General features: G+C 38.3%; 4 protein-coding genes, 1 long non-coding RNA gene and 3 other non-coding genes across 10 annotated transcripts; 3 read left to right on the top strand and 5 right to left on the bottom strand.

The window, feature by feature from the left end:
- Positions 1-10,723: 10,723 nt before the first annotated feature.
- On the bottom strand, positions 10,724-13,099 carry LOC106391820 (GDSL esterase/lipase At1g54790-like). 2 transcript variants are annotated; one of them, XM_013832535.3, is made up of 5 exons: positions 12,839-13,099; positions 12,529-12,732; positions 12,269-12,435; positions 11,184-11,454; positions 10,724-11,088 (listed from the first exon to the last, which is right to left on the bottom strand). In XM_013832535.3, the coding sequence occupies exons 1-5, from the start codon at positions 13,074-13,076 to the stop codon at positions 10,820-10,822; spliced, it is 1,149 nt and encodes a 382-aa protein (XP_013687989.2). In that variant the 5' UTR covers positions 13,077-13,099; the 3' UTR covers positions 10,724-10,819. The 2 variants fall into 2 exon arrangements, with proteins under 2 accessions (XP_013687989.2, XP_022556770.2); XM_022701049.2 differs by having other exon boundaries at positions 12,950-13,096.
- Positions 13,100-15,110: 2,011 nt separating this feature from the next.
- LOC125585881 (zinc finger BED domain-containing protein RICESLEEPER 2-like) lies at positions 15,111-17,991 on the bottom strand. The gene is made up of 3 exons (XM_048755594.1): positions 17,333-17,991; positions 17,084-17,224; positions 15,111-15,267 (listed from the first exon to the last, which is right to left on the bottom strand). Exons 1-3 carry the CDS (start codon positions 17,989-17,991, stop codon positions 15,111-15,113), a joined length of 957 nt encoding a protein of 318 aa, XP_048611551.1.
- An 18,069-nt stretch (positions 17,992-36,060) lies between these two features.
- Positions 36,061-36,167, top strand: LOC125586610. The gene has a single exon (XR_007323146.1). It is a non-coding gene; the product is annotated as a small nucleolar RNA R71 (small nucleolar RNA).
- Positions 36,168-78,068: 41,901 nt separating this feature from the next.
- On the top strand, positions 78,069-78,176 carry LOC125586750. The gene has a single exon (XR_007323285.1). It is a non-coding gene; the product is annotated as a small nucleolar RNA R71 (small nucleolar RNA).
- Positions 78,177-88,417: 10,241 nt separating this feature from the next.
- LOC125586418 (uncharacterized GPI-anchored protein At5g19250-like) lies at positions 88,418-102,943 on the bottom strand. 2 transcript variants are annotated; one of them, XM_048756523.1, is made up of 2 exons: positions 102,795-102,943; positions 88,418-89,092 (listed from the first exon to the last, which is right to left on the bottom strand). In XM_048756523.1, exons 1-2 carry the CDS (start codon positions 102,883-102,885, stop codon positions 88,593-88,595), a joined length of 591 nt encoding a protein of 196 aa, XP_048612480.1. In that variant the 5' UTR covers positions 102,886-102,943; the 3' UTR covers positions 88,418-88,592. The 2 variants fall into 2 exon arrangements, with proteins under 2 accessions (XP_048612480.1, XP_048612479.1); XM_048756522.1 differs by having other exon boundaries at positions 88,418-89,099; positions 102,428-102,820.
- LOC125586631 lies at positions 91,269-91,375 on the bottom strand. Its single transcript, XR_007323168.1, has one exon. It is a non-coding gene; the product is annotated as a small nucleolar RNA R71 (small nucleolar RNA).
- A 5,155-nt stretch (positions 102,944-108,098) lies between the features above and the next one.
- On the bottom strand, positions 108,099-109,278 carry LOC106395909 (uncharacterized GPI-anchored protein At3g06035-like). The gene is made up of 2 exons (XM_013836231.3): positions 109,076-109,278; positions 108,099-108,701 (listed from the first exon to the last, which is right to left on the bottom strand). The coding sequence occupies exons 1-2, from the start codon at positions 109,164-109,166 to the stop codon at positions 108,199-108,201; spliced, it is 594 nt and encodes a 197-aa protein (XP_013691685.2). The 5' UTR covers positions 109,167-109,278; the 3' UTR covers positions 108,099-108,198.
- An 8,525-nt stretch (positions 109,279-117,803) lies between these two features.
- On the top strand, positions 117,804-122,533 carry LOC106395045. The gene is made up of 2 exons (XR_001279098.3): positions 117,804-122,015; positions 122,110-122,533. It is a non-coding gene; the product is annotated as an uncharacterized LOC106395045 (long non-coding RNA).
- The last annotated feature ends 21,646 nt before the right edge of the window (positions 122,534-144,179 follow it).

Genomic DNA, 144,179 nt, shown 5'->3' with positions numbered 1-144,179 from the left:
ATCCCACTTTCAAATCAGGTGATACCCGTTTTTCTGTTTGGAAATATGACAACTTCTTCGTCATTCTAATAAAACCAGGATGAATCGCGATGTAAGAAGCTTGATTTTGATACATAAAGTAGTGGATAATCATTAGGAAGTGGAATAAATCTAATGGAATTATGAGTTAGAAGCTATCCCACTTTCATATAAGGTGATCCCATTTTTCCTGTTTAGGAATATAACAACTTCTTCGTCATTCTAATCAAACCAGGATGAATCGCGATGAAAGAAGCTTGATTTTGATACATAAAGTAGTGGAGAATCACCAGGAAGTTGAATAAATGTCTTAGGAGTTAGGATGAAGAAGCTATCCTACTTTCAAATCAGGTGATCCTAGTTTTCCTGTTTGGGAATATGACAACTTCTTCGTCATTCTAATCAAAGCAGGATGAATCGCGATGTAAGAAGCTTGATTTTGATACATAAAGTAGTGGAGAATCACCAGGAATTTGAATAAATGTCATAGGAGTTAGGATGAAGAAGCTATCCCACTTTCAAATATGGTCATCCCGTTTTCCCTGTATGGGAATATGACAAATTCTTTGTCATTCTAATCAAACCAGGATGAATTGCGATGTAAGAAGCTTGATTTTGATACATAAAGTAGTGGAGAATCACCAGGAAGTTGAATAAATCTCATAGGAGTTAGGATGAAGAAGCTATCCCACTTTCAAATCAGTTTATCCCAGTTTTCCTGTTTGGGAATATGACAACTTCTTCGTCATTCTAATCAAAACATGATGATTCGCGATGTAAGAAGCTTGATTTTGATACGTAAAGTAGTGGAGAATCACCAGGAAGTTGAATAAATCTTATAGGAGTTAGGATGAAGAAGCTATCCCACTTTCAAATCAGGTGATCCCAGTTTTTCTGTGTGGGAATATGATAACTTCTTCGTCATTCTAATAAAACCAGGATGAAACGCGATGTAAGAAGCTTGATTTTGATACATAAAGTAGTGGAAAATCACGAGGAAGTTGAATAAATCTCATAGGAGTTAGGATGAAGAAGCTATCTCACTTTCAAATAAGGTGATCCTATTTTTCCTATTTGGGAATATGACAACTTCTTTGTCATTCTAATCAAACCAGTATGAATCGCGATGTAAGAAGCTTGATTTTGATACATAAAGTAGTGGAGAATGACAAGGAAGTAGAATAAATGTCATAGGAGTTAGGATGAAGAAGGTATCCCATTTTCAAAATAAGGTGATCCCAGTTTTCCTGTTTGGGAAAATGACAACTTCTTTGTCATTCTAATCAAGCAAGGATGAATCGCGATGTAAGATGCTTTTTTTTATATACATAAAGTAGTGCAGAATCACTAGGAAGTAGAATAAATCTCATAGGAGTTAGGATGAAGAAGCTATCCCACTTTCAAATCAGGTTATCCCAGTTTCCTGTTTCGGAATATGACAACTTCTTCGTCATTCTAATCAAACCAGGATGATTCGCGATGTAAGAAGCTTGATTTTGATACATAAAGTAGTGGAGAATCACTAGGAATTAGAATAAATCTAATGGAATTAGGAGTTAGAAGCTATCCCACTTTCATATAAGGTGATCCCATTTTTCCTGTTTAGGAATATGACAACTTCTTTGTCATTCTAATCAAACCAGGAAGTTGAATAAATGTCTTGATTTAAGAAGCTTGATTTTGATACATAAAGTAGTAGAGAATCACCAGGAAGTTGAATAAATGTCTTAGGAGTTAGGATGAAGAAGTTATCCCACTTTCAAATAAGCTGATCCCAGTTTTCCAGTTTGGGAAAATGACAACTTCTTCGTCATTCTAATGAAACCAAGATGAATTGCGCTTGATTTTGATACATAAAGTAGTGAAGAATCATTAGGAAGTGGAATAAATCTCATAGGAGTTAGGATGAAGAAGCTATCCCACTTTCAAATCAGGTGATCCCAGTTTTCCTGTTTGGAAATATGACAACTTCTTCGTCATTCTAATCAAACCAGGATGAATCGCGATGTAAGAAGCTTGATTTTGATACATAAAGTAGTGGAGAATCACCAGGAAGTTGAATAAATCTCTTAGGAGTTAGGATGAAGCTATCCCACTTTCAAATAAGGTGATCCCGTTTTTCCTGTTTGGGAATATGACAAATTCTTTGTCATTCTAATCAAACCAGGATGAATTGCGATGTAAGAAGCTTGATTTTGATACATAAAGTAGTGGAGAATCACCAGGAAGTTGAATAAATGTCATAGGAGTTAGGATGAAGAAGCTATCCCACTTTCAAAATAACGTGATCTCAGTTTTCCTGTTTGGGAAAATGACAACTTCTTTGTCATTCTAATCAAAGAAGGATGAATTACGATGTAAGAAGCTTGATTTTGATACATAAAGTAGTGGAGAATCACTACGAAGTAGAATAAATCTCATAGGAGTTAGGATGAAGAAGCTATCCTAGTTTCAAATCAGGTTATCCCAGTTTTCCTGTTTGGGAATATTACAACTTCTTCGTCATTCTAATCAAACCAGGATGATTCGCGATGTAAGAAGCATGATTTTGATACATAAAGTAGTGGAGAATCACCAGGAAGTTGAATAAATCTCATAGGAGGTAGGATGAAGAAGCTATCCCACTTTCAAATCAGGTTATCCCAATTTTCCTGTTTGGGAATATGACAACTTCTTCGTCATTCTAATCAAACCAGGATGATTCGCGATGAAAGAAGCTTGATTTATATACATAAAGTAGGGGAGAATCACCAGGAAGTTGAATAAATCTCATTTGAGTTAGGATGAAGAAGCTATCCCACTTTCAAATCAAGTGATCCCAGTTTTTTGGTTTGGGAATATGACAACTTCTTCGTCATTCTAATCAAACCAGGATGAATCGCGATGTAAGAAGCTTGCTTTTGATATATAAAGTAGTGGAGAATCACTAGGAAGTTGAATAAATCTCTTAGGAGTTTGGATGAAGAAGCTATCCCAGTTTCAAATAAGGTGATCCCAGTTTTCCTGTTCTGGAAAATGACAACTTCTTCGTCATTCTAATCAAACCAGGATGAATCGCGATGTAAGAAGCTTGATTTTGATACATAGAGTGGTGGAGAATCGCCAGGAAGTTGAATAAATCTCATAGGAGTTAGGATGAAGAAGCTATCCCACTTTCAAATAACGTGATCCCATTTTTTCTGTTTGGGAATATGACAACTTCTTCGTCATTCTAATCAAACCAGAATGAATCGCGATGTAAGAAGCTTGATTTTGATACATAAAGTAGTGGAAAATCACCAGGAAGTTGAATAAATGTCATAGGCGTTAGGATGAAGAAGCTATCCCACTTTCAAAATAAGGTGATCCCAGTTTTCCTGTTTGGGAAAATGACAACTTCGTTGTCATTCTAATCAAACAAGGATGAATCGCGATGTAAGAAGCTTGATTTTGATACATAAAGTAGTGCAGAATCACTACGAAGTAAAATAAATCTCATAGGAGTTAGGATGAATAAGCTATCCCACTTTCAAATAAGGTGATTCCATTTTTCCTGGTTGGGAATATGAAAACTTCTTCGTCATTCTAATCAAACCAGGATGAATCGCGATGTAAGAAGCTTGATTTTGATACATAAAGTAGTGGAGAGTCACCAGGAAGTTGAATAAATCTCTTAGGAGTTAGGATGAAGAAGCTATCCCAGTTTCAAATAAGGTGATCCCAATTTTCCTGTTCTGGAAAATGACAACTTCTTCGTCATTCTAATCAAACCAGGATGAATCGCGATGTAAGAAGCTTGATTTTGATACATAGATAAGTGTAGAATCACTAGGAAGTTGAATAAATCTCATAGGAGTTACGATGAAGAAGCTATCCCACTTTCAAAATAAGGTGATCCCAGTTTTCCTGTTTGGGAAAATGACAACTTCTTTGTCATTCTAATCAAACAAGGATGAATCGCGATGTAAGAAGCTTGATTTTGATACATAAACTAGTGCATAATCACTACGAAGTAGAATAAATATCATAGGAGTTAGGATGAAGAAGCTATCCCACTTTCAAATCAGGTTATCTCAGTTTTCCTATTTGGGAATATGACAACTTCTTCGTCATTCTAATAAAACCAGGATGATTTGCGATGTAAGAAGCTTGATTTTTATACATAAAGTAGTGGAGAATCATCAGGAAGTTGAATAAATATCATAGGAGTTAGGATGAAGAAGCTATCCCACTTTCAAATCAGGTGATCCCAGTTTTTCTGTTTGGGAATATGACAACTTCTTCGTCATTCTAATAAAACCAGGATGAAACACGATGTAAGAAGCTTGATTTTGATACATAAATTAGTGGAGAATCACCAAGAAGTTGAATAAATCTCATAGGAGTTAGGATGAAGAAGCTATCCCACTTTCAAATAAGGTGATCCTATTTTTCCTGTTTGGGAATATGACAACTTCTTTGTCATTCTAATCAAGCCAGTATCGCGATGTAAGAAGTTTGATTTTGATACATAAAGTAGTGGAGAATGACTAGGAAGTAGAATAAATGTCATAGGAGTTAGGATGAAGAAGGTATCCCATTTTCAAAATAAGGTGATCCAAGTTTTCCTGTTTGGGAAAATGACAACTTCTTTGTCATTCTAATCAAACAAGGATGAATCGCGATGTAAGATGCTTGTTTTTGATACATAAAGTAGTGCAGATTCACTAGGAAGTAGAATAAACCTCATAGGAGTTAGGATGAAGAAGCTATCCAACTTTCAAATCAGGTTATCCCAGTTTCCTGTTTCGGAATATGACAACTTCTTCATCATTCAAATCAAACCAGAATGATTCGCGAAGCTATCCCACTTTCAAATAAGGTGATCCCGTTTTTCCTGTTTGGGAATATGACAAATTCTTTGTCATTCTAATCAAACCAGGATGAATTGCGATGTAAGAAGCTTGATTTTGATACATAAAGTAGTGGAGAATCACCAGGAAGTTGAATAAATGTCATAGGAGTTAGGATGAAGAAGCTATCCCACTTTCAAAATAACGTGATCTCAGTTTTCCTGTTTGGGAAAATGACAACTTCTTTGTCATTCTAATCAAAGAAGGATGAATTACGATGTAAGAAGCTTGATTTTGATACATAAAGTAGTGGAGAATCACTACGAAGTAGAATAAATCTCATAGGAGTTAGGATGAAGAAGCTATCCTAGTTTCAAATCAGGTTATCCCAGTTTTCCTGTTTGGGAATATTACAACTTCTTCGTCATTCTAATCAAACCAGGATGATTCGCGATGTAAGAAGCATGATTTTGATACATAAAGTAGTGGAGAATCCCCAGGAAGTTGAATAAATCTCATAGGAGGTAGGATGAAGAAGCTATCCCACTTTCAAATAAGGTGATCCTATTTTTCCTGTTTGGGAATATGACAACTTCTTTGTCATTCTAATCAAGCCAGTATCGCGATGTAAGAAGTTTGATTTTGATACATAAAGTAGTGGAGAATGACTAGGAAGTACAATAAATGTCATAGGAGTTAGGATGAAGAAGGTATCCCATTTTCAAATCAGGTGATCCCAGTTTTTCTGTTTGGGAATATGACAACTTCTTCGTCATTCTAATAAAACCAGGATGAAACACGATGTAAGAAGCTTGATTTTGATACATAAATTAGTGGAGAATCACCAGGAAGTTGAATAAATCTCATAGGAGTTAGGATGAAGAAGCTATCCCACTTTCAAATAAGGTGATCCTATTTTTCCTGTTTGGGAATATGACAACTTCTTTGTCATTCTAATCAAGCCAATATCGCGATGTAAGAAGTTTGATTTTGATACATAAAGTAGTGGAGAATGACTAGGAAGTAGAATAAATGTCATAGGAGTTAGGATGAAGAAGGTATCCCATTTTCAAAATAAGGTGATCCAAGTTTTCCTGTTTGGGAAAATGACAACTTCTTTGTCATTCTAATCAAACAAGGATGAATCGCGATGTAAGATGCTTGTTTATGATACATAAAGTAGTGCAGATTCACTAGGAAGTATAATAAATCTCATAGGAGTTAGGATGAAGAAGCTATCCCACTTTCAAATCAGGTTATCCCAGTTTCCTGTTTCGGAATATGACAACTTCTTCGTCATTCTAATCAAACCAGAATGATTCGCGATGTAAGAAGCTTGATTTTGATACATAAAGTAGTGGAGAATCACCAGGAAGTTGAATAAATCTCATAGGAGTTAGGATGAAGAAGCTATCCCACTTTCAAATCAGGTGATCCCAGTTTTTCTGTTTGGAAATATGACAACTTCTTCGTCATTCTAATAAAACCAGGATGAATCACGATGTAAGAAGCTTGATTTTGATACATAAAGTAGTGGAGAATCACTAGGAAGTGGAATAAATCTAATGGAATTAGGAGTTAGAAGCTATCCCACTTTCATATAAGGTGATCTCATTTTTCCTGTTTAGGAATATGACAACTTCTTCGTCATTCTAATCAAACCAGGATGAATCGCGATGTAAGAAGCTTGATTTTGATACATAAAATAGTGGAGAATCACCAGGTAGTTGAGTAAATCTCTTAGGAGTTAGGATGAAGAAGCTATCCCACTTTCAAATAAGGTGATCCCAGTTTTCCTGTTTGAGAATATGACAACTTCTTCGTCATTCTAATCAAAGAAGTATGAATTGCGATGTAAGAAGCTTGATTTTGATACATAAAGTAGTGCAGAATCACTAGAAAGTAGAATAAATCTCATAGGAGTCGTAATGACCATCAGGTGTGCGAAAAGCGGTTTTCTCAACATTAGATTCCTTCATGCGAATTTGGTGATAACCGGAGCGTAGTTCAAGCTTAGTAAACACTGCTGCACCGTGTAGCTCGTCCAAAAGTTGGTCGATCATAGGAATGGGGAACTTATCAGGCACGGTTACTCGGTTTAGAGCACGGTAATCAACACAGAAACGACTCGTGCCATCCTTCTTTTTGACCAAAAGGACCGGGCTGGAGAACGGGCTTTTACTCGGTCTGGTGATACCAGTTTTTAACATCTCAGCTACCATCTGTTCCATTGTCGTTTTGCTAGCTTGAGGGTAACGGTATGGTCTAACTGAGACAGAAGTTACCCCAGGTTGGAGTATGATAGTGTGATCACGGCTTCGTACTGGAGGTAGACCTGATGGTGTTCGAAACACACCCACGAATTGATCAAGCACGTCTTGAATTTGTTGAGGTGGTATTGCTGATGAGACTTGAGCTTCAGCCAAACCACCTTCCCACCCGAATGTTGGTGTTAAAGACGCACAAGATAGTGTTTGCAGGTTAGTCTGAGACTGATGTAGCGAGGGATCTCCACGTAGTGTCACCGACTTTCCCTCGTACATGAAAGAGAGCTCATGTGACTCCCAATCAACCGTGCATTTGCCTAGTTTTCGCAGCCATTGAACTCCCAGTATAATATCAGCTCCTCTCAATTCCAAGGTGTCAAAGTCTGTGGTAAAAAGTCTGTCTTGGATCATGAAAGGTACCTGTTGACAAACCCCCATTGATTCAACGACAACACCTGTTCCCAATAGCACTTGAAAACGCTTATCAGATTGTAAAGGCAACTTAGCTTTGATCACAACATGAGGCGCCACGAAGTTATGAGTAGCCCCGCTATCAATCATAATCACCACTTCCTGAAGCCCAATGTGCCCTATGAGTTTGGTTGTTATTGGCGTATCAATGCCCAGAAAGGCGTTCATAGACAGCTCCATCAGTTGTCTCTCATACTCCTTGTCTCCTTGTCCCCAATCATCCATCGCATGATCCAATATTTCGACTTCATAACCATTGATAACAGTCAAGACGCGCAACTCCTTATTAGGACATATGTGAGTCTTTGAATACGGCCCCTTGCATTTGAAGCAGATGTGGTCTCTCCTCATTGCATCTAGCTCTGCATCAGTATACTTCTGGCGTGGCCGCTGATTGCCACTGGTCTGAGCTCCCTTATCAGTACCAGCCCCCGTTCGGTTTTGAATGGTAGAAAAAGAACTATCATTACGGAATGGGTAAGTGGAAGCAGAGCGGCGGAAGCGGTTATCAGCAGTCGCTGCGTCCCCCACCGATTTACAAAAGGCGCTTCCTTCCATGCCAATCACCGCTGCTATGTGTTGCGTGATCCCCACGGGTTCTTTCATTTTGATTACCTCCTTCATCTCCGGCTTCAATCCGTTGAAGAAAATGTGTTCCAAGTTACGTTTATCAACTCCGGTCACAATGGAACATAGTTCCTCAAACTCTTGGACATAATCAGCTATAGAACCCGTCTGTTGGATCGAAAACAGTCGTTTCGCTGGCTCATCTTCTATTCTCTGTCTGAACCAGTTAAGGACATGACCTTCCAAACTGAGTGATACAAGCTGCAACCGTTCCAAACCATGAAAGTTCCCAATACGGAAGTAACGCTCAACTCGCGCGATCCATCCAAAAGGACTGGCCCCATCAAATATCGGCATGTCTATCTTCTTAAGCAAACCCTCACGCGTCTCACAAACGGTCGGCGGTAACTGAAATCCCGGAGGTAGTAGCGGAGGTTGAGACTGCGAAGATGATTGCAACGGCGGTGTTTGCTCGTTCGATGGCGAAGCTACCGTCTTTCCTTGAGCTTTTTCGGACATCTGGTTTGTCTCCATACGATGTAAGATCTGGGTCAGTTGGTCGAAACGATGATCCAACGAGTCGAAACATTTCTCGTACATCACCAGAGTCTTATCCATCACCATCAGACGCTTATCTACTCCCTCAGACTTCTGTTTCATACGATCCCACTCCGAACGTAAAAACAATAGATCTTGCGAGAACTCAGCCACTGTCTCGTCATACTCCTGCGTCGCACTCGAATCTTCCAACGAAGGCATCGCTATGTTTCGTTACGTCCCAAGCGCACCAATTTGTTAAGAACTTTGTTATGAACTCTCTAACCCACAAACTGAATGTCACCAAAAGTAGTAAAACCGGTACTTGAAAGGAAGAGAAAGTCCCGATTATGATATAAATCCCAATTACAAAACGAAATAGCAAAGCTGTCTTATGATCTCATGACGATCATAAGTGCAGGTCTCATGGCGACACTACAAACAAAACAACTTTTAACATGGAAAAGAAATGACTCTCACAACGTCATTATAAAGCAACTCAAAAGTAAATCCTATCTGTTTGCAAAGCCTCTCCTCCAACTCGAGTCTTTGCTTCTTTTATTCTTTCATAAACCTTCTCTTCTACTCAGAGTCTCTCTCAACTCTTCTCAATCCCTTGTTACTCTCTTCTAGGTCATTCTTCTCTTCGCCACTCTGTTTCTTCTTACGGAAGTAGATCCTCTGCAACGTATCACCATCTTGGTAGCTGCAGAGGGTATACATAAACTGCAGCCAATAAATGGAACTGCGGATCTAAAGGAAGCCTTACAGAAAATTGGGTCGATGTCTAGGAACAAAATAATGGTAAGAGTCTACCTGTGACTTTGTATAATTATAAGAGTCTACCTGTGACTTTGTATAACCAGAACAAGTTTAATCTTGCAAATGAATGGTATAAGAAACAAATGTTGCAGGCTGTAGAAGTACTGTGAACACCGCAGAATGAGAAGGACACTTTGTCAGAAAGAGAGCTATTTGAAGATTACCCACTTTTGAGGCCTTTGTAAATTTGACTCTCATAAACGAAAACTTCGTACTTGGTAACGATTTGGAAAATTTATCTTAGATATGTACCTGCCACCTTGTAAGATTTGTATGCTCAAATTGATTACAATTGGAGTATTTTGTGGGATATCCTACCAAACATACGAAATATTTAACAAGAAAGGTGGATTATAGTAATTTACTATTATTATATAACCATTATAACAAACTTTGACTAGTGTGAAATCTGTTATAAAGATCTATTACACCATTTAGGTTTTAACACATCAAAAATTAATATAAATGTAAGATGATTTAAATAAATCAGTTTTCTTATTTTGATCTTACGCTATGAAATCCGATAATGTTGAATTGTTGATATTCAGGTTCAGCTGCAGGAAAACAAGATTCTAACCCAAACATTGATGGATAAGGTGAGGCAACATAAGGTGAGGCAGCATTTCGGGGACCAGTTTTTTTTTTTTTTTAATTTGAAATTTTTTATGTAAAGAACTTTTAATTAATTTTAATTATGTTTTAATTAATATTTAAATAATTCATTTAGTTATTATTTTTAAAAATAATCAATTTAAAAAAAATATTTTAATTACAGACGTCGGTGGTCGGTAATTCCCGACGAACACGTTGGTTGGTATTTCTCGAGGGACCATGGTGTTCAGAATTCTCGACCGAACACTTTGGTTGGAATTCCTGACCACTGTCAGAATTACCGACCAACCACGATGGTCGAGAATTCCCAACGGTCGACAGTTGTTAGGATTTCCCAATGATCGACGGTGGTCGGAAATTCCAGACAGTCAATTGCTGACGATGGACAGTTGTTGGGAATTGCTGATGATCGTCAAGAATTCCGAACGGATGGCGGTGGTTGAGAATTTTCGACAAACATCAGTGGTTGGCAATTTCTTAAGAATTTCCCACAAATGTTTCCCAAAGATAAACCTATCAGAAATTTGAGAGGAATCGCTTGTTTTCTTTTACTCTATGCTTATGTTTCCAGGAAGTAGCTTACGTTTTCACTCTCTTATATACCAACCCAGTTATACCTTGATGTTTTAAATCAGTTTATTTGAGCAATGTATATGTGTAACTATGACCGAGAACAAAAAAAATATTAATGAAACAACAAATTATTACATCATTTTAAAGTTTTATGCTCAGAACAAATGGCATCTCATCTGAAAACGCTGGATCAGAATACTTCCCGGTTAAGATCTGATCTGAAACGAAATGGTTTGCGGCTTCGGTATAGTGAATTCCATCCCAGATTATGTACTCGGAACTATCGTTGCATGCTTTGGCCGTTACTGTTGTCCCATCTAAGACTTCAGTTTGGCCACACGAAATGCGGCTATCATAATTTAGAGGTGCTCCACCAATTCCACAACAGACCATTATGGGGTTTTCGAAACCTGAAACAACCAAAACTTGTTACTTAACAAAATTTCTCAAAGCTTTTAGATCAAAACTTTTTGATATTGAGATTTTATAGCAATGAAATTCTTACCGTATTGAGAATAGTTAGCGATAAGATTGGATTTGATCGAGAAGATATCAATGTAAGTAACATTTGAATCAGGGAATTGCGCTTGAAATTTGTTCGAGAGAGCATGTAGTTGCAGATTGAACAGTTTGGCTGCTTGGTTATGGGAACTAACACATCCAAACTCATCAAGCTTTGTTGAATCTGTCCCAAATTTTGCAATATTTTGAGCCAAACATCCTAAAGGTCCTGTGTTGTGTATCCAAAAGTTTCTAGCTCCTTCTTCATACAGCCTCTGCCAAATTAATTAGTATTTAATTTTATTAAGGCCTATTAAATGGATAGGTGAAACAACAACATGATTTTTTCATAATTTTTAATCAAACAAGGCATTATCATATAAAAATTGTGTAATATAAAAACAACATATCTGCTTTCATCAAATGTGTATATACTCTATCAAAATTATGTTAAAATTATGTGATTTTTCTGTGCTCATCCATAGATATAAATATTTATAAAATAAATATATTTTAATGATTGATTGATATTTTACTTTTATTTTAAAATTATTTCATAATTTATATTATAATATTATAGTATTTTAATTAGACATGTGAATTTATATATAGTTGTATTTGTTATCACTCAAGTATATTGAATTGCATCTACTTCTCTGAATTCATATATAATTTTTTTTGTTCTCAATAGATTAACATTTTGATTAATTTTGTGATTTGCAGTTATATTACAAATCTAATTAAAAATCACTAAATAAGAAAATTGTAATAGTATTTTGATGTAAAATTTTAAAATTATTAAAAGCAACTCTGTAATTAACCAGTATAAGAACTAACGTGAGTGCAACACGTATGAAACTTACTTATCAAATAATATTTTAGATATTCTGATTTTTTGTTAAAATTTTAGTCACCTATAAAACATACTTTACCTTCATATGATTTTTTTTTATCAGAAAAAATCTACATTTAGTTTTCCAGTTAGTAATAATAAATTCATCTTTGAAATTTCTTATATTTAGTTTTAAAAAATTAAATTCATCTTAATTATGTCAGAATTTTCTTTTGTACCCAAAATAATGATTTTACCTTGAGCCCAGCTTCAAAAGTTTCAAGAGTGGAAGGAATAGAGGCAAGAACTTGGTCAAGAGTCTTGGAGTAAAAGGCACCAGCAATATCATTTTGGCCTATGTCAATCAGGTATAGTCCTTTTGCATAATAATCAGATGGTGGCAAGTACTTTTCATATCTCCTTCCTGTCAAATTTATCAAAAAATCTCTGCTTTATTTACACATCATATAGTATGACACATAACATCCCACCAACAGCATTTTCAAATTAGCCCCACCTGTTTTAGCAAGTAGTTCAAGTGCCCTAGATTTGAACCGAATAAATTGAGAGATTTGAAGATCAAAGGAGAAGGGAGAAACAGAGGTTGGGTTTGCGGGAAGAATGGTGGATCCGGCTGCTGCAAAGTTACACCCTTTTTTGAAATTCGGTAAGCCTAATGAATCCAAATACGGATTTAGAAACGGCATGTCCATTGCATCCACTGCAAAACATCAAAACAGTTGATATGATGTGAATTCCAGATCCAAATAGCTGTTTCAGTGAAGAACAACAACGGTTTCTTTGCATTTGTAAAAATTTGTATATACATAGAAAATCTACAATAAGGCGCCCGTCACAATATCTTCCTGAGGGAAGCTTGAAGTACGTCTGGCCATACGGTGGATTAACACTTTCAATCCCCGCGGAGATAAGATTACCCGTATCGGAATTTGAATCCCCAAAGTTGACGATTGCCGGGTATTTTAGGATTATAGAGAGAGTTGAGGACAAAAAGGAGATGAAGATGAAGAGAACAACTGAGAGATTGTTTACTGTGGGAGCCATATGGTTGGAAACAAACAATAGTCATATATGTAAGCGAACGATATAAATAGTTCACTTATTGCTCTTTTTAATATATTGAATAAGAAATATAAGTATATAACTGAAGAAACAAAAATAATAATATGAAAGTGTCTATAACAACCATGACAACGTTTACAAGACGATCAAAATACTGGTTTGTAGTATTCAAACCTATAAAACCTTATTTCTTTTTATAAAACCTTATTTCGTAGAAACAAAAACCTTAGTTCCGTATATTGTAGAAGTTTTAAATTTCTTTTGTACACATATGTTTACGAAACTAATTTTTTTTTTTCTGATAAACCCTATCGGCTGATCCGGTCGGTCCCGGGAACAACACACTTAGTACTACAGAGTAGACTAGTCCGAAAGCGTATTACACTGTCTGATCCGAGTTTAGAATACCTTCCGACTAATGCCAGGGGGTGGACCAATCATATGTTATGACCCACCATGTAAACCACTTGAACCGAAGTCCAAGCCCAGACTGGCCAAATATTAATAATTTAGTTCCCATAGGGAATCGAACTCAGAATTGACGTGGTTACACACCAAACTTCAAGAGATTGCCACTAGGTTCCTTCGAGATTGATTCGGGTTGCTTCGTAACGAAGGCTTATCGAGATCATAAGTTTTATTTTCTTTTGACGAAACTGTTTTTTTATTTTATAGGGATGATTAGTTTGGTGGGTACCCGACGGAAGAAAATTGGACATTACTTTATTGATAAATATTTGGTAGAAAAGTAAAGATTTTTTAAATATTCCGATGTAACATGCAAACTATATGAAATCAATTGAAGGTTTCTTTTTATGTAGCCAAGCTTTCTTCCAAATTAGGCGCAAGAAGATACCAATGGAAAAACGTAGTTAAGTTGTGTGCTTTTCGCGTGTGTTTGAAGTAATAAAATGTGTTTACAATAAGATCATTTTGTTAAAACCAAACGTAATAATCTGTTTTGTTTTTGCTTTTTGAAACACTATATATACTATACTCTTTACGATTTTGCTATTAACAAATAAAAAATATAACTTGTGCAACGTAATGAATATTGTCAGAAAGTAATTAGTGAAATTAGTGTAAAGATAGATACTATCGTTTATATGAAACGTAACATGTTGCAGATTGTTCAAAAGGAGACAGTAAACTGAAAAAACCTTACTTAGATAATCTATGACAAGACGTCCATCGCAGAATCTTTGGGAAGAAATTTTGAAGTAATTTTGGCCGTTAGGAAGGTCAAGATGAACGCCAAGGCCCGCCACGAGATCACCAGTATCGGAATTAGAATCTCCGAAATTAAAAACAGACAAATATTTAAAATCAACGGAGTTTGATTTTTGTATATAAATGGTAACAAATATGAAGACGATAAAAGAGATTCTCATCTTAGTAAATATTAACGAGACCTCTGTTCTTGTTTCAAATTGGCTTTTGTGATTTAGTGTTCGTATTTGTCTGTCTTTTTTAATATGCTGATGCTTTAAATTGTGGAAATAGGAAAATACTATACAAGCAAGATTGTTGCTTTGAAGCTCGCTTGCACGGCTGGCTTACCCATCTCTTTCTCTCTAATAATATATGAATTCACCCATACTTAGATCCTAATTTTTTTATTAAACCGTTATTTATATAGGCTAATGATTTGTATTACTATATTACTAATTCCAATTATCTTTCATTTTAAAAAAATCTCAGCCAAATGTTCGATTACCGAAATCATGAACATATTAAAATATACTTATTAATTTATTCCATACTCCTGCAGATTACCGAAAACTTCTGATAATAATATCTAATCTATTAATTATAGTTCTATTTTTTATCTACTGTTGCAAGTTGTCATTTAAGTTTTGGACTCTTTCAAAAAGTTACAATCTAATTACCCTACTTTAGAGATGGCAATTGGGTTGTACCGACCAGCCTTGTACCCCCCCCCCCCCCCCCCCCCCCCCGCCGCGGTACACGGTCAATGAGGGTCTTAGCGGTACAGGCCCGCGCGGGATGCGGTTCCTAGAAGTGCTGCCCAATCCCGACCCGCGATTTGCACAAGCCTTGGCGGTACAGGCCCGCGGGACTCCGATCTTCATCAACACATGCGCTACTGATGGCAATTGGGATGTACCGACCCACCTTTACCGTCCTGCCATCTCTATCCTGAGCATAGCACCTGCAAGCAGAAGAGACAAATAGAGATGAGAACACAACATGTCCTATGAATCAGTTAAACACAATGATGCTCAGCCAAAGGATTGAGAATCATATCGAAAGCACACATAGAAACTCAATGTAACATAGAAACATAGAAAGAAAGAGATCTATGTAAGAACACAAGTATATACTAGTAACCTAGTTATTGTGATTATCATAGAAACTCAATGTAACATGTTAATATAGATCAGAATGAAAGTGTCCTTCATATGCTCATATCTGTGACAACCCGCCCCGTGGGAACTACCTGCCCCGTGGGCCCCAGGCTCACAGCGCTGCAGCGCACCGACCCCAACCCCTCCATTATGAGTTCTCTCTAACTCCATAATTAGGTTGTTGGTGAGCCTCGAACCCAGGACCTCACCCTTTAACAGCATTCCCACTGGACAAGCTGATACCACTTATAACGCCCTGACCGCCCACAGCTAATGGGCCACCCACGCCCGCTCTCTCGGCCCATGGGCTCCATCCCATCCGACGGTCGGTCCGTTAATTTTCCAAGGCTCGAAATCATTGTTTACTGACCCTGCAATCACCACCCGACCTTTTCCCATGCTTTGGCCTCACTCGCACGCTATCGCGAATCACTTCCCGATAGGTCACCCATCCTTCCACTACTCCAGCTCAAGCACGCTTAACTCTGGAGTTCTTTCAGGATGTGCTCTGGAAAATGTAAGTCAACTTTTGTGACATAGGTAGCCAAATCAATTCTCTTAAGCCTTTTCACATATCACAACTCGGGATGTTACAATTCACCCCCTCTCAAAGAACGCAACATCCTCGTTGCGCCCCACGACAGGTCTCAAGACGCCTCTCAGGTCAGAACTGAGATGGCTAACCAGCTCTGATACCAAATTGTAACACGCCGTTCTCCATATAGGAGGTGACGGGTGTTACAATACCATTCTCCTCCTTTATCATAGAAACGACTTGCAACATGCATGTCAGTTCACGTGAGCATTTCATACCAAACACCAACATAAAAATAATGCATATTAGTATATGGAATCAATGTTTTACAGAAGAGACAGAACATTAAAACAAAACTGATTGAAACCGTTGTAGCTTTGTTTTCAAGAAACAACACGAGTACATAACATGAGTAACTTCAGCTCAGTGTTTTAATCTAAATGGGTTAGAATAAGTTGATCAGCTGAAGCTTATGTAATGGTGTAGTAATCTATGTATTTTGCATACAAACCATATTTGATTACATTAAGGAGTTTTAATGAAAAAACTTCTTTAAAACATGAGTGAACGATGGTAAATCCAAATAATCAAATTCAAGTAATGTAAATGAACACCAAAACAAATCCAAGTAATGTAATGTGGCCTCGGTAAAAACCTTATCGGGAAAACCCATTGGGACAAAACCCACAAGGGAAAAAGAGCGCCACGAAATCCATAATGTAAATAAAATAAAAACACCAGATCAAAATAAAAATCAAGTTTCTTCTTCTTCAACTTCATCATCAGACCATGGTACTGTCTCTTCTTCACCAACTATGGAAATATTAAAAAAAATTCGAAGTTAATTAGATTTAAAGAACATGGCACCCTAAAATATATAATAATGTGAATAATTTACCATGTTCATAAGCTTCGAATCCTTTTAGCCAATTCCTACTACATATCAGAGCTTGCACATTTTTGGAAGTAGACGGCTTCTGTATTTGTTCAGAACTCTCGAACCAATGCTAAAGGAGGATTCTGAAGCCACTGTTGTGATCGGAATGCTAAGTAGATCACAAGCCATTGCCGGCAAATCACCAAACCTGTGAGTATTATCTTTCCACCCGTTGAGAATATCCAAACTTTCAAAGCTATCCATATCTAGCGCAGGTTCATCTAAATAAGCTTGGAGAGCTGTCTTTCCACTCGCAGCAACACTACTTTTGCGAAACGCTAAAAAAATCCTGTAGTGTTTAAAAAAAAATTTAAAAACAATTTGATGGAATATCTAAACTTTCAAAGATATCCATATCTAGCGCAGGTTCAGAATTAATTAAAAATAAAAACGAAACTGGAGACTTACACCATAGTTCTCAAATGTTCCTTTTGGTCCTCCACAAACATTTTGTTGATCCATCTTACGAGGCTCTGCAGAAGGTGATGTTAACTTTGATATTTTGTCGTATGATTCAAACAAAATTTCCAGCTTCAGACGCAAGTTCTTCATTTTTGCATCACGTGTACTCATGTCAAGTCTCCCTAAACAATATTCTACAACTGGAAGCTTCAGGCGTGGATCAAAGACAGCTGTCATTGCAAAAAGATCACTGACTTCTTCCCAATACTTATCAAACTTCTCTTTCATCGGTATCACCATGTCTCGGATAATCTCATCATCGTTTTCCTCATTTATCTGCAGCCAATTATGGATCTTCCTTACCTGATAGAAATACAAGTTCGATGTTGGGTATTTCGAATCTGACATCAAACTTGTAATCTTAGCAAAAGGCTCCAAGAAAACACATATTTTCTCAGCTTTGCTCCATTTTGTAGCTGTAGGCAAAAACTTATAGTTTCTCCTATCATGTATCTCCAACTTAACAAACGTTTCACGGTACAGAAGGGCTCTTTCAAGCATATAGAATGTCGAATTCCGTCTTTTCTGCACATCCATTATCAAACCAGCATTCTCCTTTATACCAGCAGCATCCACGCATTTTGCAAACGTCATCTCACACGTCTCTGACGCTGTTACATACTTAACACTCTCTCTAATTTTGTGCAAAGAGTCTTTAATAACCTTCAAACCTTCTTGCACAATGAGATTAAGTATGTGAGCTGCACATCTGACGTAAAAAACCTCACCTCCACACAACAAAATCATTGCTCAAAAGCACCTGAGTTTTCACTATATCTTGCATCGAATCATTACTTGTAGCATTGTCTAATGTGAGAGAGAACATTTTTTTCTCTAGTCCCCACTCTTCCACTGATTCAAGAAGCTTCAGTGCAACATTCATACCTGTGTGAGGCAGTAGGAGAGCATAAAAAGTCAGTATTTTACTGTTCAGCCTCCAATTCCGGTCAATGTAATGTGCTGTCAGACACATATAACCCTCCCGTTTCAATGATGATCACAAATCAGAAGTGAAGCTTACTCTTCCAGGAAGACTAGCCAGCTCCCTCTTCAATGTCTCCCTCTCGTTTTTATAAAAACGATAGACCTCTGCTTTAGCTGTGTTCCGACAAATGAATTTAACATCAGGATTCAAGTACTTCCAAGTTTCTCTGACTTGCTCATACTCAACATAAGAGTAAGGTAGGTCATGCTGAATTATAGTCTTGGTTACCAGGTGCTTGAACACAACATGATCATACTTGCCACTTGCTACTTTGCCTTCAGCATCGAATTTTTTGTTTCGGAGATTCCTTGGAAAAAGTTTGCATCTATCACGATGTCTTCTCAAACCACTTGTTCCATGTCTGTGGGAACTCCATGCATAGTCAATCTTACAATAATTGCATTTAGCTTTCTCCTCACCATTGGAATTTCGAATTTAGTAAAATGGGGCCATACATCAGACCATTGCCTACCCTCATTCTCGTTCTCCATCTCGTTCTCCATCTCGTCCTCTTCAAATTCACCTTCCGAATCAAGCTGCTCCTCTTGAATCTTCTTCTTCTTACCATTGCCTTGTGTCAGCCTGGAACTCTTTCTCCCCCCACGGATGGTAAAATGAATAGATTTTGTTTTGGTTTTCCTTTTACTCGCCTTAGAAGACGAAGACGATCTAATGCCACCGTCTATAGTAGACTGTAACATTGGTTTCTTTGATTTTAAGGCTCGCCCGGTTCCGCAGGTGGATTGTTTGCGCAGAGTAGTAGCTTGGGTTGGTGGAGGAGTGATTTCAACATTACTATCATCTGCATCATCAGCAACTTCAACAAGCCTTCTTTTTCTTCTTTGCTTCTTTTTTTGCTCCATCAGATGAACCATCATCAGCCTCATCAGCTGCCAAAATAGCTCCAAGGACTCGCTGGCTCTCTAAATCCACTGTATTCAACGGCGTAAAATTTGGATCGAAACTTGAACCATCATATGTCATCTCTTTCTCTCTTCGTCGTTTTTTTTTTTGGCTTAGGTCGTGAAAGATGACTCCGTGAGTTTAGGTAAAATTGTTTTAGGGTTCTGTTTGTATTTTTATGTAATTTTAAACAATTATACCAATTATTTACTTATTTCCATTGGTCAGAGACTCAACCATTATAAGAAAATTTTATTATCTAAACTATCAGACTAAAAGATACGATCAAAATATCAAGTCCTATCAAGAGCAAACTATCAAGAGCAAACTATCAAGTCTCATACTCAAGTCCTATCAAACTATCAAACTAAACGATCAAGAGCAAGCAACCATATGTAAGAGACGATCAAGAGCAAGCAACCATATGTACTAGTAACCTAGTACCTAAATTCTACCAGCTCTTATCATAAGCAATGGAGACGACAAAAAAAAATAGAACAGAGACTAACCTGAGGTCCTTTGCCTTATAGATCGGAATGCAAGTGTCCTTTGCATTCTCATATCATTCTCCTCCTTGATCATAATACAATCCCCCACTCATCACATGTCATTATAAAGAAAAAGTTTTAGAAAATATGACTAAAATCACTTGAGTTTATACGATCAGAACATTAAGAAACAACAGACCGAACATACTTCTGACTTCAATATCAAGACCGAACAGAGCGAAAACAGAGCGAAAACATATGTATAAAAACAGAACCTGACACCAAAATATACATCTAAACTCTTATTCGGTTACCAAAACTAGTTGTGTCATTAGCTCTAAACATTTGGACACAGAAACTCTTGTCATAAAGAATCAAGAACATTTTAAACGCTTTTCTTGATGAGAACAAACAAGAACAACTACACGCAAACATTGAATTGATGACAACAAACAAGAACAACTAAAATAACCCATATATTGTCGATAAGAAGCTGTTTGATAAGAGACAACAATGAGACAGAACAACTTACACGATTGGTCAATGTGTAGCCGCTTGATAAGAGACAAAAGAGACAGAATATCTTGTTCTTCTTTCAATAAAGATCATGTAATCGACAATAAAGAGTAAGGCCCAAAATTTTTATCTTTCCTTACAAATTAAATCACAGTAATGAGCAAAAGAACATGTAATCGAAAACTTTATCCTTACCTGAATGCATTGATGTTAATCAGCAACTTCAAAAGGCCCATAGTTCTTGAATCGTGGCTCAAAAGGAAAGAAAGAAGATGAAACAGAAAAGAGATTCTACATTGATCAAACGAGAAGATGAAGAACATGCATAGAGAAGTTGTTTTCGTGGATCGAAGTTTTTGTGACGGACATATTCGGTTATCTACTAAACCAACGCCATATTAAATTGTAATTGGACCTGATACACGACTCTGATTATTGTAATTCTTCAGTGAAGACTCTAAATAGACATAAGGGTCGTATAAAAAATCGTGTATGTATTATTTTTATACAAAATATAAAATTCTTAGCATGTGTTAAGCTGTATATCTACAGCTATATATCACTTTTTATTTATTTTCAAACTCACAAGAATATATTATCTAAAATGATTAGATACAAAATATAATTGCATATAACAGCTTTTAATTCATGTGTTATTTTCAATATGCTATTATAAATTTTTAATTTTTAATAATTCATTAAATATAGTAATGAAAAATAAATTTTAACTATAACTTTTATTCTTTTATTTATAAAAATCAGTTGAAAACGTTTTTAAAAATCTTACCAAATTTTTTTTTTTAAAGACAACACATTAATTTAATATGATCTTCCAAATTCAAAATAGTTTTGTTATTTTTTAAAATTTCTCTTAACCAAATATACAAATTTGAAAAAATATATTTCAAACTCGAAAATGATAATAGTCCAAATTTTAAAAAGATAAAATTATAGACCCTAAAGTATAATTTTTTGTATAATGAAACACCGGAAAACTAATTATGTGATAACAATTAATAACTTTTTACTATATGAACTTATTGTATTGTACTCAAAATATATTAATATGCAATAACATATAATAACATAGTAAAATGCATAAACAACTTAGTATATATTAATAATGTCGAATAAGAAACCTAAACAATAATATTATAAAGTTATATAATATATTACACTAAAACGTCAATCACTATATTTAAGTCTTTGATGATAATATCAAAAATAAATATTTATAAAATAAAAAACATTATATATATATGTGATAGAGTTTCACTGATTAAAACTTTTTACAGATTGATTGATGTATATTATGATATATATATTTATAACAAATATGATTTTAAAGATTGAGTCGAGCAAAATAGTTAGATTTATAGCATAATTTTTTTCTTATTATTTAATTAAGTTCAACTAATAAGATAAATTTAAATTGATGATTCCTCAGTCAATATCCTAATAACATGACAAATAAGTAAAATTATCTAAAATCATGGAGAACATGAAAAATTAACAAATTCGCTTCTCAAATAATAAGTATAAATATAAATCTTTTGAAATAATCACAATAATTTAATATATGCCTTAACCCTATTGTTCATTTCCAAACCTTAATTTATATAGGGACTCCACTAATATTATAATTGGCATTTTGCAATTAAAACTTTTAATTATTGAAATTAACTATCACTTTAATCTTTAACCATTAGTCTTTGCAAAATTTGAACTTTTAGTTATTGACATAAATTATAAACTTTAAAATTTAAACATTAATTATTGTAAAATATAAACAATAACTCATCCAAAACTTTTATGGGGAATTTGCCAAATATGACTTGGTTGTAAATAAAACCTATACGCAAACTTGAATCAAATGCAAAACTAACCTAAAAGCCTTGTGAAATTACAGCCAGTCTCTTGTGACCAAACAAAAAACAGAAGTTATTTTTACGAATATAGCCCCAGTAAGTTGTCTGAGTCGTCTGAGATGCTAGAAGTCTTCTAGACGACTTCCAAGTAAGTCTTATGGTGTAGCTGATCTTAAAAATAATTTATAATTTTTTTAAAAAATATTTTGATAAGCGAAAAATTAAAATCATGTAATTATAAACAGTTTTAAGTGATATAAATTAAAATATAACAAAACCGAATTGTTTTCAACATAGATGAGTGTAGGTAGTGAATCATGGTATTCTTTGGTCTAGGGTTTGGCAACATATGTTGTAGTATTGTATGTATTCTTAGAGTTAGATTTTGGAAAGCGTGAATGTTTTTATGAAAAATTAAAATTTTACCTGTAATTGTTTATTTTTGTGTATAGTAAACACTTTTGAAGTTTAATTTGATTTTATGAAGTGTTTAGTTAGTTAATTAAGTTTAGGAGTTATGTTTAGGGTCTAGACGACTTCCATGGACGACTTCCATGAAAGTCGTCTGGTGAATAATTTTAGCTGGACGACTTACATGTAGGTCATCCAAATATTCCCGCCTAAATTATTTTTAAAAATTATTTTCCCGCTTATATAATTTAAATTAGACGACTTACTTGTAAGTCGTCTGAGAAATATTCTATTTTAGTTACCAGCTAAAAATATTTTAATTTTCCGCTAAAAATGTTAAAATCTTCTGGGCGACTTACAAGTAAGTCGTCTGAATCAAAAATATTTTAACCTAATTTGATTTTTTGTCTCCCTATATAAAGAAAAATTTACACATTCTCTCTCCTCCTCTCAAATGGCTGCAACAAAAATGTAATGTTCATCATTCTAAAACTCTTCGACCTCTATCTAATTTCTTTGAACTTATAAACACTAAGCTTTATATCAATTTATTGTTTTGTCTCATGTCTTTCTCACTAATTTCTCTTGTTTTTGCAGGTTTTTCATCACATGATTCTCATCTTCCACTCATTTAAAGGTAGATCTATCAATTTTAGATATGTATTTTTGTGTGTTCTATAAAGGTAGATTTATCTAATCTTCCACTCATTTTCTCTATTTTTAAGACATTTGAACGTTTTTGGATATGCATGTTTTTCAGATCTGGATTTGGATATGCAGGTTTTTCAGATCTGGAAGACTTCTGGGAATACTTACCTGTTAGTCGTCTAAAATATAATGCGCTATATGACTTCCAGGAAGTCTTCCAGACGACTTCCAGAAAGTCATCTGGACTTCCTGGAAGTCTTCTGACGAAGTCTCCCTTTCATAACAGATCTGAGAGTTTTGGTAAGTTTATATATCTGATTTTTCTTCATTTGGTAGCTTCATGTTGTATAAAGGTCTTATTTTTTTCCCAAACTAAAACTCTCCAAACCCACTCTAATCTCTTTGACTTGAAAAAACCAAACTTTATATGAATTTTTCAGATTTGTCTCATATCTTTCTCACTAATCTATCTTTTTTTTGCAGGTTTTTAATCAGATGGTTCTCATCTTCCACTCATTTAAAGGTAGATCTATTAATTTTATATATGTATTTTTGTGTGTTCTATAAAGGTAGATTTATCTAAACTTCCACTCATTTTCTCTGTTTTTAAGCCATTTGAATGATTTTTGATATGCAGGTTTTTCAGATCTGGATTTGGTATGCAGGTTTTTCAGATCTGGAAGACTTTTGGGACGACTTACCTGTTAGTCGTCTAAAATATAATGCGCTAGAAGAGTTCCAGGAAGTCTTCCAGACAACTTCCTGGAAGTCGTCTGGACTTCCTGGAAGTCGTCTGGACTTCCTGGAAGTCTTCTGGCGAAGTCTTCTTCCATATCAAGTGGAGTCCAAACCTATCTTTGTAGAGGAATGATCTATAATAGTTTTGTTTGTGGTATGTTTTGTGATTTGCATGTCTACTCTTTTAGTTGTGATTTTTTTGTAAAATCAGTAATAATGTTTCCCAAGATGTAATACATGTGCTAACAATGTGTTTACTCATTTACAAATCAATGAAATAATAGACTTCAATAGCATTTCTCTTATCTTTGGATCTCTCATATGCAATAATAAACTCCAATGGCCTTCTTCTCGTCTTAATAAACAAGAATGTTAGTAGCTTCATATTGATACAACATTTTAAGAATCATTTTAACCCTTCTTCCAACTCATAACAATAATTATCATTAGTGTCTATAACAATAATACTTAAGAGATGGAAACAAACAATAGTAATTAGTCAAAACATATCACATTTTTTATAAGTTTGTGTTGAAGAACTTAGTCAAATTTAGTAAAACTAAGAGAGAAAACATATTTTGAAAATATGAGTTTTACATATCTTGAATTTACTCGATACTCTTAAAAATACAAGTTATTCAAAAACTAGCAGAGAAGACTTCCACAGAAGTCTCTCGGATTAGCTAGAAACTTTAATAAACATGAATGTTGGTAACCTCATAAATATCACGAATTAAGTTATAAATTTCATTCAGTAACTAAAATATTGATTAATAGACATGAGTTAACAAGAAAATGTTAAAAATTCTTTATAGTTTTAGAAAAAATGAAAATTTATTAAACATTGACGCAGACGAATTCCACGGAGGTCGTCTGGCAGACTACTAGGAAGTCGTCCATTTAGGTTAGTTTTGCAATTGACTTTTAACCTAGACGACTTACATGGAAGTCGTCCATCTTTGTTTGTTAAAAAAAAAACTCGAGACGACTTCCATGTAAGTCGTCTAGAGAAAACGAGTTAGTTTTGCATTTGACCGGATTGTGTCAGAAATTTGACTTTTCCTGGACGACTTACACGTAAGTCGTCCAGTAGAAAATTAAAAAATCAATATTTTGTTATACCTAGAAGACTTACATGGAAGTCGTCTCAGGTTAGTTTTGCAATTGAAAAATAAACAAAAAAAATTATTTTTTTCTAGACGACTTACGCAGAAGTCGTCCGTCCGACGACTTGCATAGAAATCGTCCAAGATAAGCAAGTACCGATAATTTCTTTGATCAGAAAATTTGGGATACATTTATTAGGTATTTCCGAGAACATTCAGCTTTCAATGTAAGTCGTCGGACGGACGACTTCCGTGTAAGTTGTCTAGAAAAAAATAATTTTTTTGTTTTATTTTTCAATTGCAAAACTAACCTGAGACGACTTCCATGTAAGTCGTCTAGGTATAACAAAATATTGATTTTTTAATTTTCTAATGGATGACTTACGTGTAAGTCATCCAGAAAAAGTCAAATTTCTGACAAAATCCGGTCAAATGCAAAATTAACCCGTTTTCTCTAGACGACTTACATGGAAGTCGTCTCGAATTTGTTTTTCTAACAAACAAAGATGGACGACTTCCATGTAAGTCGTCTATAAAAGCACATTTAAAAGTCAATTGCAAAACTAACCTCTGCATTGACCAGAAGACTTCCATGTAAGTCGTCTACAGCTAGACGACTTACAAGTAAGTCGTCTACAACCAGGACGAACAGATCTGGGAAAAAATTGATTTCATAGTTTCAACTAGTGAGATAACTTGTTTATCACACATAAGTCTTCTCCAAGCATCCAGAATCTCAAACAAAAGTGACCCACCAAAGAATCGTAAGCTTCAATGGCTCTATGAACCACAAAAGTTTTAGAATCAAAATCTTAGGTTTTTTTGGATGAATATGGAGAGAAAGTGAAAGAGATGTTGTTTTTAGTTCATAAGAATTGAGAATGAAAGAGTGTAAATCGATTTTTAGGTGCATTAAGAGCTTCAAATTGGTTGTTCATGGTGTTTGGCGTATTGATGGCAATGGCAATATTGTGAATACTTGAGGAAGATGAGGATAATAGACTAAAATATGCATTTTCGAAAAAAAAAGAAAAAAAAAAGTGATGGCATTTTTGTAAATGATTTGAACTTTGGGGGTGAAAGAGGCAAGTCAAAATTTCAAAAAAACATGGGTTAGTTTTGTGTTTGACTTTAAGTTTTGAGTCATATTTGCAAAAACCCCAAATTTTATTGGCTAATATGGAAAAGCATGGAGGACCATACTTGTCATTCCATTGACTAAGCTTGATCCAAGGGTCACTATTAATTGATTTTTTTTTTGTTTTTTTTTTAAAATCTTCTCCTCTACACTTTCTTCTTCATCCTTCTTGTTCGCATATTTCTATATCTCGACTCATAGATAATTTTTGGTTTTTGTCTCTTACTCTCAGATTTTTCATCACAGTAGTAAAATCTCCAAGAAGCGTCTAAGATTGGGTTACTCCAAAGGTATGTCTCACTTTTTGAATAATATATAAGGGACATGGGCCACTCCACTTACCGCCAATTGGTTTTAAGTTGGAAGTTAACATGGTATCAAAGCGGACCCACACCCTGACCCATTAATCCGTCTCGAAAAATGGTCTGATCATCCCACAAATTGATGGCATAAAAAAGGCTCGGTTTCTTCAAGATTGTTAGAAAAATAAAGCATTGTCTCGGAGTCTATGATTGATTAAGCGAAATTAATGGTTATACGCACCATTGCCTAGAGAGAGGATATTAGAGAAGATTCCACAATATGTAACGGATTTGAATAATATATAAGGGATATGAGCCACTCCACTTACCGCCAATTGGTTCTAAGTTGAAACTTAACAGAGAGTGTGACATGATAAGTCACAAAGCTTATTCATCATTATCTGATCATATTTTTATTTTTTTTTTTCTTGCTGGTTTTGTCTCTTTTATTTTCCTAATTAGTTATAATCTTTCTTCTCTTATATAATGTAGCTGTACGACAGTTTAAGAATACACAACCAATAAACTATTTCTTCAAGTTATTACTTTTCTCTCGACTTACTTTGGTAACTTCATACAAGAGCTTCGCATTACGAATCAAGTCTTTCAAGTTGAACCTTCTAAACTTTGAGATCATATTGTACGTATGTGTTTACCCGTTCTTCAAATCCACAGTAAGATTTCCAGTTTGGGATCTATCCATCTAGGTTTCCTATCACAGTCGTATCAGAGCAGTGACAATTTTCTCTGGACCGAATCATGGACACTAGACAAACAACCGCTATCAAAGAGATGAGAAAAAACTCGAAGAACTTCATTTATCGCAATATCAACAATCATAGGACATCCAAAATGATCTAGGTGGAGAAATCGCATAAATCAAAGCGATGTTCTGACAAATCCTAAACACTTCACCGATTACACCGACTCCCCCAAGGAGAACAAAGTCAATCCGCTGGTACCTCCCATCTTCTGCACACAACAAACGTATCTTCATCGGACCAGACAAATAAAACTGCTCCACCCGATTTAGAACATCACCCGCCACTTCCCATTGTGTTATCATCTCACTTAACAAAGGCCGGGTTTCCAATGTTGACTGAACAATACTCAAGGAATGGATTTACCGATGTGAAAAATTCTTCTCCGTCGATAATAATTCACCAAAATTAAAGGTTCGTCTGGTCTCTCTTCACATGAAGGGAAAAGCTCTCCAATGGCACCACTGATATATGATACCACTCAAATTACCCTAAGGAGTGATTTATACTCTCTCAAATAAGAGGTCGAGTTGTAGTACTTAGGGATCGAATTCACAGGGAGCTAGGGAACCTAGGGATTCTAATATGATTTGTTAAGCAAGGATGTTTTAAGAGTTTTAAAAGTAAATTGCAGTTTTATATTGAACAAGTGTTTGTTCTGACAAATCCTAAACACTTCACCGATTACACCGACTCCCCCAAGGAGAACAAAGTCAATCCGCTGGTACCTCCCATCTTCTGCACACAACAAACGTATCTTCATCGGACCAGACAAATAAAACTGCTCCACCAGATTTAGAACATCACCCGCCACTTCCCATTGTGTTATCATCTCACTTAACAAAGGCCGGGTTTCCAATGTTGACTGAACAATACTCAAGGAATGGATTTACCGATGTGAAAAATTCTTCTCCTTCGATAATAATTCACCAAAATTAAAGGTTCGTCTGGTCTCTCTTCACATGAAGGGAAAAGCTCTCCAATGGCACCACTGATATATGATACCACTCAAATTACCCTAAGGAGTGATTTATACTCTCTCAAATAAGAGGTCGAGTTGTAGTACTTAGGGATCGAATTCACAGGGAGCTAGGGAACCTAGGGATTCTAATATGATTTGTTAAGCAAGAATGTTTTAAGAGTTTTAAAAGTAAATTGCAGTTTTATATTGAACAAGTGTTTGTTCAATAGTAGGTTTTTGGGGTTTTGGTGCTTAAAAAGGAAATAGCTAGACTTAGGGTTTTTATTCAGGAAAGTTGGAATTATAATCCTATAGATGCCTAATGAGTTGCATGCATTATAATGTAAAGCTCAACTATTTGATCAACAAGTCTTTCGGCCTTTGCGAGCATTGACTTGTTGACTATTAACTAGATCTATGATCTCAACTCTCGTTATATTGATCTATAGAAAGTGTCGATCGATATTCCAATGGGCGTATCGATCGATACACCTTTTGCACCGTCGATCGATTATTCAATTATGATATCGATCGACGCGCTCTAGTCAAGCTTTATGCGCAAGTTGAATGAATGCTTACTAAGCTCACTAGATCAGCTCTCGCCTTGTTCATAGCAAGAAACAAAGTTCAATTAGAATGTTTTCAGGATGAGAATTAGCTATGGCTTTTATCAATCAATCCTAGGGCAAGTTCTAGGTAGCTAATCTAGACACAAACATTAATGAACAATTCTAAAGATGATTATCATAACTCAGCAATCTATAGTTGGTGCTAATCCCTCCTAACCTATTTAAACCCTAAAATCTAACAAGAGAACTACTCAGACATGACTAAGAAATTCATAACAATGGTTAAGTATAAAAACTTCTTAGAATAAATAAGATAAATATCAATGGAGTTCCAATCACAAATTATAACTTTGGATCTTCTCTCCTATCTATCAGTAAAACAATGAAATACAAAGAAAATACACTTTGCCTCTAACATGGCGGCAAAGCTTATATAATTACGGTAAAACACGTCAGGGGCAATCTTGTAAAATAGTAAAATCTTGGGCTTCAAGTCGGCTGTGACCAAATTGGCTTTCTGCACGCTTTGCTATCGATCGACACCATGACTTGTGTATCGATCGATTCTAGCTCTCCAATATCGACTGATTGTCGATCTCGATGGTCATCTCGGGTGCTTGCTCCAAATTTATCCAAAATGCTCCAAAATCATCACTTATCTCCAAAACATTCCTGATCTTATAAATATAATAAATAGACTCTATAATAATATAAATATTAGTAAAAACACCTATAAACTATGGATGAAAATGGGTCAAATCCATAGTCTATCACCTCCCCCAGACTTACCATTTTGCTTGTCCTCAAGCAAAACAAACAGACAGTCTTTCTGAAAGAGGTTTTAAAACAGCAGGGACTCACATGATTTAAAACTTAGAATCATCACCTCTACAATATTGCAATCCACATCTAAGAAATCCTAATCACAAAAAACACATCATACCATATCCTAGCTTAGCAACCAAATTCATCTAGCCAACAACTTAGCATAATCTTGTCTTTCATTCCCCTCTACCAACCTCATTTCTTAGCATAATAAAAGTGAAGGCTTTACCTTGGGAGTATCGATCACAGGATTCAAGGATTCTCAAACAAGTATTTGGACCTGCAGGTAAACATTAGTTCCTATCCTCTCTCTCTACTAATTTTCTCTCTTGGTTAAAAATCTGCTTATATGAAAGATCATTAACCAAGATTGGACAGACTTCCATGAATCAAGCCTTAATGGTGGTTGCCACCAAGTCCTGTTCACTTCTTTTTGACCTATATCCTAGGATTATTTGTGAAGCAAGCCTTAATGGTTGTAGCCACCAAGTCCTGTTCTAATCCTTTACCTATGAAATTCTTATGAAGCAAGCCTTAATGGTTGTAGCCACCAAGTCCTGTTCGGATTCCTTCCTAATAAATCTCTAATATAATAATACATATTTTTTTAATCAAAATTTCGAAAATGGAGAGAGAAAGGGTGATTAATCTATATACACAAGGCTTTACCTTCCAGACTTATTTGAAGAATCCGATCCCATGTATACCAAGCCCCAAGACAAGAAGTTGTGTCAGGTTTAGTGTTGGAGATCAGCTTTGGTTCCTTCAAAACAATCTTAGCAAGAGTGGATAGTTGACAGGTTGATCCACTTTAGCATCTTTAGTACTATCTGCAATCAGAAAGTCTAGAATGATGCTAAAGAGTGGTTAGATATCTAGCAAAATCTATAAGTTCATAATTCCCTAATTGACTCAATAATAACTTAATTTGAAAACATTTTTAATAAGACTAATAAGTAAATAAATATCAGTAAACCTCCCCAGGACTTAAACTACACTGTCCCCATTGTAAATTGATGTTAGGAGTTTTAAAGGCTCCTAATCAAATATTGTAATATAAAAGATTGTCGAACCAATCCTAGGTGATTCTAAAGCAAAGGGAATGCAAGTTCATTCTTAAGCTAAGTGCAATCCGGTTTTAAAGATGGTAAGAACTAAGAACTAATAAGCTAATGCAATAAAGTAATGATCTTTCTTTCTCAATATGAAGCAAGAGGACTCATGGGGCTAGACATTTGATCTTGGGTGATGTAGATCCAATCTAAGGGTGACAAGCTATCAATCAAACACTTTCCTTATGCCTAGATACTAAGCTAAACAAGCTCTATCTCTAGATGAATGTTCTTTTGCTAAAGCAACTCAAGCATCAAATTTCTTAGGTTGAATGTTACTAAAGCAAACATGGAGAACAAGTCTAATAGCAATCTAACTCCTTTAGCAACTAATCTCTTAGGTAAAGCAAGCTAAAAGCATTGAAGAGTTGGTTAAGGCATTTCATCATACACCTTGTGGGCAGGCAATGCCTAGAGATCTATGTTAGTTTGATCAAGACTAAAATAGCATTGAGAACCCTCAACAAGCAAGGAGACAAGTAGATCTAATACTAAACACCCTAGATCTTCTCTAATCACCCTTAATCACCCTAGCCCATGAATCCAAGATTAGTCTACTCACTAATAGACATGAATAACCCCAAAACTATGGATGATTCAAGGTTAAACATGATTAGAGAGCAAGATAATCACACAAACACAAAGAATATAGATGGAAAATGATTCAAGATCCAAATTTTCTTTAAAGAGGTTTATGTGTTCTTAGAGAGAAAAGAAGATAAGTCATAATTTTAGGTTTAGAGAGTATTTATAGGACTTCTAAAAACTAGTGGGCTCAGTCAATAAATCTGAGAAGGCCCAACAAAACATAAAAACTCGAGTAAGTGGTAAAAGGCGAGCGGGCTGCTCAAGTCGCTCCAGCAGGTCGCTCTATCTCGCAGCGGCTTCCAGACCCCGCTCCATGAGGTCGCTCTGGATGTCGTCCATTACACCAAGGAATGCCGAGCGGGTTCGTCATCCCGCTCCGGATGGTCGCTCTGGATTGCAGCGGGTTGGTTACCCCGCAACGGAGGGTCACTCCAGCTCCTTGCTCTGTGTCTTCAAAGAATGGCGAGCGGGTTCTCCTACCCGCTCCGGCTAGCCGCTCCGTGTTGTTCTGTGTAGGGCGGGTGCTCTAGATCACTGCGAGAGCCCGCTCTGATACTCAACTCGTCCAATGATCATAATTCACCCCCTTTTTGGACCACAATGTCTCCAAACTCCTCCAAAAACTCCAAAGGATACACCAACACCTGATAAAGACTTATGAATGTAAAATGGATCCTAAAGATGCCTAAATCTATTCTACATGATCAAAATATACAAGAATGGATTATTAAAAACATGTAAATATGCAAGATATCAACTCCCTCACACTTGTCCTTTACTTGTCCTCAAGTAAAATTTTCAAAACACAAGGAGGAGAGATACAATGATGGGAGCTTGGCCAAAAGAAACACTCAATGCACTCAACTTGACATCCTAAAGAAACATAGCAAATAGCATGAACACACTCTCTTATTATACTCTAGCTTCTCTAGGCCTATAAATACTCTATGTCTCTACACAAGATGCAATGCTTTTCAACCAACATGCTCTCTCCACCAACCCTCACATTGATTCACACACACACACAAATGGTGAATTCTCACAGATGGGCACATAATCTCAATCATTTGGCTAGGTGATCAGAGGGTCTAATAAGGATGAAGAGGAGGATTCAATGCAATCATTTTAGGGTGGCAATCACTCAAGAATCAAGGAGCTTGATCATTATGCAAAATTTATCTAAGACTAGGAGCAATTCATGCATACATGGATCCATCCTCATCATTCTACCCCATTCCTAAGTGATTACAAATTCTACACCCTTTTCATTTATCCATAACCCAAAATGAAAAACACTCACATCACTCACCCAATGAACAACATTCTTTTCTTAAGACTTAACCACTAAGGACCTATTATTCACTTTTTACATATCTAAGCTCTAACACTTTTTATTATCTCTTTCCCACTATCTTATTGAATCTTTCTTTTTCTTTTTCTTTCTTTTTTTTTTCTTTTTTTTTTTAATAGAGGGGGAAAGTCTCAAACAATATAATCAAGAGATTTCTTATCTTTCTATTCTAGGTCCCTAGGGCTTTTCTTTCTCATGACAATCTTTTGTTCATCAATCTCAACTTTATCACTTCCCAAACCCAAGATATAAACCTTTAAGGAACAAAGACCCCACTCACCATCCTAGAAGCTAGCTCAAATGATGACCCTATGCTAGCAAGAGATGAGAACAAATTCATGTCGCTCCCAATACTCTCAAGATTTTGCACATGTCAAACTATCAAAAGAGGCCTCACTCACGCAAATCAATGTAGGCTTCAAAGAATGGCTAGGGTTCAAGGGTAAGGAAGTGCCATTTGGGTTAACAAAGAGTGGTACAATGGGGAAAGATAACCCAAATGTGTATGAGACCCATGATCAATTATGCAAATGTCCATATGCAAGAGAGATTAAGTTCATTCAAGTCTAAGTTCCGGTTGGAGCTGGTTTCAAGAACAATGCCAATATCAAGCAAGCAAACAAGTTTCAAGAAGAGTTATCAAGGCTTATAGCATGCAAGCCTTTCAAAAGATGCTTAAGCTACTTGATATGTTTAACTAGGGTGTCAAATTCAGTGCAAACAAGTGTTCTATACAAGGCAATATCAATCAGCTGCTCCATATGTAAGTGAATGCATCATATATGCTCTAGACTTAATCTTAAGAATGCAAGTGATGCAACTACATGATTCAAAAATTTCAAATTTTTTTTGGTTTTTCTATGCATAAATGTATGTACAATGCAATGCATGAGACTCAAAATCATCAAAACAAACATGATCAAATACTTGGTACCTCCCCCACACTTAAATCACACAGTCTCTATGTGAGTAAGGGAGAGATACCCAAAGGAAAGCAATATGCAAAGATAAACTGGTATGTACAAGATTAAGGTGAAGGAGTGCCTCTGATGGAGTGTTGGAAAAGGCAGTGGTGTCTAGGGAGCAATGTCTAGGCCGCTTTCCTCCTCAGCCCAAGTGTCTTAAAAACGAAGATCCTACTGATATGTACAGGGATAGCCATCGGACTTCCTCCCAAGTGAGCTTGTTTTAAGTCTCTAGCTTGACTTTTCTTCCTTTGGCTAGTGAGAAGGAGGGTCCTTCCCACCTTCAAGAGTGATGGTGAGGACGTGGGAGAGAAGTTCTTGAAGCTTGATTGGATCATTCTAGAGTTGAGGAGTGATGATGGCCCTTGCACTTGGGAATGGCTTAGACCTCCCCTTGCACTTGATTTTGTACTCAATGGCCCCATCCTTAAGCTTCATTGGGTGGAGAGTGAGAGTGTGAGGAGTCTTATCAAGAGGTGGAGGATGAGGTTCTTTCACAATCTTCTTCTTGTCATGAGCAGCCTTTGTGGCCTACTCACCTCCTTCTTTTTAGCACTTTCCAAGTGCTCATCTTTCTTTTTAGCACTTTCCAAGTGCTCATCACACAGCTCTTTAGAGGACTCTCCAGCAAGACCTTCTTTCTCAATACCAACCTGTTCAGCCTTGGTCTTCTCAATGGAGGATGCTCCACAAGTGATTGTTCCACAATACTCAACATTCATCTTTGGAGATTGTAGTGGATAGGAGACAGCTTTGTTAACATTTAGGAGTGTGACCTTCTTGTTGGCAAATTCTATGCAAGCTCCCACTATTGTTAGGAATGGAGTGCCAAGGATCAATGAGACTCTCTTCTCAGTTGCCATCTTCAGAACAGTGAGGTCTATAGGAATGGTGCATGCTCCAATCTTCAAAGGGAAGTCCTTGATGAGACCAATAGGAGTTGTAGGAGAGGAATCTCCAAACTGTAGGAAAGATGTGTTTGGCTCCATGCTCTCAATCCCTAGACTCTTCATCATCTCCATTGAGATCACATTCACACTTGCACCAGAATCAACAAGAGCATCATCAAAAGTGAGCTTACCAAGGTAGCAAGGCAAGGTGAACATCCCTTGAGACTCAAGCTTAGGGAGGGACTTTAGAGGGATTGGTGGATCAATCTTCAGAATGGAGATGTCCAAAAGCTCGGCCACTTCAGCTCGGTGGTCTAGAATGTCGTTGATGAGCATCATCTGGACATGAGCTTCACGCATACCCGAGATTTCTGGAAGCCTGACCCCAACATCACTAAGATCTTTCCTGAACTTGGAGAGCACCTTCTTCAGAGCTTTGGTGAGAACTCTTTGGGGGGAAAGGGAGCTTATCATAGGGTGATAGCTCAACCTCAGTGGCTTTCTCTAGCTTTACATCTTTCAGCTTGTTGTCAGCTCTCTTCTCAACTTGTTTCTTAGCCTTGTGCTCAGCTCTTTGCAGTTTTGTTGCTTCAACCTTCCTGGCAGCGTCTTTCACAATCTGTGCTTCAGCTGTGGCCACAACAAATCTCTCAACTTCCCTAAACTCAGTTCCAAATACCAGTCTTTCAATCTCATCCTCCTCTTTCTCATGATCACTCAGCTCAATCTCTGAAGAGGTAGTGGAGAAGACAACATTGCAAGACTTCTTGGGGTTCTTTTCTGGTTTCCTTGGTAGAGACCCCATTGGCTGCTTGGAGGATGAAGGTATAGAAGCAACTTGACTCTCCAAAGCCTTGAGATGAGAGGCAAGTTGCATGTACTTGTTGTTGAGGTCAGAATAGTTCCCATCAATCTTTGTGTGGATGTTCTTGAACTCATAAATCATGATTTTCTCATTTCTGGCCTGAAATTCCAAGAGTTGCTTGAACATAGAATCCACACTTGAATCTGGAGCTTGAGGTTGAGAAGAGCTTCCTTTAGTCTGAGGAGACTGGTTGGCTTGAGGATAGTTTTGCTTGGCTTGGTAAACTCCTTGCTGATAGTTGTAGTAAGGCCTTTGCTGATAGTTGTTTTGGTACTGAAAATTGGGCTCTTTCCTGTACCATGTGCCATTAGCATTGATGAAGCACAGCTCCTCTTGGCCTTCTAAACCATCAACCTCATTGACCTTAGGAGGAACCTCTTGAGTAGGACCACCCACAATGTTCATCTGCTCCTCTTTAGCTTGGTTGGAAAGAAGCAAATCCATCTTGTCTTGTAAGGACTTGATCTCTTTCTTTGTTTGATGATCATCACTTCTGTTTACCCTATCATGCTCCTCACTGTAGACTGAGTCACTCTTGGCCATGTTCTCTACCAGTTCCTCTGCCTCTTCCTCAGTTCTTCCCAAAAAGAAACCATTGCTGGCAGTATCAAGCATGTTTCTGCACTGTGGTAGAGCTCCTCTATAGAAGGTGCTAAGCAAACTCTCCTTGGTGAAGCCATGATGTGGGAATTGAGACCAATAGCCCTTGAACCTCTCTCATGCTTCACTAAATCCCTCTAGGTTCTTCTACTGAAAGCTAGAGATCTCATTCCTGATCTTGGCTGTCCTTGAGGTAGAGAAGAACTTCTCTAGGAATGCCATCTTGCACTCATTCCAAGTTGTGATAGAGTCACTTGGAAGAGTTTTCTCCCACTGGTGTGCTTTGTCTCCCAAAGAGAAAGGGAACAGCTTCAACTTGAAAGCATCTTCAGAAACACCATTTGTCTTGGACAAGCCACAATATTTATCAAACTTGTACAAGTGATCAAAAGAGTCTTCAGCAGCAAGACCATGATACCTGTTGTTCTCTATGGTGTTAAGCAGCCCTGACTTGATCTCAAAGTTGTTGTTCTCCACAACTGGTGCTCTGATTCCCAACCTATGACCATGAATGTGAGGTTGATCATAGGCTCCAATGGCTCTAGCTTGGCACTGTGGATGATGTGGCCTAAGGTTTGCAGCTCCTTGGGCCATTCCATCAGGAGGCTGATTCTGATTGTGCTCCATTTCAAACTCCAATCTCTGAAAGTGAGCCTGTTGCTCTTCTTCTCTTCTCTTTCTTGCTATCTCCCTCTCAAGTGCAACTATGTCTTCAACTCTTGGAACTAGGCTTGATGAACCTCTGCTCCTCAAGTTCATACACCTGAAATGCAAAGGGAAAGGAAGAAGGAGAATCAGTAACAAAATAAAAGAAAAATAACTTAGTCTCAAGCAAGTGACTAAATCCCAATGTTACAATCAACCTAGAACTTGGCAACGACGCCAATTTGATGTTAGGAGTTTTCAAGGCTCCTAATCAAATGTTGTATTATAAAAGATTGTCTAACCAATCCTAGGTGATTCTAAGGCAAAGGGAATGCAAGTTCATTCTTAAGCTAAGTGCAATCCGGTTTTAAAGATGGTATGAACTAAGAACTAATAAGCTAATGCAATAAAGTAATGATCTTTCTTTCTCAATATGAAGCAAGAGGACTCATGGGGCTAGGCATTTGATCTTGGGTGATGTAAATCCAATCTAAGGGTGGCAAGCTATCAATCAAACACTTTCCTTATGCCTAGATACTAAGCTAAACAAGCTCTATCTCTAGATGAATGTTCTTTTGCTAAAGCAACTCACGCATCAAATTTCGTAGGTTGAATGTTGTTAAAGCAAACATGGAGAACAAGTCTAGTAGAAATCTTAACTCCTTTAGCAACTAATCTCTTATGTAAAGCAAGCTAAAAGCATTGAAGAGTTGGTAAAGGCATTTCATCATACACCTTGTGGGCATGAAATGCCTAGAGATCTATGTTAGTATGATCAAGACTAAAATAGCATTGAGAACCCTCAACAAGCAAGGAGACAAGTAGATCTAACACTAAACACCCTAGATCTTCTCTAATCACCCTAGCCCATGAATCCAAGATTAGTCTACTCACTAATAGACATGAATAACCCCAAAACCATGGATGATTCAAGGTTAAACATGATTAGAGAGCAAGATAATCACACAAACACAAAGAATATAGATGGAAAATGATTAAAGATCCAAATTTTCTTTAAAAAGGTTTATGTGTTCTTAGAGAGAAAAGAAGATAAGTCATAATTTTAGGTTTAGAGAGTATTTATAGGACTTCTAAAAACCTAGTGGGCTCAGTCAATAAATCTGACTCGCTGCGGCTTCCTTACCCCGCTCCATGAGGTCGCTCTGAATGTCGTCTGTTACACCGAGGAATGCCAAGCGGGTTCGTCATCCCGCTCCGGATGGTCGCTCTGGATTGCAGCGGGTTGGTTACCCCGCAACGGAGGGTCGCTCCAGCTCCTTGCTCCGTGTCTTCAAAAATGGCGAGCGGGTTCTCCTACCCGCTCCGGCTTGCCGCTCCATGTTGTTCTGTGTTGAGCGGGTGCTCTAGGTCGCTGCGAGAGCCCGCTCTGATACCCAACTCGTCCAATGATCATAATTCACCCCCTTTTTGGACCACAATGTCTCCAAACTCCTCCAAAAACTCCAAAAAATACACCAACACCTGATAAAGACTTATGAATGCAAAATGGATCCTAAAGATGCCTAAATCTATTACACATGATCAAAATATACAAGAAAAGATTATTAAAAACATGTAAACATGTAAATATGTAAGATATCATAAATGCAGTCGGAGTTATGGTGAGAAATAAATCATAAGGACTCAATGTAACGAGTAGGAACGATATACCAGACCGAAATAGATGTCGACCGACATAAGGATGTTGATGTCAGTCGACACAGGTAAGGCAATGTCGATCGATGTAGACTTGTTCGTGTCGGTCGATACAGATGGCAATCGTCTACTCGGATCTTCTTTTTGTTTTGTTTTTATTTATTTATTTATTTTATTTTTTATGGCCTGCGATAATTAAAAACCAACAAAAATAGTAAATCAATGAAAACTTAATAAATATTACCTAATAGTGGGTTGCCTCCCACTCAGCGCTTTGTTATAGTCATTTAGCTTGACTTTGGAGGTGTTTTGGCTAGTAGTGTTGAGAACTGGGACTTGTTGGAAAACAAGTATCCATCTCCTCTTTGAGCTTGTTGAACCATGTACCAGTGAAGTCTCTCATTGCTACATCCCCTCTGCGCCATTTATCCTTCATTACTGCAGTTGTGTTTTCAATCCTCTGCAATCTTTCAACAAGATTCTCAATGTTGAATTGATGTCTGGTAAGTGCGGCGTAAGTGTCAGCTGAGATCTCCTTTCCATGGTAAGGTGTGTTGGACGTGTCGGATGTTGTCTTTGGTACTAGCATGCTCCGGTTTGTATCAATGTCGATCGATGCTGAATGGTTGGTGTCGATCGATTTGTTGATGCGTCTGTCGATCGATATCGATGCTTATGGTCGACGTGCAATGTAACTCTGAATCTCCACCAACTCTCCTTGTATAGCTTCAACCTTGGAGGTCAATGCACTGATGGTAAGATCCATTGGAAAATGGATGTCATCACATCTCCCATCAAGCAACTAATCTCTTAGAGAGCAAGATAATCACACAAACACAAAGAATATAGATGTAAAATGATTCAAGATCCAAATTTTCTTTAAAAAGGTTTATGTGTTCTTAGAGAGAAAAGAAGATAAGTCATAATTTTAGGTTTAGAGAGTATTTTAGGCTCAGTCAATAAATCTGACTTGCAGCGGCTTCCAGACCCCGCTCCATGAGGTCGCCCTGGATGTCGTTCGTTACACCAAGGAATGCCGAGCGGGTTCGTCATCCCGCTCCGGATGGTCGCTCTGGATTGCAGCGGGTTGGTTACCCCGCAACGGAGGGTCGCTCCAGCTCCTTGCTCTGTGTCTTCAAAGAATGGCGAGCGGGTTCTCCTACCCGCTCCGGCTGGCCGCTCCATGTTGTTCTGTGTAGAGCGGGTGCTCTAGGTCGCTGCGAGAGCCCAGTCTGATACTCAACTCGTCCAATGATCATAAGTCACCCCCTTTTTGAACCACAATGTCTCCAAACTCCTCCAAAAACTCCAAAGGATACACCAACACCTGATAAAGACTTATGAATGCAAAATGGATCCTAAAGATGCCTAAATCTATTCTACATGATCAAAATATACAAGAATGGATTATTAAAAACATGTAAATATGCAAGATATCATAAATGCAGTCGGAGTTATGGTGAGAAATAAATCATAAGGACTCAATGTAACAAGTAGGAACGATATACCAGACCGAAATAGATGTCGACCAATGTAAGGATGTTGATGTCGGTCGACGCAGGTATGGCAATGTCGATCGATGTCGACTTGTTCGCGTCGGTCGATACAGATGGCAATCGTCTACTCGGATCTTCTTTTTGTTTTGTTTTTATTTATTTATTTTTTATTTTTATGACCTGCAATAATTAAAAACCAACATAAATAGTAAATCAATGAAAACTTAATAAATATTACCTAATAGTGTGTTGCCTCCCACTCAGCGCTTTGTTATAGTCATTTAGCTTGACTTTGGAGGTGTTTTGGCTAGTAGTGTTGAGAACTGGGACTTGTTGGAAAACAGGTATCCATCTCCTCTTTGAGCTTGTTGAACCATGTACCAGTGAAGTCTCTCATTGCTTCATCCCCTCTGCGCCATTTATCCTTCATTACTGCAGTTGTGTTTTCAATCCTCTGCAATCTTTCACCAAGACTCTCAAGGTTGAATTGATGTCTGGTAAGTGCGGCGTAAGTGTCAGTTGAGATCTCCTTTCCATGGTAAGGTGTGTTGGACGTGTTGGATATCGTCTTTGGTACTAGACTGCTCTGGTTTGTATCAATGTCGATCGATGCTGAATGGTTGGTATCGATCGATTTGTTGATGCGTCTGTCGATCAATATCGATGCTTCTGGTCGACGTGCAATGTAACTCTGAATTTCCACCAACTCCCCTTGTATAGCTTCAACCTTGGAGGTCAATGCGCTGATGGTAAGATCCATTGGGAAATAGATTTCATCACATCTCCCATCAAGCATCTCCTCTGTAGTTACCAGAGCTCTGTAGATCCCTTCTACCAACTGATCTATCTCTTCTTTGGTGTGAAAATATGGTTGAGACTTAATTGTGTGTGGGCGTGGCGGATTGGTGTCGATCGATGCGGCCAGGCGGTTGTCGATCGATGTGTGATGTTGTCCGTCGAGCGATGGTGATTGTCTGCTGCCGATCGATTGGGGTTGTCTTCTGTCGATCGATGCTTGTCGAGCAGTGTCGGTCGCGTTCTGAATTCTGGCTATGTCCTTCTTCATCTCCTCCATGCAAGTAGTTAGCCAACTTATACTATCATTCAATGGATAGTAGACACCATCAAGCTTCATCTGGAAGGCTTCTTTGTTCCTATCATGTTCACCACAGACTCCGTAGAACATCTTGTTGATCTCGTCCTTGGTGTAGATCTCTGGTACCGACTTTTTCAGTGTGAATGAGCTAGCATGTTCAGGAAGACATATGTAGGCTGGCTCATCTCTTGAAGCTCTTTCCAGAAGTCTTCTGATATCCTTGTTTTGAACTGGGATGGTGTGTCTATCTAGAACTCTGGCAAATTCTCGATCATCTCTGTAGACTCCATACTCATCTTTCTCTTCCCAGTAAAATTTCCTGTTACCATAAAGGTCAAAAGCTCTTCTGTTGAATTCTGGCTGTATGGTGACCATTGGAACGTCTATGTTGATCGATGGATGATTTGTATGGCGAGATCGTTGTTTGAAGTTGTTTTCTATGCCACCAGCTGCGTCATAGAACTCCTTTGTAGTCTTCTGTTCACGGTTGCTGCATTGATGCATGAACAGATTGTCTGCTCCATTGGCTATCTGAAGGATATCTGCGATATCTTCTCGAGATACGTGTAGTGTGCGGCCGTCTATTGCTTTTGCGAAGCAATTAGGGTCCCTGAAAATACCAAATTCATCTGGAGTTAGATACTGGTTATCTAATTTATCTTTTTCGCTTACAGTGGTTTTCGGTATTGAATGGTTGTCGATCAATGTGGTATTGTTGATGTCGATCGATTGTTGAGGAAGCTTATTGATTGGTGACGAGTGTCGATCGATTTTCTGAAACGAGTTCTTTCCCAGGCAGCTTCTGGTTGAATCTGATCTGTATCATCGCGCTTTTGCATGTTGAGCAGCTCCTCGTCTGTGAAGCTATCTTGTAGTTTATCTGCTCCAGGTGTGTAGGTTACTGTTTCTACTGCAAAGCTCTCGTGGTGGGGTTCATCTGCCCAACTACCGATCGAGTAGTCTCCTTCTCGCACACGGTTGAAATCATTGTCGACCGATTTGTAGTAGGCACTGTCGGTCGATGCTCGCTTTCAGCATCGTTGTTGAGGTTGAGTGTCGATCGATGGCCAGCTCATCCTGTCGATCGATGATGCATTCCTTTTCCAAGAGGAATGATGTAAGAGTTTATCTTCCTCATCAAGGATGGCTCTGTAATCAATGGCTCTTTCCTCCTCATAGTCTTCATTATACTCGTCTGTATGCACATTTTGTCTGGTGTAAGCGTCAATAATGAGGTTGTAGTAGTCATTCTCCCACTCATCTGGATGTGTGTCGACCTATTTTTCTTTGGCAGCGTCGGTCGATTTCGGGTGGCTTGTGTCGATCGATGGAACTGGATGAGTGTCGATCGATTTCGAGTAGTCAGATTCATACTCGGCTCCACAGTGGCAAGCTGCAATGATTCCTGGATCATTGATTTTTCTGGAGATCGTCTGTCGCTTCTTGACTGGGATAGGGTCGTAGTGGGCATTAGGATCGATGGGTGTTAGACACAACTGGTTCGTTTGCAAGTTGCACACTGCTCCTACTATTGACAAGAAAGCTCTCCCAAGTAGTAGAGAAGAGTTCCAGTTTAACTTGATGTCCAAGACATGGAAATCTACTGGAACTAGGGCATTACCAATCTGCACCTCTAGGTCTCTCACAATTCCTCCTGAGCTCTTCTGGGAACAATCCACAAAAGTGAACAATTCCTGCGAAGGCTCCACCTGCAGACCCAGATGGTCTGCCATGACCCTAGGTAGGATGCTTACTGATGCTTCTGTGTCGCACAAAGCATGTGGGAATTTAATACCCTGCACTGTGCATGGTATTGCAAATTGCCCAGAATCACTCTTCTTCTTCAATGTAATCCTTCTCTTCATCTTTTCTCTGGCTTCACAGAACATTCTCCTAATGTCTTCTTCTTTCTCTCTGGTTTCTCTGAAGAATATCCACAATATGTGGCTGTAATAAGCTTCTTCGAATGGCTTATGTAGAGGAATCCTGAAGACTCTCTTTTGGAAATTTTTCTTTTCCTTTTCATTAGCCCTCCTCTTCAGATGTTTCGCCACTTTTTCCTTTCTTCTTCTTAGGGTTCCTCCAGTAGAAACCATATCCTCCTCCATAGGATCATCTCCATCATCTGAAGGTGTCCTGACAGGCTCCGGTGGTTGTTCTAAAGGTTTAGGTTTGGGCCAGTGTGCGTTAAGTCGTGCCACATCAATCTTCGGCATCTGCACTCGGTAGGTGATAGGGGCTCGTTGATCGATAGGAGGTGATGGTTGTTGATCGATATTAGCTTCTGAGTATCGATCGACGTTGCTGTCGGTATGTCGATCGATTCGGACATTGTCAGGGCTGGGCGGATTTGGGTGTTTTGCTGCGAACTCCTCGTGAGTTAGAATCTTCACGGCATTGCAATATGCGGTTGACTCCGTAGGTGTTGTCGATCGATGCTATGGTACTCATGTCGATCAATCTTGGTTGGTGTATGTCGATCGATGCTCGGTGGTTGGTGTCGATCGACACCAATGTGACCCGCTGAAACTCATCAAACATTCTACCTCGAAATCGCCTTCTTGCAGCTTCTCTTCCTTCACCACTTGCCAAAAGTCATCCTCAATAATGGCATTCACGTGGTGCTTCATTACATCATCCCCTACTCCTCTTGTTGAAGCTTCCTGCCTCCTAATAGCATCTCCTGTTTGCACCACCTGTATCTCCATCTTCTTCACATGAGAGCTCAAAGTCTCAAACTTTGTGTTCAAGTTGGTGTAGACATAATCTATATTCCTATTGAAGTCCACTGTCATTCGCTGTTGTGCCTCAAGAACCCTATCGAGCATCTCTTCAATTTTGCTCTATTAAGTAGGCGGCGGTGGCTTCTGGTAGTAGGAACTTCCAAAATTCCTGTTGTTGTTGTAGCTGTTGTTGTAGGGTTTCTGGTACTGCGAATTTTGGTTGAAGTTACTCCTATTTCCATAGGAGTTACTGTTTCCACCCTGGTTTCCTTGGAATCCAGCTCCACCAATGTAGTTTACTTCTTCTTCCTCTGTTCTACCCTCTACAGCTTCTGCATCTTCAACAAAGCTAACCTGCTTCTTGAGAAGCTTGTGAACACTGTCCAATTTTGCCTTCACCTCATCCATCTGATCATTCCCAAGGATGGTGGCAGATCTCTTCCTCTCAAAATCAGTGTTCTTGGTGCTGTTGCTGGATGCTAGGTTTTCAATCACCTTGACTGCCTCCTCTGGATTCCTGGTGTTGAAGTTTCCATTGCTAGAAGCATCAAGATCCATCTGGTACTGCACCGCGATGCCTCTGTAGAAAGTACTGAGTAGTTGTACTTCATTGAATCTGTGGTGTGGACAGTCTCTCTGGTAAGACTTGAATCTGATCCAAGAGCCTCTGAATGATTCTGCAGGCTCCTGAGTGAATGTAGCAATCTTGCTCCTCAAGTCTTCAACACGCGCCTCATCAAAGAAATTGCATAGGAATGCATTCTTGATTTCGCTCCAGGATTTAAGAGATCCTGGTTGTAACTGCTTGAGCCAATGCAGAGCTTCTCCAGCAAGTGAATATCTGAAAAGCTTGCATAATAGGTAGTCTTCAGAGACTCCCTTGACTCTAATAGCAGAAATCAGATCCTCGAACCTCTCTAGATGGTCCATAGGATGCTCGTGGGATAGTCCATGGTAGGGCAACTGTCCCACAAGTGTGTAGTACTGCGCTTTCAGCTCAAAATCCCTCTCAATGGTAGGAGGAAGGATGGCTGATCTGTTGGTGTAGTAGCGATATGGACGGTTGTAGTTAGCCAACGTCTTGGGTTGCGCAGCCTCATCTACAGGTAAGGTAGTACCTGTAATAGTAGCATCAGGCTCAGGGATTGCAGCCCCCTGAGCGTCTATTCTCTGACCAGCTGCATTACACATATGACCCTCCTGGTCATGCAGGTCTCCATTGTTGTCCCGAACAAGTATCAAAGGTGAAACCAATGCTCGCGGTTCAGTATCGATCGATGTACGAGATGGAATGTCGATTGATGTCGGGTGAAGGGTATTGGTCGATGGAAGGTTTGTGTTGTAGATCGATAGGGGTGAGTGAGAATCTGTCGACGGGACTGGTGTCTGGGTCGACGGTGGTTGAGCAGAATCGAGCGACACAGAGTTGTTGTTGTCGGTCGATAGGGAGCGCGCTTCCTTACGGATCGTGCGTTCCAAACTTGCAGGATCTGGTGAAAATAGCAGTTGGGATTCCTTGTTGCTTCTGGTACTGCTGGGCATGTACCTGAAAATCCAAGAAAAAAAAATTTATGTCAGAATACTTAACAAAAATTAGAAAATAGGCGATCAAAGCTCCCCGGCAAACGGCGCCAAATTTGATACCACTCAAATTACCCTAAGGAGTGATTTATACTCTCTCAAATAAGAGGTCGAGCTGTAGTACTTAGGGATCGAATTCACAGGGAGCTAGGGAACCTAGGGATTCTAATATGATTTGTTAAGCAAGGATGTTTTAAGAGTTTTAAAAGTAAATTGCAGTTTTATATTGAACAAGTGTTTGTTCAATAGCAGGTTTTTGGGGTTTTGGTGCTTAAAAAAGAAATTGCTAGACTTAGGGTTTTTATTCAGGAAAGTTGGAATTATAATCCTATAGATGTCTAATGAGTTGCATGCATGATAATGTAAAGCTCAACTATTTGATCAACAAGTCTTTCGGCCTTTGCGAGCATTGACGTGTTGACTATTAACTAGATCTATGATCTCAACTCTCGTTATATTGATCTATAGAAAGTGTCGATCGATCTTCCAATGGACGTATCGATTGATACACGTTTTGCACCGTCGATCAATTATTTAAGTATGATATCGATCGACGCGCTCTAGTCAAGCTTTATGCGCAGGTTAAATGAATGCTTACTAAGCTCACTAGATCAGCTCTAGCCTTGCTCATAGCAATAAACAAAGATCAATTAGAATGTTTTCATGATGAAGATTAGCTATGGCTTTTATCAATCAATCCTAGGGCTAGTTCTAGGTAGCTAATCTAGACACATGCATTAATGAACAATTCTAAAGATGATTATCACAACTCAGCAATCTATAGTTGGGGCTAATCCCTCATAACCTATTTAAACCCTAAAATCTAACAAGAAAACTACTCAGACATGGCTAAGCAATTCATAACAATGGTTAAGTATAAAAACTTCATAGAATAAATAAGATAAATATCAATGGAGTTCCTATCACAAATTATAACTTTGGATCTTCTCTCCTATCTATCAGTAAAACAATGAAACACAGGGAAAGCACACTTTGCCTCTAACATGGCGGCAAAGCTTATATAATTAGGGTAAAACACGTCAGGGGCAATCTTGTAAAATAGTGAAATCTTGGGCTTCAAGTCGGCTATGACCAAACGGGCTTTCTGCGCGCTTCGCTATCGATCGACACCTTGACTTGTGTATCGATCGATTCTAGCTCTCCAATATCGACCGATTGTCGATCTCGATGGTCATCTCGGGTGCTTGCTCCAAATATCTCCAAAATGCTCCAAAATCATCACTTATCTCCAAAACATTCCTGATCTTATAAATATAATAAATAGACTCTATAATAATATAAATATTAGTAAAAACACCAATAAACTATGGATGAAAATGTGTCAAATCCATACTCTATCAATATATTGCAAATCTCTACAATATATATCCTTTCTGGACAGAATACGTCATCGTTATTAACCTAAAATTGAGTCTTTGTCTACTGTCAAGTTAACAGTGGTAATTGTAATATTTATGATTCAATTACAGATGACCAGTTTACACTTTGTCTTTTTTGGTTCAGTATCAAGCTAAAACAATCGAGGGTTTTTAAACTTGCAGAAATCGTGACAAGTAGGTAACATGGTTGGTTTGGGGTTTCATATTATGAAGAAACCAAACCTACTCTAGACCTGTTATGACTAAGAAAAAAACAAAAAAAGACTCGATAAAGACTTGGAAACAGTTTAGAAAACATATATTCAATGTGTCAAAAACAAAATTTATTAATTCTCCCAAACATAGATCCATGTTTGTCCTCAACAAATGTCAAGTACCAAGAATGGGAGAAAGGTTTAAAAGCGTGGAAAATCGTCTATTCTAATCAATCTTACTTCAACCACGAATCTCTAAACCATACAAGCTGCAAAACTAGAACAACACACCCTAACCAAAATCCCACTGGCCGCTTTTCAAACCGGATCCATACTTAATATCTTGTCTACTCTAAGCCAGGAACGTCTACTCGCGCAGGTATCGAACGAAACTTAAGAATAGATGTCAATCGACACCTCTTCTGAATCTCGGCTCTGACTTCTATTTCTTGAATAGTTACGAGTTTCATCATCCATAAGCTCTAAAATCCCCCATAAGCTCTAAAATCCTCCATAATCTCCACATTGCTCCAAAACATGCATGAACTTGAAAAGACTCCAAACATAACATAAAGACTTCAAAAAGGACATATACTATAGTTAAAAACTGATAAATTCCATAGTATATCAACTCTCCCAGACTTATCTTTTTGCTTGTCCTCAAGCAAATCATATAATAGTCTTGTGAAAGAGGCTTGAAATCGCAGAGACTTACATATCTTTTAACTACTACCTTCACTTCTGCAATGTTACAAGCCACATCAAATTAATGCCAACTTTAGAGGCACTTCCACGTTCTAAATCCAAGCTTAGCAACCATAGCATCCAACGCACAACTCCACTAATAGCGTCTAACATATTTCTCTACTGACCTCATTTCTGCAAATAAATGTGTACACTAAATCTTAGGAGTATCGATCAATGAACACATAGAATCTCATGCAAGCAAGGATCTGAACACACAGGTAGTCGTCTCTGATCCCTTCCTTTCTCTTCTTTTCTCTTTTTTTCCTTATGAACTGTGACTATAACACAATGTCTTTACTGTTCATTTTTTTTTTCTTTTTCAAAGTGTAGGCAAGGAATGGGGTCATAGGAAATGATCCTACCCCTCGATTCTAACAATGTGTGATCATCTCTTTGAATTAGAATAGTAGGGTCATAGGAAATTTTCCTACCCCTATGCATCTCACGAAATCATCTCAAACTTTTCTTTTCTTAGATGTTGAAGAGAGGTGAGAGGGGAACCAGAAACACACAGACTTTTACCTTCCATACTTGCAGGGGGAATCCGATCCAATGTATACCAAGCCCCAAAACAAGCGATTGTTTTTGTTTAAGATTAGAATTCAGTTTTGGTTCCTTCAGACATTCTCAACAAACATAGATGTTACTGGTATGTGATCCACTTTGGGGATTCTATTCAGACTTGCCATTTGCCATTCTTTTTTTCCAACTACGACGACGTTGGCCAACCATTCCGGATATTACATCTATCTTATAAACCAAGCATTTAGTAAATTACTTCCTTCATTGTTGATGATGGCGTCCCATTCAGGAACAAATTTCTGTGCATGATGATTTTTGGGTATATTCCAGACATGTCTACACGGGATCATGCAAAGCAATTGAAGTTGGAGTGGAGGAAATGTATTGATCTCTACCTTTGATGTCCTGGAAGTTTGGAGGCTACTTTGATATTCCTGTTGAATTCCCCTTCGATCAATGGTAGCTCGTCGAGTTCTTCAACCTCCGCCTCCTCGGTACGCGGGCCATGGGTTTTGCTGTAGTTTCTAAAAGACCTTGGTCTTACCTGTTAGAGTTATTTGGTAGAAGGAGTGGGAGTTCTCCATATCTCCTTTGATTCCTTTGATGTCCAGAGAGTAGGAAATTTGACTACCTGATGGAGAGTAGAAGGGACAACTCCAATATAATGGATTCAGGGACGCCCAATTATCGTGTTGTAGGATAAGGTGGATTCAATCATCACATTTTTTTGGATATTTGTACTCCTTCTGGCCTAGATAGGAAGTGTTAACCTCTTCTACCATTTGCTTGACTTCACCACTGAACCCAATGAGTAATGTAACTTTTCGGGTCAACGAATATTTTTTCCACAGTTTAAGATTTAGAATGGAAAATACTACCACAATATAATCAAGATTTAAGCACAAAAATATTTAGTGTCTTTGTATCTAATATAATTTCTAAGGATATAATATATTCATTTAGAGAAACCTTAACAGGAGAATCCACTTTGAATATCTAAGCATGTAAAAATGATTATTCTATTTACATTTTTGCTATAAGCAATCAAACTTTAATTATAAAAAAACATTAAACAATTGAAAATAGACATGTGGAGTATCCTGACGATATTTCATAAAGTAAACTTTGAGATGTTCTATCTGACAATTTCTCTCTTCCTTGCTTTTATAATTGGAAAATTTGCCAAAAATGACTCAAAACTTGATTTTAAATTGTTGGGATAAAAATCGGTAACCTTGAAATCCACGTCTAGGATTCCATCTCCTAAGGAAAATTTCTCAAGATAACTTCGAGAAAAGCCATGAACCGAAAACTCCTGAGCATCGAAATGATTGGACCGGGAACCGTCCGACCGATCTGTCTCGCCGTTGGGAGAGTTGGACAAACCCTATCCAACTCGCCCAACAGCGAGTTGGATTGATTAATCAAACTCGCCGTTGGGCGAGTTGGATAAAACATATCCAGTTCGCCAAACGGCAAGTTGGATCAGTCCCGTGCCCCGTATTCTTCCCTCCAGAGCTCCCCTTTGGGTCTCGGTTAAACTGTCTCTTGTCTCGTCTCGATGGGAGTTACCGTTGGAACTTTACGGAAAAAAACGATAAAAGTTTATTGCTTTGTATAAAGTTCGAATCGATTGTATAAAGAAGATAACGGTTAACTGAACACCATGGTCGTCTCGACTATATGCTCGATCTGGATTATCTCATAAAACCGGCGTCGTACTTAAGGTAACTCTTCCGAAAAGAAATCGTAAAAACGTTTTCCTCGAAAAATGGCCCAAAGGGTCTAAACGTGGCAAAAGCCCACTTACTATCTTTAACGAAAATCGGCCAGAGGTCGCTATGACGGTTTATCAAATGCTCGCGAGAAAAGATAAATGTTATTTTCGAAGATAAATGTCAAGTTTCAAAGGATAATTATGAAGTTCGGGAAAAATGGAATATTTCTGAGAATATTCGAACTCGACCAAGGAACGGAAAAGGAAGGCCCAAACTGACCTATGAGGCATATATAAGGAGAGCCAAGACATGGAGCGCGGGCGGCCGAGAATTTTAGGACCTAGTAGATTTTTCTTAGCTTTAGGAGAGTTTTCTGAACTTAGGAGGTTAGACTACCGAGTTCGACACTTAGAACGCTTATCCGCTTTGTTCTTTGATTCTCCATTGTTAACGATCCCTTGTTCATCTTGTTTTCGGTGAAACTCTGTATCCCAATTCATATGATTCAATAAAAACGCCTTTGTGCAATTTACTATCGATAATATGTTATTTCTCTCTTTTTATTCGTGTGATTTAGCAGATTCGGGACCTTGGAGAATTTAGGGTTTCCTATATTTCCTAATTTAACGAAAATCGACAGTGCGAATTTTGGTTCCCACATAAAATACAAAAGTGATGATACAAAAAAAATATATAAAAAAGTGTACCTCGAATTCAATCAAATTTAAAAGTAACCTAAAAGGCTAGTGAAATTATAATAACCCCCTTATGACTAAACAAAAAGAGTCTATTTAGTTTTACCATTATAAACCTCCGCATGAGAAAACATCTTTGTAATTCTTCTCGTACACTAGATCTTTAAAATAATTTAAACAATTTATAAGAAATAATTTGATGGAGAAAAAATGAAATCATGTAATTATAAACGTCTCTAAATGATGTAAAATTATATTTACTAAAATTAAATTTTTTTCAACATAGATGAATGAATATTGATTGAATCATGATTGTTTTTGGTTTAGGATTTGGCAAGATATGTTATAGTATTGTTTGTATTTAGGGTTGGATTTTGGAATCTTAACTTAAAAAAAAATTGACCTAAATGTGTTTAGTTTTGTGCCATGTTCTAAAACGCGCCGACTTGCACCGCTTTCTCGGCGATTAAGCTCTCTACAGACTTTGGCCGTGGCGTTTCACCCTCATTCTGCAAAAAATTGGGAAAAGAAAAATCTGGGTTTTTCAAGCTTGAAATAGATACCTTTATCATGATTCTATCATATATTATCATAAGTAACAAAGACGGCTAAACAATGCAAATTACTAAGAAAATGGAAGAACCATCGTGAAAAAAATCTGAAACGCCGCAACTAGGGCTGCAGGTTCTGTGAGGAAGATGAAGCGGAAATAACCTTTTTTGCCCTTCGTTAATAAAAAAGGAAAAACGAACGTCAATGCATCACTTGGGCTTTGAACCTGAGATTTGCTAGTCAAACTAGACATAATACCGCTGAACCACAGAAAACTTTATTTAATCGAATTTTTTATTTAAAATAGGCATGGACATAAAATCCGTAACCCGAACTCTGAACCGAATCCAAAGAAAAATTCTGATCCGTAACCGGTCTAAAATATAAGAAATACCAGAGTGGATCCTATAGGGTGGTACAAAACATATTGAAACTCAAAGTATTATTACCCGTACCGGAACGTGTAACCCAAAAAACGAAAGTCCAAATTGATCACAACAACAAATATTTGATACATAAATATGTACTTGAAATATTTAATTCTATATTTATTTTCAATGATATCTAAAAATAAATCTTAAATAAGTACCTTAAATATCCAATTCTATATAAATAAGTAGTTATTTCTTATGTTTTACTTTTAAGTTTTTGATTTAAATTCAGATATATCCAAACCAAACCAATATAACCCGAATCCGAAAGGCATAAAATTATTTTATGGGTTTTAGGACGTGATACTTCCTCAGAAATCTTCTAATATATTTTATGCTAGAAGACTTCCCTGAAAGAATTCTCAGGAAGTATTCTAATGTATTTTATGTGAAAAGACTGCTCTGGAAGGCTTCCCTGGAAATCTTTTAATGCATTTTATGCTAGAAGACTTTCCTGGAAGACCTTCCTTGAAGTTTTCCAATGCATTTTATTCTAGAAGACTTCTACGGAAATGTTCTAAATCAAAAATGTCTCACTTTATTGTAATTTCACTCTTCATATAACAATAATTTACACATTTTCTCTCTTCTTCTCAAATGGCTTCAAAACAAAATCTAATGTTTCTCGCTCTAAAACTCTTCAACTTCTTTTTAATATCTTTGAACTATAAAACACCAACTTTATATCAATTTCTCATTTTTCTAATGTCTATCTAACTAATTTATCTTGTTTTTGCATATTTTTCATTACATGGTTCTCATCTTTCTTTCTTTTATAGGTATATCTATAACTTTTGAATATGTATTTTTGGTATATTTTATATGTTAGATTCTAAGAAGTTGTATATTCAATCTAATGTGACTGTTTTATTTATTATTTAAGCATAAAACGGTTTTTTGAATTTTTTCTTTGTTTTGATGCCATTTACTGTTTTCGGATATGCAGATTTTTTTCAGATTTGAATCAAACTATGGAAGACGTCTCAGAAGACTTCTGGAAGACTTTCTCGAAAGGCTTATATAATATTTTATTCTAGAAGACTTTTCTGGAAGAATTCCCAGGAAGTCTTGTAATGCATTTTATGCTAGAAAACTTTCCTCGAAATCTTCGAATGCATTTTATGCTAGAAGACTTCTCTCGAAGACTTTCCATGAAGTGTTTTAATGCATATTATGCTAGAAAATTCTTCTAAACCGAAAATATCTCATTTAAGTGGAGTCAGATCTTATCTATGTCAAGGAATGGTCTCAAGCTCCATTTGTAATAGTTTTTTTATGGTCTGTTGTATGATCGTTATATGTACTCTTTTAGTTGTGAATTCTTTTGTAAACTAGAAAAGATGTTAATGAAAATATCTTGGTAAATATGTTGATGTATACAATATTATTTAGCATAAAGTACTTGACATTATTAAAGTTATTGATACTACATAGCAAAAAATTTTTTGGCCATTCTATCCACTCATAGCAAAACAGAACAACACAAAAATTTAGTCAAATTTACTATAATTAAGAGAGAAAACTTCTCAAGAAAACTAAGTCAAATTCACAAAAGACCAAACAGTACATAACTCTTACTAGAAGATTAAATTTTAAGTGAAAGTTGAATTTTAAGTGAAAGTTGAATTTTAAATTTCATGAAAGTTAAAAAGTATATCTTATGATATAAGAAGACACATTAAACGACATGGCTTGATATACTTGAAGTTACTTAACACTTTTAAAAGTTGAAAAACATACCTCGAAGTTACTTAACACTCTTGAAAATACAAATTTTACAAAAATGAACGTAGAAGACTTCTTAATAAGTTTTCTTGGATTAGCTAGAAACATTAATCAACATGAATTTTTGTAACCTCATAATTATCACCACTTAAGTTATAAATTTCACTTAGGAGCCCCGATATTTACTAATACACATGAATTAACAAGAAAATACAAAAAACGTCATTTTAATTTTAGAGAAAATTGAAGTTTAATAAAGATTGACATAAAAGACTTCTTAAGAAGACTTTTCTAGAGAAGAGTTATTGGGAAGTACTCCCGAATTTTATTCCGGGGTTTTTGTCAAATCTTTGGTTCTGAGAGAAGACTTCTCTAAAAAGTCATATATAGTAAATTTCAAAAGTAACCAGACTGCATGTGAACGTAAGAAGACTTCTATAGAGAAGTATTCTAAGAAAAAGTCAAATATCTACAGAACTTTGGTCAACTGCAAAACTAACTTGGGTAGAAGACTTCTCAATAAGTATTCTCATTAATATTAAAGTTTTTACTATTAATTGTCAATTGCAAAACTAACTTACGCATATTTCTTTTAACAGTGAGAAGACTTCATCTAATAGTAAAGAAGACTTCCCGAGAAATTTTCTTGGAGAAGACTACTCCGGAAGCGTTCTATAAAAAATCAAATTTCAGATAAACTTCGGTCAATTGCAAAACTAACTTGTTTATCCCAGAAAAAATCTATAGAAGTCTACTTCGGGAAACAGATCTGAAAAAATTCAAATATTATTTTAAGATGTGGTGAGATTCATGTTTATCTTTTACAAGTAGACATAACTTCTTAATGGAAGTTACACACTTGTTCTTGACCATGAATCATGAACTTGGGTAATTCTTATAAACTGATAGTTTTTGAAATAAAATTAAAAAATAGGATTTTAGGATGAAATAAGAAACAAAGTGAAAGGAAAATGATTTATGTGTGTAAAAAATGAGGATATGAATTTGTATATGTAGAATTTAAGTGCATTTAGAGCTTGAAATTGGTTGTTCATGGTGGTTGGTGTTTTGGTGACGATGACAATGTTGTAAATAAATGAGAAAAATGAGGATGAATGAGTAAAACACTCATTTTCGAAATGAAAAGTAATAGCATTTTCGTGAATAAATCAAACTTCTAGTGTGAATATGACAAATTAAAGTTTGAAAAAACACATGTATCATTTTTGTGTTTGACTTCAATTTTTTGAGTCATATTCAAAAAACTCCCTTTATAATTTTATAGTATTGTTTTTATATATTTTGTATAAGAACTCCATTGTTGAAAATGCTCATATTTTATTATAAATATCAGTAGCTACTAATTATTTTGTGACAAAATCATGATTATTTTTCTACCTTGTCATAAATATTTGGTTGCCAAAACATAACTATATATAGCCTTAAGCTTGGGTAATATTTGTATGGTGGATGGTTTATGGACCTCTACAGCTCAGTTTAGTGGAATGGGATGAGTTTGGAAGGATACCATGGGTAAGATTCAACTCATGGGGTCAAGAAACCTGAGAAGGAGGCAAACAACTTTACATTCGGAACTGGAAGCGCTACAGTGGGCAATGGAGAGCATGCTACAACACTCGACCTGTCAGAGGTTTGGAACGGACTGCAAAGATCTGATAGCGATGATAGAACAGCCACAAGCTTGGCCCAATTTCTCAACTGAGCTGGAAACAATTCAAACTCTTCGGTTGTGTTTTTCAGAATTCAAGATCAGCTACTTTCCAAGGAAGCAGAATGAAATTGCAGATTCGTTAGCTAGGAATGCACGTTATTTTTATAGACCCTTATGTTTTATTGGTTGTTCTATTCCGGTCTGGCTTCCCAGACCACCTCAAGCTTGAGTAATAGAATAGTCGTTTGCTGCCAAAAAAAAATATAGCCATGTTTCTCCTGTGAATATTTCATGCTTTTTGTACAAATTTGATGCATTCGTGGTTAACAGAAAATTCTACCAGAGTTAGCAACGAAGGTTTGAATGGTAACGACGGATTTGGTAAAATAAATTGTGTGTAAGTAAAGTGAGGTGTGGTGCAACAATGGTTCATGAGTTTTGCGCAATAAGTACGGTTTTAATAAAAAAAATAGTGCAAATTTGATTTTAAAAAATATACGGTTTGGATACAATTATAATAGAAAATAAATATTTTAATACAATTGTAAATTAAATTTGTTTATTTATTGATAATTTCATGATAATTTATACTTTTATAATTTAAACATTTGAATTTATTAGAAACAAAATTCACATATATATATATTTCCTTTATTTCATAATTGTAACTACTACAATTTATATGAAAAAAAAAATCAAATTTATATAAAATATACATATTAAGAATAATATTGAATTTTTTTACTGAATATACTTATTAAGTACTAGAATCACTTTAAAAATAGTATGAAACAGATACTAAATAAACTTTAACAATATATAACCAAATGCTTGAAAGAAAAGAAAAAAACAGAATTGATTATATTTGAGATAATTTATTTCAAAATACTAATTTCAGTTCATATATTTTATGCTCAGTTTATTTCTCTATTATTCTGTTAAAAATATTAAAGAGTTATGACAAATGTGATCCACAAAATATTAGTGATGTTTATTTAATAGTGATAGAAAAAATATTTTGAATAAAAATAAATAGTTATATAAGTTTATCAACTACGCAAAAAAGCTTTAATATTTCGAAATCGTTTAGTAGTATCAAAATTCAGAAATGAGTATATATATATATATATATATATATATATTTAAGCTGAATAAAAACATATTTACCATATAACTATTTAAACTGCTATTTATTAAAGAAAATTTTGTCCATTGCGGATTTGGACTCAGACCGCTATATATAATTGGTGGTTCGAAAGCAAGTGTGTTTTGTGTTCGAAAAAAAAAGCAAGTGCGTTTTCGTTCATTAATAGAGCCCTACACAAAATGCACTCTCTTTTTTCTTTTTTTCTTACAAACAGGAAACTTTTTTTTGAAATATTAAGAAAAGTATTGAATGTTTTTACTGAATATACTTATTAAGTACTACTAGATCCTTTCTCCGCGCTACGCGCGGATAATATATTTAAATTTGTTATATTTATCATTTTTAACTTAACTTAACTAATTTTTAAATTTAATTTTTTTATTTTTAGTTTGAAGTAAGTATTTCTATTATATGTAACACAATTAACTAATAAAATATGAAGAATCAAGTCCAAGATTTTAGAGTTATGTAAAAAAATATAATTATATATAGAACATAAATTATCTTAGTTTAAAAGATCGGAATCTCATCATGAATAAATTCACGAAAAGAAAAGGTACTCCAATAACCTACTTAAAATATAAAACCCCTTTTAAAAAAAAATGTACTTAATAATATTTTTTATGTGTAATAGTTGAAAACTGAAAATTGAATATCAATCTAAAATATTATTTTAATATATCTAAAGGTAAAATATTAATCGTAATAAACAAATTTTGAATTTTGTAATATTACATGAATTAGAAGTCTTTAAAATCTAAAATCTATTTTATTAACATAATATATTTTTTATTCATTTATTATTTTGACGTTACAAAATATTGCTTTAGTTTTATTTGTATATTAATTTTTTAATAATTTAGTTTATTTTTAAGTAATTTTAAAATTATCAAGAATATAATATATTTAAAACTATTTATTTAAATATATTCAAATATGATGTCTCATTTTTATGTGTGTTTGCGTTGAGCATATTTAATTTGTAGTTTGTATATTTAATAACACCTTGTTGCGTGTCGTTCTATGATTTTAATAAATGTGTTGTCATTTCATTTTTATTACTACTAACATGATTTTTTAGTGATCAATGATAATTTATTTTTAACGTTATGTATTATATTTTATCGTATATTTTCTAACTCTTCGTGCTGGCACCTTTTTTAGAATCATTTTAATTAGATAATAGGTTTAAAGATGTAAATAAAACTGTGTATTTGTAAATTTAGACTTTTTAGTGTAACTGAGCACTAAAGAAAAAATCCTTGATACTGACATTAAAAAGAAAAAAAAATTATACCCTTAAAGGTAAGAAGTGAGACGTGGTCTTTGAGACTTGGATTAAGAAGAAGAAGAACACCGGCAGAGTCTTAGCGGCACAAGGAACACCGGCGACGGCAAGCTCTGAGAAGCCAATGACTTGAAATCGACTTGTTCTCTATCGCCAAAAAAGGAGCCGAAATTAGGGTTCTTAGTCTCCCCGATTTGGGAAATAATCAATTAACCCCTTTTTTTTAACCACATCCGCTTTTGTTTATTTACTTTTTTTTTGTTTTTTAAATTTTAACTCTTTTTTAAACAATTAAATTTATAAAAATGTATTAAGATTAGATTAAGGGTTTAATTGGGTTTTCAGAAAACATTATACTAAGTGGGCAACTTATAGTTCATATTATGGCATAGGGAAAATCTATTAGTTTTTTTTGTTCCATATTTACAATTTTCCCTTTAAATTATGATGTGTATCCAAAATATCATTATTGCCAAATATCTTTTGCACTTTCAACCCAAATTAGTTTTCCAAAATTATTACTCATTACATTTTATATAAATGGATTTTTGAAATGTATAATTATTTTTTTATCAATAAATAAAAATAAAATAATAAATAAAATAATTTTTTATAGTTTTCAGATTTATTTTTTGATTTTTTTAGAAAAAATTATATGTTTTAAATTTTATATAGCTTTCAAATCATATGTTATAAAAAATTCGAAATTCTTTTTCAAATTTAAAATAAAAATAGTTTCAATTTTAAAAATATAAAGAAACAAATTCAAAATAATTCGAAAAAATATTCATGAAGTAGCAATTTACAAAAGTTTGATCAAATTTTGTAAGTCAGTGTATATATATTTTCTTATCCAAGTAACTTTTAAAATTCACAAACTCTACACAATTTTATCTCCCAATAACCCCATCTTTATAGTAGACTTCTTACTCACTTTAATCATGCTTTCTTGCTCACTTACACCTAATCCATACCTGTAGTCTCTAGACCAATCTTTACACCCACAACTTAACTATTCCAACAACTCCTTAACAAACAACAACTCTTACTAACGACTTGTTATGATCTGGTTCACGTTCATCATCTTCAGCTTTGACTTTGTATTGATTTGAAACTTCTTCTTCCTCTTTATAATCACCACGCTTCTTCTTCTTTTTGCCTTTTAGTTTTTCTTCTTCTCACTGACTTCCATTCTTTCATTCAGAAGAGGTGTTGATTGACATCTATTCTTAAGTATAATTGCATCTAGAATTGTTCATGAAGTCACCAATACTTCTTTCTTTATAAAAAAAAAAACACTTCTACATGTCCTAAGCTCAATCTCTTCAAGATTGTATAGACACAAACAGAAGAACTCTGTTTCTCTAATGGTTCCACATGATTCCAGACTCAATTTCATTAGCTTTCTTAGAACCGGTTAAGGAAGATGAAGAGTTTCTTGAGCAGACATCAGACGGATAAGCCCTTGAGAGGATGGAGACAAAGCAACCCAAAAAATGGATCCGAACCGGTAAACAATCAAAACATGGCTAATCGAGTCCTCTTCCTTCCGATGGCCTTTCCTCAGAAGTCTCCAGCCAAACACATTAAGGCTTCCTTAAACAAAAGGGAGTGAAGCATAAGGAATGTTTGATCCGTGAGGACGGAGGAGCCGAGACTTGAGCAGTCGCACCTCCACGGGGCCACCGGCCTTCAGATCCGAATTATATTGCTATTATAATTGTGAGGATGATTTTCAGGGATGAGGGTTTACCTTTTTATAGAGATACACGGTCTGGAAGAGGGTAAGAATCATTGAATGAGTGATCGCTAACGGCGTTGAATCAATGCAGGTTGTAACGCCTGTGAGGAGATGAATCGATATCGAAACACACGAAGAGATGAATCGATATTAAAGCACACAGATCGATATAGACGCGACGATTAGGAGACTCGTGTTTCATGCCCATGGATGTTCGATTAGTTAGAGACGACAAAGAAACACGAAAGGGGAAGAGACATTCATTTAGCTTAGGGTTTTCAGGAAACGGGCCTGATGGGCCAACAAAATAAAACAGAACGGATAAAAAGAAAACAGAAGCCTACATTGCCCAATTCCGTCTGTGACGTAGCGGAAAGCAGCGCCCTTATTGGACGATTTTCGGAGCTGATGTGGACAGCTTCCCGATGGCTTATATCCCCCTTTTTGTATTGTGATAATCACTTTAATAGTATGAAACAGATACTAAATAAACTTGAACAATAGATAACCAATACTAGAAAGAAAGAAAAAACAGAATTGATTATATTTGAGATACTTTATTTCAAAATATTAATTTCAGTTCATATATTTTATGCTCAGTTTATTTCTCTATTATTCGGTTAAAAATATTAAAGAGTTATGACAAATGTGATCCACAAAATTGTAACACCTGTATTTTCCAAAATAACTTAAATAAATAAAAAGTCTGAAATCTCCATTTATTACTTCTCAAAAGTCAACTCCAAAGTCGTAAATCCAATAAATAACCATAAATCCAAATAACATAATAAATCCCAAAAATATCGATAAAAGCATAAAATCCGCAAGTCTGAAAAAGAAAGAAATAAAACTCCCAAAGCACCAGTTCGATAGCAATCACTCATGCTCGTCAGTTTCACCTGAAAGGGGAAGGAAAGGAGGGGTGAGTAACATGGGAGTTACTCCGTGAGGTATGGGATGTTAAACACGCAAACCACTGACTTGAGTAAATAGAACTCCCACTATGGAAGTTTAGCTCTAACATGAACAAACAAGATGCCTAAAGCATCACACAACACAAACAATGCGATGATAGCATATAGCTAGTCCACACACCCCGCATCTCCTCATACGGATATATATATATACATACGCTGCGTCACTAGTACAGTCTGTCTCTGTACCCCCGCCTTCCAAAGCTGCGTCGAATGCAAACGTCTCTGCACCCACGCCCCACACAATCTGCGTCGCTAGCCCAGACGTCTCTGAGCCCCCGCCCACCAAAGCTGCGTCGCTAGTCCAGACATCTCTGGACCCCCGCCCACTCACATAGTCCCTACTCATAACTATGTATACTTACATATATATATCACATATCTTAACATCACACAATCAAATCAACGGTTGAATCCTCTAGACCCCTAGTTCCAGTTTACAATGAATGAACTAACTAACAATCAAGACTCAAACAGACTCAATTCAAATAGACGGATCATGATTCGAAATCTAAACTACGATAGAGAGAATTCTACACTGGTACGGGATTTACGGAATAGACCCTCACCTTAGTCACTGGCTGGAATGATCAACGGAAGATGGTCAACTGACGTCAACTGCAACACGAGTATCAACGGCTTAGGCTCAGAATCTCAAGAAATAAAGTTTCTAAAAATGGAAACTTTCCTAAACTGGAACCTTTCTAAAAATAGTAACTTCCTCTAACTAGAAACTTTCCTAAAGTAGAAACTTTCCTAAAATAACAAACTTTCTAAAATAGTTTTCTGTAACTAGAAGTAAGGAGGCGACAAACTTACTAGAAAAATCCGCCGGAAGCTCGTCCAGAAATCCCGCCGGAAGCTCGCCCAGAAATCTCGCCGGAAGCTCACCCGGAAATCCCACCGGAAAATTCACTAGTGACTGGTCGTCGAATAATTCAACAACAACTCGTCACACGCAAAGAAATACTTTGACTTGATGAGAATAAAGAGAAAGGGTGGAGTTTCTTATATAAGAGAAGGGAAGAGAGGTAGGTTTTCTAAACTTCCACTGTGGGACAAAATAAAAAGAAGGGTTTTGGGTTTTAATTAATAAAAACAAATGGGCTTTCCCACATTGGGTCACGGTCGTTACAATTCTTCCCCACTTAATCGGAATTCGTCCCGAATTCCAAGACGGAACCCGAGAAAAACTTCAACGAATACGAAGGAGAGAAGAACACGAGATGAAAACAAAAGGAAACAAACAGAAACTTGATTTTCATCCACACCAAAAGAAAAAGTCAGAAACGCTAACTACTAAACGAATGATTCTGGACAGAAGGGTGTCACTTTTATTTTGAAATTCCCAATCCCCAACAAACATTGAAAACCGCTGAAATCCGAGTCCCATAAATCGCCGTCCCGGGTCAGAGCCGGGACGGAACCCCGCTCTGATACCAAATTGTAACACCCGTATTTTCCAAAATAACTTAAATAAATAAAAAGTCTGAAATCTCCATTTATTACTTCTCAAAAGTCAACTCCAAAGTCGTAAATCCAATAAATAACCATAAATCCAAATAATATAATAAATCCCGAAAATATCGATAAAAGCATAAAATCCGCAAGTCTGAAAAAGAAAGAAATAAAACTCCCAAAGCACCAGTTCGATAGCAGTCACTCATGCTCGTCAGTTTCACCTGAAAGAGGAAGGAAAGGAGGGGTGAGTAACATGGGAGTTACTCCGTGAGGTATGGGATGCTAAACACGCAAACCACTGACTTGAGTAAATAGAACTCCCACTATGGAAGTTTAGCTCTAACATGAACAAACAAGATGCCTAAAGCATCACACAACACAAACAATGCGATGATAGCATATAGCTAGTCCACACACCCCGCATCTCCTCATACGGATATATATATATATACATACACTGCGTCGCTAGTACAGTCTGTCTCTGTACCCCCGCCTTCCAAAGCTGCGTCGAATGCAAACGTCTCTGCACCCACGCCCCACACAATCTGCGTCGCTAGCCCAGACGTCTCTGAGCCCCCGCCCACCAAAGCTGCGTCGCTAGTCCAGACATCTCTGGACCCCCGCCCACTCACATAGTCCCTACTCATAACTATGTATACTTACATATATATATCACATATCTTAACATCACACAATCAAATCAACGGTTGAATCCTCTAGACCCCTAGTTCCAGTTTACAATGAATGAACTAACTAACAATCAAGACTCAAACAGACTCAATTCAAATAGACGGATCATGATTCAAAATCTAAACTACGATAGAGAGAATTCTACACTGGTACGGGATTTACGGAATAGACCCTCACCTTAGTCACTGGCTGGAATGATCAACGGAAGATGGTCAACTGACGTCAACTGCAACACGAGTATCAACGGCTTAGGCTCAGAATCTCAAGAAATAAAGTTTCTAAAAATGGAAACTTTCCTAAACTGGAACCTTTCTAAAAATAGTAACTTCCTCTAACTAGAAACTTTCCTAAAGTAGAAACTTTCCTAAAATAACAAACTTTCTAAAATAGATTTCTGTAACTAGAAGTAAGGAGGCAACAAACTTACTAGAAAAATCCGCCGGAAGCTCGTCCAGAAATCCCGCCGGAAGCTCGCCCAGAAATCTCGCCGGAAGCTCACCCGTAAATCCCACCGGAAAATTCACTAGTGACTGGTCGTCGAATAATTCAACAACAACTCGTCACACGCAAATAAATACTTTGACTTGATGAGAATAAAGAGAAAGGGTGGAGTTTCTTATATAAGAGAAGGGAAGAGAGGTAGGTTTTCTATACTTCCACTGTGGTACAAAATAAAAAGAAGGGTTTTGGGTTTTAATTAATAAAAACAAATGGGCTTTCCCACATTGGGTCACGGTCGTTACAATTCTTCCCCACTTAATCGGAATTCGTTCCGAATTCCAAGACGGAACCCGAGGAAAACTTCAACGAATACGAAGGAGAGAAGAACACGAGATGAAAACAAAAGAAAAAAAAACAGAAACTTGATTTTCATCCACACCAAAAGAAAAAGTCATAAATCCTAACTACTAAACGAATGATTCTGGACAGAAGGGTGTCACTTTTATTTTGAAATTTCCAATCCCCAACAAACATTGAAAACCGCTGAAATCCGAGTCCCATAAATCGCCGTCCCGGGTCAGAGCCGGGACGGAACCCCGCTCTGATACCAAATTGTAACACCCGTATTTTCCAAAATAACATAAATAAATAAAAAGTCTGAAATCTCCATTTATTACTTCTCAAAAGTCAACTCCAAAGTCGTAAATCTAATAAATAACCATAAATCCAAATAACATAATAAATCCCGAAAATATCGATAAAAGCATAAAATCCGCAAGTCTGAAAAAGAAAGAAATAAAACTCCCAAAGCACCAGTTCGATAGCAATCACTCATGCTCGTCAGTTTCACCTGAAAGGGGAAGGAAAGGAGGGGTGAGTAACATGGGAGTTACTCCGTGAGGTATGGGATGCTAAACACGCAAATCACTGACTTGAGTAAATAGAACTCCCACTATGGAAGTTTAGCTCTAACATGAACAAACAAAATGCCTAAAGCATCACACAACACAACACAAACAATGCGATGATAACATATAGCTAGTCCACACACCCCGCATCTCCTCATACGGATATATATATATACATACGCTGCGTCGCTAGTACAGTCTGTCTCTGTACCCCCGCCCTCCAAAGCTGCGTCGAATGCAAACGTCTCTGCACCCACGCCCCACACAATCTGCGTCGCTAGCCCAGACGTCTCTGAGCCCCCGCCCACCAAAGCTGCGTCGCTAGTCCAGACATCTCTGGACCCCCGCCCACTCACATAGCTACTCCCTACTCATAACTATGTATACTTACATATATATATCGCATATCTTAACATCACACAATCAAATCAACGGGTGAATCCTCTAGACCCCTAGTTCCAGTTTACAATGAATGAACTAACTAACAATCAAGACTCAAACAGACTCAATTCAAACAGACGGATCATGATTCGAAATCTAAACTACGATAGAGAGAATTCTACACTGGTACGGGATTTACGGAATAGACCCTCACCTTAGTCACTGGCTGGAATGATCAACGGAAGATGGTCAACTGACGTCAACTGCAACACGAGTATCAACGGCTTAGGCTCAGAATCTCAGGAAATAAAGTTTCTAAAAATAGAAACTTTCCTAAACTGGAACCTTTCTAAAAATAGTAACTTCCTCTAAATAGAAACTTTCCTAAAGTAGAAAATTTCCTAAAATAACAACCTTTCTAAAATAGATTTCTGTAACTAGAAGTAAGGAGGCAACAAACTTACTAGAAAAATCCGCCGGAAGCTCGTCCAGAAATCCCGCCGGAAGCTCGCCCAGAAATCTCGCCGGAAGCTCACCCGGAAATCCCACCGGAAAATTCACTAGTGACTGGTCGTCGAATAATTCAACAACAACTCGTCACACGCAAAGAAATACTTTGACTTGATGAGAATAAAGAGAAAGGGTGGAGTTTCTTATATAAGAGAAGGGAAGAGAGGTAGGTTTTCTAAACTTCCACTCTGAAACAAAATAAAAAGAAGGGTTTTGGGTTTTAATTAATAAAAACTAATGGGCCTTCCCACATTGGGTCACGGTCGTTACAAATGTTTATTTAATAGTGATGGAAGAAATATTTTGAATAAAAAAAATAGTTATATAAGTTTATCAACTACGCAAAAAGCTTAAATATTTCGAAATCGCTTAGTAGTATCAAAATTTAGAAATGAGTATATATATATATATATTTAAACTGAATAAAAACATATTTATCATATAGCTATTTAAACTGCTATTTTTTTTAAGAAAAAGATAAAAATAGCACTAAATCAAGTTTTTGTTTCCAAACTAGCACTCAAGGTCAAAAGTCACAAAAATAGCACTTAATGTTTTATCAAAAGTCACAAATTTAGGGTTTAGAGTTAAAAGGTGGGGTTTAGGATTTAGGGTTTAGGGTTTAGGGTTTAGAGTTTAGGGTTTAGGGTTTAGAGTTGAGAAATGAGGTTTTGGGATAAGATTTCAAATTTTGAAAAATAAAAAAATTAAAATTTTCAAAGGATAAACTTAGAAAGATGCTATTTTGGTCATTTTAGTTTTTGAGTGCTACTTTTGTGATATAAATTTAGAAAAGTGCTATTTTGGAGATTTGCCTATTTTTTTTTTTGTCAACAAGATATTCCATTTATCTAGGCCTTGGGCTTCGATTACAAAGTTTCGGGCTTGACATGATAAACAAAATGCCCAACAGAGTTTAAATAACTTTACAGCCCAAATTGGATATGACCTAGAGTTTTGGTAGTTACACGTGTGTGATCAAACGGGCACACAAGATACATCGCCTTCCACGCGTCAAACATGCAAAAAGCGGTATCTCCGCCGCTTCCAGAGCTTCACCACCGTGACTCACCGGTCAGTCGCAATCTAATTTCTTCACTCCGCCGTAATATCTATGCCCGAAGACCAATCTTCACTCTCCTTGGCGCCTCTGCCTTTCTCCAATCTTCAAACTCTTCTTTGGATGTTGTAAACTCCACAAAGCTTCAATCGATTTGATAACAGTCATTGTCAAAACACTTGCATAAACAAGCTTTGACTTCTCTTAAACTGAATCAAATCGGAGAAACTATTATGCAAATCTCAACAGTCTATTCCTTTGGAATACTTTGCCGTAACATTTTTAATGACAAAGATTGATTTCCTCTGGAAATAGAGATTAAGCATGACCAAGAGAACAGAAGAGGATCAAAGAGACAGCCGGGATGTGAAATTGAAGAGGAGAGACGAAGAAAACTTTTTTAACCAATCCGAACAGAGAAAGTATCAATCTATAAAAACAGCTCTGAATCGAATTGGAGAATTCACACCAAAAAATCGCCTAACGCGAAGAAAGAGATCGCCTTAGCGAAATGGAAATCGATCGAAAGATCGAAGATTTATCTTACATCAAAAAGAGTACTTCGATCCTCTGTGAAAGATAAGGATCCATGAACAGGGCTGATCGAGAGAGAAGTGTCTCTCTAAAAGTAACTGCTATTTATTAAAGAAAATTTTGTCCATTGCGGATTTGGAGTCAGACCGCTATATATAATTGGTGGTTCGAAAGCAAGTGTGTTTTGTATTCGAAAAAAAAAAGCAAGTGCATTTTTGTTCATTAATAGAGCTCTACACAAAATGCACCTCTTTTTTTCTTTTTTTCTTATAAACAGCAAATTTTTTTTTTTGTCAACTGAACATTTATTACTGGTGGCCCAATGGACAATTACATTTGGTATCTGTTTTACAGATGTCAAGGAGACACAAATAGATTATTATCAAATTACAGTCCAAAAGAAAAGAAACTGGAAATTTCAATCCGTGCACGTGTCCTCTTCTTAGGCTTTGGTAGACACGTAACAAGTCCACGCGTCTCACATGCGATCTCCGGCAATCACGGCCGTCTCAAAAAAGTTCTCCGCCGCAAACGTCCACGTCTTCTCGTCTTCTCATGCGTCTTCTCTTTCTCACGGCAATCACATGCGTCTTCTCTTTCTATCGGCATCTCTCATCTGTTCTGTAAGACCACCGGTACCATAATAGGTAGAATCTCCTCTGTCACCCTCTTTTCTCGTCTTCAAACTTCCTTTGCAGCCGGCTGGAGCATGTCTGCGTCTTCGATATTGAAGAATCGAAGATCTTTAAGACTCGCCCACTAAGGATTGCGGTCAGAAACAGACACGAAATTACCCAATCCAAGACTGAAATTTTCGATTGAAGAGAGATGGAATCTAATCAAACCGGGAGATCTACACCAATAGCTCTTGGAACACAGAGAGCTAACCCCAAATCCGATCAAAAGACCGGAACTTTATTTATTCAAATCAAACCAAAGAAAAAACAAAATACTTGAAGAACAACTTCAGTTTGATTTGAAAAGTCACAACAAAATTCAGCTAAAGCGAAAAACAATCGCCAACGCAAACTGGAATCCGCAAGCGGAAATATAACATCGACGATCAAACTATTTTACAGACAAAAAAAGCTCACTCAATCTCTCCCCCTCTGGCTCTAGAAGATGGAAGTTTGATAAGAGGGGTCAAGAGAAATTTCTCTCTCGTAAGAAAAGAGAGAGAGAGAGCTAAGCTTACAAATAGCAAACTAAAAAAGAAATAGTATGGTGATTGGTGAAAGTAATCGGTTTTCTAGAAAACATAGTTGAAAACGTGTTACCATTCATTACCAAAATCTCATATCAAAGTCTTAAGAAAAATATTAAATAAAATAATATAAGGCAAAAGGTATACTGGTTTAAATTTAAAATTCAATTTATAAACTTTTGTTGTTCGTCTTTCATTAAGCTTCAAAGGCCAAATATTGCAACTAATTAGGTTTAAACATTAAGGTGATATCACTTAAATTATCCTAAGTAGTGAATTATTTTCTCAGAGGTTTAATTGTACTACTTAGGGATCGAATCCACAAGGAGCTATGAAACCTATTAAATCTAGTAATTTATTAATTCTAAGTGTTTGTTGTTCTATGGTTTAAATGTAAATAGCAATCCTAACTGAGCAAGTCTATTGCTCGACTAAGAAGATGATTTGGGGGTGTAACTTATTGGAAAGGTATTAGATGCAGGGTTTCTATTCAGGTGTTGGAGATTATAATTCTATAGATGTCTATCAGTTGCATGCATGATATATTAGAGTTCAACCCCTTGAACACAGTGATCAGCGATGACAATGTTTCACTGGTTAACTAACTAGATCTTGGATCTCAACTGTCGTTTGTTGACCACAAGAAAGTGTCGATCGATGGTCCTATAAGGATATCGGTCGATACACCTTTCACAAATATCGATCGATTGTCAGAAGAAAATATCGATCGATGCTTCTAGTTAAGCCTTAGGCGTAAGTTGATAATGCTCACTAGCTTTCTAGTTCAGCGGTAGCCTTTTTCCAGTGGTCTAGTATGACAGATTAGGTTCAGGACTGGATGGTCAAGGATGTTTGACTCATGCAGATTCCTAGGTTCAATATTCTAGTTAGCTAATCTAGAACAAGCATTAAGAATAATCAATCAATGAATACCACAACTTAGCAATCTATAGTTGAGGCTAATCCCTCTAACCTATTTGAACCCTGAATCTAACAGGTAAACTACTCAGACATAGCTAAGCAATTCATGACACAAAATATAAATAAAAACTGCATAGAATGGAATAGATGAATCAATGGAGTTCCAATCACAAATCTCTCTATGATCTTCTCTCCTAAAACTCTCTGCTGAAAATAAGAATACAAAAGTGGCCAAAAGCTCTCTTGCCTCCAAACACTTAGGCAAGTATATAACTATTAGGTTAAAAACTCGTCAGGGGTAATCTTGTAAATTGGTGAAGTCTTGGGTTTAAAGTCGGCTGGAACAAGGTCATGCTTCCGCGTCTCGACATCAATCGATGGTACAGGATGTACATCGATCGATCATAAGCTTCAATCATCGAGGCTTCTCTTCTGTATCGATCGACGTCACTGGATGTGCATCGATCAATTGTTTCTTCTTCGTATCGACCTCTTATGGTCAGCTCGGATGAAATCTCTTTTAAGCTCCTAAATGCTCCATAATCATCACTTTACTCCAAGATACTTCTGAACCTAAAAACATACCTAATAGGATAGAATATATAGTATTTAGATAGTAAAATACTTATATACCATGGGTAAAAATGAGTCAAATCCATGGTATATCAACTCCCCCAGACTTACCCTTTTGTTTGTCTTCAGGCAAAACAAATAGGCAGTCTCTCTGGAAGAGGTTTGAAAACAGCAGGGACTTATAGATATAAAACATAGAAATCATCTCCTCTACAATTTCGCAAACCACATCTAAAAAGTCCTAATCACAAAAGCACATTATGCAATATCCTGGCTTAGCAACCAAATTCAACTAGTCAACAACTTAGCAAATCTTGTCTAACATTCCCCTCTACTAACCTCATTTCTTAACATAAATATAAAAGTGCATGCTTTACCTTGGGAGTATCGATCACATGATGCAAGGGTTTCAGACAAGTATCTGGAACTGCAGGTAAAAGTTAGTTCTTAATTTCTCTCTCTCTAATTTCTCTCTTGAGTCAAAGTCTGCTTCCATTGCAGGACCAGTGACCAAGATTGGACAGGCTTCCATGAATCAAGTCTTAATGGTGGTTGCCACCAAGTCCTGTTCACTTTTTTTTGACCTATATCCAAGAATTCTTTGTGAAGCGAGTCTTGAAGATTGCCGCCTCCAAGTCTCGTTCGAATTCTTTATTTGGAATCTTTATGAAGCAAGCCTTAATGGTTGTAGCCACCAAGTCCTGTTCAGATTCCTCCTAACTAAATCCTAAGTCCTATTTAAATAATAATTTTCGGATTTTTTTTTTAAATAAAAATTAACTACTCTAGGGTCGAAATAGTGAGAGAAAATTGTGATAAATAAATCTACATAAGGCTTTACCTTCCAGACTTGTCTGAAGAATCCAATCCCATGTATACCAAACCCCAAGACAAATGATTATGTCAGGTTTAGTGTTGGAGGTCAGCTTTGGTTCCTTCAAACAATCAAGGCAAGTGTGTATAGTTGACAGGTTGATCCACTTTAGCATCTTAGTACTATCTGCAATCAGTAAATCTAGAATTGTGCTAAAGAGTGGTTAGATATCCAAGTATAAATAAGGTCATAGTCCCTTTCACATAGCTAAGCATAATTTATTAAAATCTTCTTTTTTTTTTTTATAAGAATCAGAATAAACTATATCAGTAAACCTCCCCCCAGACTTAAATTACACTGTCCCAGTGTAACACAGTCGGAGTTACTGTGGAAATAAATCATAAGTAAAAATGTAACAAGTTAGGAAGATAAACCTGGCCGGAGTGGGAATCGATCGATGTTCGTAGGTATGCATCGATCGTCGTGTGTGTGTGTATGTCGATCGATGTCGACGTGTTGTCCACGGTTGATATGTTGGTAATCATCCTACTTGGGTCTTGCAATAACTCTGAAAGAATAAAAACGAAAGTAAATACTAGTGTGATAACCCGCCCTTCGGGATAAAAAAAAAAAAATAATAATATGAATCTAGAGTCGAGCATTTGGGAGTCTAAGTATCAGGAGGAATGTTGATTTTTGATCACATAAAACTTGACATGATTCGAAGAAAATAGAAGACTGGTCGAACATCAACTTTGTGGTCGAACTGCGGGCGATAAAGATTTTGTGGTCGAACTGCGGGCGATAAAGATAGATCGGCAAATTTCAAAGAATGAGGTGGTCGAAGAATTGTTTGCGAGGGAACTATGAGTCGAATAAGCTGCTCGACCATAGTTAGAAGATGTCTTAGATTGATCAGACGAACGTTTTGGAAGCATAACATTTTTGGAAGCACGACGTTTCAGAAGCTCGACGTTTTTGAAGACCGACGTTTCTTCATTACGAAGTTTTCTCGGAAAATCTTCGTATCAGTAAAATATTATTCTGGAGACATAATAAGTTGGAAGCAGGACGGGAATTAAGCAGGACGGGACGCAAGCACGACAGGATCGAAACACGACGGGAAAACCCGAAATCGGGCAAAAACCATAATTTCGGTATTATGAAATTTTTTGAGGAAGCTGGAGACTCGGGAAATATTTTTCATCAAGGTCAGAAATATTTTAGAGTCTATTAAGAATATTTAGCTAATCAGAATGGGAGCGGAAAAATATTCGGGATTGATCGCGGATCGAAAATATGCCGGAAGGATCAAAATTCGCGTAAACCGACCAAGAAGCTCGAGGTGTCTCTATGCATATGACCAGGACGTTCTGTCTAGCATATCAGCAGCTGAGTGTCAACAAAAGGAGGAGGTGTAGACGTGCATGGTTGCTGAACATGCAGCTTGACAAGTAGTAGCTCGAGGTGTCGCAATACCTGCGATCTGCGCATGCGAATCGACACGCAGAGGCCGGTGTGTCGCGACGCATGCACTCCAGCCATGCAGCAAGCCATCTGGACGTGGTGCAAGTCATCTGGCATATAAAGGAAGCATGCATCAGGACATATGGACGCCCGTGTGTCGCAACGCATGCGACCGGAAGCATGCGGGACGACACACAACCGCTTGGGTGGCACCGTCTGACTCGCTGGCGATTTCTATATAAACCCTTCACCCCCTGCTCATTTTCATTGATCCATCACACACCAAATACACTTAAAGACGTGGCTAGTGAGAGAAAGAGAAAGAAAAAGAAGTTTTAGAAGAAAAGTTCTTTCGGAAGACCGAGATATCACTAAGAAGAGAAGTTCTGCCCGATCGAAGAATTTCTGCAATCTCTAAGCCGAAGCTCTGTCCAAACCATTTCGTCCAAGCCTTTCCTTTGGTGATCAAGTAGAGGTGCTGCTCAGATTATTTCAGATCAGTCGAAGCTTTGAAGCCGATACGCTACCCGGAAGTCCGAATATCGACCAGAAGCTAAGGGAGGTTCTGTCCAAGTTCTGATCAGTCCAGTCCAGCCCGTCCAAGATGTCAGCATTGGGTTTTGGCTAAGCTCTCTCTCCGACCAGCAAGCTGCTAGAACACTGTGAGTTGGTTTGTTTGAGTTCCACTTGGAACTTAGGGAAGATTGAGTATTCATATAGAGTAGAATGCTCACACTGTTGCATGGTAGTCCTTAGGGTTATTTATTAAACCAGACTCAGTTTAGCACGGGCTATGCTGAGATGAAATGGAATTAAGACTGAGATAATAACCTGACTAGGACTAAGATGATCGATTATAGTTGAATTGAGATTGAGATGAGATGCATGTCTTGATTATTTACTACTTGGTTGGTTAGTTATGGATTAGACATGCCTTAGTGATAATTGCTTGGTAGTGAATATTGTTTGTGCAGGGATTGTGGTAATGTTGTTGTCTAGGGGATCTTTGGCCATATAGGCCGATCTCCTGGTTGTGATGTTGATACTACGGGTCCTATGCCATATAGGCTGGACTACGAGTATTGGTTGATATTGTCGTAGACTCCTATATATTGTTTAGTTTTGGGTTGAAGTCTTGTCCCTTAGGTCTTTCCTAGGGATAATTGTGTCGAGTGTATGTTGCCGACAGCAGGTGCGAAACCCGCCCATGCTAGGCATGTTGAGGGGTGATTAGTGTTTCCTCACCCTCGTACCCAGCGGGTTCAAGGAAACCCCTTATTCGCTGGATCGGGAAGACTCAGATAGACGGGCCCATGGCCTATGGCTGAGTGATTACACGACGGTGTAACGTGGCAGTGACCCGAAGGACTGTGGGCTGTCGCGCGGTGACCCGAAGGACTGTGGGCCGCGGTTGAAAGTTCCTTCTTCTGGCCTCTGTGGTAGGGGGATAGGATATTGCCGATAGAGAGGATGAACACGATGTCACCAGGGCCAGAGTTAGAGTGTTGTGTCTTGACGAGTAGTCTTATTTGTGTTGGGGGTTGTGGAACCCTCAAGTCAGTGTTAGCACCGAGATACGGTGTTGTCTTTAATCGAGTCTTGATTGTTAGACTTGTAAGGGATCCGTATTAGTAGTTGGTCGTGTGGCCAAGGATTATTATTAGATTAAGGTTGTGCATACCTTAGTCGGTGTGTTTTCGGATTAGCCTTAAACTTTGTTTATTGCGCTTAGACTAAGTTGATTGTTATTTTGGGGTTGTCGGGGCTAGCTACTAGGTTTTGGGTAGAGGTAGCCAGTTTACTGGGTGACCTTACGTTACTCACCCAACTCTCGTTGTCCTTTTTGCCGGAAACCAGGTTGTAGAGGATTGGACGCATAGGCCACCGGAGTAGATTTGCAGTGCATTTGGCTACGGTTTGATTCTTAAAACATTTTATGTTTCCGTTGCGTTTTATTTGGATTTGGGATTCCTAAAATATTTAAATGTTCTTAAAAGACATAGAATTGAATTTAAAAATCAACGGTGCCAATATGATATTAGTTTAGTCCGAACCAACACAACGTTAGTTCTTGGTACGGGTTGAGAAGTCTTAGGCCTCGATCTAACGGAACCGTTAACTTCGGGTGTAGGTTGAAAATCCTTAAGCCTTGAGTTAGCGGGACGTGTTAGTGGACGAACTGGTCTAGGTCGTAGAGTAAATTTTATGACTCTGGCCGGATCGTCCCTAACCCGTCACGTAGCGCTTCCGGACCATGGTGTTGGGTTGGACGGTCAGTCATGTTCTTGTTTGATTGTTGGCTGGCCGGTTGGCCTTTCATCTCCAACCCTTGGTGTGGGTCGTCCGTCGGTCATGTTCTTGTTTGATTGTTGGCCGGTGGGTTGACCTATGCCTAGGACGGTTCGGGGGTGTTACAACTAGTAACTAAGAAAACCATTTAAAATTACCTAATAGTGGGTTGCCTCCCACTCAGCGCTTTGTTATAGTCATTTAGCTTGACTTTGGAGGTATTTAGCTAGTTGGTGGAAAAACAGCTACTTGTTGGGAAACAAGCATCCACTTCATCTCTGCACATTCTGGACCAAGCTGCAATGAAACTTCTTGTGGCCTCATCATTTCTGGTCCATCTCTCATTCATCTTTTGTACTGCATTTGAGAAGTTCTGTAGCCTTTCTAGGATGTCTTCAATGCTGAACTGATACCATCCTATATTGTTGTAGGCATATTCTGATAGCTCGTTCAGTTGCTCCTGCATTGACTCCATGTTGTTTGGTATCAGCTGGACGTCGTATGGTGTAGACGTGGTGTCGATCGATGCGACCAAGTGTCTGTCGATCGTTTATGGTGCTTTACTGTCGATCGATTTGGAGTGTCCTCTGTCGATCGATGCTGATATATGGTGTTGAGATGCGAGTTGCCTCTGAATGGCTTTGACTTCCTTTTGTATCCATTCTGCTTGGCTATCTAGTCCACTGAGTTTGACGTCGAATGGAAAATAGATTTCATCACATCGCTTCTCAAGCCGTTCCTCCAAGGTGTCTATAGCTGTGTAAAGCTTTGATGTGATCTGATCAACTTCTGCTGGTGTGTAGGGAAGATGTTCTGTAGGTTTCTTGCAGTCGAGCGATGTCCTTCGGAACCTATCGATCGATGTTGAACCTTCTTCCTGAAAATCGTGTTGATCATTAAGCGTACCAATGTCCTTCTGGACATTCATCATCTGTGTAGACAAGGTGTCCAAGTAGCGCATGATAGGTGAGGTGAAATGGTCGTGCATATCCTCATAAGATTTTAACCTATCCTTCATGGCTGCGAACTTTGTGTCGATCGATGTGATGTTGCAGATATTGATCGATGTGGCTGGCTGTGGATCATTCATGCGAACGGTATCCAAATCTTGCTGTAACATATCAATTCTCGTGCTCAACCAGTCCACGTTGTTATTGAGAGGGTTGTATACATCGTTAATCCTCGTGTTGATGTATGCAATCTCCCATTCATCCTTCTTCTCTGCCAAAATTTTCGGTTCTACAGGAATCTGAGATGTCTGTGGCTTGACGTCGATCGATGTTGCTTTGTTGGCGTCGATCGATGGTGATGTCGTGGCTTCCTTCTCAAGGTTGTGCTACATACTCTCAATCCCTGTCCTCATCTCTGCCATACTTCTGAAAAACTCATTGTAACCTCTATCCAAAGGCTGATAAGTGTCATCTACCAATGTCTTGAGTTCATCTCCTAGCTTTTCCTGAGCTCCACAAATACCAGTCACCATCTCATTGATCTCATCCTTGGTGTAGATCTCTGGTGCCAGTCTTGTAGGTGTGAAGGAAGTGGCATGTTCTGGAAGACATATGTGACTCTTTTCAAATAGAGATGCTCTCTCCAGAATTTTTCTGATGTTGTCCTTGATAACATGAATCATCTCACCAGCTACGCTTCTTGCATGTCCAGACTCATCTCTGTAGACACCATATTCGTCCTTCTGTTCCCATCTGAACTTTCTGGCGCCATAGCTTTCATAAGCATGACGTCCACATTCGTAACGTCTATCGATCGATGGTGAAGGTGCCTTATCGATCGACGTTGGTGTTACCCTGTCGAGCGATGTAGAAGCAACCTTGTCAATCAATGCTTGGCCAACAGGTCTGCACGATTGGTGTGAACCAATTCCTGTTGTGGTGTACCTTGGATGTTCGTCTGGAACAGCTGGATTGTTGTCTGGAATGTTGTGTTTCTGCATAAACAAGTTTTCAGGTCCATTGGCCAACTGAAGAATATCTGCTATGTCCTCTCTAGATACTTGTAGAATCCTTCCATCCATAGCTCTTGCATGGCCATCTTGGTCCCTGAAAATACCAAATTCATCAGGTAATAGAAAGTCGTAATCAATACTCATATTCTTCTTAGTAGATAAAGAAAGTTTAGGTTTAGAATGAGAATCGATCGATGTTGATACTGGTGTATCGATCGATGGTAGATGTCTGTCTGCTGAATTAGGGTTTTTGGATCGAATGCTCTTCCTGGGTGTTCCTTTTGATTGGTTTGTGGGAGCATTCATCTTTTATGCTTCTGTTTCGTGAGAAGTAATCTGGGGTGCAAAACTCCTTATATAGGTATTGGTAAACCTATTTGGAATTGGAATATTCCCTTTTTCCTCTTCTAAGACGGCGGCCTTAATATCGATCGATGTACCATGTGTGGTATCGATCGATTCAGAAAGTTGTTTTGCTGGATGAGGGTGGGTATCGACCGATGCTGAGTAGATGTTGTCGATCGATGGTGGAGACGTGTTGTTGAAGGAATGGGTGGAATATCTTTCATCCTGCATAGCAATCTCTGTAGCTCTTTCCTTTTAGTAATCCTCATCATACTCCTCAATAGGATCCTCTTTAGATGAAAGAATCACAGTCTATACTGCAAAACTTTCATGGAATCCACTATCTGCCCAACTGCCTATGGAATAGTCATCTCGTCCGTTCTTGTTGGGTTGTTGAAAGGCAAAGTCTGGATAGTACTGATCTGGTAATGTGGAGTGGTCTACCGGTTGCATCCCGTCGAGCGACGTGGGATAGCGTTCATCGGTCATTGTTGACTCATTGGAATCGATCAATGTGATAGTTTGTGTATCGATCGATTCCGAGTACTCGGTTTCGTACTCTGCTCCACAGTGGCATGCTGCAATGTAGCCAATATTATTTCCAAGCTCCACGATGTTCACCTGTTGTCTCACAACTCGAACTAGGTCATAGTGGACGTCTGGATCTATCAGCGTCAGACACAATCTGTTGGTGTTCATGTCATATACAGCTCCTACTGTAGCTAGGAAAGCTCTTCCAAGCAGAAGTGAAGAGTTCCAGTTAAGCTTGATGTCCAAGACATGAAAATCTACTGGGACAAAGGCATTACCAATCTGTACCTCAAGGTCTCTTATGATGCCTCCTGAGCTCCTTTCTGAAAGATCCACGAATGTGAAAGATTCTTATGAGGGCTCTATTTTCAGACCCAGCTGGTCTGCCATAACCTTGGGAAGTATACTGACTGATGCTCCTGTGTCACAAAGTGCATGGGGAAATTCAATACCTTTTACCATACATGGTATTGGAAACTTCCCAGGATCACTCTTCTTCTTCAATGTGATCCTTAGTTTCATCCTTTCCCTGATGTAATAAAACATTCTCCTAATTTCCTCCTCAGTTTCCTTAGTCTCCCTGAAAAACATCCACAGCCGGTGTGTGTAATAAACTTCATCAAATTGTTTCTCCACTGGGATTCTGAGGACTCTCTTAGTGAAACCATCCATCTTCTTCTCATTAGCTTCCCTCTTAAGGTGTTTAGGAATCTTCTCCTTCCTTTTCCTTAACACTCTACCCTCAGTTGCCTCATCAACTTGCATAGGCTCTGGTGTAGTGTCTGAAGGGTTGGTTGTAGGTTCTGGTGGGTTTTCTAAAGGTTTAGGTGGTGGTCTGAGTGCGTTGATTCGGTTACTATCAATAGATGGTAATCGCACTCGGTAGGTGAGAGGTGCCCGTCGATCGATGGGAGGTGAGGGGGTCGATCGATGTCGGTCTCTCTTTGTCGATCGATGGCTGGCTCATGCGGTTGATCGATTTTGACGTAGAAAGGGAAGGGTGGGTGAGGATGTTTTTCTGCGAATTCCTCATGAGCAATGATTCGAACTGCACTACACTCCGCAGTCGATTCAGCTGATGACATCGATCGATTTCTAGAGTACTCCGTCGATCGATCTTTGTCCTGGTTTGTTGATCGATGTGCATCCATTGACATCGGTCAACACCAATGTGATCCGCCGAAGCTCATGGAGCTTTCAACTTCGAAATCTCCTTCTCCAAGCTTCTCATGCTTCACCACTTGCCAGAAATCATCATCTAGGATGGCATTCACGTGGTCTTTTGCTTTCTCAACTCCTACCTCTCTAGCCAAGGCTTCTTGCCTTTTTACGGTGTCTCCAGTCTGAACCACTTGCATTTCAAGCTTCCTTACTTGAGTCCCTAAGGTCTCAATCCTTGTGTTCAGACTGTTGTAGGCTGAATCTATCTTCCCATTGAAATCCACAGTTAGTTGTTGCTGTCCTTCCAGAACTTTGTCAAGCATTGCTTCGATCTTGCTTTCCTGAGTCTGTGGTGGTGGATTCTGGTAGTATGAGTTTCCATAGCCTCTGCTGTTGTTGCTGAAAGGTTTCTGGAACTGAAACTCTGGTTACTGCTCTGACCATTGCCATAGAAGTTTTTGTTTCCACCCTGGTTTCCATACCTCTGAAATCCAGTACCTCCAATGTAGTTCACATCTTCTTCTCCTTCCATGTCTACAGCTACATCTCCTTCAGCTGAGCAGACATGCTTCCTAAGAAGCTCATGAACCACATCTAACTTTGCTCTAACTTCGTCCATCTGCTCCTTCCCTAGGGATGCAACAGACTTTTTCCATTCAAAGTCAGTGTTCTTGGTGCTGCTGCTGTTTGTTAGATTTTCCTATCAGTCTCATAGCCTCCACCGGATTCCTGGTGTTGAAGTTTCCCTCACTAGCTGTATCAAGAGCCATCTGATACCTCAAGGCGATACCTCTGAAGAAAGTGCTCAGCAGTTGCACTTCATTGAATCCGTGGTGTGGACAGTCTCGCTGGAAGAACTTGAATCTGATCCACACATCTTTGAAAGACTCTCCAGTCTCCTGCGTGAATGTAGCAATTTTTCTCCTCAAGTCTTCAGCGCGTGCCTCATCAAAGAAGTTTCGCAAGAAAGCATTCTTGATGTCGACCCAAAATTTTAGAGATCCTGTGGGCCGCTGCTTAAGCCAGTGCATCGCTTCTCCAGTCAGAGTATACTTGAAGAGCTTGCACAATAGGTAGTCCTCAGGGACTCCATCCATACGAATAGCAGCGATAAGATCCTCGAACCTTTCCAGATGGTCCATAGTAGGTAGTACTGAGGCTTCAGCTCAAAATTCTCCTTCTGAATCTCTGGAAGTCGAATAGCTGATCTGTTGGCATAGTACTCGTCTGGACGATTGTAGTCAGCCAGTACCTTTGGTGGAGCAGCCTCTTCTACTTGTTGAGCAGCTTCTGTAGCATCAGCATCAGGGATTACATTCCCCTAAGCGTCTAGTTTCTGACCTGTTGCATTACGCAGATGACCATCCTGGTCATACAGGTTTCCATTCTCATCCTATCTGAGAATAACAATCGCAACCATGCTTCGCGACTGAGGATCTATCGATGTACGAGGTGTAGAATCGGTCGATGTCGAACGATGTATATCAGTCGATGTCGAACGATGTATATCGGTCGATGTCGAATGATGTATATCGGTCGACGATGAAGGTCGGGTGTCGGTCGATGGGTGGGTGCGAGAATCAGTCAACGTAAAGGCTGCTGCGTCGAGCGATGTGGAACGTTGATCTTTGCGGATCGTGCGCTCCAAGTGAGCAGGATCTTCTGAGAATAACAGGTGTTTTTTCTTGTTGGTTCTGGTACTGCTGGGCATGTACCTGAAAAGACAAGAAAAAATTTTGTGTCAGAATGGGGGTAAAAGAAAGAAAAGAATTAATAACACTAAATCTAATGGCGATCAAAGCTCCCCGGCAACGGCGCCAAATTTGATACCACTCAAATTACCCTAAGGAGTGAATTACTCTCTAAAATAAGAGGTTCAATTGTAGTACTCAGGGATCTAATCCACAAGGAGCTAGGGAACCTATTAAATCTAGTAATTTATTAATTCTAAGTGTTTGTTGTTTTATGGTTTAAATGTAAATAGCAATCCTAACTGAGCAAGTCTATTGCTCGACTAACAAGATGATTTGGGGGTGTAACTTATTGGAAAGGTATTAGATGCAGGGTTTCTATTCAGGTGTTGGAGATTATAATCCTATAGATGCCTATCAGTTGCATGCATGATATATTAGAGCTCAACCCCTTGAACACAGTGATCAGCGATGGCAATGTTTCACTGGTTAACTAACTGGATCTTGGATCTCAACTGTCGTTTGTTGACCACAAGAAAGTGTCGATCGATGGTCCTATAGGGATATCGATCGATACACCTTTCACAAATATCGATTGATTGTCAGAAGACAATATCGATCGATGCTTCTAGTTAAGCCTTAGGCGTAAGTTGATAATGCTCACTAGCTTTCTAGTTCAGCGGTAGCCTTTTTCCAGTTGTCTAGTATGACAGATGAGGTTCAGGACTGGATGGTCAAGGATGCTTGACTCATGCAGATTCCTAGGTTCAATATTCTAGTTAGCTAATCTAGAAAAAGCATTAAGAACAATCAATCAATGAATACCACAACTTAGCAATCTATAGTTGGGGCTAATCCCTCTAACCTATTTGAACCCTGAATCTAACAGGTAAACTACTCAGACATAGCTAAGCAATTCATGACACAAAATATAAATAAAAACTGCATAAAATGGAATAGATGAATCAATGGAGTTCCAATCACAAATCTCTCTATGATCTTCTCTCCTAAAACTCTCTGCTGAAAAGAAGAATACAAAAGTGGCCAAAAGCTCTCTTGCCTCCTAACACTTAGGCAAGTATATAACTATTAGGTTAAAAACTCGTCAGGGGTAATCTTGTAATTTGGTGAAGTCTTGGGTTTAAAGTCGGCTGAAACCAAGTCATGCTTCCGTGTCTCGACATCGATCGATGGTACATGATGTACATCGATCGATCAAAATCTTCAATCGTCGAGGCTTCTCTTCTGTATCGATCGACGTCACTGGATGTGCATCGATCGATTGTCTCTTCTTCGTATCGACCTCTTATGGTCAGCTCGGATGAAATCTCTTTCAAGCTCCTAAATGCTCCATAATCATCACTTTACTCCAAGATACTTCTGAACCTGAAAACATACCTAATAGGATAGAATATATAGTATATAGATAGTAAAATACTTATATACCATGAGTAAAAATGAGTCAAATCCATGGTATATCAAAGGTCCAAACAAAATTACATAAACTTTACGTCCAACTAGAGATTGACCTGCAGGTATTGGTTCTTACATTTTTATACACTGATATTTGATTTTCATAATTATTGTTATATATTTTATATGGATCGTAATATAACTAACTGTATTCAAAAAATCTAGACCGAATCGGGTAATATGGTTATTTTTGGTACAAATATCCGAAGCCGTTTCAGATACATTTGTTATTTTGATATTTTTAGGCTCTTATGCCACATAAATGAATTTATCCTGACTTAGAAGGGCCAACTCAAACCCACACATAAATTTATAATATTCAAGTGGGGCTTAATTTCAAAAAAAAAAAAAAAACGATATCCGAAAAGAACAACCCGTACCTAAATGTATAGCCAATATTCATGCCTAACTAATTTTATAAACTAATAAAGAACACAGTTTCTATGTGTTTGGCTAAATTAAGTGAAATATAAAGAGTTTTTTATTTAGTAAAATAGTTATTTGTAGCAAAAAATTAAGTGACAATTAATGTAATAATACATTTTTATTATTTTTATTTAAGTTATTATTTTATTCAAAAACATGTCTTTGAATTATGTTTTTAACTACGTTAGTTTCCAATGATCAAAACTAAAATTAAAAAAAAAAGTTTTAGCAAAATAAACTAAACCGAACGTTCAACCATATGAAAAATCCAGTTATTTTTTACATTTTTGATTTTATAATTGAAATAAAGTTAATGTTGATTAACTAATAAATATAAATCTGCACTATTATTATTATAATAATATAATTAATGATGTGATGTATTGTTAAGATAATATAATTAATGAAATTGTTAAACTGAATGAAATAGTTTGATAAAAAAAACTGAGTGAAACAGAAAAAGACAATTAATTTAATTATATTAATGAAATTACCAAAAAGACACTATACTTCTTTTTTTATACAGCTATCAACGTTTCCAAACAATTTTCATTTATACTGCAATTCATGTTTCCAAACAGTACCAAAATGTACTTTAGCTTTAGTAATATAGATGCAAAACCATGTTATTTTACATTTTCATTTTATAATTGGTACAAAGCTAATGTTGACTAATAAATAAAAATATAGACTATTATTATTATGATGATATAATTAATATTGCGATGTATTGTTAAAGCAATATAATTAATAAAAAAATTAAACTGAGTGAAATATGAAAAGATATTTAATGTAATTATATTAATAAAATTACTAAAATGACACTATATTTCTTTTTAAAAATAATATTCTTGTTTTTCAAAAAATTCTCATGTAATACTTTTATCCATGTTTCCAAACAGTAACTAAAAATATTTGATTTTTAATAATATAGATAGAACTGACACGACTTCCAGGCTGCACAGGCATGCAAGGCATGATAATCCCCGCCGCTTCTACACTGCTGCTCCGCCATCTTGATATTTGTCTTCAGTTGACCTTCATCAAATTTGAGCCTTTGTGAGAGCATCTTCAAAAAGACACTCTATTTTGAAGTTTGTAGAACTCGATATTTAGGTTTGAAGTTGTGGTTCTCCAAAAGCAAAACTTCAAAATGAAATTCAAAACTATTTGTATTTTATCCTATGATCCGTATATTTGTCATAATAAATTGAAATTCATAAAACTTTTAAAAAGCATATATATAAAAATATTACAAAAATATTAATTAGTAAAATATTATATTAAAATATAAAATTTTAAATATGAATAACATAATTAAAATTAAAATTTAAGCAAAACACCGAAATATTGGATAAAATTATTTTTGTAATACATATATGATCATCGAGTGCGTTTCAAAGTTAAAATAACTCTCTTTATTTTTAATTTGTAGATTATGAACTAAAAATTGTTAAAATCAGATGATATTAATACTTGTAAAGACATTTGATGTGGAAAAAAAAGTAAAAGAGGAAAATAAAATATTGCAAAACGACTTAACTTCTACCGATGATATTAATATTCGTGAATACATTCGATCTGTACAAGAAAGAATGATACCAAAAGACATAAAAACAACAACAACCATCTTTGATTACACAAAATTTATCTGGACAAAATTATACAAATTTTTGAGGTTCCATATCAAGTTTACCTAACTATTAATGTTGTTGTAATATTTTTTAAAAAAATTAATACCAGATAAAATTTTTTTGCTGTTTTCAATTATAACTTTTCAAATTCGAACTATTATAAAAAAAATTGAAATTGTTTTTGATTTTTTTTTTGCAAATTTTCTTTTTGAAATTCCAAAAAAATTCTCTTAAATCTACTTTTTTTTTAAATTTAACAAAATTAGGTATTTCTTTATATTTTATTAAAATCTTAAACCTCACATTCCAAAATTTCGCCCCTCAACTCTAAACTTTAAGTCTAATTAGTTAATCTTAAGATATTTTTTTGAGCAACTAGAACCTTAAGATTATAAGTGTCTTTTTCCTTCTTTAAAATTAGGGTAAAAATGGTTAGGTAAACATGAAAAGAGGTTTTTGGAGTGTTGTAGTTTTGGCAATTTGTCTAAATCATGTTTAAAATATTTTAAATTTTTTTGAAGGCTTATTTAATTTTATGTGTAAAGCCTAAATTTATTTAAAAATTAAAATATTTATCAGAATATAAATTTTTAAAGATTAAAACGATAAACAAAAAAATATTTTAAAATTATAAATTTGATTTGTGATTATAGGGATCAATAAAAATATAAAAATTCAAATTTAAAATTTGAAATAGCGAAACTTCAAAAAAAATTCAAAATTTCAAAAAAAAAATTTATATGTAAAGTTATAGAGTGTCTTTTGAAAATGCTCTGAAATTACGTTGTATCCCATATTCGTCTATTTTAAAGATCATTTTCTTTTTCCGACTGATTTTAATGTTACTGTTAAGGCCAAGACGAAATCAAACTAACTAATGAACCGATTCTTTGTTAGGACTCTTCTTAACACAGAAACCCAAAATCTACTTAACCCGAAAACAAATTGGTCGATCTGAATACACATTCAATTCCCTCTTTAATCGATCTACTTAACTCCACAACTCAACGACTAGCTAAATACAGAAAAGGCAAGATTTATGATCCGTGTAAAGGAGGAATATAGATAACCCAGCAACAAAAATCAATTTAGTAATCAACGACTTTGAATTGACATAAATGTTTGGGTATGGATCTGATCCTCCAACAAGACCCACAGAACAGCTGATCTGGCACATAACCAATGGAAAGAGACTCGGCTTGTCGGCTTACGAATCGATATGTCGGCTCGACTCAAGACTGCTTTTAGCCGAATAAACGAGCGACTGAAAGCAGTCGACTAGACGGCTTAACTCAGCGGCCCGGCCCAATGAATCGAAAGCGCATCGAAGAAAGGTAGATTAGGTCATCGAAGGACGACCAATCGACTATATAAGGAGAGGTAGAGGCATCGGAAAGGGGATCCGAAATCGACAACACATACTTTCGGTGGCTAGAACTAGTGTTTCATTTCTCTTTCTCACCGACTTGTATTTCCCGGCGAACTAGCTTTCGCCGATTTTCTTTCGACCGTACATTTCTTATTTGTAAATCGACTAAACGTTCTCTGATCTAATAAAAACGTCTTTGTCTCGACCCACTGACGAGTTCTCGTCTCTTTTACTAGTTTTCGACAGATCTCGGTTCAAACAGTTGGCGCCCACTGTGGGGTCCGACAAAGTAGCGTCAACAAAGATCAGCATGGTTCACCCTAATTCGCTGTCCAACGAAGAGTCTACTACAACTGAAGCCGCTCCAACAGCAGCCGCTTTTGTCGATACCATCATGGAAAGAATGGCTCAACAAGATGCGGTTCAAAAAGTGAAGAACGAGCAGCCCGCCGCTATCGCCGGTTGCAAATGTTATTGAATCGACGATTGCTCTTCGGGATCATGGCTGTCTGGACCCTTACCCGCTCGTGGGTAACCTCAAAGCTGCGAGACTGCTTCAACCGAGTGACATCCTTCACATGTCTGAGAGACGCAACTCTCTTCTCTTCTTCCAAATCCGCCTTCTCTTCCTCCAAGGCGGCTTTCTCTTGCTCGATCTCCTTCACCCTCTCGCGAGAAGATCTATACTTCTCCTTCAGCTCTCCGAACTTCTCGAAGGACTTCGCTTTCTGAGATGTTTTCTGCGCGAGCACACGATCCTGTTCCTCGACCGCCTTCTCAGTGACTGTCTTAAATTCTTGCGACTTACGGAGGAGGGCCGCGTCTTTCGCTCGAACAAGCTTTTCGGCCTTTCCCAGTTGAGCGAGCGCGTCCATCAAAGCCGTGTCATACTTCTCGATGACAAAATTCATGCTCACGTTGCTCTACATGAGACGAGAATAAGAAAAAGTTAGCTTGCAATTTCCTGGAAAAAAAAAATCAAGAGTTTGGAGAAGTAGAATCACTTACCAAGACTTTGGTTCACGCCGCATCGACGTAGGCGTCCTTAGAAAATAGCTCCTCGACTGACGGCATGTCCCTAGCCTCGCACTCTGTCGGCGCATACGCAAGAGGCGTGTCCATCTTATTTGAATTCCACGCGATCGGGGAATTCAACACGAGGCTTTCTCGGGGCCGAACTGCTACCCCCGACTGTTGGAGGGCGACTTGAGGAGCACGACCTCCAGCCGGCTCAGGAATCTCTGTATCATTCCTCTCTGAAGAGACTTGGAGATTATCTTGTTCACTCGAGATCGGCGCGTTTTGGACGGTAGGCCGCTTCTTCCTCTTCTTCTTCTCTAAAGAGGGAACCTGCGGATAACTCAGCTCTTCTCCAGCACGGGCCGCAATTTCACAACCAGAGCTCTCATGGACGACAAGCGGCCGAGTGCCCGCGTCTTCGCTGGGCTCAGTCTGCTTCTCAGCAGACTTCTTTTTCTTCTTCTTCTTCTTACTAGGAGGCTCATCTGACTTCGCCCCTGTAACGGCCTCCGACGAACCTTCACAAGATTCCCTTCCGAAAGGCTCAACTGACTGCGGATCTCTTCTTCCCTTTCTTCTTGGTCTTTGGTGGTTCAATGGTTTCCGACACAAGATTCCCTCCCGAAAGCTCGACGTCGGTAGGATCGGAGATTGGTTCCAGTCGGGGATCCGCGACCAAGTTCTCTTCCTGAGTTGTCTCCTCGGAAACTCTCGCAGGTGAAGGGACCGTCACCTGACGAGCCGCCCAGACGACTCCCTAACAATACACTCAGATATGGTAAAGCCTTCATCTTTTTAGCTGCGTTTATCTGCTTTTGCTCCCCTCTGGTAAAAAGAGAGAGTCGTCGTTTGTTACCAACCACAAACGGAAGTAAATCAGACCTCCACTCCCCTGCGAGAGATCGATAGATAAGACAGCGACGATAAAAAAAATAGATATGTGAGGAAAAGAAACTCACTCCTCGAAATCCTATCGGCGACTCGTCGAACCCTTTCCACTGTGATATTTCCCCAACGTTCTTGAGCAAACGATGCGATGGCGCGATCGCTTGCTAGAAACTCTTCTGGGTATACGGCTCTGTCTGGATGATCAACTGCGCGACCAAAAGAAACAAACAACAAATATGGTCAGAACGAAGGAAAGAACAATCGCGATCAAACGACAACATTCTACCGATTTCGGGATTCCACAAAACTCAAAAGTTATCACCGGGCGGATCTTCGAAGGCAAATCTATCCGAATTAACGAAAAAGTAAAAACGCTGCCAGTGCAGCGTCTTGTTGGGGTGACCGGTGATCACATTGTAGTTTGGCCTCATCTGAATCGAAAATAGCTCGTCTCCCATCGGCTTGAGGTATGTCAACTCCTCGAAAGCTCGGATGCTCATCGACACATCGATCTCTGCCGCCATCACAATCATTGCGACTGAAAGACGGAGCGAACTGTTTAGGAACTGACAGATCGCTGCATCGCGGCATCTCGCGTGTGACGTGATAAGTGAAGGAATCGGAAACCAGAGCCTTGTTTCATCTTGTAAGTACGACTCGTACACGCATTGGTACCCAACCGGCAGGGACCATGGCCTCTGATCTCTCGTAGGAATGAGGAAGGTCACCCGACGCCACGACACTCCCTCAGGAGAATTTTCACGCAACTAGGACTCGAGTGAGTCTCCTCTACATTCTCCCAAGATTGGCCCTCCACAGTCGGAGAGCGTATCAGTTCGGGCGCCAGCGCCGGAAGTTCCTCGAAAATTCCTCCGGGGTGATAGCAGGTCGGAACGAAATCAGGAAAGGCGACTTTTCCATCTCTCACTCCGCCCCAACCATCTCTCGCGCAATCCTGAGCACCAGACGCAATATTCTCTCTTTCGTCACGAAGTTGTCTCGCCGTCTCGACAACTAAAGCCTGCTGAGGCGTATCCATGTTTGCCGTGTCCGTCATGGCTTCACGATGAATTGCGTCGAGTTCAGCAAGAGGATTCCCAGCTGTATCTCTCGCATGACTTGATCCAGTCACCACCGCCTTCCCTTTCTGTTCTCGAGACAATCTTCCGCCCGACGACATGACGATTCGAAGAAGAACGCGCACGTTTCCTAAATCTAAAAATAAGAGCTAGAGAGAAGCAGAGAATAGGAGAGAGAAAAAACCTGAATAGCAAGAAGAATGAATGAAATGAGAAGGGGGAGGGTATTTATAAGGAAGGGGGCATCACATCTCCCCGAGGCGTCATCATTAAGCCCAAACATGCCTAGATGGGCCCATTAAAGCGCGTGAATACCCACGCTGTCTCGCGATGTTTCGATTTATCTAGGTAAACCGGAATCGGTTTAGACTTAAACCTGTGGCTACGATCAAAACCGGAGAAAACCGTTAGTCCGACCACCTGATGGATTCAGACGACTTGATGCTCGAAAGCCGATGCAACGATCGGTCGCAGGAAGATGCACGACGCGCCTAGCCGAGAAACGAACCGGAGTACAACTCCAGAGCATCTCTTCTTCAGACCTAACTTCCACTGAGTCGGCTACGCTACTCACCAGTGAACTGGGGGAACTTATTGTTGGGTATGGATCTGATCCTTCCACAAAGCCCACATAACAGCTGATCTGGCCCATAACCAGTGGAAAGAGACTCGGCTTGTCGGTTTACGGATCGATCTGTCGGCTAGACCGAATGAACGAGCGACTGAAAGCAGTCGAGTAGACGGCTTAACTCAGCGGTCCGGTCCAACGAGTCGAAAGCCCATCGAAAAAAGGTAGATTAGTTCATCGAAGGGCGACCAATGGGCTATATAAGGAGAAGTAGAGGCAACGAAAATGGGATCTGCAATCGACGGCTTAACTCAGCGATCCGGTTAAACGAGTCAAAAACCCATCGAGGAAAGGTTAATTAAGTCATCGAAAGGCGACCAATGGACATAAAAAGAGGTAGAGGCAACGAAAATGGGATCCAAAATCGACAACACATACTTTCGACGGCTAGAACTAGGATTTCATTCTTCTTTCTCACCGACTTATATTTTTCCAATTTGCTTTACCGACTTGTATTTCCCCAATTTGCTTTCTAGCGCACATTTTCTTATTTCCTTATTTGTACACCGAACGAACATTCTCTAATCAAATAAAAACGAGTTCTCGTCTCTTTTACTAGTTGTAGTTTTCTAGTTTTCCACAGATCTCGGTTCAAACAATAAACCAACAACAAATGAACAATTTTGTAATCAACGGATCTGAAAATAGGTTATGGAGCTTGAAGAACAAAATCAATCTCAATTCGAAGAAAGATAAGAGTCAGGATCGGATTTGAGTTAAAATCCAAACACAACAAAATTGTCAAACCGACTGGAAGATATATTGAATCTGAGATGCATCGATTACTTCTTTCTGAAACATTTCGAGGTGAAAGATGTTGAAGTGTTAAGAAACAAGTATCGAAAAACTCTCCGAGAGAAAAGAGAGAACCTACAGTCTAGAAAAAGAAACACTATAGATTTATATTCTCCCACTGGTCTTTTCTATTCCAACAGATGTATTCATTTTAATTAGGATATCTTTGAATAGTATCAATCGAAGACGGCGACCTTCTGATTAATCAAAACACAACTTCAAAACATTCTTCGATGCACGATATTGTGAAGATTTTCCTGTCCCCTCATTTTGATGTCCCATCAGATAAAAAAAAAACGTACACTATAACAAAAGTGCTTTCACACAATATACAACCATAATTTACTCACAGGACTAGAAGGCAATTAAACAACAGCCCCATTAAACCTAAGCCAGCCATAACTCTTAGTGACGTTGCTTCCCCACTTGAGAAGCATCCACCTGGAGTACTTGTGGTCAACACAACTACCATCCACTCTTTCTCCGAACCAACACCAGCTCCAACATATCTTGAATCGTTAAGATACCGAGCATAACCAGTGTGGGTGTAATTGGTTAGAACTAGTGTAGGTACCCGGTTAGGGATACAAACTGGTAATATCAATCCATCACGGGTACTGTTTGGGTCGACATTGCACTCAGAGAGAATGTCTTGGTAGTTCGATAACCGTGGAGGGACAGAACCAGGAGTAATTGTGCTGGCTGTGGTGTGGTTTGTGCATGGCTCATCTTCAAGCTTGTTGGCTATCTCATCTGCCACACAATCAGCTTTATACTTTGCAAAAGGTGGAACGCTTTGTGCAGTTCTGTAGCTGTTCAGTCCTTGAAGAAGATTATCCTCCTCCTCTACAAAATTCTGATATCTTGCATATTTCTATTGTTTTATCCATTTATCCATGTGCATTTTGATCATATAGATTAGGATTTAGTCATGTTTAGGTTGCATTTTGCATACATGAGTCCTTATCAGGTATTGGAGTACCACATGGAGTTCTTGGAGACACTTGGAGGCATTTGGAGCTCAAAAATGAGTGTTTAGAGTGGTCATTGGGCGAGCAAGGCATGGGAGCGACCAGTCTGGAGCGACACCACCAAGTCGCTCTGATCACCCTACTGGAGCGACCTAACCAGAGCGACAGGGAGAAGTCGCTCGCGGTTTCATCACTCGGAGACGCGAGAACGAGCCCGGAGCGACCTCTCGGAGCGACACAGCGAGGTCGCTCCAGCTGAGAGCGACGTTATGGGAGCGACAGGGAGAAGTCGCTCGCGGTTTCATCACCCAGAGACGCGAGAACGAACCCGGAGCGACCTCTCGCAGCGACACAGCGAGGTCGCTCCCGAAGCCTAGAGCGACTTGTCGGAGCGACGGGCTGAGGTCGCTGCGCGTTTTATTTCTACTCGAACTTGTGATTTCTCAAGGGCCTTTTGGTCATTTCATTATGCACGTTTTTATTTTCTAAACCTATGTTTTAATACTCTAGGAGCCACCAAGAGGGGGATCATCTTTGTTCTTAGAAAAACCACCAAAAACCTTTGGAAAGTCATCTCTTTGAATCAATTGATCAGTTTATTATTGAGAATTCTGTGTTCTTATCTATTTCCTGTGTTTCTCTACATGATTAATCTGAAATCCAACATGGGTTTAAGAGGAATCATGGAGATTAGTGAGTAATCACCTTTTGAATTCATGGGTTAGGGAGATTGAGGGTGATTAGGTTAGAACTAGGATGTTTTAGTGTAGATCATTCATATTTCCTTGCTAGTAGAGTGAGCATAAAGCATCTTCTGAGTTGGCCACTCAGTAGTTGAACCTTAGGCATTTCCCCCCGAAAGGTGTTCGAGGAAATGCCCGAGACAACTCTTCTAGCTTTTAGCATACTTTGCCAAAGACATTTGTTGTTAGAGGTGCTAAGATAGCCATTGGACTTGCTAGTTATGATTGCTTTCATATTATTCAACCAAAGACATTTGATGTTTGAGATATGTTAGCAAATGAGCATTCATCTAGACATAGAGCTTGCTTAGAATTGTGTCTAGGCTTAAGGTTGATAGTTTGATTGATCATTTGCCATCCTTAGTTCGATACTTGATCACCCAAGGTCTAATCCCTATGCCCATGAGTTCTCTTTTCCCTTAGTCAAGAAGTATCATTCTGTTATTGCTTTCTAGTTTTAGTCATAGCTTAAAACCCATCTAAATCATTGGTTGCACTTAGATTAAGTGAGTACTTGCATTCTCAGTGCTTTGATATCCCTCAGAACTGGTTCGACAATCATTTATACTACAGCATTTGTCTTAGGAGCCTTGAAAACTCCTAACATCAAATTGGCGCCGTTGCCAATTTCTGAGTAGATTTAAACATTGAGATTTAGTCAATTGCTTGAGACTAAGTCATTTTTATTTTCTTTTGTTACTGACTCTTCTTCACCTCCCTTTAATCTACAGGTGTATGAACTTGCGGAGCAGGGGTCCATCAAACCTAGTTCCAAGAGCAGCAGACATCAGAGCTTTAGAGAGAGAGTGTGCTAGAAAGAGAAGAGAAGAAGAACATCAGGCTCAATTGCAGAGACTGAACACTGACATGGGAGACGTTCATCAAGAAGATGCAGGCGTCAATGGCGCTAACAACAATGGTCCACCTAACCAACAGCGAGCAGCTCGGCCCATTGGCACTTACGACCGTCCAAACATTCATGGTTATCGATTGGGAATCCGAGCACCCGCTGTGGCAGCCAACAACTTTGAGATCAAGTCAGGACTCCTCAACGTGATCGAGAACAACAAGTATCATGGCTTGGCTCTAGAGGATCCATTTGATCACTTGGACAGGTTCGACAGCTACTGTGGGTTGTCAAAAACCAATGGTGTCTCCGAAGATGCCTTAAAGCTCAAGCTATTCCCTTTCTCTTTAGGGGATAAAGCACGTCAGTGGGAGAAGTCTCTACCAAGCGACTCCATCACCACTTGGGATGACTGCAAGAAAGCATTCTTGGAGAAGTTCTTCTCTACTTCAAGAACTGCTAAGCTGAGAAACGAGATCTCCAGCTTTCAACAGAAGGGCTTGGAAGGTTTCAGTGAAGCCTGGGAAAGATTCAAGGGGTACCAAGCTCAATGCCCACACCATGGTTTCTCTAAAGAGAGCTTGCTGAGCACATTCTACCGTGGTGCTCTTCCTAAGTACAGGGCCAGACTGGATACAGCTAGTAATGGATTCTTCTTGGGGAGAACTGAGGAGGATGCAGAGGAGCTGGTTGACAACATGGTTAAGAGTGATGCAGTCTACAGTGGAGACCACGACAGAGGCAGTAGATCTGATGATAAGCAAACGAGGAAGGAGTTGAAAGCTCTACAAGATAAGATAGACATCCTCCTTGCTGATAAAGCTACCCAAGAGCAGCTGCACTTTGTTGGCAACCCAACCCAAGAGACACCAGCTGTTGTCCATGAAGTTGAAGGTTTGGAAGGTCAGGAAGAGTTGTGTTTCATCAACAACAATGGTAGCTGGTACAAGAAAGAGCCCAACTTTCAGTACAACAACTACCAACAGAAATCCTATTCCAACAACCAACAGAGTGGTTACCAGCCTCGAAACAATCAGCAAGGCAGCTATCAACCACAGCAAAACCCTCCTCCTGGTTTCAACAACAAAGGCAACAATTCTTCCCAACAACAATCTAATCCCTCTACCTCCACCCCTCAAGTCAGCAGCACTGATGCTCTACTGAAACAAATCCTGGAATCTCAAACAAGAAGTGAGAAGCATGTTGGCTATGAGTTGAAGAATCTTCACTCAAAGATTGATGGGAGCTACAATGAGCTCAACAACAAGTTCAGAGCTTTGGAGAACCAGTTTGCTGCCATGAACACTCAACAAAATCGCCAACAAGGTTCTCTACCTGGAAAGTCTGAGCAAAACCCCAAGGAAACCATGAAAGCTATCACTCTCAGGAGTGGTAAGGAGTTACCTCAGAGAGCTCTCACCAAGGATGCTGAGAAACAAAGTGAGGGGGTTGCCATCACCATAGATGATGAAGTGGTGATTGTTGATGAGAAGATCAATGACGAGATCTTGGAAAAGATAGTGGAAGCCAAAGGAAAAGGAAAGGTTGGAGAAGAGAAGAAAACAGTTAAAGATGGTGAAGTTGTCACTCCTGCAAGTGAAAGTTCTTTTGTTCCTCCTGCCTATGAACCTAAGCTTCCATTCCCAGGTCGATTCAAGAGGCAGTTGCTAGAGAAGTACAAAGCTCTGTTTGACAAGCAAATGAGTGAAGTCCAGGTCACAATGCCCATTATTGATGCTTTCATGCTGATTCCTCAGTACAGTAAGTTCCTAAAAGATGCTGTAGCTGCAAAGAAGAAAGAGATGGAGGGCATGGTGATTCTCACTCATGAGTGCAGTGCTATCATTCAGAGGCTGGTCATACCAAAGAAGCTAGAAGATCCAGGATGCTTCACATTACCTTGTGCTCTTGGGCCTATGGTATTCGATAGGTGTCTCTGCGATTTGGGAGCTAGTGTCAGCTTGATGCCCCTATCTGTTGCTAAGAAGCTCGGTTTCACTCAGTACAAGAAGTGTAGACTTTCTCTGGTATTGGCTGATCGTTCAGTTAAGTACCCTGTGGGTATCTTAGAGGACCTCCCAGTGATGGTTGGAAATTATGAGATCCCTACAGACTTTGTAGTGCTTGAAATGGGTGAAGAAGCTCAAGACCCTTTAATCCTTGGAAGGCCTTTCTTAGCCACAGCTGGAGCCATTGTTAATGTGAAAGAAGGCAAGATTGATCTCCATCTGGGTAAAGGGCACGTTCTCCATTTCGACATCAAGGAGGTAATGAGGAGGCCAACAGTTCAAGGGCAGGTGTTCTACATTGAAGAGATGGACGCCCTTGCTGATGAAATCCTTGAAGAGTTGTCACTAGAGGACCCTCTACAGCATGCTTTGACTGTAGAGAAAGAGGCTGAGGTGGTTGAGAACCTGGAGAGTACTGCCTATGGGATGATGCTGGATTCACACCAGGGGTTTTTCAGTGAGGATCAGTACGAGGAGCTTCCCCAGATGGTTCACCAAGAAGTCTCAGTCACTCAACAAGAGGACAACCAGCAAGATGACTGGAGTGAACTTAAGGCACCTAAAGTGGAGCTTAAACCTCTTCCCCATGGTGTAAGGTATGCATTTCTTGGTCCTAATGAAACTTACCCTGTCATTGTGAGTAGTGAACTTACTGAAAGTGAGCTATCTGAACTTTTGAGAACACTTAAAAGATTTAGAAAGGCAATAGGTTACTCACTAGATGACATCAAGGGGATATCACCCTCTCTGTGCATGCATAGGATACATCTTGAGGATGAATCAATGACTTCTATCGAGCATCAAAGAAGGTTAAATCCTAACCTGAAGGATGTTGTAAAGAAAGAGATTCTTAAACTCCTAGATGCTGGTGTTATTTACCCTATCTCAGATTCTAAATGGGTATCACCTGTGCATGTTGTACCAAAGAAAGGTGGTATCACTGTGATTAAGAATGACAAGGATGAATTGATACCAACAAGAACCATCACATGTCATAGAATGTGCATTGATTACCGAAAACTAAACTCTGCATCTAGAAAGGATCATTTTCCATTACCATTTATTGATCAGATGCTTGAGAGACTTGCAAATCACCCATTCTATTGTTTCCTTGATGGGTATTCAGGATTTTTCCAAATCCCCATACATCCCAATGATCAAGAGAAAACGACATTCACATGTCCATATGGTACCTTTGCATATCGAAGGATGCCATTTGGTCTATGTAATGCTCCAGCCACCTTTCAAAGGTGCATGATGTCAATTTTCTCTGATCTGATTGAGGATGTTGTGGAGGTATTTATGGATGATTTCTCTGTCTATGGATCTTCGTTTTCTGCTTGTTTGTCAAATTTGTGCAGGGTCCTACAGAGATGTGAAGACACCAACCTTGTGCTGAATTGGGAGAAGTGTCACTTCATGGTCAAGGAAGGGATTGTGCTAGGACACAAGATTTCAGAGAAGGGGATTGAGGTGGATAAAGCCAAAATCGATGTTATGGTTGGTCTGCCTCCACCAAAGACAGTGAAAGACATCCGGAGTTTTCTTGGCCATGCTGGATTCTACAGGAGGTTCATCAAGGATTTCTCCTTGATAACTAGACCTTTGACCAGGCTGCTGTGCAAGGAAGCTACCTTCAGTTTTGATGTGGAATGCCTACAAGCTTTCAAGAAGCTAAAAGGTGAACTCGTTAGTGCCCCAATTGTCCAGCCACCTGATTGGGATTTTCCTTTTGAGATCATGTGTGACGCCAGTGACTATGCTGTGGGAGCTGTTTTGGGGCAGAAGAAAGATGGCAAAACCCATGTGATCTACTATGCCAGCCAAACCCTCAATGATGCTCAGATGAGGTATGCCACAACAGAGAAAGAGATGCTGGCAATTGTTTTTGCCTTTGAGAAGTTCAGGAGCTACTTGGTTGGGTCTAAAGTCATTGTCTACACCGATCATGCTGCCTTGAGACACCTTTTGGCCAAGAAGGATGCAAAACCCAGGCTTTTGAGGTGGATCCTTTTGCTCCAAGAGTTTGATATGGAAATCAAAGACAAACCCGGAGTTGAGAATGGAGTAGCTGATCATTTGTCCAGGTTGAGGGTAGAGTCTGGTATCCCTATTGACGAAGGACTTCCTGAGGAGCAGATCATGGCTATCGAAGCAGTGATAGCAGTCTGTGAGACTGGTAGGAAGCTGGAAGAAGTCCAAGCAACAGAGGAGAAAGAACCTTGGTATGCCGATTTAGTGAACTACCTAGCCACAGGAAAAGAACCTCTGAATCTTGTGGGCTATGCCAAGAAGAAGTTCTATAAGGATGTGAAAAGATACTACTGGGATGAGCCCTACCTCTACATTCTCTGCAAGGATCAGCTTTATAGGAGAGTGGTTGCAAATGAGGAGATTGATGGGATCCTTGCACAGTGTCATGGATCATCCTATGGAGGTCACTTTGCCACCTTCAAAACAGTTGCAAAAGTATTACAAGCTGGATTCTGGTGGCCACATATGTTCAAGGATACACAAGACTTTGTTTCGAAGTGTGATTCTTGCCAAAGAAGAGGAAACATCACCAAGAGGAATGAGATGCCTCAAAATCCAATCCTTGAAGTTGAAGTGTTTGATGTCTGGGGTATTGACTTCATGGGACCATTTCCATCATCTTTTGGCAACAAATATATCCTTGTGGCTGTTGATTATGTCTCCAAATGGGTGGAAGCCATTGCAAGCCCCACCAATGATGCTAGAGTTGTAATCAAGATGTTCAAGAGCATCATCTTCCCAAGGTTTGGAGTTCCAAGAGTTGTAATCAGTGATGGAGGTTCCCACTTCATTAACAAACTGCTTGAGGGACTTCTCAAGAAGAACGGTGTGAAGCACAAGGTGGCAACTCCTTATCATCCCCAAACAAGTGGCCAAGTTGAGATTTCTAACAGGGAGATCAAATCTATTCTGGAGAAGATTGTGGGGATTACAAGGAAGGATTGGTCCAATAAGCTTGACGATGCACTTTGGGCTTATAGGACAGCGTACAAGACACCACTGGGCACCACACCTTTCAACCTAGTGTATGGGAAAGCTTGCCATCTGCCAGTGGAGCTTGAGTACAAGGCACTATGGGCAATAAAGTTGCTGAACTTTGACATCAAGAGTGCCAAGGAGAAAAGGCTCTTTCAGCTACACGAGCTTGATGAGATAAGAATGGATGCTTTTGAGAACTCAAGAATCTACAAGGAGAAGACTAAGGCTTTCCATGACAAGAATATCCTGAAGAGAGAGTTTAAAGAAGGAGATCAAGTTCTTCTCTACAACTCTAGGCTGAAGTTGTTTCCAGGAAAGCTTAAGTCAAGGTGGTCCGGTCCTTTCAAAGTCAAGGAGGTTAGGCCATATGGAGCAATAGTTTTGTGGAGCACTGATGGAAGAGACTTCACAGTCAATGGACAAAGGGTTAAGCTCTACATGGCTACTGCACCAGAGGAAGATGGAGTTTCAACTCCACTGTCTGATCCTACCCCGGCCTAATCTAAAAGGAGGCAAAGTCAAGCTCGGGACTTAAAACAAGCTCACTTGGGAGGAAGTCCCATGCGTATCCTTGTATATATTGCATTGGTATTTTCATTTTTCATCTTATTGCATAAAAAAAAAAAAAAGAGAGAAGTTGTGTGCAGGTGCTTGATCGGTTCAGTTTTGAGCAGGAGTCGTGCGTGGGAGCGAGGTCTCACAGCGACACCTCAAGGTCGCTCCAGCTGGGAGCGAGGTTTCGAGAGCGACACTCCAAGGTCGCTCGCGTTTTCGTCGCCGGATCAAGAAAAATCGCCTCAGAGCGAGGTCTCGGAGCGAGGTCGAAAGGTCGCTCCAGATGGGAGCGACGTTATGGGAGCGACACCTCGGAGTCGCTCGCGGTTTCGACGAAACGGAGCTCAAAAAAAATGACCCGGAGCGACGTCCTAGAGCGACACCTTGAAGTCGCTCCAGCTCAGAGCGAGGTTTCTAGAGCGACACTCCAAGGTCGCTCGCGGTTTAGTCGAAACACGACGCGAGGAAACGACTCGGGAGCGACCTCTCCCAGCGACACCCTCACGTCGCTCCCGAACCGGTCCAGGTAAGTTTCCTAACTCTAAACCCCGGTTTAATTCAAGTAAACCGACCCTAGCCACCCTAGACCGAACCGGACGACCCTAAACCTACCCCAACCCCTGCGACTCCATCTCTATCACTCTCCCCTCCTCTCACAAACTCACAAACTCTCTCAAACTCACCCACACCAAAATTCCCAAAACCTTCTCAATTCTCACCCAAATCAACTAGTTCTTGTTTCTAAATCCAAGCTTTCGCCCCTGTAGTCTATTCTTCACTACCCATTCACCATTTCCTTTCATCCAGAGCAAGGTATTGAGTTTTTAAATTCAAATTCGTAGGTCCATGAACCCTAGAATTTGAAAGTCGAAATTTGGTCCTTTTCTTGCTAGAGTGTGGTGAAATAGACTAGGGAAAGTTTATCTATCAAGTTGGGTTGTTGAATTAATGGTGAAATTGAGTTTAAATTGCACTTTGGCAAAATTAGGGTTCATGGATTTGGGGGTTTTCGAATTTGATCTTAATTGGGTGTGTTTGTGGGTGGACTAGATGCGTTAAGATGTTACATTGTTGCATTGTGTTGAACTTGAGTTTAAACTGAAAAATTCACCTGTTAAGTTCACTTTTGCAAAAAAAAAATTTCACTTGCAAAGTCTTGCTTTTCTTTACTTCCATCTACTTATCCATTTCCAAGTTTGTAATTTTTCAGGTGAAAATGGTTAAGAAGACAAAGGGAAGGTTGGAAGCTGAGAGGCAAGAAGCCGAAAGTCAAGAGTTTGCCCTAAGAGGAAAAGCTTTAACCAGCGAGCCAACTGGCTCAGGGACGCAGAGGACTGTGCGACAGCAGACGTTGGCTGCAAGGAAATCGAAAGAACACGAGAAGAGGGCAGGGAAAAGTGTACCAGTTCCCACCCATGAGGAAGGTGAAACTGAGAGTGAAGATGAGCCGGCACCTACGAAGAAAGCCAAGATGTCAAAGGGCAAAGGGGTTGCTGTTGATCGAGACAGAGCGAAAACTCCATCTGTGGAGGAGCTATATGATCATTTGAAGAATGGAGTCACTTGGGCTCCAACCAGGTTTGCCGACCTCGATTTGCTGAAGGAGTTGGGTCTAGAGTCTGATATTGAGGCGATGCTGGGACATTTGAAGATGCCAAAACTCCTCACCATGGCTTATCCTTTCTACAAGGATGTCACTTGTCAGTTCCTATCCTCTCTTGTGGTCACTTACCACGACACGGCGCATGTGAGACAAGGATGGGGAAAAATCAGGTTCAAGGTCAATGGAAGAGAATACAACATGAACTTCAAGGACATTGGGAGGGTCATGGGGTTCCAAGACCTAGAAGACCACTCACTTCCCAAGTGTGAGAACCTCCCCACAGAGCTCTGGAAGTTGATCACTGGAAACAAGCACTCTACCGGGGCGGACAAGAACTCACACATCCGACACCCGTCTGTACGCTACCTCCACAGATTGCTAGTCCATGCTTTTTACCCACGGAAGCAAGCTGGTACGGTTACTGAGGAAGACATGCGACTGCTCTGTCCGGCTATCCGTCCCTACGCTCAACCTGGAGTGTTACCCCTTCCCAGCACTGACATCTATGCTACCTTTGGGATGGTCAGTTTCTTTGTGGGCCGTCTCGAGCACTACAGAGACTGGGCGTGGTACACCACTGATTCACGCCCAAAGATGGGGATAGGCGGAATGATCACACCACTGCTCCAATTTCTGAATGTTCCCTTGGGAAAGGACGCAGCGGGGCCTAGGTTCATTGATGGCACCTACTTGAGGATTGCCACCTATTTCAGTGGGATGTATGGGAAGGACTACGTCTACCACTACTACTTGCAGGGCAAGCCAGTCGAGGTGGTTCTTCCAAACCGGAACCTGACGAGTTTAGAGATACCTGGAGCTGTCAGCTTCAACATTCCCCAGGAGTACTTTCTCGGAGAACACGGGCCTCTCGATCCAATTCAAGCAGCTCCATCAAGGAAAAGGAGTGTCCCTACGCAACCTGATTCGCCTGTTGCAGACACATCTGAGCATATCTATGGACCTCCGCGCTACTACTTCAAGCCCCATGACGGAGTCCTTCCCCCTGGAGCTCTCCGTGATGCTCATGACCACATTGGTCGTCTCCAGAGGTGGAACAAAGCTCAGGACAGAACGATAGAAAAGCTGAAGGATAAGTGCAAGGCGCTCAGCAAGACTGTGAAGAAGCAGGCAAAGACTTCAGCAAAGTTCATGAAGAAAGTAGCTGATGTCTTAACTAGGGGAGGAATAGCTGGATGTAGCTCAGCCGATTTCGCTTTCGCGAACACCTCAAACCCCCAGCCTCCACCCCCGCCTGATGCTCTTGGCTTCCCCCTCACTGCTGCGCAGCTTCAGCGTAAGTGGAGGAACCCACCCACTCAACCTTCCACTTCCGGCAACAAATCCCCATCCCTCGCTTCTTCAGACAGTGAGGACGAGATTGACGAGGTTGAGAGCCAACCATGGTATGGAGGCTCCGGTTCAGCATCTGGTGGTTACTACACCACCTTCCCTCCTGACGACGACGATGCTGGGGCATCTGCCCCCACCTACTATCCATAGGAGGTACTTCTTTCTCTCCCTTGTATATACCATTTCATTTTTGCATATTATTTTTCTTCTCGGTATCTCTCTCTTTCCTTGACCACACAGAGACTGTGTATCTCAAGTTTGGGGGAGGTACCAAGCATTTGATCATGTTTGCTTTGATTGTGTTTCATTTGAGTCATGCATTGCACACCTATTTGCATAAAAAAAAAAAAAAAAAATTTTTCATTTAGTTTGCATCATTTGCACCATTAGGAGAGTCTAGAGCATATAGGTTGCATTCACTTGCATTGGGAGCAATGATTTTAAATGCCTTGTAAAGAACACTACGTTGCACCTGAGTAGCCATGCACCTCTCGAAAAGACTTGTATGTTTCGAGCCTTGAAAACTCTTCTTGAAACTTGTTGATTGTAGAAACTCAGTCTTTGAAGCCAGCTACAACCTTATTTGAACTGAATGAACTTAATGCTTCTTGCTTAGGGTCTCTTGTGTACTGAGTCATGGCTATACACACTTGAGTTGTCACATCTTTTATGCCATTCTTTTTGACAAACTCTAGTGGTAGACCACTCCCAAAACCTTTCCTTCCTTTTAAGCTTTCATTGTTTGATGAGTGAGGCCTTCTTCGGAAAGTTTTACATGTGCATAATGTTGAGAGTATCGGGAACGACAATGCTTGATCTTCATTTTTGCTGGATTGGACACTCTATTGTCTAGCTATAGGTGGGAGGGTGAGCGTTGTAATCATGATTTGGGAGAAATAAAAAGGATAGATTCTTGTGCTCAAGTGAATTGATTTATTGGGATAAGTAGAGAACCTCCAGCTCTAGTTTTGAAAAGTCTTGGCTCCCAACCTAAAAAAAAAAAAAAAAAAAAAAAAAAAAGGGGCTAGCAAAGTTGTTAGGAGCTGAGAGACATTTTGAGGTTGTGAAAAATCCCTTATAGATTTCAAGGAAAAAGAGCTGATGTTTTTAGAATCTTTTGGTGAGAGGTGTGAGTTGGGTTTGACATTTGAGAGTGAATGTGTAACTTATATGTTTGGGAAAAGGGTAGAACAATGGAGATTGAGCATTGTATGCATGAGTTGGTCCCTTTCTTAGATATATTATGTGCAATGTCAAGGCTACTTGTTTTGAGAGTAAACCACCTTAAAGATCATATGTTTTGAACCTCTTGAATCACTTGAATAAAAACCTTCCCTTACCCAACCAAATGACTTGGACCAACTGACCATTTGCAAGAATTCACTTGATATCTTATGCTTAATGAATGTGAGAGTTGGCAGATTTGAATGTGTGGATGCTTGATGATGAGTGTAGGGACAAAAGGAGTTGAGATAGGCCTAGAGAAGCTAGAGTGTAATAAGAGAGTGGGCTAATTGTGTTTGCTAGTGGTGTTTCTTTTGGCTATGAGCTCCCACCTTCAACCTCTCTCCCTATGAGTTCTAGAAAGTTCACTTGTGGACAAGTAAAGAACAAGTTTGGGGGAGTTGATATCTTGCATATTTCTATTGTTTTATCCATTTATCCATGTGCATTTTGATCATATAGATTAGGATTTAGCCATGTTTAGGTTGCATTTTGCATACATGAGTCCTTATCAGGTATTGGAGTACCACATGGAGTTCTTGGAGACACTTGGAGGCATTTGGAGCTCAAAAATGAGTGTTTAGAGTGGTCATTGGGCGAGCAAGGCATGGGAGCGACCAGTCTGGAGCGACACCACCAAGTCGCTCTGATCACCCTACTGGAGCGACCTAACCAGAGCGACAGGGAGAAGTCGCTCGCGGTTTCATCACTCGGAGACGCGAGAACGAGCCCGGAGCGACCTCTCGGAGCGACACAGCGAGGTCGCTCCAGCTGAGAGCGACGTTATGGGAGCGACAGGGAGAAGTCGCTCGCGGTTTCATCACCCAGAGACGCGAGAACGAACCCGGAGCGACCTCTCGCAGCGACACAGCGAGGTCGCTCCCGAAGCCTAGAGCGACTTGTCGGAGCGACGGGCTGAGGTCGCTGCGCGTTTTATTTCTACTCGAACTTGTGATTTCTCAAGGGCCTTTTGGTCATTTCATTATGCACGTTTTTATTTTCTAAACCTATGTTTTAATACTCTAGGAGCCACCAAGAGGGGGATCATCTTTGTTCTTAGAAAAACCACCAAAAACCTTTGGAAAGTCATCTCTTTGAATCAATTGATCAGTTTATTATTGAGAATTCTGTGTTCTTATCTATTTCCTGTGTTTCTCTACATGATTAATCTGAAATCCAACATGGGTTTAAGAGGAATCATGGAGATTAGTGAGTAATCACCTTTTGAATTCATGGGTTAGGGAGATTGAGGGTGATTAGGTTAGAACTAGGATGTTTTAGTGTAGATCATTCATGTTCCTTGCTAGTAGAGTAGCATAATGCATCTTCTGAGTTGGCCACTCAAAGTTGATCAATAGGCATTTCCCCCCCGAAAGGTGTTCGAGGAAATGCCCGAGACAACTCTCCTAGCTTTTAGCATACTTTGCCAAAGACATTTGTTGTTAAAGGTGCTAAGATAGCTAATAGACTTGTTAGTAATGATTGCTTTCATATTATTCAACCAAAGACATTTGATGTTTGAAATATGTTAGCAAAAGAGCATTTATCTAGACATAGAGCTTGCTTAGAATTGTGTCTAGGCTTAAGGTTGATAGTTTGATTGATCATTTGCCATCCTTAGTTCGATACTTGATCACCCAAGGTCTAATCCCTATGCCCATGAGTTCTCTTTTCCCTTAGTCAAGAAGTATCATTCTGTTATTGCTTTCTAGTTTTAGTCATAGCTTAAAACCCATCTAAATCATTGGTTGCACTTAGATTAAGTGAGTACTTGCATTCTCAGTGCTTTGATATCCCTCAGAACTGGTTCGACAATCATTTATACTACAGCATTTATCTTAGGAGCCTTGAAAACTCCTAACATCAAATTCCAAAGACAGTGAAGAAGATATAGTACTAGAAGGATGCATCTATTAATACTGATAAGAAAAATGTAAATAACATGCAAACATGAAGAATAGTAAACATGAATGGGATGGAATTCTTCACTCGTATATTTTGGGCTTTGAAATTTATGGCCAACAACCCCGAGAAAATTATATAATACAGCTATTCCTATGTAGTTGTAATCCATAAGAAGCAGATAACATCTTTAATCCAGGTAAATATGTTCTCCTCCCAATATAGAAATTGATAAATGGAATGACGCACGTGATTATTTATTTTGTTTTACGCGTTTTCACAAATACATAGCATAGTTACCCTACTAATAGCGAAGGAGAGAGAGATCGTACGGTTGCTGATAACATAAGTGGAAATCAAGGAGAATATGAGAAGATGAATGATGTACAGAGAGAGCGACATCTTGGTAATCATCAAGACCATTCCGCTTCAAATAATTTTAGATTTGTTTTCTGGGTTCTTTGGTAATAAAACGAGAGGAAAGACAAAGAGAATAAATCGTGTTGAGCTGTACCCTTTTTCAATTATAACATCTTCAGATTTAAAAATATTCTTTTCTTGATAAGATCCGCCAAAACTTGCAACACTTGGCGCATATATCTTCGTTTTGCCACTAGAGGACATGTATTCATGCAACACCTCGTTACGTGTCGGGCATGCACAAAACAAAATACAAATAGAACGAAAATATATATTTATGTTACACTGAATAAAATTTTACTGTATTTCTTACGCAATTTATGAGGTAAGAGGAAAAATCTGGATAAATAATAGAAATATGTGTGTTGCAAAAAAAAAAAACTGAAAAGATATGTATCTATGGTCTAATCTATGTAATAAACTTTGATATAATATGTTTTAGTTAATGAATATGTAACATCCCGAGTTGTGATATGTGAAAAGGTTTAAGAGAATTGATTTGGCTACCTATGTCACCAAAGTTGACTTACCTTTTCCGGAGCACATCCTGAAAGAACTCCAAAGTTAAGCGTGCTTAAACTGGAGTAGTGGACAGATGGGTGACCTATCGGGAAGTGATTTGCGATACCGTGCGAGTGAGGCCAAAGTACGGGGAAAGGTCATGTGGTGATTGCAGGGTCAGTAAACAATGATTTCGAGCCTTGGAAAATTAACGGACCGATCGTTGGAACGAGATGGGGACCACGGGCCGAGAGAACGGGCGTGGGCGGCCCATTAGCCGTGGGCGGTCGGAGCGTTATAAGTGGTATCAGAGCTGGTTAGCCATCTCAGTTCTGACCTGAGAGGCGTCTTGAGACCTATCGTGGAACGCAACGAGGACGTTGCGTTCTTTGAGAGGGGGTGAACTGTAACATCCCAAGTTGTGATATGTGAAAAGGCTTAAGATAATTGATTTGGCTACCTATGTCACCAAAGTCGACTTACCTTTTCTGGAGCACATCCTGAAAGAATTCCAAAGTTAAGCGTGCTTGAGCTGGAGTAGTGGAAGGATGGGTGACCTATCGGGAAGTGATTCGCGATAGCGTGCGAGTGAGGCCAAAGCATGGGAAAAGGTGGGGTGGTGATTGCAGGGTCAGTAAACAATGATTTCGAGCATTCGGAAATTAACGGACCGACCGTTGGAACGAGATGGGCCCACGGGCCGAGAGAGCGGGCGTGGGTGGCCCATTAGCCGTGGACGGTCGGGGCGTTATAGAATATTTGTCCGTCTATCTAATTTTTTTTGTCAATGAATATGTTGTTATTAAATAAATTTAAGTTTTCAAATCTATCAGTATATTTTCTGATTAATTTTAAAAAATTAAATTTTGATACAAGAATTAAAGTAAACAAAACTATCAACGGAATAATAACTGCAAATATACTATAAAGGATAATAATAAAACATGACAATAAAAAGATATTTTATGAACAAAGAAAAGTGATTTTAAAAAGATCAATAAGTGTTGTCTATTATTTAAAACTCCTTAGAAATGTCAATTTGGATTGTACAACCATTAAGATACAATGAAATCTTTTTAAAAAGGTTTATAGAAACACCTCCAACTAAAGCAGGATTTTTAAAGTTAGGACGACCATCATTGTTCGTAGCCAAGAAAATAAAGAGTTCAAAACTTTGTTGGTCCGGCTATTTTTAACGAAAGGTGAGAACAAGAAAAAAGTCTTTGGCATCTTGATGATCACTTTTAATCGTTACCTACAACGATTAAGAACATTCTAAGGTCATACAAGCATCTAACACCTATAAAAGTTTATGTACATATTCAAAAGAGCTATAATCGCTTCGACTCTTTAATGGAAAGGAAAGTCTTGTAATTGCAAACAAAAAATTTGTAACATCCGGATTTCTCGAAATAATATAAATGCGAAAATAACAAAATAATAGGTACTGAAATAATAATAAACTCCATATTATAATATCGAGTCAAATACAATACCATTAGGTCAAACCGCAAATACCGATAACAACATAAGTCCGAAATATAAAGACAACATAAGTCTGAAAGTTTGAAATAGAAAATAACATAACGATAAAATCCTAAAGGCCTAAAAGCTCGATAAACGATAAAAGCGATAAAAGCCCAAAAGCCTAGTAGCACCGGTCTGATAATCACTTCTGCTCCTTGGTCTCACCTGAAAAGGGGAGAGTGATGGATGAGCAACAGGGGAATCGCCCAATGAGGTATGGGATGCTACCCCGAAGTCTGTGGACCCGGACATAGCACTTCGAATAAATATAATTCAATTCTAACACATGTCAAACACGGTACCTTAACTACCCAAGCAACAAGCAATGATCCTAGCGAAGCGCGCACTCGCCGTCCACTAACAGGCCAAAAACATAACTCAGCTCGAGATAGTTCTCGGACACCTCCCGTAGACGATTTATCGACATTCTGAGGCTACAGCTCAACCGGTCGACTAAAGTTGGCCGTAACCTCCATACAATCCGGCATACAGAAGTCGGTCTCTGTATCCAGCAAAAACAATTTTAACTAAGAATTTACATTATGCAAAGCAATCAAATGTTGAATCATCTAACTTCCTAGTTCCGGTTTAAGCAAAGAACCTAATACTAAAACAAACAATGACAAACTCGATTTCACGCAGACAGAACATATTAGAAATAAATTATACTTATTCGAGGTCCTAACCCGTGTACGAGAAGTTCGAAAATAGACCCTCACCTTAGCAATAGGGAAATGTGGTATCTGTGAACTTCAGCTGCTCAAATGGACTCCAAATCTGAAATCAGGGCGAAATTTTGAGTCCGAACGGCCTTCGAACGGTTTAAAACGGGGTTTGGTCAAAGTTTACGGAAAAGTCAACCCGCTGGTCAAAGGTCAACTCGATCAACTCTGACCCAAGCCGGTCAACCCTTGACCTAATTGAAATCGAATTGAACCGACCGGTTTACCCTAACAGATTTCGAATTCAATTGATCCATATCCCAATTAATTGAAAAGCGATTTACTCCTAACCAAAATCAATTTCTTATAACCAACCGGTTTAATTCCTAACCGCAATTAAATCAATTTAATCAAATCAAACCGGCTGACTGGTCAACGGCTTGACTCGCTGAGTCGACTCAGCTGAGTTACCGAGTTACCGGCGAGTCGCCGGAGACCGGTTGACGGCGGCGACAAAGACGGCATCGGCTTACCGGAAATCACCGGCGGCGGTGACGCGGCGACGGCTTCCCAGCGGTGGAAGGACGGCGTCCGGGCACGGCGGCTCCAGCGAACAGCGGTCTGAGAAGGTAGCGAGTGGCCGGAATGCGCGGTGGCTCCGGCGGACTGCGGCGGCGCGGGTGTTTCACGCGCTCGCGGATTCGAAACTTTGGGAGGCTCTAGCAGCTTCGTCTGGGCTCCAGACGCAATATTCTCTCTTTCGTCACGAAGTTGTCTCGTCGTCTCGACAACTAAAGCCTGCTGAGGCGTATCCATGTTTGCCGTGTCCGTCATGGCTTCACGATGAATTGCGTCGAGTTCAGCAAGAGGATCCCCAGCTGTATCTCTCGCATGACTTGATCCAGTCACCACCGCCTTCCCTTTCTGTTCTCGAGACAATCTTCCGCCCGACGACATGACGATTCGAAGAAGAACGCGCACGTTTCCTAAATCTAAAAATAAGAGCTAGAGAGAAGCAGAGAATAGGAGAGAGAAAAAACCTGAATAGCAAGAAGAATGAATGAAATGAGAAGGGGGAGGGTATTTATAAGGAAGGGGGCACCACATCTCCCCGAGGCGTCATCATTAAGCCCAAACGGGCCTAGATGGGTCCATTAAAGCGCGTGAATACCCACGCTGTCTCGCGATGTTTCGATTTATCTAGGTAAACCGAAATCGGTTTAGACTTAAACCTGTGGCTACGAACAAAACCGGAGAAAACCGTTAGTCCGACCACCTGATGGATTCAGACGACTTGATGCTCGAAAGCCGATGCAACGATCGGTCGCAGGAAGATGCACGACGCGCCTAGCCGAGAAACGAACCGGAGTACAACTCCAGAGCATCTCTTCTTCAGACCTAACTTCCACTGAGTCGGCTACGCTACTCACCAGTGAACTGGGGGAACTTATTGTTGGGTATGGATCTGATCCTTCCACAAAGCCCACATAACACCTGATCTGGCCCATAACCAGTGGAAAGAGACTCGGCTTGTCGGTTTACGGATCGATCTGTCGGCTAGACCGAATGAACGAGCGACTGAAAGCAGTCGAGTAGACGGCTTAACTCAGCAGTCCGGTCCAACGAGTCGAAAGCCCATCGAAAAAAGGTAGATTAGGTCATCGAAGGGCGACCAATGGGCTATATAAGGAAAAGTAGAGGCAACGAAAATGGGATCTGCAATCGACGGCTTAACTCAGCGATCCGGTTAAACGAGTCAAAAACCCATCGAGGAAAGGTTAATTAGGTCATCGAAAGGCGACCAATGGACATAAAAAGAGGTAGAGGCAACGAAAATGGGATCCAAAATCGACAACACATACTTTCGACGGCTAGAACTAGGATTTCATTCTTCTTTCTCACCGACTTGTATTTTTCCAATTTGCTTTACCGACTTGTATTTCCCCAATTTGCTTTCTAGCGCACATTTTCTTATTTCCTTATTTGTAAACCGAACGAACATTCTCTAATCAAATAAAAACGAGTTCTCGTCTCTTTTACTAGTTGTAGTTTTCTAGTTTTCCACAGATCTCGGTTCAAACAATAAACCAACAACAAATGAACAATTTTGTAATCAACGGATCTGAAAATAGGTTATGGAGCTTGAAGAACAAAATCGATCTCAATTCGAAGAAAGATAAGAGTCAGGATCGGATTTGAGTTAAAATCCAAACACAACAAAATTGTCAAACCGACTGGAAGATATATTGAATCTGAGATGCATCGATTACTTCTTTCTGAAACATTTCGAGGTGAAAGATGTTGAAGTGTTAAGAAACAAGTATCGAAAAACTCTCCGAGAGAAAAGAGAGAACCTACAGTCTAGAAAAAGAAACACTATAGATTTATATTCTCCCACTGGTCTTTTCTATTCCAACAGGTGTATTCATTTTAATTAGGATATCTTTGAATAGTATCAATCGAAGACGGCTACCTTCTGATTAATTAAAACACAACTTCAAAACATTCTTCGATGCACGATATTGTGAAGATTTTCCTGTCCCCTCATTTTGATGTCCCTTCAGATAAAAAAAAAAACGTACACTATAACAAAAGTGCTTTCACACAATATACAACCATAATTTACTCACAGGACTAGAAGGCAATTAAACAACAGCCCCATTAAACCTAAGCCAGCCATAACTCTTAGTGACGTTGCTTCCCCACTTGAGAAGCTTCCACCTGGAGTACTTGTGGTCAACACAACTACCATCCACTCTTTCTCCGAACCAACACCAGCTCCAACATATCTTGAATCGTTAAGATACCGAGCATAACCAGTGTGGGTGTAATTGGTTAGAACTAGTGTAGGTACCCGGTTAGGGATACAAACTGGTAATATCAATCCATCACGGGTACTGTTTGGGTCGACATTGCACTCAGAGAGAATGTCTTGGTAGTTCGATAACCGTGGAGGGACAGAACCAGGAGTAATTGTGCTGGCTGTGGTGTGGTTTGTGCATGGCTCATCTTCAAGCTTGTTGGCTATCTCATCTGCCACACAATCAGCTTTATCGTTCTTTGCAAAAGGTGGAACGCTTTGTGCAGTTCTGTAGCTGTTCAGTCCTTGAAGAAGATTATCCTCCTCCTCTACAAAATTCCAAAGACAGTGAAGAAGATATAGTACTAGAAGGATGCATCTATTAATACTGATAAGAAAAATGTAAATAACATGCAAACACGAAGAATAGTAAACATGAATGGGATGGAATTCTTCACTCATATATTTTGGGCTTTGAAATTTATGGCCAACAACCCCGAGAAAATTATATAATACAGCTATTCCTATGTAGTTGTAATCCATAAGAAGCAGATAACATCTTTAATCCAGGTAAATATGTTCTCCTCCCAATATAGAAATTGATAAATGGAATGACGCACGTGATTATTTATTTTGTTCTACGCGTTTTCACAAATACATAGCATAGTTACCCTACTAATAGCGAAGGAGAGAGAGATCGTACGGTTGCTGATAACATAAGTGGAAATCAAGGAGAATATGAGAAGATGAATGATGTACAGAGAGAGCGACATCTTGGTAATCATCAAGACCATTCCGCTTCAAATAATTTTAGATTTGTTTTCTGGGTTCTCTGGTAATAAAACGAGAGGAAAGGCAAAGAGAATAAATCGTGTTGAGCTGTACCCTTTTTCAATTATAACATCTTCAGATTTAAAAATATTCTTTTCTTGATAAGATCCGCCAAAACTCGCAACACTTGGCGCATATATCTTCGTTTTGCCACTAGAGGACATCTATTCATGCAACACCTCGTTACGTGTCGGGCATGCACAAAACAAAATACAAATAGAACGAAAATATATATTTATGTTACACTGAATAAAATTTTACTGTATTTCTTACGCAATTTATGAGGTAAGAGGAAAAATCTGGATAAATAATAGAAATATGTGTGTTGCAAAAAAAAAAACTGAAAAGATATGTATCTATGGTCTAATCTATGTAATAAACTTTGATATAATATGTTTTAGTTAATGAATATGTAACATCCCGAGTTGTGATATGTGAAAAAGTTTAAGAGAATTGATTTGGCTACCTATGTCACCAAAGTTGACTTACCTTTTCCGGAGCACATCCTGAAAGAACTCCAAAGTTAAGCGTGCTTAAACTGGAGTAGTGGACGGATGGGTGACCTATCGGGAAGTGATTTGCGATACCGTGCGAGTGAGGCCAAAGTACGGGGAAAGGTCATGTGGTGATTGCAGGGTCAGTAAACAATGATTTCGAGCCTTGGAAAATTAACGGACCGATCGTTGGAACGGGATGGGGACCACGGGCCGAGAGAGCGGGCGTGGGCGGCCCATTAGCCGTGGGCGGTCGGAGCGTTATAAGTGGTATCAGAGCTGGTTAGCCATCTCAGTTCTGACCTGAGAGGCGTCTTGAGACCTATCGTGGAACGCAACGAGGACGTTGCGTTCTTTGAGAGGGGGTGAACTGTAACATCCGAAGTTGTGATATGTGAAAAGGCTTAAGATAATTGATTTGGCTACCTATGTCACCAAAGTTGACTTACCTTTTCCGGAGCACATCCTGAAAGAATTCCAAAGTTAAGCGTGCTTGAGCTGGAGTAGTGGAAGGATGGGTGACCTATCGGGAAGTGATTCGCGATAGCGTGCGAGTGAGGCCAAAGCATGAGAAAAGGTCGGGTGGTGATTGCAGGGTCAGTAAACAATGATTTCGAGCATTCGGAAATTAACGGACCGACCGTTGGAACGAGATGGGCCCACGGGCCGAGAGAGCGGGCGTGGGTGGCCCATTAGCCGTGGACGGTCGGGGCGTTATAGAATATTTGTCCGTCTATCTAATTTTTTTTGTCAATGAATATGTTGTTATTAAATAAATGTAAGTTTTCAAATCTATCAGTATATTTTCTGATTAATTTTAAAAATTAAATTTTGATACAAGAATTAAAGTAAACAAAACTATCAACGGAATAATAACTGCAAATATACTATAAAGGATAATAATAAAACGTGACAATAAAAAGATATTTTATGAACAAAGAAAAGTGATTTTAAAAAGATCAATAAGTGTTGTCTATTATTTAAAACTCCTTAGAAATGTCAATTTGGATTGTACAACCATTAAGATACAATGAAATCTTTTTAAAAAGGTTTATAGAAACTCCTCCAACTAAAGCAGGATTTTTAAAGTTAGGACGACCATCATTGTTCGTAGCCAAGAAAATAAAGAGTTCAAAACTTTGTTGGTCCGGCTATTTTTAACGAAAGGTGAGAACAAGAAAAAAGTCTTTGGCATCTTGATGATCACTTTTAATCGTTACCTACAACGATTAAGAACATTCTAAGGTCATACAAGCATCTAACACCTATAAAAGTTTATGTACATATTCAAAAGAGCTATAATCGCTTCGACTCTTTAATGGAAAGGAAATTCTTGTAATTGCAAACAAAAAATTTGTAACATCCGGATTTCTCGAAATAATATAAATGCGAAAATAACAAAATAATAGGTACTGAAATATCAATAAACTCCATATTATAATATCGAGTCAAATACAATACCATTAGGTCAAACCGCAAATACCGATAACAACATAAGTCCGAAATATAAAGACAACATAAGTCTGAAAGTTTGAAATAGAAAATAACATAACGATAAAATCCTAAAGGCCTAAAAGCTCGATAAACGATAAAAGCGATAAAAGCCCAAAAGCCTAGTAGCACCGGTCTGATAATCACTCCTGCTCCTTGGTCTCACCTGAAAAGGGGAGAGTGATGAATGAGCAACAGGGGAATCGCCCAATGAGGTATGGGATGCTACCCCGAAGTCCGTGGACCCGGACATAGCACTTCGAATAAATATAATTCAATTCTAACACATGTCAAACACGGTACCTTAAGTACCCAAGCAACAAGCAATGATCCTAGCGAAGCGCGCACTCGCCGTCCACTAACAGGCCAAAAACATAACTCAGCTCGAGATAGTTCTCGGACACCTCCCGTAGACGATTTATCGACACTCCGAGGCTACAGCTCAACCGGTCGACTAAAGTTGGCCGTAACCTCCATACAATCCGGCATACAGAAGTCGGTCTCTGTATCCAGCAAAAACAATTCTAACTAAGAATTTACATTATGCAAAGCAATCAAATGTTGAATCATCTAACTTCCTAGTTCCGGTTTAAGCAAAGAACCTAATACTAAAACAAACAATGACAAACTCGATTTCACGCAGACAGAACATATTAGAAATAAATTATACTTATTCGAGGTCCTAACCCGTGTACGAGAAGTTCGAAAATAGACCCTCACCTTAGCAATAGGGAAATGTGGTATCTGTGAACTCCAGCTGCTCAAATGGACTCCAAATCTGAAATCAGGGCAAAATTTTGAGTCCGAACGGCCTTCGAACGGTTTAAAACGGGGTCTGGTCAAAGTTTACGGAAAAGTCAACCCGCTGGTCAAAGGTCAACTCGATCAACTCTGACCCAAGCCGGTCAACCCTTGACCTAATTGAAATCGAATTGAACCGACCGGTTTACCCTAACAGATTTCGAATTCAATTGATCCATATCCCAATTAATTGAAAACCGATTTACTCCTAACCAAAATCAATTTCCTATAACCAACCGGTTTAATTCCTAACCGCAATTAAATCAATTTAATCAAATCAAACCGGCTGACTGGTCAACGGCTTGACTCGCTGAGTCGACTCAGCTGAGTTACCGAGTTACCGGCGAGTCGCCGGAGACCGGTTGACGGCGGCGACAAAGACGGCATCGGCTTACCGGAAATCACCGGCGGCGGTGACGCGGCGACGGCTTCCCAGCGGTGGAAGGACAGCGTCCGGGCACGGCGGCTCCAGCGAACAGCGGTCTGAGAAGGTAGCGAGTGGCCGGAATGCGCGGTGGCTCCGGCGGACTGCGGCGGCGCGGGTGTTTCACGCGCTCGCGGATTCGAAATTTTGGGAGGCTCTAGCAGCTTCGTCTGGGCTCCGATTGCGGCGTGGTTGGTGTCTGTGGCTTCGTCTCGACGAGAAGAACACAATGGTGGTCTTGCTTGCACGAAATGATAAACAGATAGGAAGTTATGGGCGATTTACTAAATGGACCCGAAACTGAAGCTTAATGCACGTTGTTTCCGGTGTTACCTTGGGTGGTTAACGGTGGTGGCGAGCTCGACACAGTCACAGCGTGAGGAGGCTCCGAAGAACTCTGGTGGTGGCTCAGACTCTACAAAAATTCTCCATTTCTTCCATTAACTCTTTCTCTCTAAACTTGTTTTGATGATTTTGGTGAAGAAAACGAAGTAGAGAAGTAAGTTTTTATAGGAGATACCAAGGGCTTATGGGAATGGGTTTGGGCCTGGACGGGCTGCATATGGGCTGGGTAATGGGTCATGAAAATATTATCCAAACAAATGTAAAGAATATGTAATCACCGAAAGAAAAAAAAAGTCACGTAAATGATAAGTGTATCATCTTTTATTTATGTGGCAGAGGTAGTTTATCAATGTCATGATGGGTGTCAAATAACTTTTGTGGAATTTTGAAGAAAGAAAATTTTACATGTATTTTGAAATTAATAACTAAAAAATATTACAAATTTTAGCTGTTACCCATATGTTATATGTTTATTATACAATTGACCCTTTTAGAAAATTTAGTTGGCTCTGCCACTATTCTACCCTCATCTCAAACCAACATAGTTTAAAGAACCTAGCAAATCTCTCTACGGAAATAATTGATTCTTCTGCATGGTTCAATGAGAGAGAAGCGAAGACCTTGGTAAAAACTCATATTTCTTAAGTAACTATTCTAGATGAGATGGTGAGAAGATGTGACCTTCATGCCCTTATTAAAACCATCAAGGAAAATTCTGATAAAGTATTTGATAATTTGTTTATTGCATCAAAAATATTTAAGTCATTGATTATTATTCATGAGCATCTGATCATATGAATAGTGAATCAAAATGTAAGACCAGTCGTAAGGTATGTAGTGATAATAAATGGAAAAAGAATTTATAATATAATGAGTTGCCTCATAGCCGCCACGTCAGCAGGTAAGTGGGTCCCACTTTTAAAATGTGTGAAAAAGTGTCAAGCATGTGTTTCGAACCCAGGTTATTGAGATATAAACCAACATTTATACCACTAAACTAAAGGATACTTTATACATTGATGGCCGAAACTAATATATATTTATGAAGGTCGGAAACCTTTGCTTCTTCGGTTTTCTCTGTGGGCCGGGCCTACAAGTATATTATGAGTTTCATCACGTTATATGAAAAAACAACAATTATAGTTTTTCCATATTGTAAACTGTCTTCGTTTAACATGAGTTAGGGTTCTTTTCATCATTTCTTAGACAAGTCTGAGTTACAGAGTTGCGCTGTGTGTCTGTTCGTAATCTATTTTTCACCGGTGAACTCTTCATCTCCCCATCTTAAATCGCTTGATCTTAAATGCTCCTGATTTGTAGCCTTTCTGTAAACCCTATATATATGATTCTCATCTTTGATGAACCCAATCTGCATCTCCACAAAACTCATTGATTCCTCTTAGCTTTAACGATCTTCTAGAAAATGTCTCTCTGCCTCTCCAGTTCCTCAAACCGGCGTTCCCGGCATCCGTCACTCAACCTTCGAGTCTCTCCGTGTTGGTCGTAATAGTCAGAGCATAGCCTCTAACCTCCTCTCTTATGGGATTCCCTGAACTTCAAGAAAGACAGTGAATTTATGAGAATCACAGTTCTCTTACTTGATGAAAAGGTAAGTTAATCTTCGATTTATCAAACTTATTTAATATAATTGTTTTTAACTGATTTCCTGATTCTTTGTTAAATAATAGTATTTTCTAGATTCTGTGATCATGGGTTTATTTCCGCCGGACGTGCTAATCATTACATGTCATCTTTGAAATCCGGTTCCATTGTGAAAGACGATCATTTTGAGGTTGCTAGGTGCTCAAGCATGTACAAGATAATTGATCATCCATTCCTCATTCGTTTCAACTCACCAACTATTATTTATGAAGTCATCACGGGTGCTCCTGAGATAAATCTCCAATCATAATTAGATTGTTTGACAATTTCCAAGTGATTGCGAACACAAACCTAGAACTCCCAGGTATATTATTTAAACTCGCAGATGTGGTTGGGAAAATCCAATATGTCCAAGGCTATGACCTTAGCAAAGAAATTACTCGAGTCGTTATCCGTCTCCTCATTGATCTGTAAGAAACAATCAACACACAATTTCCTTTATATTATAATCTATATTGTGCTAACATCAATAATCAAAAATATTTCCTACCCAAATTCTGTGGTCGTCTATTTATCTCTCTTACTTATCAAATTAATTTTACACAAACCTTTATTTTATAGCTTAAAAGAAACCACAACAACCCAAACAATTAAAACACCAAAAACTAGAATTCCAAAAAAGACGAATCATTAATGATCACCTCTCTTTTTTGTCTAATCTTAGGAATAAACTTCAAAACAAATATACGAAACCAATCACCTCAACTAAAACTCAACGACACATACATCGAGTTAGCTAAACAAATACAAACTACACGGCCAGCTATTTAACAATTTACAAACTTACTTTCGCAACGACACATAAATCGAGTCAGCTAAACAAATACAAACTACATGGCCAGCTATTTAACAATTTACAAACTTACTTTCGTAACGAAAAAGACGAAGACGACAACCAAGATCAGTGAAATTACCTAAACAAAAAAAGCAGAGTAAGTTATAAACTCTGATAAATACAACTAACAATGATTTTTGTTTACATATTACCCATCAAATAAAAGATAAACAAACACAATCACAACAGGAGATACAACTTACAAGAGACAATCCCGACAGACACAAAGGCGGCAACAACAGCTCCACCTGCTCACTCCTCTTGTCTTATAAAAATGGCTTACATGCCCAATGTCAACAGGCCAATGCTATTGTCTTCTTATGAGAAATACATAAATTCGTTTAAAACTCACTAAAGCCCAAATACTCAGAATTGTCACTCATTTTATAGTTATTTCTACAAGTCTTCATGTATTTGTTTTAAAGGTCCGGTAAGAACAACAAGTTTAAAAATAAAATAAAAACATATAACAAACATATAAATGATAATAAAAATTATTACTTAATACACACAACTTACACAACTAAACTGGAGAAAAAATATCCAGAAACAAAAGGTACTCTCAACAAATTTAATATAATTTATGTACTCTCAACAGTACAAGAAACAAATTAAAAAAATAAACAAACAATAAGTCTCAGTGACACAGCAAACAACAACATGAACTATATCAATCACATTACTAACACAGTTTAGTTCTTTATAAGTGGAGAACAATGCAAACACAGTTCATCATCTCAACTCTAACCCTATAACAATAAAAAAAAACTTGAAAAACAACTCAAAACGCAAAATTCACAACTACAATAACCCTAGCAAACATTGAGATGAAACAAGAACTCTATCCGCGGACGCGGAGGCAATCTTAGGTTGATTGATAAAGACTTTAAAGCTTTTTGCCTAGTTTTACATCTTAACTTATTATTTGTAAAATTGTCAACAACTTATCCGACTTGTGAAGTTATTTTTAGTCTTGGTGATGTGTATTTTCAAGATATTAATATCAGTAAGTTGCTTGGAAAAAAAAATTCAGAGATGGATCTATCTATATATTAAACTTAGACACAACATATTTTAACTAACAAAAATTTGTTAATCTATGCGTAAGATATAATTTTTTGTCATTTTAGACATTTTTTTAAAACTAAATATAAGTGTTCAAATATAGTAATATATTTATTCGCTAATTTTAAAGGTTAGATTTTGATATCTGTATATATATGTAAAATAGAATAAATTCTTCTCTGATGCTGTCACTTCGCCATCTATTAATCTTACGAATTAATCATTATAAACTATAAAATTATTATTATTAGAAATTTATATTAAATAGTTATTAATACATGTATGTTTTAAAAATGTATACAGCTATTTATAAGAAAAATGATACTTATTTATTAAAAAACGATAAACACTTTTGCGTACATGTCAAAGTCTAGTTAACCTTACGATCGGCATACTTGTGAAAATGTTTTTTTTTTTTCAAACTTGTGAAAATGTTAGTCTTTTATTATAATGTGGTTTCTGAATATTTGAGTTTTTCCATTTAGGACATAGACATAAAAATCTACTTCTCAGCCACAACTTCCTATGCTATGAAATTTATATTTTATTTCTACGTGTGATTTGTCCCAAGTGGTTTTTGACACTCAGATTTTAATGAAATAGATTTTTATGGTTCCAAGTGATTTCGTGGTTCCATAAAATTTCCATTTAGACGTAGATTTATACTGTTCCAAGTGAGTTTGTCCCAAGTGATTTTCAACTCTCAGATTTTAATGAAGTAGATTTTTATGACACTCTGGAATCACTATGGTTAAGCTCAGAGGCGGACCCAGGTTGAAAAAAGGTGTGGCATGGACCCCACACTCTTTTTTATTTATTTACATACTCTTAGTTTATATATCTATTTCAATATGTGTTCCATACTAAATATCACTCTAGATCCGTCCCTGGTTAAGCTTGAAAAGAAATGAAAAGATTATTAAGTAAATAGCAACCATAGATAAATAGTAAAACTATATATTTATTTTTATCTTGTCTTCTTTATCAAGTCAAGTTTTTTTTTTTGTTTTTAGAAATTTAAATCTATTTTATAAACTATTGCAACTACAACCAACCATAAAGATTATAAATATTAAATTTTTTAGCCAACACGTGTATCCTCCTCGTCAGGCACCTTACTCTGCCACGTGACGGAATTTATACAGAGATATATGCTGCTTCTATGCATCGTGGAGCTATAAGTGGGCATGCATGGGTTGTGTCGACTAGTCTCTTCGTCCAGGTGCTTATCTTCGAACATCAGACTTTCGTTCTGTCAATTTGCGAACAAAACCCATAGATCTTTCCTACCACAAAATGTATAAACAAATAGAAAACTATCTCAGCTTGTGTGCGTTAGAGCGATGGCGTTTGAAAGGCGAAAACAAGGAGGAATATAACCCTGGCAAAGAACACGTCATGGACCCAACTCCACAATTCTCTAGCAAAGACTACAAACCCTCCAACAAGCTTCGTGTAACCACTTTTGTAACTTCTACTTTTTTTTTTTTTGTCGATTATATTATTAAGCCTTCTTAGGCAAAAAATTCTAAACAATAAGAACTAGCAAAACAAATATAAAAAAAAGATACACCCGTAGGGATCCAAAGTAAACTAACACAAATCTATTTTGCGTGTGGATGACCAAAGATTTTTCATATAAAAGCTCCATATTTGCTTTTAGAATAGTTGAATCTCAAATGGGATAATCTTCATATTAATCCAAAACCACCACGTTTCAAACTGAATTGGGAACGATTGCCACTCTTTTTAATACTGCAGTAGGAGTCCCGAGACGAGACAACTCTTTATATTGCTCTATTGAAAATAATAGAGTCAAAGAGATTACCATTCCATAGAATTTCGTGCTGCCTTTCGAAGTAACCATAATTTGCAGCAAGAACTCCATCATCATCAATGAAGAACCATCAACGATTGAAGCCAGTAAGACCCGTCTCTACCATCCGCAGTAGATCTGTCAATTACTTCTAAACGGTTCAATTGAACCAAAGTTTTTGTCTTACCAAATCTATTGGAAGAAACATACAAAAGAACAATAAATTTTTTTGTCTGATTTAAAATAAATTGACAATCAAACAAACCAAGTGATAGAAAGTAAAACAAATCAAAGAAAAAGAAGCAAAGCGAATCTAACAAGCCGATGTCGGAGCAATAGAAGCCTCCGGCCATCGGCTTGAAACTAAAAAAATATTTCTCTTTTTCTCTTGACGGCTTGTAACTTCTACTTTGTAACGATTTTTATATCACTTATTCAGAAAAAATCATTGGTCCAGTCATGAATATTCCATAAATTATTTATGTTCAATATTCGTTTTTTTTTTATTTGACGTATGCTTCAGAATTATGATTTTGTTAGATATACACGATCTTCATCTAGATTGACATTTAGTCTTTTTGCTAGACAAATTTAAATAACATAAAGAACCATATCCTAGTTTATTTAGTATTAGGTTGGCCGCCCTACGGACGGGAAGTTATAGTAGAACTATTTTACTATGTTAAATAGTGTTTATCTTTTTGTTTAAAAACTAATTTAAGTTAACACTTAGTGTTTTGACCCAAAAATAGTATTTAGAGTTATGATATAAGATAATTCTATTTGTAACAGTTTTCCAATGGTGTGGTGATTTTGTATTTAGTCGTTTGATGTTGGGAATTGTTTAAAATTAGAAAGTTATTATTAGAACAGTCGCAACACTTTTGAGAGTCACATATTTAGTTACCATTAGGAATTCTATAATGTATGTGAGGAAATATTATTTATGAGAAATGCAATGTTTATTTTTTGTGTAGACGAATAATTTAAGTACTATTTGAAAACGTAAACGGACTGGCTAATAAAGAGACGATTAAATATAAGAACTTATTGAGTGGGATTCATTTGAACTTTTTTAGCCTATATTCTTAAATTAAAATTGTAGAAAGTGTGTATATTCACCAGTTCTTTTTGCTTACAACTTTATGCCTTGAACATTTGCACCATTTTAAGTGATTTTGATGGGAGATCTCAAATATTATAAAGGAAGAAATTGGGTGTTGAGAGTTTTGCTTACTGAGGTGGCATATTTGACCAATTAGATTTTGCTACTGATCCCAGAACTTTTATATGAGAAGATTGATTATGTTCTCTATGTTTAATCAAACATAGAGAATCAAATTAAAACATACCAAGCGAATATAGCATACTGAAGCAAATAAAACATTAGTGAAGCAATGGTAATACAAATATCACAGCATTTGGAATATTAGGTAGATGTTTTAGTACGACCACGACCCTTTCCTCGTGCTGACTCTGGTTGAACTGAGTCGTATGCACCTATTGCTCTCAGATAATGTAGGTAATCTGGGTCAATGTCTTCTTCCGGTTCCTCAATGCGTATCAATTGGTAGCTTCTGAGCTCGGTTTTGGTTAGCTTGTATGCATTAGTTACTCCTGAGGTTGAGCTTTCTTGAGTGCTTATTGATGTGGCTTGTTGAGCTGTGTTGACCGCTAATTGTTGTGGCGGTTGTTGTGGCTGGTTGAGCTGTGTTGACTGCTTCTTTGCTTCCATCAGAGTTGCTAGCAGGAAACGTTAACCAAATTTAGAACTTTAAAATAAGGAAAAAAATGAAAATAAGAACATGCAAATTAAGTTAATGAACAAAGCTACCTGGAGAAGAAATTAGTGAAGACTAATCCGATAAATTTACAAAAGTTAGATCTTTGACTATCTCTACAAACTGAGACTATTGGTTATCTTTGAGATACGTAAGGCTTCAAATCTAGGCGGATCTATGAGGCTTGTGGTGTATTTGAAAGATTTGTAAGATGGATGAATAAGATCAAGGGTTTAGATGTTGATAACCTGTGTGAGATAACGCTGTAATCTAAATTGTGGCGGTGGAAGACAGATTCGAGATAGGATTGCGGAGGCACTGAGAGTTTGTGGTGGCTTGAGATGTATTACGACATATGAAAGAGACTTGTGGTGGTTTGAGGGAAGAGAGAAATCGATAAGGGTAGTAAAATCTTTGGGTTGGCTCCCTATATTAGGAAATTCCGGCGTTACTTCCAATAAGTTCGAACAATGAGAGCCAATGGTGAGGATAACTTCAACTATTAATCTCAACCGTCGAATCATGTCAATCCAATGGTATAAGTAGTTGTTATTCGGAAATCAAATATTGGGACCGTAACCATTATGCTTACAAAGCCTTCTTACAAAGCCTCGACCGTTCCTCCAACAAACTCAATGACTCCCTCCCTTATCACCTCTGCCACCGGCCTGCGATGATGGTCGAGTACGTTTCTTGCGGCTATGCGAGAGGAAGATGCGTTTTTGGCAGAGTCATGTCCAATGGTGTGGTGATTTTGTATTTAGTCGTTTGATGTTGGGATTTGTTTAAAATTAGAAAGTTATTATTAGAACAGTCGCAACACTTTTGAGAGTCACATATTTAGTTACCATTAGGAATTCTATAATGTATGTGAGGAAATATTATTTATGAGAAATGCAATGTTTATTTTTTTTGTAGACGAATAATTTAAGTACTATTTGAAAACTTAAACGGACTGGCTAATAAAGAGACGATTAAATATAAGAACTTGTTGAGTGGGATTCATTTGAACTTTTTTAGCCTATCTTCTTAAATTAAAATTGTAGAAAGTGTGTATATTCACCAGTTCTTTTTGCTTACAACTTTATGCCTTGAACATTTGCACCATTTTAAGTGATTTTGATGGGAGATCTCAAAAGTTATAAAGGAAGAAATTGGGTGTTGAGAGTTTTGCTTACTGAGGTGGCATATTTGACCAATTAGATTTTGCTACTGATCCCAGAGATTTTGTATGAGAAGATTGATTATGTTCTCTATGTTTAATTTTTAAAAATATTCAAGAATAGAAGATTCAAAATTTTGCTATGTTTTTTATGTCTTGCAATTAGATTATGTATCTTAAATAAAAGCATTAAGAACACTGTATGAACTATATAAACCAAAAAAAAAGAGTTAAAAAAACAACATCTAAGCAAAAGTGAGTTGACTATACAAATTGGAACATTGGAAAAATTACTAAAAAAATGTTTCGGTGTAATAATTGAAATCTCAAAATATATAGTACGCTCAAGAATCTGAAAATAACTTTGAAAAAATAGAATCTTCACATACATATTAATGCATGTATTACATTTACCTAATAAAAAGTACAAATCGCTGAACCTTTCTATTAAGTATCCCAGTTATATCTATTATACACAATTTTTAAGGCCAATTTAAAACTTTATACTCTTAATTTTAAACAAACTCTTAATCTTTAAACTATGAACTTAACCAGTAAACTTTATTCTCCATGACTTTATATTCAAGTAGCAATGATTGTATCAGATTTAATAATAGTCATTGATTAAATTTTAATCGAACGGTGGAGAATCAATCTCAACCTCTCTTTTTTTGTCCTTTTCTGTGCACTAAGAAACGATCCAGAAACATGTTTTCTTCACATTTTTTTCAGATTCAAATCTCTATCTTCTTATCACACGTTTCTCTTTTCTTCTTTTTCTTCTCTACATTTTTTCTATGTCTAGTAATTTGTTTATTTTTTTCTCTGTTTTATTAAATGAATCTCGTCTTCTTTCTATTTCATCTTCTTCTTTTTCTCTGCTGAAACTTGCCGTGTGTCGTACTCGTTGTCACCACTCTAGTTCATCACCTCTCTGTAATCTTCTTCTATGTATTTCCAAATTATTTATTCAGTTTCGAACAGATTTTTGTTCGGTTGTTTATACTCATATTTGTTTGTTTTTTTCCAGTTTCAGAATTCAAGGTTAAAAGGTGTGGAGGAAAAAGAAAAGCTTGACGGTGGTGGGATTGAGAAAAGCGGAGCTGAATGGTGGATGCGACGATGGCCACTTGGGAAGAACCCTAAAAATGGATCGAAGCGCGTTAGAGATACTGGAGATTGGGCCATCCAAGAACGAAGCCCATATAAACCGAAGCCCATATAAACCAAAGCCCACCTAGACTTAATGAAAAGTGGCGTTTTAAAATGGGGGGACACATGTCGGCTTCTCAATACTTGAATTAGTGATGTGTCTGCCTACGCACGGATAAAATTGTCGTGTGATCTATATTATTATATAATTGTATATTTTCATTGCATGTGTTTATGTTAAGATTTGGAAGAGGAGTGTATAATAACGTCAATGGTTTTTAAGTATTTTTCGGCACAAAGGATTTATAATTGTTAAGATTAGTTATGTTAGATTTTGGTGGTTATATTTATATTTAGAGATTGTTGTGTGTACAATACTATATGGTTTGGGTGAGTTAGGAATCAGATTTATAAATGTGAGCTATTTGACACATTTTATATTGGTGGTAAGTGTCGTTAGTGTTTCTATATTTTTGCCGTAGGAAATATATATGTCACATAATATGATTAATTTGTCAATCGTTTCCATGCATGAGATTAGCTTTGAAATTGGTATTCACTGTAATTGATGTAATTATTTATTTTATTGTAGCTTCTTAAGTGTTCTCTGGATGTTATAGGTTGTTGACTTGATATATTTTGGTATTTGTTTGGATAGTAGAAGTGGTTTTGGCTGACAAAATGTGTATAAATAGAATTACTTGAAAAAAGAAAGTTCTAACTCTATTTTGGCATTCATTTATAACACTTAGATTTGTCTATTCTATTTTTGTGGTGTATTTGTTAGAGTGTGTTGAGCTACTTTTTGCGTGTAATGCTTGCAATTTTTTTAACAAATCTTTGTTTTTTTTTCAACTATTTCTATTTTTTGTTTTGATTATTTATTTAATTATTTGATGTTTTTTTAAGGAATTTCTTAGCTTGCCTTTTCTCGATTACTGAATGCTGGGTAATATAAAGTTTTTATTGTCACCCAATAATATCAGTTATTGAATACTATTTTTGACGACAAAATATTGTTGTTTTTGTGTGTTTGTTCACCTGTGAAAGCTTGCTGCGGGAATTGTATACTTTTGTCTACCAGATAACACTGTAACGGCCCGGTTCCTGGCCCATAAAATTTCCCAAAGAATATGGGCTTCTCTACGGCCCATTTGGCAAAAACCTAGGGCTTCCCTTCCCCTTTCCTATAAAAAGAGATGCAGCCTCCCTTTTTACCTCATCACAAATATGAAGCGAAGCTCTGCAGAGAATTCCCGGAGGCCGAAAACCCTAGCCGTCGAGCTCTCTCTCCTTCTCTCCTGCGGCGCCTCTCTCTCTTCTCTCTCTCTCCCGCGCATCGCTCTCTCTCTCTCTCCTCGCCGTCACCCTCTCTCTCTCCTCGCCGTCGCACGCTCTCTCTCTCTCTCCCTCTCGCCGGCGCCGTGAAGTGGTGGTGGTGACCAGATCTCCATCTTCTTAAATTCTTGTTTCCAGATCCAGATCCAGATCTAGACTAAGGTGGAGTGTCTCGAACCCAACCTTCTTTCATGATTCTGTATACTCCTTTATGTTGGAGTTAGGTTTGATTAGACCCTGATTGGGAGTTAGGTTGATAGGACATGGTATTGCTAGGATGATAGATGAATGGATCATGATGCATAAGAACCCTCATACTGATAAATGGGACTCGGTGAACTGAATTGAATGGTTGTGGTGATGATTGATTGGTAGTTGATTCTTGTATGTCTGGATGTGTTGTCCCATGTGTTGTTGTGATTGAAGTTAGGATGCTAGAGAGAAATAAATGCTAGAACGATAGATGAGTAATGATTATAAAAGTTATTGAAGGAGAACTTGAATGCGATGTGTATTGTGTGTGGCACCGATAACGGGTGGCGTCTAGTGAATTGAGTCCAAGTACAAGTATGAATGAATAAGGAAGGTAAATGAGAATGGGAAGGGATAAGTGAAAATGATAAGGAAGTGAAAGGATAAGAAAAAGTATGAGAGAATGATGTTAAGGTTAAGCATGGGTGGGAAAGCATATAGAGGGTCTAAGGAAAGTATGTGGGGTAGTAGTCCACGCTAGGTATCCATAGGAGATGTGGCCAATCCACAAGAATATGGAAGCACCCATAGGAGATGTGGCCAATCCACAAGAATATGGGGTAGAAGCCTAGTTGGGGCTACCCACTGTTGAAAAGGACGAAAAGATGAAAAGGATGTGCATTGTAGGGTTTTTAGCTCATGGTTGGGTAACAGGGAGTTAAAGGTGTCATAGGATCGAGTCGGACTGGTAAGATGAGTCGGTTAAGTCTAGGGTTTGACGTGTGTGGCAATGAGTGAGATCATTGTATTGATTGATCACTAGGTTGTTAGAAATGAATGGAAGTGAATGTGGAAAATCATAGATGACGTTAGGAAATGATAAAATGCATTAACTGATTGTAGTGGCTAGTCAGCCCTAGTTCCCGCATAGAGTAGTATAGAGTGTCATGCGGGCAGGCTGGTCTAGAACCACTTCACTGAGTAACTTGTTGCTCACCCCTCCATTTCAATTTTTTTACCTGTGCACAGGACTGTAAGTAGAAGTATATGGATGTGGGTGTGACGGTATTTCAAAGAAGGTTATGCGCTCGTCTCTCGGGACCAGTAACGGGACACGTAGGGTTGTCTAAATGAGTAGACACGTGTCCATAACGCCCCTTCGATAACCCCGGTCGGACGCCGGGGGATCGGGCTGTTACAAACACGTTCTTATGATCCAGGTCAACAAAATCGACATAGTGCAAACTACGACATGAAAAAGTAACAACTGCTGCAAAATTTTGAATAGCATGATATTGCATGAGATAACAATGATAACGTTGCATGAGATGGGAATAGCTACAAACGAAAATGCAATATAACGTTGTCATTCGTAGTTAGATTCAATAAAGTGTAACGATCCAAATCTCTGCCCGGAAAAATTTAGCCCAGTAAGACCCAATTACATTAAAGAAAACTCTAAAGTTTTCTTATATAAGATGGGATTTCATGGTGGCCTCTGACAGAGAATTTTGGGGACGGCAAAGCCCTGCCAGAACGTCACCGGAACAGCCACAAATAGCCACCATGAAAGAGAAGCCATCCTACCATCCGAAAAGAGAGAGTAGAGCTCTGCAGACACGTTTTGGGAGAATAGAAGAACGATCGATCAAATATGAGTATTTCGAAGCTATATTTTGGGGTTATGTTCTACACTCATAGTTCTATGTGTATCAGAAAGAAGATCGTCATTTGGAATTTGTATCTACGAGTTATGGTTGTTTCTTTGGGACTGATATCTACAGATCGGATCCGCGAGCAGTCAACTTCATCAGCGTTTTACCGTTGATACAGAAGGAACCAGGGAACGGGCGAGATATCATTGGAAAGATCTCGATGCCAGATTTTCAGATAATCTATCCTATTGTCAAATCAACGTACGGTTAGAAAGTTATTGACGTTTCTTCTTGGCGAAGAATAAAACTGTTAAGCTGCAGAGACAGTTCCGACCAGTCTCGGTGTAAGCGAGAAACGGTCGACAGAAATAAAATATTTCAGTCTGGAAATTTGTCAGTAAGTAGTTAATTCTCTTATCTATCATCCCCTGCAAGCGGATCGTTATTCCGAGTTATTTTCTGAGAGTTATGCTTGTTTTCGTGAGAGGTGTTGGTGCAGTTTGCGTTTACGACCAGCCTGGAGATGAAGCTACTTTGGTTAAGCAAATGGTGTCCGACCGGAGTAAACTTTGTGTCTATGGATACAGGACATATAGGACTACATTATGACTGGAGGGATCTAAAAGTTAATGATCAGTTCTTGAGTTATTCATTTGTTTTCTCTATGGTTCAGCTCTGCCCGAATATCATATTGATCTAATTTCAGAGAGCTCCGGAGTTGCTTTGTTAAAGCCGTCAAGGTCCATTCGGCGTTTCCTCAGGTTTCTTTAGAACCCGTGGCAAAGGTGAGGGTCTATTCCGTAAATTCCATACCAGTGTAGAATTCTCTCTATCGTAGTTTAGATTTCGAATCATGATCCGTCTGTTTGAATTGAGTCTTGATTGTTAGATAGTTCATTCATTGTAAACTGGAACTAGGGGTCTAGAGGATTCAACCGTTGATTGATTGCGTGATGTTAAGAGATGCGATATATATATATATATATATGTATGTATACATAGCTATGAGTAGGGACTATGTGCGCGGGCGGGGGCTCAGAGATGTCTGGGCTAGCGACGCTACTTGATTGTGCGGGCAGGGGTTCAGAGACGTCTGGACTTGCGATGCTACTTGTGCGGGCGTGTGGTGCAGAGACGTTTGTACCATGGACGCTACTTGAGAGGGCGGGGGTACAGAGACATACTGTACTAGCGATGCTACGTATTATATATCCATATGAGGAGATGCGGGGTGTATGGACTAGCTATATGATATCATCGTATTGTTTGTGTTGTGTTTGTGTGATACTTTAGGCGTCTTGTTTGTTCATGTTAGAGCTAAACTTCCATAGTTGGAGTTCTATTTACTCAAGTCAGTGGTTTGAGTGTTTAGCATCCCATACCTCACGGAGTAACTCCCCTGTTACTCACCCCTCTTTCTTCCCCTTTCAGATGAGACTAACGAGCAGGAGTGATTGCTATCGGGTTGGTGCTTTGGGAGTTTTATTTCCTTTCTTTTTCAGACTTGCAGTTTTTATGCTTTTAGCGATATTTTCGAGATTTATTATGTTATTTGGATTTATGGCTATTTATTGGATTTACGACTTTGGAATTGACTTTTGAGAAGTAATAAATGGAGATTTCAGACTTTTTATTTATTTAAGTTATTTTGAAAAATACGGGTGTTACAATTTGATATCAGAGCGGGGTTTCGTCCCGGCTCTGACCCGGGATGGCGATTTGTTGGGACATGATTTCGACTCGGTTTTGACTCAGTTTTAATTCGGTTTAATCAATTTTAAAAGATTTTTGAATCTGAGGATTTGGGAGTTTTAAAAGAAGAAAAATACAGCACCTTTCCGTTCAGTGACTTCTAATCCAATTGTCTTTTTATTGACGATGAGTTTACTCATCGTCATCCATTCTCTAGCTAACAAGGTTTCAGCCAGATGTTCGAGAGATGGATGATGTCACAGTTTGATAGATTGCTCAGGTGTGTATCAGCTTCGTCTGTCGTGTTCGGAGATTGTCCGCATGTGGATATGTGATGTTGTTGCCACCACCCAAACTTCAAGCCATCGCTCCACGAGTTGTTATTGGAGATTATGTGGTATGAGATGTGAGCCATGAGTTGGCATGTGTTATTCGTGTGTATGAGTATATTTACTGCCTTGGAGGCATGGTTATTTTGTAAACTCGTGGGGATCACTTTTGGATTGGGGTGCGACAGCTTGCGTTGTGTGATATTGGAGTTACACTTGGTATGTTTTCCAGTTTTTGGCAGTGTTGATCATTTCAGAGATGTGTCAGTTTGGACAGCTGACATAGAAACGTTGGGAGCTATTTATATTGATTGCGGTGTACCAGTTATGCTTGGGGGGCCGATTGGTTCAGAGACTCGTCAGAGATGGAGTTGTGTTTTGCGATATCATTCTTGGGGTGGACTGGTTATCATGACATCGAGTACTGTTGGATTTACTGAGGGCAAGAGTTCATATTTCTATAGCAGAGCAGATTTTATTTGCATACATGCTACATGCAGAGGAGTTATTGGATATGGGGAGTAAATGGATTTTGGTGATCATTTCGATGGTCAACATGAGTTGCTGGATCTTCTAGTTATTTCAGAGTACGGAGATGTATTTGAGGCCTTTGGAAGGGCCGTCACCAGCCAGAGAAGATGTTCTTACGATCGAGTTGGATTCATGGACGACTCCGGTTTCACGAGCTCTATACCGATTAGCGCCAGCAGAGATGGCTGACCTGAAAGAACATATAGATGATTCATCTGACAAGAGATTTATCAGGCCGAATAATTCGCCGTGGGGAGCACCAGTGTTATTTGTAAATAAAAAAAATGATGGAGTTTCAGGCTTTGTATTGACTACATAGACTTGAACATGGTAACCATCATATTGATGAGTTGTTGAATTAGCTGCATGGAGGTTCATGGTTCTCGAGGGTTGTCTTGGCATCAGGATATCATCAGATTGCTATAGTTGAGGAGTATGTACGGAATGTGGGTTTCTGTATACGTTATGGATATTATGAGTTTTGGTGATATCATTTTGGATCGACGAATGCACCGATAGCATTTGAAAAGCTTATGAATGATGTCTTTCCCGAACACTTGGACAAGTGCGCGATTGTACTCATCGACGACCCCATTGAGTTATTCTTGGAGTAGAGGGAGCATGATGAGCATTTGCGGATTGTGTATTGATGCATGAGGATCAGGTCATTCCATATACATTGCATTAGTTGAGACCTCAGGAGACCCACTACCCTATCCATGATTCGTAGTGGCTGCAGTGGTATTTGCGTTATAGTTTTGGGGATTGTAATTGTACAGGAAGGAAGTTCAGATTCTCTAGGATCATTGGAGTCTGAAATCTATCTTCATTCATTAAAACTTGTACTTGGACAGTGCAGTTGGATTGATAGCAGGCTATAGTTTGGATATTGCATACCATCTGGTAATGCCAATCAGGTGGCAGATGCCTTGAGTAGATGCAGGAACGATGTTTCAGGAACCAAGGAGGTTCAGGAGCTGACTGGGACACTTGCTAGTCTCATATTGTGTGCAGTTACCGCAGAGGGAGAGACTAATGGTCTTGAAGCATTGGAGCAGGCAGATTTATTATGGAGGATACTCAGAGCTCAGGATAGTGATGATGCTTTGGTTAAGCAGATTGAGATAGAGAGTATTAGATATCATAAGTGTTGAGCGGGATAGTTTTGAGCGGGATGTAGCTGTACCAAAACCGAGTTGTGTGTTGGACGATAAGCTGTTAAGAAAAGGGATCTTACAGCAAATACATCACTTGTGTTTCTCTACCCATCGGGAACACCAAGGGGTACAAAGATATGAAGTGTTAACTATAATTGGTCAAGTATGAAGAGAGTTGTAGCTTCATTGCGTCACAGTGTCAGACATGTTAGATGGCTATGACAGAGGATCAGTTATCTATCATGTTATTTTTGAGCTTGCTTTTGCCGGAGTGGAAATGAGGCATGGTGATTATGGACATTGTTATTGGATTTTAAATCACCCTATGTGAAAAGGATGCCACATGGGTAGTCATGGATTGACTTACCAAGTCAGCCCATTTCCTAAGTAATTAAGAAGACAGCCAGAGCTAATCAGTTGGAGCAGACCTACATTATTGAGTTTGGGAGATTTCATGGATGTCAACATTGTATCGGATTGGGATTCGAAGTTCACGTCTACAATTTTGGAGTCATTAAGAAGGAACTTGGGACAAAGTTCCACAGGAATACAACTTATTATCAGCATACAGATGGTTAGTCAAAAAGGACTATTCAGACATAGAGGATATGCTCAAGGATTGCGTCTTACAGTGGGATGAAAGATCGGAAAGCATTACATCTAGCATAGTTTGCCTACATCGACAACTATCGTTCGAGCATTGAGATGACACCGTATGAGGCTATTTATGGTAGGTCTTGTCGTATACCACCTTGTTGGACCAAAGTGAGGTAGTGACATGAGTTAGAACTATTAATGGTTCAAGAGATGGTATAGCAAATGGACATGCTCAAGGATTGGCTTTGGGACGCCCATGACAGCAGAGGATTTATGCAGCTAAGCGTCGTAAGGATTTGGAGTTACATATGAGCAATCTAGTATACGTGAAAATAATGGCATTTCAGGGAGGACATAAGACTCATAAACTGAAGCAACTAAAACCGAGGTACATTGCACTGTATCCTCCAGTTGAGCGACTTGGAGCAGTTGATTGCAGTTATTTTATCAGCAGTGTATCGGACTTCCATGACGTGATCCAAGTGAGATCAAATTCAGGTGAGGATTGACTATCCGAAGATTTTTTTTTTTAGGACGGTATTGGACAGCCGACTCAGGATTTGAATTCGAGAACGAATTCTTTGTAAGTGGGGAAGAATTGTAATGACCAAAATCTCGGCCCGGAAAAATTTAGCCCAGTAAGACCCAATTACATTGAAGAAAAACCTAAAGTTTTCTTATTTAAGATGGGATTTCGTGGTGGCCTCTGACAGAGACTTTTGGGGATGGCAAAACCCTGCAAGAACGTCACCGGAACAGCCACAAATAGCCACCATGAAAGAGAAGCCATCCTACCATCCGAAAAGAGAGAGTAGAGCTCTGCAGACACGTTTTAGATTATGTTCTACACTCAAAATATCTATATGTATCAGAAAGCAGATCGTCATTTGGAATTTTTATCTAAGAGTTATGGTTGTGTCTTTGGGACTGATATCTACAGATCGGATCCGCGAACAGTCAACTTCATCAGCGTTTTACAGTTGATACAGAAGGAACCAGGGAACGAGCGAGATATAATTGGAAATATCTCGATGCCAGATTTTCAGATCATCTATCCGATTGTCAAATCGACGTACGGTTAGAAAGTTATTGACGTTTCTTCTTGGCGAAGAATAAAGCTGTTGAGTTACAGAGACAGTTCCGACCAGTCTCGGTGTAAGTGAGAAACGGTCAATAGAAACAAAATCTTTCAGTCTGGAAATTTGTCAGTAAGTAGTTAATTCTCTTATCTATCATCCCCTGCAAGCGGATCGTTATTCCGAGTTATTTTCTGAGAGTTATGCTTGTTTTCGTGAAAGGTGTTGGTGCAGTTTGCGTTTACGACCAGCCTGGAGATGAAGCTAGTTTGGTTAAGCAAATGGTGTCCGATCGGAGTAAACTTGGTGTCTATGGATAGAGGACATATAGGACTACATTATGACCGGAAGGATCTAAAAGTTAATGGTCATTCTTGAGTTATTCATCTGTTTTCTCTATGGTTCAGCTCTGCCAGAATATCATATTGATCTAATTTCAGAGAGCTCCGGAGTTGCTTTGTTAGAGCCGTCAAGGTCCATTCGGCGTTTCCTCAGGTTTCTTCAGAACCCATGGCAAAGGTGAGGGTCTATTCCGTAAATCCCGTACCAGTGTAGAATTCTCTCTATCGTAGTTTAGATTTCGAATCATGATCCGTCAGTTTGAATTGAGTCTTGATTGTTAGATAGTTCATTCACTGTAAACTGGAACTAGGGGTCTAAAGGATTCAATCGTTGATTGATTGCGTGATGTTAAGAGATGCGATATATATATGTATGTATACATAGCTATGAGTAGGGACTATGTGTGCGGCGGGGGCTCAGAGATGTCTGGGCTAGGGACGCTACTTGATTGTGCGGGCAGGGGTTCAGAGACGTCTGGACTTGCGATGCTACTTGTGCGGGCGTGTGGTGCAGAGATGTTTGTACCATGGACGCTACTTGAGAGGGCGGGGGTACAGAGACAGACTATACTAGCGACGCTACGTATTATATATCCATATGAGGAGATGCGGGGTGTATGGACTAGATATATGCTATCATCGTATTGTTTGTGTTGTGTTTGTGTGATGCTTTAGGCGTCTTGTTTGTTCATGCTCGAGCTAAACTTCCATAGTTGGAGCTCTATTTACTCAAGTCAGTGGTTTGCGTGTTTAGCATCCCATACCTAACGGAGTAACTCCCCTGTTACTCACCCCTCTTTCTTCCCCTTTCAGATGAGACTGACGAGCAGAAGTGATTGCTATCGGACTGGTGCTTTGGGAGTTTTTTTTTTTCAGACTTACAGTTTTTATGCTTTTACCGATATATTCGAGATTTATTATGTTATTTGGATTTATGGCTATTTATTGGACTTACGACTTTGGAATTGACTTTTGAAAAGTAATAAATGGAGATTTCAGACTTTTTATCTATTTAAGTTATTTTGGAAAATACGGGTGTTACATAAAGGCACAAAAAAATTTCACAGATATAAGCAGATGTTGTATAATTGTATATACCGTACAAAAACTTTGGGTGTGTTTAGGATCTCTGTACCCAAAAAAAGACAAAACTTTTCAATATCACTGGCCTTTACCAGACCACTATTTCTGCCATTGTTCAAGAAATATCCCAGTAAGAAAATATGTTTAAAACGCTAAGATTCTGCTTGTATCTCTAATCTCTCTCTGAGCAAAACCAGTCTTCTCGTACATTTAAATTTCTCATTTTTCGTCTCCTACTTCTCCATTAGATGGATAATCTTCTGGAGAGTAAAAATTATTTTTTTAGGTGATGAACCCAGCTATCTTTCTTGGATGATGGACACCCTTTTCAGAAAATCGAGTACTTCCTCATCGTCTTCACCTAATCTCGCCTGAATCGACGCCAAAGAGTACATGTCCTCACCTGCGTGGGGTTTGTCCAGATAAGTCAGTTTTTCCCAACAAAGACTTTATTTAATCATGTTTAGATGACAAAAAGATCATAAACACTGATGATGATGATAATGGTATGGAGAGAGGAAAGCTCTATATACTAAATGACTCCTGACGGATCCCTAGAGCCTGTATTGCTACTTCCTCATAATGGTTCAGTTGAGAAGGAGTGACTGTATTGTGAAGGTTATGGGATGATTTTCTGAAGCAATTGACTTCTTCATGATGTCAAAACATGTTCTCAGAAATCGCTGGCTTCGTCTGCAAGTTGTATAAGATGCGTAGCTATGCTTGATGGTTGTCCCTCTGTATCTCTCATTTATTAGTTATCATTCATTTAATTTCACTACAAGAAAACACGCCAAATTTCGACGGAGGTTCCGACGGACATCAATGTCGTCGGACGTTTGTGACGGATTACCGACCAATTTCCGACGAAATCCAAAAATTTGAAGTCGTCGGAATTCCGTCGGCCATTTCCGACGGAATTCCGACGAAACAAGGGTCGTCGGAATTTTCCGACGACATTCCGATAAAAAATGTAACCGTTGTAGTCGTCGGAAGTTTGTCGGTATATTCCGACGAATTTCCGACGACATTCCGATTAACAGTACAGTCGTCGGAATTCCGTCGGAATCTTCCGATGAATTTCTGACGAACCATGTGACCGTTGCCGACAAATATATATGACCGTTATATAGCCATTTGAGATTGGACAATACCGACGGAATTCCGACGGACTGCTTTACATCCTAAACACTAAGTCGTCGGAATTCCGTCGGAATATACTGACGGACACAGTCCGTCGGAATATACTGACGGACACATTCCGTCGGAAATTCAATTTGCTCGGGAGAACCAAACCGCTTGAAAATTTTCGCGAATCGGCATTTGGTATATTTTAATTATACCGACGGAATACCGACGAACCCGTGTCCGTCGGAATCTTCAGATATAATAACCCTTCTTCTTCCTTCTTCGTTATTTCCGCCTCTCTCTCTCAAAAATCCTCTCTCTCACGGCGATTCCTCCCTCTACACCGGCGATTCCGGCCATTATCCACCTCCCTTCACCGGCGAATCCTCTTCTCACCCTCATATCTCTTCCCCAAACCCTTTTTAATCTCAATTGTTTAGGGTTTTGGAAGTTAGATCTCGGATTTTAGGTTGTTTGATTGATAGTTTAGGATATATAAGTTAGGATTGTTGTTTGGATTGTTGTTTTAGTTTTTTTTGGAACATTTTTTGATTTTTAAAAACGTTTTTTGATTTTTAAAAACGTTTTTTGATTTTTTTAAACGTTTTTTTGATTTTTAAAAACGTTTTTCAAGTTTCCAGTAATGAAATATATATAATAAAACGTTTTTAAAATTTTTTAAAAATATTTAACAACATTTTTCTATATTTATAAAAATTTTATAATTTTGTATACATATATATATATATATATAAATCATGTATAATAAAAATTTTAAAATTTTTTATAATTTTTTTTAAGTTTCCACTAAACTATGTATAATAAAACGTTCTTTAAAAAAATTATAAATTTTTAACAACATTTTTCTTCATTTATAAAACATTTTATAATTGTGTATACATATATAATAAAAGGTTTAATAGTTTTTTTAAAACGTTTATAAAACCTTTTGTAAATATATAAATGAAAACATTAAAAATAGAAATGAGATGAAAATATTTTTGATGTATTAATTTTTTTTTTAGGGCCGAGGATGAACCCCGCCCCGCAGCCCGTCTTCGACGTAGTTCGGTGAGCAGTTCCCGTGCATCGGGATCGTCTCATGACTCGGTTCCCGCTCCAGCTCCCGCTGCCCCTCGCGCTGCTGCTCAACAGGATCCGGGGGTCATGCCAGTTCATCTATTGGTTCAACAACCAGGTCGAGAGCATCTCCCGGTTCTCCAACCCAACCCACGACGAGGCCATAGCACTTGGTTAGTATTTTTTTTATTTGTACCATTATGTTTTTTTCCTTTAATTAACTTGCTAACTTGTATTTTTTTTAAAGGTTCACCAAGTCGAAAAATGGCATTAGCCGGAGCATCAACCAGATGATGTACTCCATGCTCCGTTTTGGATATCCAAAGTGGAGTGTGATCCCTTCCGACGAACGAGAGTTGTGGTTTCGTCAGTTTGCGGTATAGTAACTCTTCATTTTTTTAAAGTTTTTACATTTTTTTAAATATATTACTTATTAAATTTTGTTTGTTTTGTAGCAAGAGTTCAACTGGCATTCCGATCTTACGGAAACAGTCCGTAAGAAATTCAACGAAAAGGCCATGGACTCTTATACGAAGCAGATAAACGCGTGGAAGACAGTTTGGCAGAAGAACAAGAGGCCACGGTTCATCAACGGGACGGTGTGGGAGCAGTTGATAGCTCATTGGGAGAAGGAAGAAACTGCAGAGACGTCTTCTAGGAAATCCAAGAACCGGAAGACCGATCGTGGCGGGAAAGGTATTTATGTGCACAACCTCGGCACTTGCTCTATGTCTACTAAGGATGATGAACTTGTAAGTTTTTTATTATTATTTATTTTATATTTTTTAAATAAATATTTTATATATTCCTTGGCTAATAATGACGGTTTTTTTAGATCGAAGCAAATGACGGTAATCCCGTTGATCGTCTCCAACTCATTAAGGTGGCTCACACTAACAAGACGACGGGTCAAATTCAGGACCCCGTGATCAAAGTTGTCGTTGATTTGGTGGAAGCTGAAATAGTATCTCAATCTCAGCCTCTCTCTGATGACGGCGATTCTACGGGAGCTTCAACCAACTTGTCTCTATTGCAAATAAATGAGATGGTTGAAAAGGTAATTTTTTTTATTAATATATTTTTTTTATAATGTCGATTACTAACTTGTCCATATTTACTAACTTTAAATATTTTTGTAGGCGGTTCCTAAAAGGAAAGGAGGCCGTTTAGTTGGGTTGGCCCGCCGTTCTTCTTCGTATCCGGCATCTTCTTCACAAGCTCTGTATGCCGATCCCATGATTCTCGAGGAGCTACATGACAAAGATGAACGGATTGGGGCATTGGAGGAGCAGAACACCACTATCCTTTCTGAGAATGCCACTATCCGTTCGGAGAATGCCACTATCCTTGTTGAGTTGGCATCCCAGAAGAAATTCAACACCGAGATAATGCAGAAGCTAGATCGTTTGATGTCTTCGAGTTCATCTTAGTTTTTTTCGGCTTTTCAAAACTTTCTGAATGTTTTTTATTCTATTTCGGTTTGTATGAATTTTAAACTTTCTGAATGTTTTTTTTCTATTTCGGTTTGTATGAATTTAAATTATATAATATTATTAGTTTTAAATTTCTGATTTTTTTAATTTATTAATTAATTTTTAATATAAAAATATATATAAAAATGCAAAATTAATTCGTTTTTAAAATTGGTATATTCCGACGAACTCTGGGCGTCGGAATATACTGACGGACCAATATCCGTCTAAATTTACCGACGAACCAATTTCCGTCGGAATATACAGACGAACAAATATCCGTCGGTATATTCCGACGACCAATGTTCGTCGGTATATTCCGACGACCAATGTTCGTCGGAATATTCCGACGACCAATGTCCGTCGGTATATTCCGACGAACCAACGTCCGTCGGAATACATCGAGGAATCCACTACGTCGGAATTGTCCGAGGAACGTTCTCCGTCGGTAAATAGTTTTTCCGATGAACTTTGTTCTCGTGTGTCCGCATCGTAATATCGTCGGAAATTCGTCAGAATGACGTTTCTCGGTATTCGTCAGAAAGTCGTCGGAAGTTCTGACGAAATTCCGACGAATTTTTTTTTTCCGACAAAACGATACCGACGGACAGGTTCGTCAGAAATTCGTCAGAATCGGTCTATTCCGACGAATTTCTGACGATTTCGGCCATCAGAATCCCCCTGTTTTTTTGTAGTGTTTCTCTGGTCGTTCGTTTCCCCTGTGGACAAATCCAGAAATGAAAGCACAATATTAGGAGTTAACGTATTAATTGAATTCATCAATGATAGGAAGAAGAGTAGAGAAAAAAACACTTTAGCTTCCTCCAAAATGAGCAGCTCAGCAAGATATATCCTCATGTCAACACTCATAAGCTCCCCTATCTTCTAAAAACGAAGAAGATGCGCCACACCTGCCTCAGGTACAACCACAGGACTTCAACACAGAAAGCAAGAGCTGGAGTTCGCCATTGTCATAGCCTGTGTGAGAGGTTAAGAAAAAAAAGAAGTGGAGCAAGCTATGAGATTTGTTGTAGTTTGCACCCTATTTATAGGATTAGAAAATCGGAGTAATAAAGGAGGAAGAGAATCATTAATTACCACGTAGTGGGGCGGCATTATTAAAGAACGTAAAGGCGATGAATATCTGTAATAGGGAGCGTTTCTATTGATTTACAGAGAAAACCAAACGACGGACAGAACACCAACATATACTCTTCGTGTAGATCCAAGTCACCCAAACTCCAGAAACTCCATTGTTGGTGTTCAGAGAAGGCAGAAGATCATTTTTGGTTTCCGGAGATTGAAAAGCGGATGAACCCTAAAGAGAGAATTATCTTCTTTATATTAACTAGAGTCTTTGTCCGCGCTACGTACGAAATATGAGATATTTCAATTTTGTGTTTGATTTGAAATTTTTTATTACTATTAGTAATTTTTATATTAAGAAAAATGAGCTATTTCAATTTTATGTTTGATTTGAAATGTTTTATTACTTTTAATAATTTTTATGAAATATTTGTAAAATCAGAGCAATTTCTTCTGAAGATTATAAGGTTTTGTTTCGAATACCATTAATTCATATTTTGTTTAAATTATACTAATGATTTTGTTTAAATTATACTAATGATTTTGTTGTGTTAACATCAAATATAACATCAAAATCATTACTATCATTTGACTTTTTTTTATAAAATATTTGTAAAATCAGAGCAATTTCTTCTTCAGATTATAATGTTCCGTTTGGAATAAATATCTTTAGATAATTTTTATTATATTTTATCTAAGGTATCATTAATTCATATTTTGTTTGGAATACCATTAATTCATATTTTGTTTCATATTTTATATGTAAACATAGTTAAAGTTTATATTAGTCAAATGGTATCAGTTGAAGAGATGAAAAAAAAATGTTTATATTAGCCTTTTAGTAATCATACTCTAATATTTATTAGAAATTAAAATACTCTGCTTTTGCTAAAGTTTAAATTTTTTTTGTGCTCATATGTATATTATTTTTTAAATACACTGGCTATTATGAAACGCGGTATTATAACGTTTTATATTGCTATATTAAATCACAAAGATTATAGCATCTATCGTATGTCATTGAATACTATAAATGTAGTTTTTTCTTGTGCTATGATGTCAAGTTTCATAGATACATTTTTTTATATGTAGTATATTGGATAATGATACATTTGTTGGTTGATTTGCTGCAACAATTATTTGATTTGGAATGTTTAATTGCATAATTTGTTGATTTTTAGGAAATATACAATTAAAATTATAATTTGTATTAGAGACACACACAAATCTCATACATAGGAAAAAGAAAAATATTGTGCTGAAAAAAGAAAAATATTGTGCTGAAGCAAATCAAACATAGAGAATCAAATTAAAACATACCAAGCGAATATAGCATACTGAAGCAAATAAAACATTAGTGAAGCAACGGTAATACAAATATCACAGCATTACGAATATTAGGTAGATGTTTTAGCGTCGACCCTTACGACCATGACCCATTCCTCGTGCTGACTCTGGTTGAACTGAGTCGTATGCACCTATTGCTCTCAGATAATGCAAATAATCTGGGTCAATGTCTTCTTCCGGTTCCTCAATGCGTATCAATTGGTAGCTTCTGAGCTCGGTTTTGGTTAGCTTGTACACATTAGTTACTCCTGAGGTTGAGATTTCTTGAGTGCTTATTGATGTGGCTTGTTGAGCTGTGTTGACCGCTAATTGTTGTGGCGGTTGTTGTGGCTGGTTGAGCTGTGTTGACTGCTTCTTTGCTTCCATCAGAGTTGCTAGCAGGAAACGTTAACCAAATTTAGAACTTTAAAATAAGGAAAAAAACGAAAATAAGAACATGCAATCTAAGTTAATGAACAAAGCTACCTGGAGAAGAAATTAGTGAAGACTAAACTGATAAATTTACAAAAGTTAGATCTTTGACTATCTCTACAAACTGAGACTATTGGTTATCTTTGAGATACGTAAGGCTTCAAATCTAGGTGGATCTATGAGGCTTGTGGTGTATTTGAAAGATTTGTAAGATGGATGAATAAGATCAAGGGTCTAGATATCGATAACCTGTGTAAGATAACGCTGTAATCTAAATTATGGCGGTTGAAGACAGATTCGAGATAGGATTGTGGAGGCACTGAGAGTTTGTGGTGGCTTGAGATGTATTACGACATATGAAAGAGACTTATGGTGGTTTGAGGGAAGAGAGAAATCGATAAGGGTAGTAAAATCTTTAGGTTGGCTCCCTATATTAGGAAATTCCAGCTTTACTTCCAATAAGTTCGAACAATAAGAGCCAATGGTGAGGACAACTTCAACTACTAATCTCAACCGTTGAATCATGTCAATCCAATGGTATAAGTAGGTGTTATTCAGAAATCAAATATTTGGACCGTAACCATTATTCTTACAAAGCCTCGACCGTTCCTCCAACAAACTCAATGGCTCCCTCCCTTATCACCTCTGCCACCGGCCTGCGATGATGGTCGAGTACGTTTCTTGCGGCTATGCGAGAAGAAGATGCGTTTTTGGCAGAGTTAGGTTTTGTTATAGTTTTTTTGTTTAATTTCTAAGGGTATATAGAAATATTGTTAATGCTGATACAATGAATTATACTTCTTTCCTTTTCATATTAAGATTTTCTGTAACTTTGATTTAATAATGATTTTGCATTAAAATAATAATCATGTGTATTGATAATATTGTGTGAGTCTTGATTTCTTTCCAAACAATTGTTGTAAACATTGTTAATGTGTTTATACAATTAGTTGGCTAATCACCATCACCTCTATTTTCAAGAATAACAAAAGGATTCGAACTCCTAAAAAGAAAATATATAGATTTTTCATATAATATGAGTATATAATACTCTTATTGTCGATGAAGTTTCGTTATAAGTTAATAGTTTGTGTAGATAATCAGGTTTCATTATAACTTTTCCTCAAAAACCAACCATTAAAATTCAGTAAATTATGTAATATAAAATACATGAAATATTATCCCACAACCACTTCATATCCTTGTCTATCAGTAATACAAACATTGAAACAATGATATTAAGATAATTAATATAAATCTGAAAGTATGATTATTTTCAAAATTTATGGATTATAATTAATTTTAGTTTGCAAATATTTTAATACGTGCAACAATTATTATGTTGGAAAAGATTATGACAATGACAACTAAAATATCAAAATCTCATTTTCTTATTTCATTTTTTTCCTTAAATTATTAAGACAAAGATTTGATCACAAAATATTGGACAGCTTATTGCAAAAAAGAAAATAAAGCAAACAACTATGTAGATGAGATAGTGGATCTCATGTACATTAAGCAAGTATTGCCCTACAACATGGGCATGTTAAGGTTTTTTTAATCTAGTCCAAGATGCAGTGATGATGATAGGAATGTTTACAATACAAAGAGTTGATTACTCCTTCTATGCCAAACTCTTCGCAGCAAATTGGGCATATATCATCTTTTTCGCTAGGGGTGGGTTCCCTTTGGTTTTCACGAAGCTCGATGATATAGACGTCTAGGTCAATTCTACGGAAAGCGTCTAGGTTGTGATCAGATATCTTGACAATAATATCAAGATCTGTATTTGTGGGATCATCGAGCGTCGGAATAGTGTGTGCGACAAAGTCAGAAGTCTGCTCGATAATCTCCATCACCGAATCAAAATCTATTTCATGGTATCCAAGCATGTACTCCATATCGCATACCGTTTCGTGGATTAGGTGGTCATTGCTTGCTGTCTTCATGGCGACGGATATCACAATTTTTGTTTGCTGTGTCATTGCCCTCTTTATCTTCATGGCAATGACTCTTTTTGGAGATGATAAAGATGGTTCCGTTTTGTGGCGTATATCCCAAAATACTTGACTAATGTTCAGATTTTGGAGGAGTTGCTTAGAGATATGGAGGAGTTGTATAATGGAATCAGAATGTATGGGTTTGAATAGGTGGCAAATTTTAAAAGTTTTTTAATACACCATATGTACAACATTAATATATGTTGAATATTAAAGAAGTTACGAATTAATAAACATAAATTGGTCTTAAGCTTAATAAATTGATCATAGTTTAAAAGTATGTTTCAGTTTAAATATTTGTATAAAAATCAATTTAAAACTATTAACATAAACATAAACTACAATAACATAATCTATGTGATATAAAAGAAAAAATCCATATATATAACAATAAGAAAGAATTATAAATTATTCGAATTCAATTGGTCAAATAAAATGGGCTATTTCAATTGTGTGTTTGATTTGAAATATTTTATTACTATTGTTAATTTTTATGCTAAGAATAATTAAGTTTTGATTGGATGTTCAAATTTTTTATATGTTTCCCATAGATGGGAAACTAATATTCGGGAAGAAGAAGGTGGAAATATTTTTGGGTGCACTTATTATATCCGAAGTAGAATACATTACTCGGTGGGATAAGATATATTCATAAATCTTGAAATTGTAGTGATTGTGTCTTTTGTCATTGTGTGCTAGGAAAGTAATTGACTATTGGGGGATAGTTGAGACAGATCAGTTGTTTATTGATAATTGCTTTTGATAGTTAATTTTCGATTATAAGTTACAATGTTTTTGTACCTCGTGACTTGTTGGCCTCAATGGGGTTGTATGACACTCACACTCAGTGTGATGTCAATGTAGCTCCGTATGATACAACTTTGATCAATATTGAAATGGCTGACGTTGATCGATATGCTTCTGAGTATCTAGCTGGGTTACATTCAAAGGTTGCATCCTCAAGGAGTTCACTGAGCATGTCTAGTGATAGTGAGACTGAGGAGATAGGTATTGACAGTTTTGATGATTACCTAGCGGCCTCTGAATTAGTGGAGATAGCTACAACCAGCAAGATGGAAGTTGGGAATGCAAAATTGAAAGCTGACCTAGCTTCTGCGATCTCTCGGATTTGCTAATTAGGCCCACAAGTTGAATATGAGGTGCTGGATGAAAGTGAAGCAGAAAAGATGCTGAAAATTGCAAGAGAGGAGACAGCAGAGGCGCTGCAGACCAAAGATGAGTATGAGAAACATCTATTACCTATGTTCAAGGAAAAACAAAGACATTGTGATCCATATGAGAAGCGAATCTGTAAACTGGAACAACGTCTCAACGATGTTTATCTACTGGGACAGAGAAATATTAAAAATAATACGGATGCGTCTGGCCTAAAAGTTATTGTGTACAAAGCAGAAGATTCAGGTGACGTAGAAGGCAAAAAAGCTCATGTATCTGGCTTGGAGCACATGGATGAGGAGGGTTCGTGTGTTTCAGATCTTTCTAGCAAGCAGCCATGTAAGGCTCGTGGACGTATGGGTGAGAATATGGTGGATTCCTCTCTGGTGCTCAGCCAACCGCTTGATTCATCAATGCTGGAGAGCCAGCAAAATAATGAGAAAGGTGGAAAGGGTAATGTGGTTGGGGAGACGGGTGTGTCTATAAGTAATAGTTCGACAGCCAAGAGCTCACCAAAATATTTGAATAATAGTGTGGCAACTGGCATAGGTTTAGATACCAAAAACAGTGATGATATTATCTTGGAACTTAGAAATGAGCTGATGGAAAAGTCCAGTAAACTGAGTGAACAGAGTCCAAGCTAAATGGAGTTATGGAAGAGGTAGCAGAGTTCAAGCTAAACTGATATGTTTTACTGCTCTTTATTTGTTTTGTTTGGTTCTTTCCGAAACAACATTTGTTCTTTCCGAAACATCACTCCGCATAGGTCTTTAAATTTTCATTCAGACAGTAATATCATTTCGAAACAACATTATAACTTAGACAATAACATTATACCAAAAACTAACTATCATTGAGATTACAACCGATTAGAAGAGGATTCAGACACAAGTTACTTGACAAAAAATTCATATATTAGTCACATTCTTCAAAAAGAGATGGGATTTACAAAAAATCACTTGGCTTCTATCTAATTCAGCCTTCTACGTCCCCTTGGTCCACTTGTGTCTCCTGATACTCCATAGATGCGAAGACCTTTTCCAATAGGTTCTTCATCTCCTGGTAACAAAGGAACCTCTTTTTGAAGCATCAAGACTTGATATATGAGGTTTGGGAAAATCAGGTTTGTGTCCCAATCTGTTTTGCGGGTCATGTCGATCACTTGGTCATACACAAGATGACCAAAGCTTATCTTCTTGCGATTGGCGACAGCATACAGAAGACGGAGCCGGTTCTTCATCATCAAATCAGAGCCAGGACCTGGAAGCCAATTCAGCTCACACACACGGTACAAAGTTTGGAAGGGTTTAAGCAAAGCATTGAGGTTGAATCCTGTCCATCCGGATCATTGGCCTCGAGTGAGGTGGGAGGTAGCTTGCTTCAGAACAACTTCTTTCCACTCAAAAGAGTGCTCAACCGATGGCTTCATCATCAGTTGATTGATCACCGATGGTGTAAACTGGAGAACATATCCCCGAATGAGAGCACCCTCATCGTTGTAGGGTTTGTTTGAGATAAACTCTCTCACAACTCTAGGACAGAACGAATGGACATGCATCACAGTGTAGGACCATCCTATGCTATCGATAATCCTAAACACATCATCTAAAACAGAATCCTTAGGATCTGAGGAACCCTTAACGACAAAGCCCTGGAGACAGAGATAACGATACCCGACTGCAGCTTCCTCGTTATGATGACGGCGAGAAAATCCTCCGATTGTTGTAACGTCATTGCGTAATAACATTCGACTTCTTTGGAGACGATCGTTGAACAACTCGAATGGAACTTGGGGTCGGAAGTGATAGCCCTCTCCAAATGAGGAATCGACCTCGCTGAATCTCCGCCGTCTAGGTCGAGTAGTAGGAGAATTGCTTTGTTCAGTCATGGTGGATGAGATCGGTTTGAGAGCAGTGGAGAGATGGAAGAAAAAGAGTCTCGAGTTTCCCTCGTTAAAAGGAAGAAGAAAGACTCAAACTTTCCGAAACGGCGTGATTAAAAAATCCCGTGTCTTCCGGCTTTCTTTTATATGTAATATTTTGAGCATGAATTTTCCAAAGTGTATCTTTACTCTAGTGGTAGAGTAGTCATCCTAAAAGCTCCTGGACCAGGGTTCAACCTCTCCTACAAACATGTGTTTTATTTTGGCCATTTTCCATTCCTGGCTTCTAGACAACATATTATATGACGATTATATTATATTTCTGATCCAATGATTTAAAGAAACTAATTTCAAACAATGTTAAGTGATCATCTA

This window comes from Brassica napus, chromosome C4 (genome assembly GCF_020379485.1).
Source record: "Brassica napus cultivar Da-Ae chromosome C4, Da-Ae, whole genome shotgun sequence".
Taxonomy (NCBI): Eukaryota; Viridiplantae; Streptophyta; class Magnoliopsida; order Brassicales; family Brassicaceae; genus Brassica; species Brassica napus.
The sequence above is the reverse complement of the archived record's forward strand: the minus strand, read 5'-3'. Positions and strand labels throughout refer to the sequence as shown.

Bases quoted from the DNA above. Each gene is read 5' to 3' on its own strand.
- LOC125586418 (XM_048756522.1), bottom strand. From the start codon at position 102,634: ATGGATTACAACTACATAGGAATAGCTGTATTATATAATTTTCTCGGG. The intron at 89,100-102,427 runs TTGATGTTAGGA...AGATATCAGAAT, and splicing joins TTCTTCACTGTCTTTGGAAT to TTTGTAGAGGAGGAGGATAA.
- LOC125585881 (XM_048755594.1), bottom strand. From the start codon at position 17,991: ATGACGTTTGCAAAATGCGTGGATGCTGCTGGTATAAAGGAGAATGCT. The intron at 17,225-17,332 runs GTTTCGTTTTTA...TAAACACTACAG, and splicing joins AACTATGGTGTAAGTCTCCA to GATTTTTTTAGCGTTTCGCA. The intron at 15,268-17,083 runs GTTTGGTGATTT...TTCTGCTTGCAG, and splicing joins TGGAAAGATAATACTCACAG to GTGCTATGCTCAGGATAGAG.
- LOC106395909 (XM_013836231.3), bottom strand. From the start codon at position 109,166: ATGGTCTTGATGATTACCAAGATGTCGCTCTCTCTGTACATCATTCAT. The intron at 108,702-109,075 runs GTACGATCTCTC...GGAATTTTGTAG, and splicing joins CACTTATGTTATCAGCAACC to AGGAGGAGGATAATCTTCTT.
- LOC106391820 (XM_013832535.3), bottom strand. From the start codon at position 13,076: ATGGCTCCCACAGTAAACAATCTCTCAGTTGTTCTCTTCATCTTCATC. The intron at 12,733-12,838 runs GTATATACAAAT...GATGTTTTGCAG, and splicing joins CCTTATTGTAGATTTTCTAT to TGGATGCAATGGACATGCCG. The intron at 11,455-12,268 runs GTAAAATCATTA...TTAATTTGGCAG, and splicing joins CTTTTGAAGCTGGGCTCAAG to AGGCTGTATGAAGAAGGAGC.